Source organism: Procambarus clarkii, chromosome 38 (genome assembly GCF_040958095.1).
Source record: "Procambarus clarkii isolate CNS0578487 chromosome 38, FALCON_Pclarkii_2.0, whole genome shotgun sequence".
NCBI classification, from domain to species: Eukaryota; Metazoa; Arthropoda; class Malacostraca; order Decapoda; family Cambaridae; genus Procambarus; species Procambarus clarkii.
Genome location: NC_091187.1, coordinates 16,654,086 through 16,783,578, shown reverse-complemented (window position 1 = coordinate 16,783,578; position 129,493 = coordinate 16,654,086). Strand labels below are relative to the sequence as shown.

The following is a 129,493-nucleotide window of genomic DNA, read 5'->3' as shown; positions in this document are numbered from 1 at the left end:
TGAAAAGCAAATAGATAAAAATACAAAAATAGGAACAGATGAAGACAGAAATAGAAACAGAGAATACACAAAATGCGCAAGAATACTTGGTATTTAAATTGCATATTAATAATACAATACCTAACATACTGTATTCATAGATACACTACTGTATTCATAAATATACAGCTGTATCATCAATATAAAACTGTATTCATAAATATACAGCTGTATCATCGATATAAAACTGTATTCATAGATATACAACTGTATTAAGTGTGCTCAATTGCTCTCGTATGCACATGCTTGGACTTCCCCGTGCTCAACTGTAATCACCTGTACACAACCTTGTACATATCACTGGGGAGAGCAGTTGCGAGGGTAAGGTTTTATGGGTTGTGGGAGAGAGAGATCTTAGTCTGTAAATATGAGACAGAAATCGTCATTGAAAACGCACCTCAATCACATTCTAGAGTACTCAATGTACTCAGAATGTGGTTGAGTACTCAATCACAATTCTGTGGTTGAGTACTCAAAAAAACAAACACATTGCACAATATTTATGTAGAAAGGGACAGACCTCTAACCCTGTCTTTGTAAGACAAACGAAAATGTATATATATAAACCTGTTTGCATTGTATAGCTGTATGACCCCATCTGTGGAAGGCAAAATCTCTGTTGCCCCTCCAATCCCCTCCCGTCCCACACCTATCCCAGCTATCCCTCGTGTCACCTGATACTGTCCCATCAACGTGTCAAGTTACCTGAAGCTTAATTAAAATCCCTTGTACCTGGCTTCAGAGCCGTGCGTGTATCTTGTGAAATAAAAGCCTGTTCCCAAGCACCTCTTCCCAATGTCACCTCTGATGTGTATTCCTTTACCGGAGAGGGCCAGGAACAGGGTGAGGGGTGGAGGGGGGGGGAAGAGACGTGAACCTCCTCCTCTCCCTTCTCTCCCTCCATTCTCCCCCTCCCTTCTCGCCCCTCCCTTCTCCCCCTCACGCTGGGGGGGGGGGACGTTATGATCTGTTGCTCCACTCTCTCGTCTGACACGCGCACTGAATCAACAGACTTTATAATATAACGAAAGCCAATAACATACATTAATGCCCAAAGAACAACGACGATTCTAAGAATCTCGGGGTTAAGGGGCTCTCTGGCTCGTTGCCATACTGTGTGTTCTCGATCTGGCTCGTTGCCACACTGTGTGTCCTCGATCTGGCTCGTTGCCATACTGTGTGTCCCTCGATCTGGCTCGTTGACATACTGTGTGTCCTCGATCTGGCTCGTTGCCATACTGTGTGTCCTCGATCTGGCTCGTTGACATACTGTGTGTCCCTCGATCTGGCTCGTTGACATACTGTGTGTCCCTCGATCTGGCTCGTTGCCATACTGTGTGTCCTCTATCTGGCTCGTCGCCATACTGTGTGTCCTCGATCTGGCTCGTTGCCACACTGTGTGTTCTCGATCTGGCTCGTTGCCACACTGTGTGTTCTCGATCTGGCTCGTTGCCACACTGTGTGTCCTCGATCTGGCTCGTTGCCACACTGTGTGTTCTCGATCTGGCTCGTTGCCACACTGTGTGTCCTCGATCTGGCTCGTTGCCACACTGTGTGTCCTCGATCTGGCTCGTTGCCATACTGTGTTCTCGATCTGGCTCGTTGCCACACTGTGTGTCCTCGATCTGGCTCGTTGCCATATTGTATGTCCCTCGATCTGGCTCGTTGCCATACTGTGTGTCCTCGATCTGGCTCGTTGCCATACTGTTTCCCTCGATCTGGCTCGTTGCCATACTGTGAGTCCCTCGATCTGGCTCGTTGACATACTGTGTGTGTCCTCGATCTGGCTCGTTGACATACTGTGAGTCCCTCGATCTGGCTCGTTGCCATACTGTGAGTCCCTCGATCTGGCTCGTTGACATACTGTGTGTGTCCTCGATCTGGCTCGTTGCCCAACCCGTCCTCTTAAAAAGAACGTCACTTTTGGCTGGTATGCGCGATATGGCTAAATTTGGACGTAATTTGAAATGAAATCGACTCACAAAAGTGACGTTGTGTTCCGTTTTCTTTTTGAGACGTCCGCCTTACGCGCAGAGGTTATGAGAGGACACTTTAAATTCACATTTTTCATAACGTTTTGAAACTTTATGAGAATTTCCTGCCCACCTAACCTATCAGAGGACCCTTAACTTACTGTTGTTGAAAAAAGAAATCCCAAATTTATTTTAATTTTTTTTTCATTTTCAAATTACGTCCAAATTCGGCCATACGGGCAAACGGCCAAAAGTGACGTTCTTTTTAAGAGGACAGGTTGGAACGCCATACTGTGAGTCCCTCGATCTGGCTCGTTGCCATACTGTGAGTCCCTCGATCTGGCTCGTTGACATACTGTGTGTGTCCTCGATCTGGCTCGTTGACATACTGTGTGTCCTCGATCTGGCTCGTTGCCATACTGTGTGTCCCTCGATCTGGCTCGTTGCCACACTGTGTGTCCCTCGATCTGGTTCGATCTGGCTCGTTGCCACATACACACACATCAACATGCACACATCAATACGGACGCACGCACTCTCGCAGACACACACACACATACATTAGGTGAGTACACACACACACACACACACACACACACACACACACACACACACACACAGCACATTCTTACTAAGGAAGAACATGTCTCGTGCCCTTCCGCCTCGTCCAGGCAAGAACTGAAGCCTTAGAAGGTCTTCTTTAAGTTAACAACTTTAAGTTAACTTAGGTTCATTCCCTAAGACTAGTGTGTAGAGCGGCGGCCTCGTTTTTTGCAGGTCAGGGTTCGATTCCTAATAGCCCAAGCGGTTTAGCACTATTCCTTTGCTACCTCCTCGTATCACACACTGAACACTGAAAAACACTGCTTCTTGCTCCCCTTTTAACACAAATGGAGTCTATACCTCTCTCTCTCTCTCTCTCTCTCTCTCTCTCTCTCTCTCTCTCTCTCTCTCTCTCTCTCTCTCTCTCTCTCTTCTTAACACCCAAACAAGTCCTGTCAATGCTCATTAACAACTGACTTCTTCTCCGTTGTTGGCGTCGCTTCCGGGTAAGGAAAGCAAGACAATGATTCCTTAATAGAAGACAAATGTTTAGGTCGCTTGTTATCGTGGCACGAGAGAGAGAGGTAGCAAAGTTTCGTATCACGCATCTTGCAACAGTGACAACCCACTTCCTTCTTCCTCTTCCATTCCCTTCCTCGCTTTCTCCCTCCCGCTTTCCTCTCCCTCCCTCCAACTCCTTTCCCGTGTGTACCCACCGCACGCTTCCCGCCGGCACGAGGATGGCCTCTTAATTGACAGTGTTGACACCTGTTGGGGGCGTTAGTGTGTCTGTTATCCTACTTTGTGTTCCACCTGAGATCAACCACAATAGACCAACCTCTGGTAGACCAGGTGAGAAGATCAGTAGGAGCCTTGAGGAAGGATTCGAACCCGTTCATCAGGTCGCAGACTTTCCTCGTCTGCAGGTTGACCAGACCACACACTAGAAGGTGGAGGGACGACGACGTTTCGGTCCGTCCTGGACCATTCTCAAGTTTCCTCGTCTCAAGACTTTAGGATTGAAGCTTCAGTCAGGTGACATATTATTCGCATCTTACCCGATCACTCTGGCCGGACTCAACCGGTCCTCTCAGTCGAACAATCCGTTCAAAATGTGACGTATTAGTATAATGAAAGCACTGTGATACTGACGTCTTCTAGCCATCGGCATCGATAGGTTAGGTGGGTTGGTTGGGTTCATACGTTTGTGGTCTGGTAATGCCTTCGCCTCGACGGTAATGATGAGAGGAAGACACGTACTAACTTTCTCCTTCGATGACCTTTGACCTACAAGGGGCCAGAGAAGGCGGTGACCCTTGACCCACAAGGAGTTAGGGAGGCACAGGAAACCTTTGACCCCCATTGCTAATCACCTATAAAGCTTTCACTACTCTCGACCCCTTGACGCTCCAGCAGAGTATAGCTCATCTTCACTTATTTGCTCACGATATTTGCACCTTTCGAATATCTTTCAAAAGCGGTTTCTGCCTCCTCCTCTCAGCCCGTCTCTTAAGACTGTGTTTGGCAAATATGTTCTCTTCATCAATACCCACTACGGGGAAAAAACAATTATTTTCCTAGACAGAATCGTACGAACCATTTTCCCTAGACAGAATCGTACGAACTGTTTTCCCTAGACAGAATCGTACGAACCATTTTCCCTAGACAGAATCGTACGAACCATTTTCCCTAGACAGAATCGTACGAACCATTTTCCCTAGACAGAACCAAACGAACCAAAGAAGCCCACTTAACTTATCGAACCAAGAAGCATAGAGAAGCTACGAATTTGTGAACAGCTTCCTTAACAGGTTGCCAGACTGTAAGTTGTGTAACTCGTGTACTCATGATCAAGTGCAACATTCAGGGTGACCCAGGATCCAGCCGTCGTAATCCAAAGATTTTGTTTTTTGTTCATAAACGAATCACGTTACTGAATCTTCATTGTGTATATCTGAGTAAACAACGGGATCAGCCTGCGTCTATTACGTTAGCCGGGAATTTCTTCCCTAAGTCAAGGACGCTTTTTCCAAACTAATGAATAAATCCACAAGGGTCGTGACGAGGATTCTAACCTACGTCCGAGATGATCCCAGACGCTGCCTTAATTGACTGAGCTACGACTGAGCCCAAACTGATATTTACCTCGGTCTGGGCTAAATCTGAATCATATCGAGGGTCCTCTACCTATCTATCTCTCGGAAAAACACTCAAATACAAGGTGCTCGATGTGAAGAGTTACGTTGCAAACAACGTAATTCTTCACAAGAGCAAAAAACCGGTTCTAAACAGGTGATTCAGTCCTATGAAATGGTTATCTTGAGGCTATCTTGAGATGATTTCGGGGCTTTAGTGTCCCCGCGGCTCGGTCCTCGACCAGGCCTCCACCCCCAGGAAGCAGCCCGTGACAGCTGACTAACACTTAGGTACCAATTTTACTGCTAGGTAACAGGGGCATAGGGTGAAAGAAACTCTGTCAATTGTTTCTCGCCGGCGCCTGGGATCGAACCCAGGACCACAGGATCACAAGTCCAGCGTGCTGTCCGCTCGGCCGACCGGCTCTATACATTTTTCGTAGGCGCCGGACCGCTGCTACGCGGTACAAATTATATATTTCGACGTTCCACACTTTCAGAGACAATTGTGTGTCAGGTGGTATTGGACGCTGAAGCTGTTGTGTGTTTTAATACAAATTGGGGTTTTGGTATTCTTGCTGCGAGTCAGGAATAAATGCGGAGGAGAAAGAAGTGCAAGTGAAGGTATATCATAATCCGATGTATTTTAGATTATATACAGGAAAGACCTGGGTAAATACTGCTTTGGAAACATGGTCGTTGATTTATGGAACAGATTACCGGGCAACATAATAGACGAGGGATTACTGGATTGTTTAAAACGTAGGCTAGACAGACACGCACACAATATTATATATTATATATATATATATATATATATATATATATATATATATATATATATATATATATATATATATATATATATATATATAATGATATAATGTGGACAGGTACCTATTGACAGTTCGGTGAACAGGTGCACTAGGGTGAAAAACTGCCCAGTTGCTTCCGCCTCCGCCAGGAATCGAACCCGGGCCCTTAAGACTATGATCCCCAAGCCCTGTCCACTCAGCCTCGAGGCCCCTGTAACAAATACGCGCGCGCGTGCGTGTGTGTGTGTGTGTGTGTGTGTGTGTGTGTGTGTGTGTGTGTGTGTGTGTGTGTGTGTGTGTGTGTGTGTGTGTGTGTGTGTGTGTGTAAGGGAGACAGACGTACAGAGAAACATGTATATATAACATTTTCTTCCATGACGTCCTCTGCCTAGTTACTATCCCAACAGCTGTGTGTTCTCGCCATAACTCCGGCACCATTACGAGAGACAAGCCAAATTAGCAAGCTAACAAGGCAACTACCGCGTTGTAGTCTAACAGCCATGTCAGCGTGACAGTTAAGCTAAGGGCCACCCAACAGCCCTCACAGTCGTTATACATAACCCCTTACATTAAACAAGCAAGCAGCTTAACCAGCATGTGTGTTCCGGAGAGTCGTTAGCTATTTAAAACTACCATTAACGAAACTACTGAAGACACTATTGATATAATAACAATAATATTAGCAATAATAATAGTAATAATTTATGAGAGTTAACAACGGTAATTTCTTGACAAAGCTAACGTAGATTGCAGAGCAAACAGTGCAATTTGCAAAGGAATTTTGTCTTTACAGACCAGCATCATTACATGGAGCCGGAGAGCCAGCAGCGACCCACAACAAACAAGTGCATCAAGGTCACGACATCGATGACCAGGATTAATCAAGCATTTACTTACGAAACCTCTACATCTTAAATCACTGTAGCATTAAAAACATAGTTTATGAGCAGCGAAGCACTACGAGGTTATGACAATTATCTCGGGTTGTTAAGTTTCAAAGTTCATAAACTGTTTAATAAATGTAAACAAAGCCGCCATGACTAAGGAAAGATGTACAGGTTTCTAAGTGGTTATGTAAATGCTTCATTAATCCTTGGCCAGAGCCGCACTTCCAACCTGGCCAAAAATGTCAGATAAATAACATTGGACATAACGCTGGACATAGAAGGTTATTGTGTCCACGTCAGTCACCCAGAACAGAGACCCCATCATCTAATGAGTGACTGGGTCACTCAGCCACTCTGAGCAGTAACTAGCAAGTGTCCGGGTCACTCAAGCCAATATATATATAAAACATCAAAGGATAATGACGCCAAAATATATTGAAAACCTTTTATTTGTAAAATATAATATGATGCAAATACACTAGAATATATATTTCAAGTAGAAAAAATATCACAAGTTATGATGTATATAAATTCACTGTATATATATATATATATATATATATATATATATATATATATATATATATATATATATATATATATATATATATATATATGACCAAACACCTATTAGTTTTGCATTTCATTGCAGAATTCTCATATGTTATCCTTGACAATATGCAGTTAATGAACTCAATGATGGATGATATTTTGGCGTGTCTAAAGTCAGGAAACTTTTGCACGCTTACGAGATAATAAATTGTTTACGTGTTGTCACTCTCAACCAGGTCATTCACCAAGGTCACATGATGACCCCTCATTACACACACACACACACACACACACACACACACACACACACACACACACACAAATGCCTGTTAGCTCTGAGCTTAACTAAGTATAACGTCTAAAAGCAAACAGATGAACTGATTATATGCTTTATCACATATTAACAACAATTAAAACATTAACAACCCATAAGTAACTATTAAAGAAACTGCCAATCCCGCGTTACTAAATAATACCGTATACACGGGCCCCTTACATCATCACCCTGTTCTCTCGATTGGTCAATACGTAACAAATCCAGACTTTTAGCTTAATCGCTAGGAATGTTTGTCTCCTGAGCAGGTTGAACGCTAGGAATGTTTGCCTCCTGACCAGGTTGAACGCTAGGAATGTTTGCCTCCTGACCAGGTTGAACGCTAGGAATGTTTGTCTCCTGAACAGGTTGAACGCTAGGAATGTTCATCTATAGACCAGGTTGAACCTTAGGGGTAACAATTGAACAAGTGTTCACTTGTTCCCTATTAACAACCATTTTCCCAATTTCCACTATACTCTGAGTACTTTTGTTAGCTTCGTTATATATAAAGTTGTTGTTCATCATACACCGTCTCCATTCTACATAACTTAGAAATTGTTAGAGTTTCTATTCTCGTTTGCAAATTACATTATATAAATAATATAGTCTCATGTACGTAATAATTACTGCCTCACATATGCAAGGTTGCCAGATTGTTGCATTGCTGGTCTAGGCACTTGTGCAACACCGCTATCATGGTGGGTATATTATCTCTGATTGGTCCGTCGTGCTTCAGTGATAAATTACTTGCAAGAGGTGTTATTGTACCGTGAGAGAGAGAGAGAGAGAGAGAGAGAGAGAGAGAGAGAGAGAGAGAGAGAGAGAGAGAGAGAAGTACGAGTTAGTTTTTTTTTCAACATATTCTGAAGCATTTGAATCGTGTGAGAGTGGGACACTAATGAAAAGTAACAACAACGGTCCATTACTAATTCGTTCAGGGAAGTTTAATCGACCCTGATCGACTGTCCATGGATCGATACCACATGTAGTAGCAACAGTCGATCGTCTCTCCCCCCCCCCCACCTCTCTATGACCCCTACCCTTTCTCCTAACCCCCAACCCCCCTCCTCACTCTGCCTTGCTTAATCTGTACTCATCAGCATTGCTAGAACACCTTACCTTCCTTCTTCGTGAATAAAGAACACCAACTCAGCCCCTCTTTACGGGCTCACCATAGCCCGTGCTACATGACAACAACATCAGCCCCTCAAGCACAATTGAATTCTTGTTACTACACGCACCAGAAAGCTAAACATGTTTCGTAATTACGACCACCTCTCGCCTATCTCTTAATTGGAAACTTGACCCATCCAATTAATTTGGTTGAAATTTGGCTCACCAACTGCCTTTTGTGTTTTAATCTTGCGAAGAGGTCTAAAGGTTTCACCGAGCTGGAAAGTTCACCCCTGACGTCGTCACAGACTCGAAAAGCCAATCAGATTCCAGGAAAGCGATGACGTAAAGAGTGACGCAAGCAATGACGTTATCTTCCTCCTACCAAAAATAAACACGACTTCCGGCGCTGCCAAATCTTCACGGCGCTCGTTCGACTCCTTAACCAGAATAACGCTATTAACTTTAATTAGCGTCGTTCTTCCCGGTTTATATGCAAAGTTACAGTCTGCTCTCTGTGTGGTGCTAACGACGGGTTGTTAACACTAGGCAACTGTGGCCAAAGAGGAGTCAGCCCCAGAGTAAAGTCGACCCTCTGCTGCGCTAACGGAAGACAGTGCTGTACTGCAAGGTCAAGCAGCGAGTTGTGTCTACTGGCAGAGTGGGAGAGGGAGTGGGGGGAAGTAAGAGAAATTCACAATAAGAGAAGAACGAATATGTTCACGTCTCTCTCTCTTCCTCCTCCTCTTAGTGTTCTTTCTCCATTCCATTTCCGTATTCAGCTTCGTTGTATGTTCCTTGAATGACTCCTTTCCTTCCGGCCATATATATGGACTCTCTCTTATCTTGACTTTCACACAATTATCTTTATTACCATTCCCTTATCATCAACACCAATTCCCTTACCACCACCCACTTCCCTTCCCACCATCCACCCTCCCCTAACCACCACCCCCTTTCCTTGCCACTTACTCAACCCTTCTTTCTAAGCTTCCTCCCCTTTTCCCACCTCAACATCGAGCTCATCCTCCCCCCCCCCCATCAGTCAAATCTTCCCACTGCAAGAAAACACGACATATAAAACACACTTTCCCAGTCACGACATGCAAACATCCTGTCGTTTGGACTTTTGTGTCTCTTGGAGCCTGAACCATTATCTCCCGAGACTATAACAATGTACTGAACCATGTGAGACTTCTCTCTGTATAGACAATCAAAATAATCACAAAAACATACAATCACCAAGTCATTAAATGAACAAGATCTTCCAGTCATGAAATCAATTAGATTACAATCTTTCAGACATTCTTTTGTTTGTTTCATTACCTTACGTCACACATCATGTATCCTTTGACATTGGTATACATACCTGACATATATATACACATATACGTATATATTTATTTTTCAATATACATATAATCCCAAATGTAGGCAAAATATTCAAGTTTGTCCCAAATGTTGGTAAAAATGCCACAGAATAACCTGAATATGGGTGAAAATATACAAATATTTTGTCAACTATCTCAGAATATTAAAAAAAAATTAAATTATTCCAAAATATCACCGGAGGCAAAAACACCCTTACCTTGGCAGCGTAAAGCTTTTAACAGGAAGACTCAACGCGCAAAAATTTAATACAGTAATGTAGCAATAATTACGAATTCTAATGTCCTGATTATATTTGCAAATATATATATGTATAAATGTACTTATTTAGATGCTTGCACTTAATGCATTCCTTATATGTGTATACAGTGAATATAGTATGTATGTTTGTATGAATATTGGAATGAATAGAGCACCCTCACTAGGCTCACTGTTTCAGGTGGCAAGACATCACTTAAGTTAAGTGATGTCTAAGTCATAAATAACAGTAAAGTGTTAAGAACCAATTAACATAAACCAACAAAGGATTTAACATAATGGGAAAAATGTCTAAACATTTTCCATGTAAAAATGATACGTAGAATTACATGTATACAATTTTAAAGATTAAATACCGGCTTACATTCACATATTAATGTAAACAAAAAAATGGTGAGCCTTCGAGTAATAACAATACTTTCATGAATCAATTTTATCTAAAATACAATAGGTCACCGGTGAATAAATTCACAATTTGTGCTGAAAATTGGCCACCAGATACCAACGTCTAATCACATGTAAACATTGTGCAATACATACAGTGTGGAGTCCGCATACATGTTAAAAATCCTGGTATGTATATACACACATATACATGTATATACACTCAGTCACTAAATAAAAATGTACTTGTTAAGAGATGCAGTGCTGACACCACACTAAATCAGTATAAATAAGTTGCATTAATAAATTGCATAATAACGTCCTTATAGCTTAACATTATCTGGCCTTCAAGAATACACACACACACACACACACACACACACACACACACACACACACACACACACACACACACACACACACACACACACACACACACACACACACACTCACACTCACACTCACACTCACACTCACACACACAGTACATATCACATAAGTTTAATATAAATATTTGTCCCCAAAATTTTGACTGTCAAACCCCCAAAGTTCATTTACATGAACCACTTAAAAAACTCATTTTGGCCACTGTAAGGAACCACTGAAGGCGCCGGTCATATTATATCATTCGCGCCAGGTATCGCCCACGTGTCAATTAATCATCCACGTGTCAATCATCCACGAGTCAATCATCCACGTGTCGCTTAATCATTCGCTTTCCGGGTGACAGTGGCGGCAGCAGAGCTCAGACACTTTTAAAAGGCTTTTCTGATACCTTTTTTTTTTCGAGTGTCACCTGAATGTTGTGGAATGTTTTGGTTGAAAGTTCCACTCCAGCATACGCTCAGTGGTGTGTATATATATATATATATATATATATATATATATATATATATATATATATATATATATATATATATATATATATATATATATATATATTTTTGACCACTTAAATCATACAAAACACTTAAGCAGACTGTAATCACGTTATCATGACCTTTCTCGTGTACTTTCAGTAACACTTTGGCACTAAATGTGAAACCCACTTTCCTTCGGTCGCACAAGAGCAATGCTTGACATTTTTATAATATACAGATCATGTTCCAGATCTCTGCATCGCCGTCTTTAGTGCCTAATAATGCATGACCTCACTAATGACCTCCTCACACAGGCAGCTCGGTCACATCACACTCGCTGAATCCGTTCATTCTGTCTGTAATGACTTACCTCTTATTATATCTGTCCATTAACAGCCGCCGGCGTCCTCCCGGACCACCAAACTCACACCACCAGAGACACAGACGAAATGAGAAGCGTGTGTCATGGAGTCTTTGCGATTACACTGATTAGAAGTAGTTTACATACAGTAACGGGTAATTGGGCACTTAAGTACATTGTCCTGACGGTCTTAACGACACTGCCTGTAGACTCACTCATTTATCGTGAATCGTCCACTTTGCTAAGGGTAGAAAACAAAGTCACAATTATTCGGGAATTGGTTGTAAAGCGGTGGAACTGGAAAGTGCGTATTCCATTATATACATACTGGAAAAATACATACGCCATTATACTCCATCTTGGATCAGTATTCTCCATTATACTCCAAATGGGAGCAGTATATTCCATTATATTTTTAAGTGGAAGGCAGTCTTGGAAGCTTCAGATTTAGGCAAGAGAAGAGAACTGCAATTGGGAATCTAAAACAAGGCGGAAAATAAGTCTGTGGACCTTTGTTGCTTAATGAGCAACAAAGGTTGCTTTACGACAACGTCGTCTCCAAGGTCTTGGCCGTTGTGCGTGTGTTTTGTGGTCATATTTGTATGAGCTGTGGTGGTAGCTGTCGTGTGTGGTAGCTTCTCTTACCACAGCCAGTGCCGCTGACGCCTAAGGAACTGTACTGTGGTGGCCGTTGCTGCTGCTGCTCCTGGCCACTAGCGACTACTGGAAAAGGAACTCCGGCTTCCTGGAAAAATGGGAACTGCCGTTGTCGTAATACAGCACCACTGTAGCCACCATCATCCACTAGTGTGTATGTTCGTGGTCGTGGTGGTCGTGGTCGTGGTGGTCGTGGTCGTGGTGGTCGTGGTCGTGGTCATCCGTTGTTGACGACGTCGTGGTGGCTAATATGTCACCATGGCTGTGCCCGTGGCAATCGCCTTCGCTAGGGCCGTGGCTATGGCCTCCTATGGCCTCCAGCGACGCCATGGCCCCGAAGCCCATCAAGACAAATAGGAACTTCAAGATGCGGCCGCCCCCTCGACCACGCTCACGCTCCAGCACCTGAAGGACAGAAAAAACGAACACTGACATTATAATTTAATCCTAAATATAACCTCCGAAAAAAAAAATTTCGTCATGGTCACTATGGTTTTCAATTTCACTTTCCCCGATAACAAATCTCCCCACTTTCCCTTAGCGATATCACATTCACTCCAACAGAAGAACACGGACGGACTCGAGCGCACTCTTGAGGTTATCTTGAGATGATTTCGGGGCTTTTAGTGTCCCCGCGGCCCGGTCCTCGACCAGGCCTCCACCCCCAGGAAGCAGCCCGTGACAGCTGACTAACACCCAGGTACCTAATTTACTGCTACGTAACAGGGGCATAGGGTGAAAGAAACTCTGCCCATTGTTTCTCGCCGGCGCCTGGGATTGAACCCAGGACCACAGGATCACAAGTCCCGCGTGCTGTCCGCTCGGCCGACCGGCTCCTCAAGCCGGTCGGCACTCAAGGCCTTAAACTCTTCATAACAGCAATTTTCACCACAACTCTCTATAAAGGGAAGTGCAGCCACTGACAACACTCCTCATTACAGATGAGTCGACACATGGGGGTTAAGTCGCATGATATTATCAAATGAGGCCAAAATCACACAGAAAAACAAACTATTTTATCTCAATAAGGTCTTAATCAGGCTGAAAAGTATTCTCTCCTGGACAAATATATACAACATACTTTTCACAAATGCATAACATATATGCATTTATCACTTGCTATTCTCCGCTTGCTCTAATTCTAATACATTCATGTTTGTTCCATTTGACACAGTAAATGTTCCCAGGGGTCTTTGGGTACACTGACTTTGTCCAAATGGTTCGAATGATCAATGTTCCAATCATTTAGTCATATGATTAATGATCCTGTCAATTGTATGAGCGGTCAGGCTTGAGCCAATAATTCGATGATCAATGATCGAGGCAATTGTTCAAGTTACCAAATGCTCCAGTCACTGGTTTAAATCATCAATGTTCCAGACCACTCACTAGAAGGTAAAGGGACGACGACGTTTCGGTCCGTCCTGGACCATTCTCAAGTCGACATGACAATCGACTTGAGAATGGTCCTGGACGGACCGAAACGTCGTCGTCCCTTCACCTTCTAGTGTGTGGTGTGGTCAACATACTTCAGCCACGTTATTGTGACTCATCGCCTGCATCAATGTTCCAGCCGATGGTTAAATGTCCACAGCCCTACCCAAGGTTTTCTATGCAAATTGTTCGATGAATACGGCTCTGATAGCTCAAATGTCACTGTTCGATCAGTTAATATACAATGCTCGGGAAACTGGTTCATTTGATCAAAGTTCAAGGTGATCAATGACGCAGCCAGTGATTCAGAAGATTAATGTTCGAGCGAGTAGTTCAGAAAATAAGTTTTCACAGCCCGTCCTCATCAACAAAGGCCAAATGCTCGTTAATCCAGCCGTCAGACGCTCTGTTTATGAATGAAAAACGGTTTGCACACGACTCAACTGATGACGTGTGTACGTTTCTCAAACAGTGCGTCGTTGAGGACCTCTGCTCGAGCCACAACGCTGTAAATACGTTGCTATTAACAATGCGTCACAATACGTTGTACCTATTTACAATACAATACAATACGTTGCTATAGACGTAGCACACGTACTACAATCACAAATAATCGCCAACAGAACCTAAACATTTAACATAACCTAAATTTTTATATGAGAACAAACCTATTTTTAATGCATAGTAACGTTAAAATTTACGAATGCGTGACTGGGGACGGAAGTTACACGAATGAGCCTGACCTGAGGACGGGTTGGTTGTCAAACTGATGGGCTGCAACTGTATAATTGAGTTTGTTCGGGCAAATGTTACAAATGGTAAATGCTCCAGTCAATGGGTCAAATGAATTAATGCGCCAAATTTAATTGTTCAAATTACAGCCCAAGGGGCCGGCGATCCGAGTTAATGTTTAGGGTCAAAGCCTCAGTATCATTTACCTAACAACCCTTCCAAGACAACGCATGCCAGACAGGAGTTCTCAGGCCCTCCTGTCCCATAATAATGTGAACACATGTAAGAGCTCATTAAAGGTTAATGCCATGTCGTGCCATAGTCGACTAAGGTGTGTCTGGGATCATCATTAAAGGTCAATTAGTGAGATCTGAGAATGTCTCTGTGACATGTCCCTTCCCCTATACCTCCCCCTGTGTTCCTTGAACCATCCTCCTACCCGCCACCAGAAAGATTTACCTCGAAGAAGGTCACGTAGAGAATAGTCCCTCCTGCCAGACCCTGCAGGATGGTGACTGCGACAAGGTGGCCCTCTTCCTCCGACGACAAATTCTCCGTCACGACGATGCCAATAGCGATGCCTAGCGGGGAGACGAGAGCGAAGACTACCATGTACACCACCATCAGGCCGGCCGATGTGCCTCCAGCCAGCAGCTCCAGTCCCACACAGAAGGCGATGACGAACTTGTGAGCGCAGATGGCCAGCAGCAGGTACCACACGTCCGTGTCATTCTCCTGCAGGCCGACAGCCAGCCCCTGACGTGGGATAAAAGACGGTGACAGGACGAGGCTATTCTGGAGAGACCGGGTTGTTCTTTTGTTGGCTAGTGACTGGATCCATCTTTTCTCATGCTGAACGTGTGTGTGTGTGTGTGTGTGTGTGTGTGTGTGTGTGTGTGTGTGTGTGTGTGTGTGTGTGTGTGTGTGTGTGTGTGTGTGTGTGTGTGTGTGTTAAAAAGAGACCTCATATTACATTAATTCATAAATTTGTATTTATGAAATTCATGAACGAGGTTTTTAATTAAATATACTGACATACACACACACGCTCCTCAAGCACCTTCCTTCCCCCTCCCCACCTGCAACACACACTCTTCTCCCCCCCCCCCTCCCTCAACACACTTTACTTCCCCCTCAATACACTCTTCCCCCCCCCCCCCCCACCCTCAGCACACTCTACTTCCCAATAAACACATTCTACTGCCGCCTTAACACACTATTCTTCCCCCCTCAAGAAGCACTTTACTCCACCCTCAAGAAGCACTTTACTCCCCCTTCAACACGCACATACTCTACTCCCCCTCAACGCACATTATTCACCCCCTCAACACAGACTCTTCTCTCCCCCTCAACACACACTCCACTCACCTCAAAGACGGAGTGGAAGGAGAGTGCGAGGATGACCAGGAGGGAACGCAAGTTGAAAGCGATGCCCTTGCTGCCCAGCTTAGAGATGCCCAGGTGGGAGTGGCCATGGCCCGCATGGTGGTGCCCCCCATGGTGATGGTGGCCCCCTTGTGGCGCCTCAGGGGCCACGACGGGCCCCCGACCCGTTCCCTGGAGCTCTGACGAGGTCACCTGAGGAAGGAACAAGGGTCAATGATTAGAACTTCGTCCGTGAACGTCTAAGGCAGGAAGTAGACGGTTCTCAAGTGTTATAAGGACCACCATGTTCAGGTCACAGGTCCTGAACATCGTGATTTTTGCTGATTTAGAGACGAGCAAAGTGATCAAACTTTAGCAGTGACTACACGACTGACACTAAACTCATGTTGTTTAAGATTCAGCTACCAGGAACAAACAGTTCCAAGTAGCACGGGCTATGGTGAGCCCGTAGTGGACTTACCTGGCGCAGGAGCGGGGCTGTGGGACAGTAAGCTCAGTACGTGGGTATTTTTAACTAACTGTGTGCTCAGGTACCGTCTTTGAGCACACAGTACAGTGCTGTGTGGTTGGCACTGTACTGTGTGCTCTGAATAAATGGTTGAGTACAACCATTTATTCACCTCTCTCATACTGACTATATGCTTCCCTATATCTCAATGGCGATTGTTGGCGTCACCTTGAAGTTGTTTTCTTGTTTTGATTTCTCGTATATTAAAACAAAAAAGGTTATGGACAACACTAAATTTCTCCAAACATAATTCCCCGAGAATAATCTCGGGGACAAAAAGCCACGTGTTTGTCATTAGTATTACCGGTGTTGTCTCACGAATTATCACTCGTTCGTTTCTCACTCGGGAAGACTTTCACATATGTTGTCTTGCTGTTAACGCGTTCACAGTTTACTTGTATACCGACCTACAGTCTACCTGTATACCGACCTCTGCAGTTCCTATTTACTCGTTCATTATCCACTAGCCTCTATCTAGTACTCCCAGGGTCAGGACGCATCAAACATTTACGCAATCATTTACGAAATCTGTACATCTTTCGTAGTAATGTTCGCAGTGCTTCAGAGCTCATACATTTTTTAAATAAATGTAAACAAAACCAATATGATTGAGGAAAGATCTACAGGTTTCGTCAGGGGGTTGATGAACCCTGGCCGAGGATGTTATCTAAGGTCTATCTCCCCAACACATAATTGCCTCATTAACGCGTAACAAGCAATTCTCGGCTTGGTGACAGGTTAGTGAAACTGTGTATGGAGTCTGCCTCCATGTTGATGAGGTGGAGGCAGACACCATACACAGATTCAGATGTAGATATGATAAAGCCCAACTCTCTTAGGAGCCTGTAAACGAGTTGATTGACGGTTGAAAGGCGGGACCAAAGAGCCGTAGCTCAACCCCCCTCAAGCACACACAGGTAATTAAGTACCGCTTCACCAACTCGCCATCAAACCACTCACGACATCAATACATTCACGACGTCACCCACTCACCAACACTCACGACATCAATACATTCACGACGTCACCCACTCACCAACACTCACGACATCACCCACTCACCACCACTCACGACATCACTCACCGACCCACCTGAGTGCCACTGATGATGGCCTCCTTGAGTGCCGGGTTCCAGGCAGCCGCGTCGAAGTCACCAGCGAAGACCGGATTATCCACGCCGGTCTCCGCCCAGCGACTCTTGGGGGAGAGAACTCCTGGCTTCCCCTTGCTCTCCACCGAGGTCCCGGACGCCGTCACTGAGTACACGGAACACCGAGCAGACTCCTGCAGCTGAAGCAAAAGGAAAATTAGCTAAAATTTAACTGAAGTTATCCAAACATCTCTCATTAGAACGACTTCCGAGTCGTGTTAGCAGACTTGCAATTTTCTGTTCCCATACCACATGTTAAGCCATACCCTGCTAGCTTCCCTGGAACACGACCAGCCAATGAGTTTATAACCAGGCTAAGGATTGGCGTCCAATCAATTCATAACTATTCGCCTCTGTTCGCCCAGCAATAATTGAGGACCTGACTGTAATCAGACTGACAGGTCGTGTTAAAGATAAAACTAATAAGGTACTGCTAACCGTGACCTATGGGAAGAGAAAGCTCTCAGCCGGCTAATAGGAATCAAAAATCGTCTACCTGCCTGTGGAAAAAATATATTTTTTGCTTAGTGCCACGACAAATCTGTGAATGTGAAGTTCGATACTAATGAACATACAGAGGAGACCCACCACACAGCGATCTAACCGGAGTGCATAAACACGACGGAAAGATCCATTCGATAACCAAGAACTTGTAGTGACCTTTCAGCAGATAATCGCAAAAACATCATGTAACCAGTAATCAGACAACCACAGACACCACTCTCACGACACTACCTGACACCAAAACACAGCTGACACCTTGACACACCTGTCACCAGGACACACCTGACACCTTGACACACCTGACACCAAAGCATACCTGCTTGTCTCCTTGGTCGTCCACCAGTTGCTTGCCAGAAGTCTCCTTATGGTCGAGCTGGCCATTAATGTGGGCGTGCGGGAGGTGGTGGTGATGGTGGCTAGTACCGTTGTGGTGATGGTGGTGGTGGTGATTGGGGGCGGCACTGGTTGGGTTGTTAGTCTCCTCTTCAATGGCCGCTGCCAATTTGGTCAACTTGCGAGCGTGGCGTGAGTCGCGGCGCAAGAAGATCTGGCGGGAAGGAAGTGGCTCACGGTGAGTAAGGAAAGGTCGATGAATGCGTCAGGAGTATTCACAGTAAGGGTGGGTTTATGAATGACTCGGTAACGAGTCAGAGTGAGTAAAGAGGCACCTATGAATGCTTCAGTAGTGATAGGTGGATGAGTAATTCATCGAGTAAAGATGGCTGAATGAGTTACTCAGTAAAAACAGTTGAATGACTCCTTGAGTATGAATGGAAGGAGAGACTGAAGTTAGACGGATGAATAATCTTATGAGAGCTCTGACTCAGTGAGTAAGGATGAGAGAAAGCTTGCCTCTGTAAACTGATGAGTATATTGGATAATTTGCACTCATTAATAGAGAGATGAAATGAAACAGTGATCATAAAATTATTAAAAATAAAAAACTTATATTCGAAAACTAAGAAAATAATAACGATAAATATTGACACGATATACGATTGCAAGTTGCAGCAGGACGACCTTGACAACAAGAATGACTGACAAGTGGCTTTTAGAGTTCAACTCCTGCTCTCTCTCTCTCTCTCTGTCTTTCTCTCTCTCTGTCTATCTCTCTCTTTCGGGGGGAATTGGTGGAATTAGTGGTAGTGGTCACGTGACAGTAAGTGGTAGCCTTGGTAGTGGTGACAGTGGTGGTAATGATTATACTCAGTGGTAACCCTGGTTTAAACAAATAAAAATACAATCCTACATTTATACACAAATACATTCAAAATACCTAAAAACGTACACAATTACTTATTTTTACAAAGCTTCTAACAGTAGATGTAAATTTTACACAAATTACACAGAAATTCAGACAATGAATATATAGATATACAGACACAAAGCCGGAACCAACAGGCGCAGACGCTGGGAGCTAAATAAGAGAAAAAACTAGTGGGGCCAGTTGTGGCTTGACTGCCATATCCGGCACACCTTGCCCCCCCCCTCACCCCTCTCACAACATCACCACCCCTCCCCCTAACACCCCCAACACATCCCCCCCACAACCCCCACCAACCCCTCCTCCATTCCTGGCTTCCCCTCTCTTCCTGGATCACCAGGTTATGGTGGCATGTGTTGGAGGGCCAGTAGCGGAGGGCCAGTAGCGGAGGGCCAGTAGCGGAGGGCCAGTAGCGGAGGGCCGGTCATTGTGGTAACAGAGAGCTTACTTTATCCTTATCTAATAGCGTTTGATCCTGTTCTCAACTCAACCATTGCCATCTCTGACTTGTCGTGACTGTGTCTAATTGTAACTTTTATTTATTTATATACAAGAAGGTACATTGGGGGTTAAGAGAGAACATAGAAATTAAGTCGATTTCACATTCTTGTAAAGCCACTAGCACGCATAGCGTTTCGGGCAACTGCCCAATTGTGTTGCTCCTTTTGCCTCGCGTTTATAACCGAGTCTAACCGTGAATGAATATACCCATGTAAGCGTCTAACTCCGCTTCCTCCCGGGTCGGCGTTCGATCGCCAATGGTCGAAGGGGTTGGGCATGTTCCTTCACTCCGTTCCTTTACATCAGTGCCCTGTTCTTATACCCTCCTCAAGTGTTATTTTGTTATATTGGCTAAGCACTTTATCCTGATAATGGGAGGATAGGAATAATAAATAAAAAATAGGAATAAAAAGTCGCCTTCCTCGCACGCTGGTGCGGCTCGACAGAAGGAGACCTCGCACGCTGGTGCGGCTCGACAGAAGCCTTCCTCGCACGCTGGTGCGGCTCGACAGAAGCCTTCCTCGCACGCTGGTGCGGCTCGACAGAAGCCTTCCTCGCACGCTGGTGCGGCTCGACAGAAGGAGAAATTGTGATCCTGGGTTTGAGGCATATGAGGTAATTATGAGGAGAAAGCGCTTAGCCAATATGACAACATGGTACCTAGAAGGGATGCGAGGGATAATGAGCTGAGATATGAGGAAGGAATTAATGACTGGTGTCTAGCCACTTGGATCACCTGAAATCGAACACGGACCTGCAGGAAACGAAGCCGCTGCCGTACCCACCAGTCCAAGTGGATGGATTGGGTTCGAGGCAGACAGAGATCGAGACAGGAGCCCTCGGAAGGTGGTCCAGGGTGTGATAAAGTTCCTATCAGAGCTTTCTCCTGTTCTGTCAACCTGAGACCAAGGTTCAGTAGACAGCTGCCACTCTACCTGAAGGTAGTTAACTGTTCAATGTTTCGACACTTCTTGGGTTCATTCTGTCAACGCGTAACCTTGTAACTGGTAACTTTGTTGTTGCTTGACGGTAGTACGAGGCTTTCACCGCCTCTGATCAAGGGTTCGGAGCGTCAGTGGTTACTTGAGGCGCTTCACAAGCGGTACAAGGTTTTACCACCACTGTCAGTGTTGACAAAACACTATCATGTTTTTAATGAAATATAACGTGTGTGTGTGTGTGTGTGTGTGTGTTCACGTAGATGCACTTGCAGGGTCGAGCTAGGCTCCTGGCCCCGCCTTCCGAACGTCCTTAGATTAATGCAATGATTCATTTCTTACACTTTTATCATATTTACATTTAAAACTTTGAGTCGAATTAGCTTCAACGACTTAACGTCTAACTTGTTTCACTTATTTGACAGGTCTAACACTGAAACAGTTTCTTCTGACGTCCCCGTCTCATTTGAGTCTCCAGTACCCATCTATGGCCCCCTCGTTCTGCTGTTCCTAGCTTTGAACAAGGCTTTTTTGTCTACCTTATCAATTTCCCTAGGAATCTTATATGTTGTTATCATGTCTCTCGCTGTCTGTCCTTTCCTTCAGTATGGTAAGGTCCAGTTGTCTCAGAAGAGGTGAGGGAGAGGAATAGAGATTGAGAGAAAGGGGTGAGAGATGATGAGTGAGAGGGTGAGGAATAGGGGAGAGGGAAGGGAAGGGAACTATCAGGGGAAAGCGCCAAGCCATTAGACTATATAGCACTTGGAAGAGGTCAGGATAAGGATTTGGGATGGGACGGGGGGGGGGAAGGAACAGAGAGAAGAGTTGAGGAGGGGGATAGGATAAAGAACAGGGTGAGGGACAGGGTGAGGGACAGGGTGAGGGACAGGGTGAGGGACAGGGTGAGGGAGGGGTATGGTTGCTATGAGAGCCGTCGACCTCCAGGTCATGTTCATGTTGTTGACCTTGTGGGAGGCGTCGTTGTTACGGCTGTTATGCTCACGTTCATGTTGTTGCTATGTTGATAGTCATGTTGATGAGAGAGAGAGAGAGAGAGAGAGAGAGACAGAGAGAGACACAGAGAGAGAGAGAGAGAGACAGAGAGAGACAGAGAGAGAGAGAGAGAGAGAGAGAGAGAGAGAGAGAGAGAGAGAGAGAGAGAGAGAGAGAGAGAGAGAGAGAGAGAGAGAGAGAGAGAGAGAGACAGACAGAGAGAGAGAGACAGAGATAGAGAGAGAGAGAGAGAGAGAGAGACAGAGAGAGACAGAGAGAGAGAGAGAGAGAGAGAGAGAGAGAGAGAGAGAGAGAGAGAGAGAGAGAGAGAGAGAGAGAGAGAGAGAGAGAGAGAGACAGAGAGAGACAGAGAGAGAGAGAGAGACAGAGAGAGAGAGAGAGAGAGAGAGAGAGAGAGAGAGAGAGAGAGAGAGAGAGAGAGAGAGAGAGAGAGAGAGAGAGAGAGAGAGAGAGAGAGACTGACTTATCTTAAATGGAGCGGAAATGTCCAGTATCGCATCACGAGTATTGGCCGGTGAGCTGACACAGCATCGAGGGCGTGTCTGGCTCTTTGGGAGCAGGTGTTCTGGCTTATCTGTTCTTCAACTGACGGTGTGCTTGCCTTATTTGTTCTTCAACAGACGGTAGGCTTGCCTTATCTGTTCTTCAAATGAATCTGCTAATCTACGCAGCCACTAATCTTCAATTACTTCCATAAAACAACGGAATGACGGAGTGATGCTTCTATCTCGCTAAATCACTGATTTGTAAAGAGTGCATGACTTCTAGGACATCTCAGCAGTAGGCCTATACGGTGAAGCGGCCTTGAGTATAGGCCGGGATAATTTGACACAGGTGTCGAGTCTATAATCAGAATAATTAACAGCTGGAATGCATTAGGCAGTGATGTGGTGGAGGCTGACTCCATACATAGTTTCAAATGTAGATATGATAGAGCTCAGTAGGCTCCGGAATCTGTATATCAGTTTATTGACAGTTGAGAGGCGGGACCAAAGAGCCAGAGCTCAACCCCCGCAAGCACAACTAGGTGAGAACAACTCGGTGGATACCAAGGTGCCCCTCACGACCTTAACACAAACATTTGCAAAACTTGTACATCTTTTCTCAATCATGGCGACTTTGTTTACATTTATCAAACAGTTTATGAGCTCCGAAGCCACAACGAAGCTGTTTCTAGCAATAATAACCTTGGGTTGGAACGTGTCGAAGCTAGCTAACTGATATGTGTAAACAAAGACGCCATCATTAGGGAAAGATGAACAGGTTTCGTAAGGTGTTGTGTATATGCTTGATGAAGCGTAGCCCAGGTAAGTCTGGCACTGCTGGTATCACCCCCTCGCCAACACCTCAATAAACCCCTGTTCACCACAAGTGCACAGTGAACATCTGGCAAGCCTCGTATCGCAGGTGTTTGGTCCTGCATGACAGCTGTTCAACCGTTTGTGTTCCTCCCTCCCACTACAGCAGCAACATGTCTCCCACTACACACAGAAATCACAATAGCGTGATGCATCACGTAAGGAACTTGATGCACCAGTAAGTTCAGTAGAACTTCGGTTTCAACTCTTTTGACCATGTCGTAGCTCAGTCGATAAAGGCAGCGTCTGAGATGATCTTGGACGTAGGTTCGAATCCTCGTCACGGCCCTTGTGGATTTGTTCATTTAATATCACCCACCACGGCGTCAGTCAATCTCCAGTCCCCATAGCAGTCGCCATGGCGTGGTGGTAAAACACTCTCTCGGCGCTTCGCAAACGTTTTGGCCTGGGTTCGTATCCTACCTGGGGAGAATTTACTTGACGCCAATCCTTAACTGTACCTGGTTGTTAAACGATTCGGCGATTCGTATTCCGGGGTAAATCAAGATTAAGGACTTGCCCGAAACGCTACGCGTGCTAGTGGCTGTACAAGAATGTAACAACTCTTGTATATATAAATAAAGAAATTAAAAATTAAAAATTTCGCGGCGGGAGAGGGTGGAGGCGCTGACCACCACACCACAGAATGTTGTGGCAAAGTGAGTGCTTCCCCGCGGCTGTTGCAAGATGCCTTCAAGGGAAGCCTCGCCAGCAAGGTAGTTATGACCGTTCCAGCAACAAGAGTTAACAATATATGTCATCACTGACAGTAGTGTGCTGGACGAGTCCCAACCGAAGTCACAGCCACGGATGGTCGCTGAGGAGTCCGAACACCCGGTGGAGGATACTGAGAAGTCCGAACACCCGGTGGAGGATACTGAGGAGTCCGAACACCCGGTGGAGGATACTGAGAAGTCCGAACACCCGGTGGAGGATACTGAGAAGTCCGAACACCCGGTGGAGGATACTGAGAAGTCCGAACACCCGGTGGAGGATACTGAGAAGTCCGAACACCCGGTGGAGGATACTGAGGAGTCCGAACACCCGGCGGAGGATACTGAGAAGTCCGAACACCCGGCGGAGGATACTGAGAAGTCCGAACACCCGGCGGAGGATACTGAGAAGTCCGAACACCCGGTGGAGGATAATGAGAAGTCCGAACACCCGGTGGAGGATACTGAGGAGTCCGAACACCCGGCGGAGGATACTGAGAAGTCCGAACACCCGGTGGAGGATACTGAGGAGTCCGAACACCCGGTGGAGGATAATGAGAAGTCCGAACACCCGGTGGAGGATACTGAGGAGTCCGAACACCCGGTGGAGGATAATGAGAAGTCCGAACACCCGGTGGAGGATACTGAGAAGTCCGAACACCCGGTGGAGGATACTGAGGAGTCCGAACACCCGGTGGAGGATAATGAGAAGTCCGAACACCCGGTGGAGGATACTGAGGAGTCCGAACACCCGGTGGAGGATACTGAGGAGTCCGAACACCCGGTGGAGGATAATGAGAAGTCCGAACACCCGGTGGAGGATACTGAGGAGTCCGAACACCCGGCGGAGGATACTGAGAAGTCCGAACACCCGGTGGAGGATACTGAGGAGTCCGAACACCCGGTGGAGGATAATGAGAAGTCCGAACACCCGGTGGAGGATACTGAGGAGTCCGAACACCCGGTGGAGGATAATGAGAAGTCCGAACACCCGGTGGAGGATACTGAGGAGTCCGAACACCCGGCGGAGGATACTGAGAAGTCCGAACACCCGGTGGAGGATACTGAGGAGTCCGAACACCCGGTGGAGGATAATGAGAAGTCCGAACACCCGGTGGAGGATACTGAGGAGTCCGAACACCCGGTGGAGGATAATGAGAAGTCCGAACACCTGACGGACGAAGCTGAGGAATCCAAACACCCGGTGGAGGATGGAGAGGCGCGGAGATGTAAGGGTAATCCGCCACCAAGAGATAGAGAGATAAAGGGAAGGAGAAAGAACACGAGCACTGTGTGAACACTACACAGGTGTTCACAGCTGCACACACGCGCACAAGAGGACCGGATATGGATAAATCGCCACCTGCCGGATGGCGTACAGCGTTTCCTCTCTTACCTGCCGTAGGAGAGAGAGAGAATGCGCGCACGCGGGGGAGGGGAGGGGGTTGTGTGCGTGTAGGGGGCAGGGAGGGAGGGCGAAGAACACAAACATACACGGAAAGATGGGACCTCAGTTACGGGCTATTCATGCCCGTGCCACCTTTTAGGTGGCTTAATCTTCATCAATCGATGGGACCCGCCATTGTATTAGACAACTGACACCTGGTAAGGCGGTGCTCAGGAGCTAGAAATCGACCTTAAACCCCCAATTAGCTCATTCACAGCACCACTCCTGTGTCAGGTAAGTCCACTACGGGCTCACCATAGCCCGTGCTACTGGAACTTTTTGTTCCAAGTAGCGAATCTTAAACAACAACAACCCAATTAGCTCACATCACTGCAGTTAGTACCCATGTATACAGACAGGCAAACACTATAGGACATAAATTTGTTCCCTAACGAGACAGCCAGAGACAACTACCAATGTGTAACTGCAGCACAGACACACAGCCTCGCTGATTCACATGAAAGAATACATATAGAGATGTGGGACAGGCAGAGACAGCCTGACAGACAGGTGAGGTTCAGAAGCGGAAGCTGACGGTGAATCGGACAGATATAGAGACGGGGGTTCAGGCAACAGAGGTGTCGGTAATGAGTCATACAACCGGGAAATGCCATCATTTTGGGACTGTACTCCATCCTCTCTCCCTCACTGCCTCCATCCCTCCCTTCCTCCATCTCTCTATCCCTCTGATACAAACGCTAAAACAATTACAGTTCAAATCAAATAATACAAACTCCATGTGTCAAACAATGCAAAGCGCTTTACTTCCATTCCGATACAAATTTTATATTACAAAAATATTATACCCTTTATTAAAACAAAATAAAGTTAATAAAACTAATTTAGAAATGGGATATTTTTTTGTCTTTGTTTTTCTGCGAAGGTCGGAGCTCGTGTTGGGTGACAGTGTTGGGTGACAGTGTTGGGTGACAGTGTTGGGTGACAGTGTTGGGTGACAGTGTTGGGTGACAGTGTTGGGTGACAGTGTTGGGTGACAGTGTGGTGGTGAAAGTGATATATCCTCTCTCATCCTCCAATCACTTTCCTCACCTGCCTTACTTATAACTTCCTTCTCAGAGTTCCCTCACTTGATCCATCTCTCTCTCTCTCTCTCTCTCTCTCTCTCTCTCTCTCTCTCTCTCTCTCTCTCTCTCTCCCTCTCTCTCTCTCATTCCTAGGGAAGGTTTATATAAGTCAGAGTTACTACTACGGTCTTTTAAGGAGTCTGTCCCATGAGAGGTGTGCAAGCGATGTGCCTACCTAGAGTGCCTACCTTGAATGCCTACCTAGAGTGCCTACCTTGAATGCCTACCTAGAGTGCCTCACTGAAGTGCTTCCCTCGAGTGCATGAGTCAATATTCGCCTCTTAACTGCCCTTCTTCCAACTGGTACAGGTACGGTACAGGTACGGTACGGACGTACAGTACACGGCTCGCTTTGAAGCTTCTTGAATAATTACCGTACCTTGGCTATTGTAGGAAGCTGAACTATCGCGGAAGTATAACGATCGCGGAAGTATAACGATCGCGGAAGTATAACGATCGCGGAAGTATAACGATCGCGGAAGTATAACGATCGCGGAAGTATAACGATCGCGGAAGTATAACGATCGCGGAAGTATGACGACCACAAAGGCAGTATGTTGTCACCCCCTCTACCCCAATCCCCCCCTACCCTCCACCCCCCTATCGAATCTACCCAACTTTTCCCTCGTAACCCCCAACACAATTTAATCCCCCCCTCTTTCTCCTGCCCCATCAATAACACCCCCTCCCCTCCCTTCCCGTCACCCCCTTACCCACTCCCCCTCCCTCCTGCAACTGGCTCCCCCCCCCACACTATACTATTATGGTAATTATGCAGCATGTGGTAGTGGCAGTTACTGTCTTCAAGGTCAGGGCTGGTAACAAAGGAATGCAACGAGGTTTGTTCCAGAGCTGAAGGGATTGAGCTATGAGGAAAGACTGAGGGAACTGGACCTTACCAAACTGGAGGAAAGGAGAGATAGGGAGGACATGATAACAACATATACGATTTCTAGGGAAATTGACAAGGTAGACTAAGCAGCATTGTTCAGAGCTAGGAACAGCAAAACGAGGGATCTTAGAAGGAAACTAAAGATGCAAATGAGTGACAGACGTAAGAAAGAACTTTTTTCGTGTTAGAGCTGTCATTAAGTGGAATAAGTTAGATGTAAAGATCGTTGAAGCTAATTCGATTCCTAATTGTAAACATATATATGATAACAGCGTGGGAAATGTGTCACTACATTGATCTAAGAACGTTCGAAATGCGGCGCTAAGAGCTTAGATAGACATAGATCTTTTAAGCACATCTAGGGGAGTACACACACAGGTACACACAGGTACACACACACATACACACAGGTACACACACACATACACACAGGTACACACACACATACACACAGGTACACGCACACATATACAAGTACAACTAGGCACAGGCACAACTAGGTGAGTTCAACTAGGTGAGTACACATACACACAGGTACACACACACACACACACGCACACACACACACACACACACACATACACACACACACACACACACACACACACACACACACACACACACAGGGTAGATAAAGACAGGCTATTTAACACAAGGGGAACACGCACAAGGGGACACAGGTGGAAACTGAGTGCCCAAATGAGCCACAGAGATATTAGAAAGAACTTTTTTAGTGTCAGAGTGGTTGACAAATGGAATGCATTAGGAAGTGATGTGGTGGAGGCTGACTCCATACACAGTTTCAAGTGTAGATATGACAGAGCCCAATAGGCTCAGGAATCTGTACACCTGTTGATTGACGGTTGAGAGGCGGGACCAAAGAGCCAGAGCTCAACCCCCGCAAACACAACTAGGTGAGTACACACACACACACACTCGAACAAAATTGGTAAACAAAAATCCATACCCGAACCAAAAAATGGCCGGGTTTTCCCCTGAGAGTTGGCAGTTCATGACTCCAATTACGTTAAAAGGTGGCCCATGACGTGGCCGGGGCGAGGCTGGTAATTAGAGTGTTTCGTTAGTGTAACAGTAACGAAGGACCAACAACACAATGGTTACCATACTTCGCTAGTGCTGTGGTAACGAAGGAGTAATACAGTGGGTTATTATACAACACTAAATGATGACATACGCCTCTGGTTGATTGTAGGGACCCATAAGCCTCGAAGAAGACGATATGCAGCACCCGGGAGAGCCTTGTCGGGCTCTATATATATAAATTAATATTTACTACTTGTAACCAATCAGATAGTCGTAATGGCTTGGCTCTTTCCCGTGATAATTCTCTTTCTTCCCTGCCAGGTCCTGTACAATGTATTCCCTCCTTGTTCCACCTATTTCTTCAGGGTTAAAATATACTCATTGGAGAGTCCGTAAACTATTGTAATGGCATTAATAATCCTTCAGAGATTGATAGGCCTTAAGATCAAAACGAAACCTGTCACTTATCAAGATGTGAACAGAACAGATCTGGCGACGAGTATGGACCATTCTCATCGACTTGAGAATGGTCCAGGACGGACCGAAACGTCGTCGTCCCTTCACTTTCTAGTGTGTGGTCTGGTCAACATTAACAGGTCTGAGTCAAAGAGTAGAACAAAGTTTTATCATAAGAACATAAGAATTACGGAAAACTAAAAAGACATTTTGGTCTATACTAGGCAGCTCCTCTGTTATGTCAACTCATTTAGTATATTTAAAGTATACTAAATGAATACTTAGTATTCAAATGAATACTTATAATCCTTTAGTATACTTAAAGTATACTAAAGGATTATAGTATACTTAAAGGGCACACGGCCCCTCACGCAAGCACGGATATACGCTTCTCACACACGCATGGACATACTTTACTCACGCACGCACGGACAAACGCTACTTTTTATACACACGAGCATGCGCCACTCCACGCACAGACGAGCATACGCCACGCACTAACACAAGCACATGCTAATCACGCAATTTACAGCACGCACAACTCACACTTTTGCGTCCCTCTACTCTCTCCTTCACCCTTTCTCACTCATTTTCATCATTTTTTTTTTAATTTTACGCACAGGAGCGTACAGGAATACGCTTTTGACTCTAGTGAACCGGCTGAGTCTTCCCTTCCCATGGCTCATAGTAGACCTTACCCTATTACCTTTCCCTAGAACACGACCAGCCAATCGGTTTTACTCTCAGGTCCCCCAAAACTGCTGGGTGAAGAGGGGCAGACAGTTATGGACTGGTTCCCAGTCAATCCTCCACGGGTGGTGGCGCGGTACAAATGATTGCTTATTTATTGCCTGTGCCGGCAGGGTCGAGGTGCTAGCTTCGAATCCCGCCTTTCTAATCATCGGTTTTCACATTTTTGACTCAGGATGCAGCCCACAACAGCTGACTAAGTCAGAGGATCCTACTTATGGGGAGGGGAACAGAGGCATCATGCCGGCAATCGAACCCGGGTCCACGGACTGCGGCTATCGAACGCTGTCTGTGAGACCCTGTGTGCGGTGTTTTGTGTGTGTGTGTGTGTGTGTGTGTGTGTGTGTGTGTGTGTGTGTGTGTGTGTGTGTGTGTGTGTGTGTGTCCGCGCGCGTGCGTGCGTGCGCGCGTCTAACTACTAGGCCAACTAGAGGTCATTCCATGAACAAAACCTCAGAGGTTGTCTAACTCCAGGTACCAATTTTCCCCTAGATGAATACAGACATGAGGTATAGAGGAAACTTTGCCAAATTGTCTCTGCTCCAGCTGGGATTCGAACCCGGGATTTACAGTTGAAAAACTAAGTAGTTCACCACTTGACCATGAAGCCCTAACCCCTCCCCTCCCGCTCTCTATCTCTCTCCCTCTCTCTCTCTCCACCCCAGGGCGAGAAATCTGTTAACTCATACCACTAACGCATGACCGCCCATGCGTAAGTGTGTCAGTATAACCCCCTCCCAGCCCCCTCATATTCCCCCCTCCCCCCCCCCCCCCCCCCCCCCCGCCCCTCCTTTTACGCATATGTACGACATATTACACATTCCTTTCAGGGTAAAATTTAACTCTTCATTTTGGGTAACTGTTTTAGAGTATTTTATGTCAACTGATGTACACAAGTTTCCTGTTCTCGATAAAACGAATTATTATTAGTAGTAGTAGTAGTAGTACTATACTATTATTAATATTATATTTATAATAAAATATATTAAATATATATTGTAGCCTGTGTTGACATTCTCTCAAATTCGAGTTGAATTCATAAACTGAGCCTCGACGATTAGTGAAAGCAACTGGTATTAAGTAACCACTGAGTGACTTCACTGATAAGTCACACAGTGACTTCACTGGAGCCACTGTGGGACTTCACTCCACCCAGTGGTGGAGCCAGGGAGTGGATACATTGATGACAGGTGGAGCCACTGGGTCAATTTTCTTCAGTGTAGAATTGCATTTTTTTTTTACAAACCGTACATCTAATTATTAAAAAATATATATATTTGTGTTAAAAATAATTTGTCGCAATTCATGAACCTGATTGCTTGTGTCAATCAATCATGTCGACCTGTCACAGGCAGACGGAGGCCAATGATTCGTGACAAGATGTGATTGGTCGAATGATATAGCATCAGCCAATCAGCCTGCCACAAGGTGATGTCATGGGGGCTCTAGCCAGCCAGGCAGAGCCCCGGCGAACTCTCGAATCGGCTGGCAAGGGCTGGCTAGTTGCCCTCAACGGCGCTCAATTCAAATTTTCATTTTCTATGCATCGGACTCGATAGGTTAGGTGGGATGTTTGGGTTCGTTGGATTTGTTTTAGAGAGTCAAGAGAAGGGACAGCATTCTCTCCTCGCAAGCACACATTTTATCTTATTATCAGGGATTTGAATGTAGTAGTAGGCATCCTGCAGCGCTCTGGTTGTCGAGGCTGGAGTGTCCTCTCCAGGGTGCAAAGCCATGGTAGGTCGATATGGAGGAGAAGCTGTTACCCATGCAGCAGGTCCCCACCCCTCTCCACGGTGCTGAAATATTCCAATGGAAGGGCAAACGCCAATACGCTTGGTTCCATCGTCGTCGCAGGAGCTGCCAGAACGAGGGTGAAGGCAACTACGAACTGCCTTAAAAGGGACTCCAACTCGGGATTTTTCCTCGAGGTTTTGACTCCTGAAGCACGTCCCAAAAATGGGTATGGTCGCGAGACAGCGGATCACCACGACCACCACCACCACCACAACGATAACCACGACCACCACCATGACTACCACCACTACCACGACCACCACCACCACCACCACCACCACCACGACTACGACAACTACCACCACTACCACGACCACCACCACCACGACCACCACCACCATGACTTCGACAACTACCACCACTACCACGACCTCCTCCTGCCTACCTGAGAACGGGTGATCAAGTTAATCTGATCAAGTAATTCCATTCTCCCTTGAGGCATGTTAATATGGGTGAGGGGAACGGGAGGGGTGAGGGAAGGTAATAGAGAAGAGGGGAAAGTGCAGTAAGTTGTGAGATAGTGGAAGAGGAAAACGGAAGGCGTTAGGAAATGGAATAGAAGGGGGACGTGGAAAAGGAAGGAAATATAATCAACATGAACTGAAGAATGATGGGGATGGTATTAATACCGTTTCTGGTTGTTCAACTACTGCTGTTCCTCCCTCCCTCTCTCCCACACCCTTTCTCTCACTCACTCATTCCCTCCCTCACCTACTCCCTCCCTCACCCACTATCACGTCATGATGTGAAGTACACACACATTCAACAAATAAGTTTAGTACACGCAATCTACCCCAAGCACACCTCCACAAGACGGTCCAATGAATATTGATTACCCAGGCAAATTACCCACAAATTCCCCTTCACCCCCCCCACACACACACCCAACTACCGCCCCCCCCCCTTTCCCCCACACCCCCCTTCACCTATTCCGCCCCACACCCCTCAATAATTCCGCCCCCACACCCCCTCACCGCGATCACATCGGCAGAAACCACAGCTTATAGCCTCTCTCGGGGCGGTAAACACGATACCGGCGCCATATTAAATTACCTGATCGATACCCCCTCTCATCCCATTCCGCCCCCCCTTTGCTCGAGTCCACTGTGGTCACCTCGACTACTGTATATATATCCTACTCTATAATCGATCTCCTGTGGCCGTATTACGCGCGTCGAACACGGGAATTCAGTAGACGAAACTGTACGCCGTTATCGGATCTAACAACTGATGCGTATCGGTGTATCGTATTTTGGTGACAGTCGGGTGGCAGCACCGCTGTTCGGGCGTACTTCGATTGTATTTTAATCATTTGTCCAGTGTAAAGTACTTAGGCAGCTGTCCTGTGGAGAGCACCTAGTTAACTGTCCTGTTCACAGTATCTAATTGCCTGTCCTGTGGAGAGCACCTAGTTAACTGTCCTGTTTACAGTATCTAATTGCCTGTCCTGTGGAGAGCACCTAGTTAACTGTCCTGTTTACAGTATCTAAGTGCCTGTCCTGTGGAGAGCACCTAGTTAACTGTCCTGTTTACAGTATCTAATTGCCTGTCCTGTGGAGAGCACCTAGTTAACTGTCCTGTTTACAGTATCTAATTGCCTGTCCTGTGGAGAGCACCTAGTTAACTGTCCTGTTTACAGTATCTAATTGCCTGTCCTGTGGAGAGCACCTAGTTAACTGTCCTGTTTACAGTATCTAATTGCCTGTCCTGTGTAAAAGTACCTAAGCAACAGTCCGGAATACAAACAAACATAGGCAATTATCCTACATAAAGTACTCTAAGCATCTGTCCATTGTAGAGTACCTGACCTGATTAGACAGGGTGGCCACAAGCTTGTATAGACAGACAGGGTGGCCACAAGCTTGTATAGACAGACAGGGTGGCCACAAGCTTGTATAGACAGGGTGGCCACAAGCTTGTATAGACAGACAGGGTGACCACAAGCTTGTATAGATAGACAGGGTGGCCACAAGCTTATATAGACAGACAGGGTGGCCACAAGCTTGTATAGACAGACAAGGTGGCCACAAGCTTGTATAGACAGACAGGGTGGCCACAAGCTTGTATAGACAGACACACACACGTCCAGGTGGCGGTACACCTTCCACCCTTCAAGTAGCCCCCAGAGTCCCTGGTACATAATGAAAGAACTGCCCACCAAAACTATGTATTTACACTCTCCCGCAGCGCTGGTGATCGATATGCGACCCCTGGAGGTGATTGTGTACACCCGCATTTCCGTGCGTAGCTATCTTCGTCTGGCGACGCACTGCTGTTCATCTGGTAAGTGTACTACACCCTGGCGATCATCCGTCCGGCTTGCACAGCTGTACATCCATTTATTGAGGTTTCTATTTGTATTTGAGTGTGTGTTTATTTACTATTTGTCCCGGAAAGATCGAGCTTTTAGCTCTTGGACTCCGCCTATCTAACCGTTGGTGGTCTAATGTACTGACTCGATCCGACCTATTTTCCCTCTATCATATCTACTACATATTTTTTTTTCACACACACACAAGTCCTCGCAGATAAGGACAGCACTCTGCGGTCGTTGTCATAGGGGCTTTGGTTCGATTCCCGGTCGAAGCAGAAACAAGTGGGCAGAATTTCTGATGTCCCTAAATATCAGCAGCAGTAAATAGGTACCTGGGAGCTGAAAAGAGTACTATTCCAACCATCCACCACACACACCCTGGACGAGTTATTCCTCTATCCTTACATCTCCGCGTCTCCAGTCTACACCATCGGTTCTCTTCCTGTTAAGTTCAAACGTAGATTATACATTGTTCTCGGAATGCTCATTGTACAGTTCCTGAGGGCTATCCTGACGTTGGTCGCTGAGGCGTCCACTGCCGACGTTATTATGCTGGTGGGAGCATAACTGTGTATACTAAGCAGGAACACGGGCGGCCAGCCTCAGCAGGAACACGGGCGGCCAGCCTCAGCAGGAACACGGGCGGCCAGCCTCAGCAGGAACACGAGAGGCCAGCCTCAGCTGGAACACGGCGGCCAACTCACCCAAACAGGAAACACCAGCATGAGGCACGCAGTCTGTGGACAAGGTCGGCGACCACGACCCGACAGGTAGGGAGGCGGGGGGCGAGGAGGAAGAGCGGCGGCAGGAGGGACCAGGAGACATGTTTTTCCCTTCGAGAGGAGCGGCAACTTAAGACAGAGGTATGGTGGTCGTAACACCTTAAGACAGAGTTAAGATGGTCGTAATTCCTACGTATCGCTGTCAAATGAGCTTAGCAAATCAACGGAGATCAACTTAACGTCCCCCTCCCTTCCCACCAGCCTTGCCATGAGAGAAGGAAGTCATGAAACAGGAATAAAAAGAGACAGGTAATCAGACGAACACCAGAGGCAGAGACTATGTAATTATTTGTCATTCCTGCGTCTGAATTAGTTAAATAATTCAAGTAACTTATAAGCCAGTGTTGCACTTGGTTGTTTCCAGTGAAAAATACAACAGAGTACTCTTAAAGACATGCATTTACTTATATTTTTTACTACTTTATTCATATATTAATTAGCACATGTTCAAAACTAAAGTGTACTTGTTGGTTGGCCAGCACGCTAGTGTAGGAGCCGTAATAACACTACTGAGGCTGATAGACCCTAACAGCCCTTTAAAGGTTGATAGGCCTTAAGCCCACTACCAAACAAAGCTCTGTAGACAAAAATAAAACTTTAAAGCCTTCATTTAAATTTTTATGGGCTTTGTAACGTGGTTTGCCTTTGTCTAATATAATTACATCTCAATTAGTTCCTCCAACCGTTTGGGCTGGACGGTACTACGACAGCCTCGCTTCTTGCAGGTCGGCGTTCAATCCCCAACCGTCTAAATGGTTGGGCACTAATCCTTTCCTTCGTCCTATCCCAAATTCTTATCCTCATATCTTTCCAAGTATTGTATAGTCTTAATGGTTTCTCTCTTCTCACAGTGTAAAGAAGTTCTCCAATATCTTCAAGATTTGGATTAGGTCTAACCAGTAATTTAGGCTTCTTCACAGTAAACTAATTAGGTTCTTCTGAGTATCGTTCCATGGGTTGTCTTCCGTGGTGAGAAGATCAGTATAATCATCCTTCATTAGATTAATATGTGCATGTATAAAGTTTATGCTACAGAGCTTACCTGTATATTTACGGTGATTGCATTATGTTTTATGTCGTAACTAAGTTCGTCTTGTAATTGAGATACCAGAGTAGCGGAGCGTTTGTTGATGTTAGTCTTATTCCTGCCAGCTAGACTTTTGTGTGTACCGAGGATCGCCCCTAAATGACCACTCCAAGATCCTTCAGTAGCATGGAAACTATCTAGAAATGTGTGGATAGGGAACGTGATACTCCAAAGTGGAAAATTAATATCACACATCCATTCACATATTTTATATAGTTTGATTAGTTACTAGAATACATCCATTTTCATAAATAAAACCAAAGAAGCTCAGTACATCCCCCTTCCTCACTCCGAGCTGATACCCTGTACGTGGATTCTGGCACGCAGGCCGGATTCTTGGCTCAACCTTGACTACCATCGGTCACTTACTCTGCCTGGGGACGTCCGGAAACTTGTTCTGCATTGGGACGTCTGGACACTTGTTCTGCATTGGGACGTCTGGACACTTGTTCTGCATTGGGACGTCTGGACACTTGTTCTGCATGGGGACGTCTGTACACCCGCTCTACCTCGTGACGTCTGGACAATTGCTCTGCATGAGTACGTCTGAATACTTGCTCTGTCTAGGGGCGTCTGAACACCCGATCTGCCTGGGGACGTCTGAACACCCGCTCTGTCTGGTGACGTCTGAACACCCGCTCTGTCTGGGGGCGTCTTGAGACTTGTTCTGCCTTGGTACCTCCGGAACACGTAACGTGACTTTGCCCATTGGGTCTCGATACTACCGTCAGGTAGGCCTCTTCAATGACCCGGATTCACACGACGCTTGGGGCACTTATCGCCTGGGGTCTCATAGAAGGTGAAACATTTTCCGCTTTCCGGTTGGATCTTCAGGCGGAGAGACGGCGACTGTTGGCCGAGGGCTGCCTGCAGTTGGTGGGTCATGGCGCGCCCCTAGTGTGCTTACCCTCGGGTTGTGGAGCGCGTCTGGTTCCTAATTCTCTGTTCGGTGTCCGTCGCTCACCTCTCCGGGGAACTCCAGAGGAATGGGGTCACTCAACACCTGCCTGATAGTGTGTTTATCTGCCGCAAGGTACAGTAGTTTTCCAATGACTAGGTAACGTATAAATAGTCGTAAGGCTTTGCATTTTACCCTGCGAGAGGATGTCGGAACGCATCTAACGCTTGTGTCGTCGTGGCCGCTAAATCAACAATGACACGCAGCACCGTCGTCGAGGCGCCACCTCAAAAAGAACGAAGTAAAGATTAGTATAAGGCTTACCTAACAGGAGCTCCTAGCCTTGTTGTACGCGATTCTTTTCCACAGACGCTCGAGTTGTTTGTCGTGAGTGGAGGTGGCTTCCACGACTTCTTCTTCAAGTGCATTCGACTTGATGACCCCCCCCCCTACAGGATTTCTAGTATTTCCTTAAATATATTCGACTCATTTGCGTTTCCATCTTCCACTTATGTTCTCTTGTCCTACTTTCTCTCACTTTAAAGAGGCTCTTCTTGTTCACTTTATTCCTCTCAGTATCTCAGTATCTTTAATGCTGTTATCAAATCTCGTCAGTACTTTATATGGGAATACTTTTTATGAAGGGACCATATTCCTTCATTAACTTCGATGATACGAGCATATCCCCCTCAGTATCTTGCCTTTTGAACCGATATTTTCTACACGATGTGTCTTATAATTGATAAGATAATGCCACCAGGATAGACTAAAGGAGCCAAACTTAACGACACCGGAATAAAAAAAAAAAGAGAAATAAAGGGGACATGATCTAGACATAAAATTCTCAGAAGAATCGATTAAATAGTTAAAGGCAGAGTGATTAGGTTGATCAGTAACACAACGGAAGGAGAAGCAAGGGAGCTGGCCACGCAGTTGAGCCACAGGTATATAAGGAAACCTTCGGTGTCAGGAGAGACCAACAGGAGACATCTCCCGTCACGCAGGGTGCAGTCGCACCTCCACAGATCTCCAATATCAGCTAATGATACTGGTAATGACTCAAAAGGGCCACCACTTGCGGGCTATTCATGCCCGTGCCACCTTTTGGGTGGCTTAATCTTTGGCAATCGTCAATCAATTGGACACATTGAACGGGAGACATCTCCCGTCACGCAGGTTGCAGTCGCACCTCCACAGATCTCCAGTATCAGCTAATGATACTGGTAATGACTCAAAAGGGCCACCACTTACGGGCTATTCATACCCGTGCCACCTTTTGGGTGGCTTAATCTTCATCAATCAATCAATCAGGAGAGACCAGCAGCTGGACACCCTCATAAACGCTGTCAACAAGACACTACGGGCTCGCCATAGCCCGTGCTACTTGGAACTTTTTGTTCCAAGTAGCAAATCTTAAACAACAACAAGATTGTCAAGCAGTATCCTCCCCCGCGATAGCGACTTTAAGAATTAATAATAAGATTAAATGCAACCTCAGAATACTGAAAAGAATTACGGAACAAAAAAATGTACCACTTACGGGCTATTCATGCCCGTGCCACCTCTTGGGTGGCTTAATCTTTATCAATCAATCAATCGTCAGGAGAGAAAACAAGTGAATCGAAGTAAACTGGGAAATAGTCGGGGCGACCAACAGCCAAAGTTTTAGAACCAATTTTGAGAAGATACAAACCTCTCGGAAGTCAGTGTATTGGACGACCGGCCACTTGATAGGCGAAGCCCAGAATCTGAAGCACTGCCCAGCAAACTCTACTAGATAAGATTAAGGCAGCGTCTGGGATCCTCTCGGACGTAAGTTCGAACCCTCGTCACGGCCCTTGTGGATTTGTTCTACTAGATAAGAACTAATAGTGTAAGGTAAAGTGCTGCAGAGATACGTTCCAACTCCCCAATCTCGTATTTCGCGCTCAGCACACAACAACAAGAGTTCCAATATTCTCTTCCCAGCCCCAGTAACTCGTAGGGTAAATCGGCCAGCCACGGAAAGCCATAAACTACACCTCTCGCCGGGAGCGAGCACCTAAAAAAAAAAAAAAACTTGGCGGGAATCCCAGAGTATTCTGAGAGTCGACAGCGGAGTTGTATTGCAAAAGTTTCTTAACATGAGAACTCTCGCCTGACAGCTAATTTTTTTTCTTTATTTTTAGGGAAAAAAAATAATTTTAAACGCGGATTCAAAGTGAAACTTACTTGGAGAACAAAGTTTATCCCCCCCAAAAAAATTTTGAAATACATTTCAAACTTCGGAGACGGGAAAAATGGTCAATAAAGACTTGCTGAGGAGATACCCCAGCGGCGGTGATCGTCGTGGGGACCGTAAGACGAGGGTAGAGGCGGGGAATCCTTGTGAGGAACGAGTATGATACTTTCCGTCATTTACCTGTCTCACGTTTCCTTCACATTGAAAGTGAAATTGAAATAAGTTTGAGGTAAAATACACAGAAAGGGATAAGGTAGCTCAAGCTATTCTCACCCCGTTCAGTACATCGTGTCAATACATACATATACACACATCACAAACAATAAACATATTACCAAACATTCTGAGAGATAAACATCTACATTTCCTATTCCTTCACATTGTCTTATGAATCCCAATATAGGCCTATAATACAATACTAACAATAATGTAGGCCTATAATATACAATAGACCACTATATAGGCCACCATAAAAAAATCAACCATTAAATACAATATACAACTCAAGATTTTAATTAGCCCTTCACTAGCGGCGACCAGGTATACGGGCGGTAAGCATCATCTTGGAGGTAGCGAGATGAATCTTACTGAGCCCAGTAGGCTCAGGAATCTATACACCAGTTGATTGACAGTTGAGAGGCGGGACCAAAGAGCCAAAGCTCAACCCCCGCAAGCACAACTACGTGAGTACACACACATTAAACAATGCAGCTACATGAACGTAAATCTACAAAAAAATTATCTTACCTTGTGGACAAACTCTTCGACGAAGTAAATCAAAAAGAAGCCAGCGCAGGTGACCAGCTCCGCCAGAGGGTAGTGAGCCCCGGCGCTCAGAAGCTTCTTTTGGAAGGCTTTGCTGAAGCTCTCCCTCGTCTCTGGCAGCATGTGGGTGAAGACGGTGGCCAGGAGGACGCCCCCGCCGAAGCACAGGAGGCAGCTGACAGTCCTCTCCCTTCTCCTGCTGCCCTGCGCCAGGCACTTCCTCAGGCGAAGGGGCAGTAGCCCGAATACCAGTGATAACGCCCCCATCAGCGTCAGGGCGATGATCTTCGTGGTGAGCAGCTCCATGTTTGGTGGGTGAGGGAGGGATGGGTGACAGTGGGATAGGTAGAATGGACGCGAGTTGGGGGGTTGTAGGGAGAGGGATGAGGGAGTTGAAGGGTGGAGTAAAGTGTATGTGTAGAGGGATAGGGGTGGTTTCTACGTATGTAAGAGTAGTGTTTGTGTGTGTGGTGTTTGTGTGTGGTATGTGTGTGTGTGTGTGTGTGTAGCTGAACCTCTCGGCACAGCGACCGCCCGTTCACCACCTCGCCTCTTCAAGCTTCTCTCGCCATCACAAACACTGTAAACAAGATAAACAAACTTAACTTACACCTGGAACTTACAGTGTGGCTGTGATTGAAAGTCGTTCACTTATAGACACACACACACACACACACACACACACACACACACACACACACACACACACACCATCGAAGCACCACAAAACGACATTCCCACAGTATATCTATATATGGACCTGTTTCCTCGACACTCATAACAGTAATCGAATATTGAACTGCAAGAAACCCACCACAAGCTCCGGGTTGCTTCACAGTTATGTGACCTGAACGCAACGCCATGATTTCAATATATATAATGAATGTAGTGAAGATAATGTTCACCATAATGCATTAAGGTGAACTTGTTATATATTTTTTTATACTTTTATGTATCCTTGGTAAGTGTATTTTCTGTTTGATGACGTTTTGGACACACATACTAATCCGGGTATTGGTTTCGTCGTTGGAGACAGCGGGTGTTTATATTTATTTGGGTTAGTCCTTAGTTTTAGCCACGGGAGACATCTCCCGTCACGCAGGGTGCAGTCGCACCTCCACAGATCTCCAGTATCACCTCTTGATACTGGTAATGGCTCAAAAGGGCCACCACTTACGGGCTATTCATGCCCGTGCCACCTTTTGGGTGGCTTAATCTTCATCAATCAATCAATGTAGCTTTAGCGGATTGTTCATAGACGTGTAGCGAGGCCTAGCTCCTGGCCCCGGCATGTTGACTGTGTGGCCGCCTGGACGGAACTGCTGGGTGCGCCGGGTAAGTCCAGTGCAACTCCAGGCAAGTTAATGGGGCTAAAACAATGAACTACGAAGTTTCCGGTAACATACGGCGAATATGGCTTGGGTCCGCCACTGTCGGCGTCCTCGTCGAGTGTTGGACTTGCATTGTCGGACATGGCATAATCTACAAACATAGAGCATGTTCGTACTTTAGAATTTCATCATCAGAGTCAAGTGCAATTTAAAAATAGTCGGTGGCGATGAAATTGTGGTCGGTGAGTCCACAGAGTTTCATCGTGGGAATCCTAATATCCAGAATTCAGATATTGATATGCACAACGCATGTCTTGATGGCATATATGCATTCTGGGAGGCTCCTAACACTTCAGTGGCGCAACATTCTGGGGGTCGAACCGGGCACTGCCAGGTGCACGTATAGAGAACACCTGGTATGGTAAATCTCTGCCAAGGACGTTGCGTGACATTGAAAATACTCAGGATAAGTGAGGTAACTATCAAAAGTAGCAGCCGAGCTGGAGGACTATACAGCAATCTGGAAGGGTAGCAGAGGCACGCTGCTTGACACAGTAGTGACTGAAACAAGTGGGCTTAGATGCAAACTAAATATCCAAGTGAGCAAGGCTATAGAGACACAGGAACTTCAACGTCAAGCCAGTCAAGAAAACGAGGCAGACACCATTTATAATTTCAAATATTCATATAAAATAACTAAGAGTGTAAAACCCAATATAAATAATGCGTAGGGAATTGTTCTTCTTCTTGGAGAACCCGAAAAAAGACTATCAAACACGTCTCTAAATAATAGACTAAATACGTCCAGAGATAATACGAGGCCAAAATACCAGTAGTATACAGAGATCTAATAGGCTGATAGGTATGAAGACACATAGTATACAGATAGATGTGAACACATACACACATGTAATACAGTTGTATTTGATACAACTAGATACAAACACACGAACTCCTTAACAAAAACACCAAACGTCGAATCTGGATAAGTCCCTCTCATCCCTGGACCTCAGCCAACACCGGCCAGGACCCCAGCCAACACCGGCCAGGACCCCAGCCAACACCGGCCAGGACCCCAGCCAACACCGGCCAGGACCCCAGCCAACACCGGCCAGGACCCCAGCCAACACCGGCCAGGACCCCAGCCAACACCGGCCAGGACCCTGAGTGACAGACACATTCGGAACATCCCCCAGCGCAGCGGAGGCGGACTTAGGAAGCAAACATTGCCAAGTTAAAGGTGATAAAATCTTCACTCTTGCTGACTGCATCCGAGGAAGCTGGCCAGGCCCACGCCACAGTATTTCCGCAGTCCCCAGGCCCATGCCAGCCACTAGGACTGGACGGTAGAGCGACGGCCTCGCTTCGTGCAGGCCGGCGTTCGACTCCCGATGGTCTAGGTGGTTGGGCAACGTCCTTTCGTTCCGTCCTCATATCCCAGTTCCAGTCCTTACCTCATATCCCAGCTCCTTGGCCTCATATCCCTTACTAGTGTTATATAGTGTTATTGGTTTAGTGCTTTCTCTTCATAATTACCAGAGCATCTCCACTTCTTGCAAAATCTTTCTTATTCCATACATTGTAGAGAGTTGGATTTCATTGTATCGGGAGAGTATTAGGGCGAGTAGGGTCTAAGACCTGAGAAAAATATGTATCCACGACGTCATAGTTATTCTTTAAACAAACGTGATCAAGCCCAACCTAACCTAACCTAACCTAACCCAGTCTATCCTAATCTAACCAACCTTACGGAAATAACAGAACATTTTGTGTTTCATGTATTGTGTGGACGAGGTGTACTGACTCAGGTGTGTGACGTTACTTCGACGCCACACGGTAGGACCCTACTGATTACGTCACCTGATTGTTGACGATACTCAGGATTGTGTTCCCAGTACACGGGATCACTCGGTACACAGAACCACTCGGTACACGGAACCACTCGGTACACGAACCACTCGACACAACAAAGGTTCACCACCTGTCAACAAGGCTCTCGATGAAAGACATATCTACATTGTATTCTCCTCTCACCTAATACGTCGAATTTTAATAGAATCGACCAATCCGTTCAAAATGTGATGTTTGAGAACAAATTCAAACGCTATAATATTGACGTTTCCTGAGCATCGGCCTCAGTTAGGTTAGGCGGGTTGCTTGGGTTTGTACGTTTCTGGTTAGGTAAAATAACTGTATTTTTTACGGATTGGCAAATCAAGAGAACGGACTGTGTCTTAAGAGTTACATGAAGACAATCGCCTCGATTCGTAAGAAATTTGTGTATATTTTAAGCCACTTCCGTAAATGATTGTGTTGCTGTTTAAGGAGTTGCTTCCCCACTCGCGTAGACGGGAAACCCCAAACAGGTGCGTCTTTTGTTAAACATGGCCTTGTGTGTACCAACAGTTGCGTCCCTCGCTAAACATGGCCTTGTACATACCAACAGTTGCGTCCCTCGCTAAACATGGCCTTGTGCATACCAACAGTTGCGTCCCTCGCTAAACATGGCCTTGTGCATACCAACAGTTGCGTCCCTCGCTAAACATGGCCTTGTGCATACCAACAGTTGCGTCCCTCGCTAAACATGGCCTTGTACATACCAACAGTTGCGTCCCTCGCTAAACATGGCCTTGTACATACCAACAGTTGCGTCCCTCGCTAAACATGGCCTTGTACATACCAACAGTTGCGTCCCTCGCTAAACATGGCCTTGTACATACCAACAGTTGCGTCCCTCGCTAAACATGGCCTTGTACATACCAACAGTTGCGTCCCTCGCTAAACATGGCCTTGTACATACCAACAGTTGCGTCCCTCGCTAAACATGGCCTTGTGCATACCAACAGTTGCGTCCCTCGCTAAACATGGCCTTGTACATACCAACAGTTGCGTCCCTCGCTAAACATGGCCTTGTACATACCAACAGTTGCGTCCCTCGCTAAACATGGCCTTGTACATACCAACAGTTGCGTCCCTCGCTAAACATGGCCTTGTGTGTACCAACAATTGAGCCCGAGTCGTCGGTGCAGTATATTGTTCCAATGAGAGTTACTGAGAGAGAAACATCACCAGTACCCTGATTACAGCGAGTCATTCTGACCGCATGACTCAAGAATTACCAGCCAATGGTAGAACACTTTCTAAGACAGACACAACGGCTGCGTATTATATAGAACATTGGGGTTGAGGTCTTAGAAATCATTTTGTAACTTCTTGTTAATTTAACTAATAGAGCGGTTCAGTTCTGAGCCTATTATGTGGTTCTAGAAGTTTATCCACTATCATTCACGCGATGTGTATAGGGTCCACTACCACTCACAGGACGGGGTATGGCGTCCACAAAGGTATGGTGGGCATTGTTTAACAGTCTGGTTACCAGAGACAGTTAAGTCCCAGTTGTGTCTGGGTACACGTGACAGGATGAAAACCCCAGGTTACCTTCTTCCTATTGGGGGGTGTTGTACATGCTGCTAAGGTGGTATGTTTACTCACACAATGAGTGCCCAATACTGTCACTAAAGCGGTATGTTCACTCACAAGATGAGTGACGCTGCCCAATAAACTCACCCTCTAGGGGAAACTTCGTCCCTCGTAATCGTCCCTCCCTCACCTCTGTTTTATCTAACTGCCTAATTAAAATTCAATCATAGAATTCACTCAGTAAAACATCTAAACTATTAGGACAGACTAAAATGCCTAAATTTGTATTCTCTTGAGCGCAGGCGGGAGAGATACATAATAATTTACATGTGGAAAATAGTACAGGGGCTGATCCCAAACCTGCACCCAGAAATAACATCACATGAAACCAGAAGGCATGGCAGGATGTGCAGAATACTCTCGTTGAGAAGCAGAGGTGCAACAGGTACTCTGAGAGAGAACTCAGAGGCCCGAGACTGTTCAACACGCTTCCACTACACATAAGGACATAACTGGTCGACCCCTCACAGTGTTCAAGAGAGAACTCGATAAGCACCTCCAAAGGATACCTGATCAACCAGACTGAGATTCATACGTCAGGCTGCGAGCAACCGCGTCAAACAGCCTGGTTGACCAGTCCAGCAACAAGGAGGCCTGGTCGACGACCGGGCCGCGGGGTCGCTGAGCCCCGAAAACTCCTCAAGATATGTGTCCCCAGGTCTACATCCTCAGCCCATAACCTAAGGACCTGGGTTCAATCCCCAGGTGAGGGGGGGAGGTAGACAGAAACAGTTGGGCATGTTTTCTTTCACCTGCTGCACCTGTTCACTACTAGGAAATAGGTACCCGGGTTTTACGCACCTGTTGCGGATTGCGTCCAGAAGAAGGATAGTAGCGAGGGTAGAAATAGCCTAATCTATTCTATCCTTTTGAGATGTACTTCCTTTTCTCAATAAACTCGAACTTGAAGGGCAATAGTTGGCTTAGTAGAAACCTCGATAGGCTTCAGGTGCAGGCTTCCTGTCCCGGACAGCGAGAAATATAAGAATAAAGTAACATATTGAAGTAGGCCTACTGAAAGGTAGGCATGATAAGATTTTTGGCTTGAAGGTCAAGCGCTGAGCCAGCTTTTACGTCATTCAACACAAATAGGCCTACTTTGCCATGCGAGACAGGTGCCATTTAGGCCTACCCAGCCACATTCATTCATGCATTTATCTACTTTATGTATAAACCCTACACCCGTACTGGCTTCGATAGGCCTAACGCTACTGGTGCCTTAACAAGGCCTTCGTAGCGTCTTTCAGTCATCTGTTGTTGTTGTTGTTTGGCTTTCTTGTCTGTGAGAATACCCACCTGAGGATGTTTTAAGGATCCCTTGCTTAGTCTTGCCTGTGAGAATACCCACCTGAGGATGTTTTAAGGATCCCTTGCTTAGTCTTGCCTGTGAGAATACCCACCTGAGGATGTTTTAAGGATCCCTTGCTTAGTCTTGCCTGTGAGAATACCCACCTGAGGATGTTTTAAGGATCCCTTGCTTAGTCTTGCCTGTGAGAATACCCACCTGAGGATGTTTTAAGGATCCCTTGCTTAGTCTTGCCTGTGAGAATACCCACCTGAGGATGTTTTAAGGATCCCTTGCTTAGTCGTGCCTGTGAGAATACCCACCTGAGGATGTTTTAAGGATCCCTTGCTTAGTCTTGCCTGTGAGAATACCCACCTGAGGATGTTTTAAGGATCCCTTGCTTAGTCTTGCCTGTGAGAATACCCACCTGAGGATGTTTTAAGAGTCCTTTGCTTAGTCGTGCCTGTGAGAATACCCACCTGAGGATGTTTTAAGGATCCCTTGCTTAGTCGTGCCTGTGAGAATACCCACCTGAGGATGTTTTAAGGATCCCTTGCTTAGTCTTGCCTGTGAGAATACCCACCTGAGGATGTTTTAAGGATCCCTTGCTTAGTCGTGCCTGTGAGAATACCCACCTGAGGATGTTTTAAGGATCCCTTGCTTAGTCGTGCCTGTGAGAATACCCACCTGAGGATGTTTTAAGAGTCCTTTGCTTAGTCGTGCCTGTCGGGATATCCATTTGAGAATATGTCAAGCAATCCTTGCTTAGTCTTACTTGGCGTAACGGGAATCATAAACACTGGCCAAGAATGCGTGGGGTTTCCCAGGTATAACCTCCCTCTGAGCTCTGCCAACCCACCCGCCCACCTCACCCAGGTGAGCAGCTCTCCACCCTCCCGCGCACCCCCTTGTCTCAAGGCATTATAACCGCCCTCTCGTGTGGCAGGGAAGACCCAGGAGCTGCGTCGAGCACTAAACATGGCCTTGTGGATACCAACACTTGAGCCTGTGGCGCCGGTGCTGTGTTGTTCATGTGGGAAACATTGCCTAATCGAACCTCGGTGTTTGAGGCAGAAAGATCCCCTGCCAGTATGTTGGTTCCAGGAAGCCTCACACCCGTCCAGTCAGTGGTATACACGACTCTGCAACGCATGTGGTCCAATGATTGTGGTTTGTTTTCTCGTTAAACTTGTGTTATGCGTTCGTACTGATTGACTTTTGCTCACTTATACACTGATTGTTTCGCCCTTCTAGCTTGAACGACAGACAATTCAATATTTACATTATAAAATCACTTGCCTCAAGCGTTTCTTAATATACAAACGATACTTACTTCAAGTGAAAACTGCGTGGTTCCTGCACTGCCTTCACATGACACCTTTTAGTACAGTTCCAGTACAATTTAAATAAGATTTTCTTGTTAGCGCTTGTCCGCGGAGAAAAACTGGAACTATTGTGCACATGTGATAATCTCTTTAAAACTCATATTGCATCGTCTCATTTCACGTCAGAATTCTTGCACGTCTCACGGATACTCCAACGCGACCATACACAACACTCACTTTTGTTGATTGTTTTCAAGAAAGATGAAAACAGATCAATCACATGGACATGAGGCACGAGGAGCGAGCAGCATACACCCTGCTCCTCCGGCGTCTACCCGCACACTGGCCTGTGGATGCTTCTCCCCAGCTCGACCCCCGACCACCAAACACAAGAATCCAAGACCCACCGCTCTCAACACCCTCCGGATTACTATTTAAATTTCTTTATTATTATTCCCATACTCAACATGTAAAATAAGAACAAAGTAAAAAATAAACGATTAAACATTTAACACAATACTGCTTATATGGAGCTCATTTGTGTAACTTTTTTGTGGAAAGTTAATTTTTATTTATTTTACATCTTAAAGGTGAAGCAGATGTTTTATATATTCTCGATCGAGCGCCGCACACCAGGAATATATTGCTTGTCTGGAGAGCATTTGTAATACTGTGTAATGAGTTGTTCTCTCTCTCTCTCTCTCTCTCTCTCTCTCTCTGGGGACGGGGACGGGAGGACGAGAGGGTAGAAGCGTGATGGGTGAGTGGGCGGAGAGTATGGGTGGATGGAGGAAGTGGGCGGGGTGTAAGGTAGTGAATGAGTGTGTGAAGGAAGGATGGGTTAGAGTACCTGAATGGGTGTTTACCAACAGAAGGGGTGCAGGACTGGCAGCATATGGATGATTGATGATGATTGATTGATGAAGATTAAGCCACCCAAAAGGTGACACGGGCATGAATAGCCCGTAAGTGGTAGCCCTTTTGAGCCATTACCAGTATCAAGAGCTGATACTGGAGATCTGTGGAGGTGCGACTGCATCCTGCGTGACGGGAGATGTCTCCCGTGTGTTATTATTCGTTGTTGTTGTTATAGATTAAGCTACTCGGAACAAATTCCAAGTAGCACGGGCTATAGTGAGCCCGTAACTTACCTGGCACAGGAGCGAGGCAAGTAGCACGAGCTATGGTGAGCCCGTAGTGGACTTACCTGGCACAGGAGCGGTGCTGAGCATATGGACAGCCACGCGTAATGTAAATAACACTGAAGATGATTGAAAGCCCCAATTTTCGGATGTAACCTACATCCTTTCTCAAGGTACTATATGCAATGTTCTGTAGAAGATTCTAGGAACTTTCGTTGATAAATTTAGCGTCCGTCATTAGTCGTGGTTGGGATTATACGATTGATTGATTGGTGAAGATTAAGCCACCCAAAAGGTGGCACGGGCATGAATAGCCCGTAAGTGGTGGCCCTTTGGAGCCATTACCAGTAACAATAACTGATACTGGAGATCAGTTATCTGCGTGACGGGAGATCTCTTTCCCGAGGGGATTATACTGCCAAGGGATGTCCAAGTTTTAGAAGATGAATGATTGTTGCCGCCGGAGGCGGCTAGTTTAATGTGCACCCCATACTCATCCTGTGAGCGGTAGCGGAAAAAGGATTATAAAGGACACGAAAGGTCTTTATCAGACTTCAACGGAGATTATTACATTTACAATTTCATCTACCCTTCACACCTTATAATTACAATGTCAGCATGTTACAGAGAATGTTCTATCTCAATTATCTTGACTTCTGGGACCTGTGAGCGAGGTTCTGCGGAATCCCTATCCTTACTCTGGACCCCACAATGTCTCTGCTTATACCACTTAATGAAATAAGTTAGTTTTGCTTCCTTAAGAACAATTTTATGGTTAACTATGGTATGTGATATAAGCAGACACGTTGTGGTGTCCAGAGTAGGGATAGGGATTCTGCAGAACCCCGCCCACAGGTTCCAGAAGTCAGGATAAATGAGCACTGTTCTGAAACTTGGATATCACTTGGCAGCATAATCCCAACCACGACTAATGGAGACGCTAAAGTTATCAACGCAAGTTCCTAGTATCTTCTACAGAACATTGCATACATCACCTTGAGAAAGGATGTAGGTTGCATCCGAAAATTAGGTCTTTAATAAACATAAATTAGGTCCTTCAGTCACCTTCATTTAAATACAACGTTATTGTAGTAAGTTCCTCCAGGAATAACATTGATGTCTCTATGTCATCTGCATGCTCAACCAACTCTTATCCTACACAGCTGATTGATTGATGAAGATTAAGCCACCCAAGAGGTGGCACGGGCATGAATAGCCCGTAAGTGGTGGCCCTTTCGAGCCATTACCAGTATCAAAAGATGATACTGGAGATCTGTGGAGGCGCAACTGCACCCTGCGTGACGGGAGATGTCTCCCGGACCAAGTGGTGACCAAATGGTGTACACAGCTATGATGACAAGACAAGATGACGATTAAACCATCCAAAAGGTGGCACGGGCATGAATAGCCCGTAAGTGGTGGCCCTTTTAAGCCATTACCAGTATCAAGAGCTGATACTGGAGATCTGTGGAGGTGCAACTGCACCCTGCGTGACGGGAGATGTCTCCCAGACCATGTGTGTGGTGGAAACATAAGATTGATGATTGATGAAGATTAGCCACCCAAAAGGTGGCACGGGCATGAATAGCCCGTAAGTGGTGGCCCTTTTGAGCCATTACCAGTATCAAGAGCTGATACTGGAGATCTGTGGAGGTGCGACTGCACCCTGCGTGACGGGAGATGTCTCCCGTGTACACAGCTATAAGAGCTGATTGATTGATAAAGATTAAGCCACCCAAAAGGTGGCACGGGCATGAATAGCCCGTAAGTGGTGGCCCTTTTGAGCCATTACCAGTATCAATAGATGATACTGGAGATCTGTGGATGTGCGACTGCACCCTGCGTGACGGGAGATGCCTCCCGTGTATAAGAGCTATAAGAGCTCTCGTTATATATACCCATAGGAGCTCCTATCCTACATAGCCATAAGAGCTCCTATCCTACATAGCCATAGGAGCTCCTATTCTACATAGCCATAAGAGCTCCCGAACCTGCCATTGATAAAACTCGATTTAAAGAGAGTCTTTAAAATTTTAATGGATCCTAAAGTTGATAATTCCATCTGCAGAATCATAGAATGTTGACAACATATATTTCAGACCCAAACCCACCAGGACACAGCCCTTGTTCTCATTGTTGAGCGCCTGTTCTCATTGTGTAAGGTCCTGCTCTGATTGTTGAGCTCCTGTTCTCATTGTGTGAGGTCCTGCTCTGATTGTTGAGCTCCTGTTCTCATTATGTGAGGTCCTGCTCTGATTGTTGAGCTCCTGTTCTCATTATGTGAGGTCCTGCTCTAATTGTTGAGCTCCTGCTATCCATAATAAGCTGCTACAACCAATATTGAGGACCTCTTGCTCCCGTTAATGACCTCTTGCTATCATTAATGAGCTTCTACTCTCATTAATCAGATCCTTGCTCTTATGCGTGGGCTCCTGCACCAGTTCTTGAGTTACTGCCCTCATTGTTGAGCTCTTGCTCTCATTAATGAGCTCTTAATTAATGAACTAATAATGAAGACGAATTTGGGAGTCTCCTTGCGACCTCTCCACCAAGGACGAGTTTGGTGGCACTCCACTTGACTAAGTAATGCCCCAGGATAGTCCTTGATCGCATCTTAATCAAAACTATCCCCCTCCTAAGAGAGTGAACTAATCCAGACTATCCAGAAGGGGGAGCATTTGCTCCAAACTATCCCTTGAACACTAGCAATGGCCCACACTAGCCCTTCAGTTTTAAAGAATGCAAGGATCAATACACCAGGTTAGAGAGAAGAGTGGATGAACTGGGTCACAGACAAGGTCAAATGTAGCAGTTTTTGGGAGAGATCTGGCTCACAGGGGAGTGGTGTTTGGGAGAGATCTGGCTCACAGGGGAGTGGTGTTTGGGAGAGATCTGGCTCACAGGGGAGTGGTGTTTGGGAGAGATCTGCCTCACAGGAAGGTGGTGTTTGGGAGAGATCTGCCTCACAGGAAGGTGGTGTTTGGGAGAGATCTGGCTCACAGGGAACTGATGTTTGGGAGAGTTCTTGATGGCAGGATGGGGGATGTTTGGGAGAGATTTGCCCCACAGGAAGGTCATGTTTGTAAGACAGGCAGACTTGAGTGGGCGTACGAATGGACAGGTTGGTAAATGAATGACCGTTCAGACGAATGTGCACACTGACAGACGAAGAGGTAGACAGATGGACGGACTAACAAACGCGCACGCAAGCATACGGTCGAGCGGATAGATTGATTGACGGAATGACGGATGGGCAGCCAATGGTAACACTGTACGTATTGTCCCACCATACACCGTGCACTACACAGCATCAACACCACTACACTCCAGCACCGTCCATACACCATACACACTATACAACATCACAAACAACAACCACACCCCAGCAAGTCCTCCCCAGCAGATAGTATGGCCTCAGACGAAGCTTTGGGGGGAGAACATGGCACTAAACCTAACTAGGATTTCCAGTCTTGAGTATTGATCCTTGATGGCCGGATCTGTGGGCCCGCCTCTGCTGTTTGGCTTAGGGAGGGGAAGAGGGGGGGCGTGCCTGGTTCTGTGTTTCACACAGGAAGGCGTGGGAGGAGAGATTGGGGAGATCTTACCTCTTTTATATAATAGAATTCACAGGACTAGTCTTCAACTCCTGGGCCCGCCTCACTTTTCTAATAATCGGTCGTCATATGACTTCCAATCACTTTGATATTAGATTTTTATGATATGGATAAGAGTAATCTTTGTCTCTCTCTGACTCCTGGTAAAATGTTCTGTGTTTTTGTTTCTCTAGTTTCCATATTTTTTTTCCCCATCCTCGTAATCTTGCATTTACTTGGATTAAACTCTGTTAACCATTTGTCAGATCATGCTTGCAACTTATCAGAGCTTTTCTGGATTCCTTGGCGTCAAAATTGACCTTTTCTAACTTTACGTTATCTTCAATAGTGGTACAAAGGTGTCCCGTTCTGCAGTTGTCATTCACGCATACTGTTGTAGCATGAGCCCCAGCAGTCATCCTCGAGGGACTCTATTAAACACTCTCCATGAGCCCCTGGAGCCTTCCCCTGGAGCCCGCTGGAGCCTCCCCTGGAGCCCGCTGGAGCTCCCTGGAGCCCGCTGGAGCCCCCTGGAACCCGCTGGAGCCCTCCTGGAGCCCCTGGAGCCCGCTGGAACCCCACTGGAGCCCCTCAAGCTTCTTATGCAGCAGTGTCAAATGTTTCCTGGTTTTCCTACCCTGAACTCATGTTAATTCAATAGTTGTACATATTCTGTATATTAGTATGACATGAGAGCCTCCACACATGTATTTAGCACCCCGGGGACGATTTAGTGATCCTGGAGCATGGATTGTACGAATCTCAACGACTTGGTTTATAGTGCCATTCACCTGGGCTCTAGGAGACTTGAACCGTCGACCCCACGTATGTGAGGCCGAAGTTCTATCGACCGAGCTATTGACGGATAGCTGAATAGAATGTTTAGTTCCATGGAAGTGTGGATGATAATTGATTTCTTTATAGTGAACGAGGCTGTGAAGATGAAGGGGTGGTATTGAGTAGTATTGAGTATGGTATTGGGTATGAATGTGTAGGTACTGTGTATGCCTGCAGGATCACGTTGTTAGCTACACACAGAGATCACACTAACGTGATGCATCAAATGAACAAATGTTCATTTGATCCAGTAAGTTCAGTAGAACTTCGGTTTCAACTCTTTTAACCCTGTCGTAGCTCAGTCGATTAAGGCAGTGTCTGGGATGCTCCCGGACACAGGTTCGAATCCTCGTCACGGCCCTTGTGGATTTGTTCACGTTGTTAGCTCTTGGACCCGCCTTTCTAGCCGTCGGTTATCTAATAATTAATAATAATTAATAATAATGTACTACCTCACGACTTATTTTCTTAACTAAAAAATATATTTCTAACACGCACACACCACATACAGCCCGAGGATGAAGCCGGTAACACCTTTCTAATTCCCAAGTTACCTATTTATTGCTGGGGTGAACAGGTGTATCAAGTGGAAGGAAACTGCCCATTTGTTTCTGTCTCTGCAGGGAATCGAACCCGGGCTCTTTGGACTACGAATCCTGACCGGTGGACTCCCTCCCCCCCTCCCGCCTCCTCACAGTGTGTGTGTGTGTGTACTCACCTATTTGTGCTTGTAGGATCGAGCATTGGCTCTTGGATCCCGCCTTTCCAGCCATCGGTTGCTTACAGCAATGACTCCTGTCCCATTTCCCTATCACACCTAATTTTAAAATTATGAATAGAGTTTGCTTCCACAACCTGTTCCCCAAGTGTATTCTATTTTTCCACTACTCTCACGCTAAAAGAAAACTTCCTAACATCTCTGTGACTCATCTGGGTTTCCAGTTTCCACCCATGTCCCCTCTGTGTGTGTGTGTGTGTGTGTGTGTGTGTGTGTGTGTGTGTGTGTGTGTGTGTGTGTGTGTGTGTGTGTGTGTGTGTGTGTGTGTTGGTTGCACCAGACAGTATAGCCAGGTAAGCATGTAGATCACAACACCTGGCGAGGACACAGTGTTGCCACAAAGAGGAGCCAGCATCATCAAGGTCTATGCCACCTTCTTGGGAGTGAACTCATCATTAATCTGGGTATCGTGTCATAATCTCGGCGACTGAGACGCTCACGAGCTTAATCTTAATTAAGAAAATAATCAGCAGGGATCTGGTGGATATTATGAATTGGATAGATACTAGCCAGCGTCTATCTCCAGGATCCTCCCTCCTTCTCACTAGCCACAGACGGGGACCAGTTAAGTCTTAAGTGCTTCAGTATGTACCGATAGCTTCTTAGCATTTCCTAGCGAGAAGGATTCTAATTCGTCGAGGCCCAGCAGTGTGATGGGCCTGTTAACTGTCCATTCCACTCTTAATTTATATTCAACCATTAGGGTGGTACATGGGGTTGCCTGGTGCTGTCCCTCATCTGTCCATCTATCTATCTTACTCTCCATCCATATATCTATTTATGTATCCCTATATCTATCCATGTATCCATATATCTATAAATGTATCCATATATCTATTCATGTATCCATATATCTATCCATCTTTCTATCCATTTAGTCATCTCCCGTAGCAGCATCAGTTTCGATAGATTCTCTGGATAGCTGAAGATTGACTAACTGACTGATCCGACTATCCGTCCACCCATCCATCTATCCGTCTATGCGTCCATCTATTTCCTTATAAATTGAGTGTTTTTCAGCTCCTATTATGTACAATCACCTGCAATTTTCCTAACCAATATTCGTCTTACTTTTTAAACTAGAGTTAAATTTGAATAAAATGCGAGCTTGTTATTTTTTCTTTTGGGAGCGTTGCTCACTTCTTGGTGAGCTGCAGAGGGCCTATTGGCCCATACGAGGCAGCTCCTATTTATAACCACCCAATTTCATTCATATATATGTAACTGAAAACTCACACCCCAGAAGTGACTCGAACCCATACTGCCAGGAGCACTCTGCTGACGTACAGGATCCCTTAACCGCTCGACCAACACGACCGGACAAAAGAGGATGATACCCGAGGCTTTTCAGTTGCATATACTCCTGGGGACCATTCAGGCTTGTTCGCATTCATATATATATGTCTAACCTACGCTTGAAACAAACAAGGGATCCTACTTCTATTACGTTACGTGGTAATTGGTTCCACAAATCAACAACCCTGTTACCGAACTAGTATTTACCCCACAGCTCCTGACACTTTGTAACTTTTGATATAGCGTAGCTGTATAAATGACCAGGTACCTTAGAATCATATAGCTAGCTCTTGACACAAACCATATATCCCTTCATATAATCTAGAGGAGATGCATAGATACGGATTGCACCTATGTTAATACAAGTGAAAAAAAGGTTTTCACCGGCATGCACTCTGGTCCTTAAGGATTTGAAATTGAAATAAGTTTATTGAGGTAAAATACACACAAAGGGATGAGGTAGCTCAAGCTATTCTCACCCCGTTCAGTACATCGTGTTAATACATACATATACACACATCACAAACAATAAACATATTACCGAACATTCTGAGAGATAAATATATACATTTCCTTCCTTAAGGATTGTAGTAACAATTAGTGCCTTTAGTTTTGATCAAGAAAGTTTTGTTCTTTTGATGAAAGTTAGAAATTTGTATTTTTAGGAGTGTATGTGGAGTGGTGAGGCAATATACGCTACCACCACATGCATGCGGTAATAAGTTCTTAACCTGCAAGAGTTACTAAACACAGCGCTGATTTCGTGCTGGGATTTCGTGCCGAAAATATAAACAAAAGAAGCAGTTTTGTTTTGTGTTCCAGTTTTTCTCCGCGATTGTTGAACAGCATTCGCTGAATTGTGACTCATCTTGCTCATCGAGATCCTTGAAGCCTTTTAGGTCACCTCAGACCAGGGGCTGTTGAGAGACCCATCGATCTTAGAACACATTCAAGAGTCTGTTAAAGAGACCCTTCCATGATTGCTTTCAGACCAGAGCTGGTCACAAGGTCAGTCAGATTCATAAAAGACTTTGAAACATTTTAAAGTCTCGTTCAGTTTAAAGTTTTAATTTTGTAACAAAAGCGTATTACAGACGAGGAGTCACGATAACGTGGCTGAAATATGGCACAATCGACTTGAGAATGGTCCATTACGGACCGAAACGTCGTCGTCCCTTCACTTTCTAATATGTGGTCTGGTCAACAGAAGCGTATTTTAAAACCACGTCTGCCTGTAAGGTCAGTCTGAAGCAATAATGGAGTTGCTCAGTATTCCATGAACAAAAAGTTGAGAAGTTTAGTGCTGGTACGGATCTTCGTCTAGTCTTTCCACACATGAACTCCTCAAGCCAATTTTCATAATAATTAACTGTATATACGTGATTTTACTCGGCCTTGCTATGCTATTTTCTCCATAAGTTTCCTTGTGAGGATAGCGCAGTGCTGGCCACTATTTCCGTAATAAAATTATATTCCATATACTATTGTTTGATTTAACTTTTATTTAATTTTGTACGTATGTGATATTATACATGCTAATACCTTTTGCAAATTTCATGCGCTCCATTCGCTTACAAGACACTTTTGTAATAGGAATTTCAAATAATGTAAATAACATATATCTTTGCATATAGTCAAAACACACACCTGGACATGGCGCACGCACATGGGGACCTTGGAGTCAGGACACACGTACATGAGGTCCCCGGATTCAGGACACACATACATGCAAACCTTTGATCGAGGACACACACCCGTGATGACCACGGACCCAGCTGGTTAAATTAGACTCCTCTGTGTCGGTAAGTTGTGGGAGTCCCTAAGTTATCTCTGTTTCTTCTACACCTCTCTCCCTCTCCTATACCCCCAGTCACCCCTCTCTCTCCTCCTACACCCCCAGTCACCTCCACTCTCCCCCTCTTACACCCCCAGTCACTCCTGTCTCTCCTCCTACACCCCCCAGTCACCCCTCTCTCTCGTCCTCCTCCGCCTACACCCCAGTCACCCCTGTCTCTGCTCCTACACCCCCAGTCACCCCACTCTCCTCCTCCTACACCCCCCAGTCACCCTACCCTCTTCTCCCCTTACACTTCCAGTCGTTCCCCCTTCTCACTAGACTCCCAGTCGTGTCATCATAAGACAAACGGGCAGCTTAACTCACTATAAACAGAGTGCTGGCGAGTGTGCTGGCCGGGTCGTCCCCACACACGAACACAGCTCACGGTTAAGATATTACAAGGAAAACGGGGCCACAAAGTTTTGTTCAATGTTGCTATTATTTTGCTGGGTTATTGTTTTGTGGGTGAGGAATCTCGCGTGCTTATGAGCCTTCATGCCGCGACTCGCGATTTGTTTTTGTTTTGTTTTTCCATGAGGTTAGAGTTGTAGAATAAATCCTTCGATAGTCCTGGCATGATGGATTTTTTTACAAGCTGACAGACATATTTGCAGAGACCAAACACTCCGGTAGCTAATCAGAAACTCTCTGAAACACAGCCGTTTCTTGTCATTCGGTAAGAAACCGTAGGATTCAAAGGGTCCCGGTAGTACAGTCAGGTTTGTTCTGGAATCATAAACAAAAATTCCGGGTTCGAATCCCGAGGGGGACGTGTGCACACTCCACTTGGGAGTGAGCACACTCCACGCAGCTATGGCCATTCTTCGGGATTAATTATGGGGAAACCTGTAACACGTTATTGTTGTTGTTGTTGATTTAGACGCGATGACGATCGTGAGATCGTATGCGCCCCGGCGACTCGTGAAGGGTTAATTGCGAAATCCGGAAAGGTGAAACGCCAAGCCTAATCGCGAAACCAGTGACGCAAATCACTGGAAACTAATAAGCCTCGCGGCCAATAAACCCACAGGCGGGCAGATGACTGGGGAGCCCCAGGAGTCCCTCAGGGTGACAAGCACCGGCCCCGCTCCACACAGAGAACACCAGGTAGCAAAACCAAATAAACTCGGGCCCAAACTACAACACAAAAGTCATCCGGTGCCCCCCAGCAGAGCAGAAGCCAGCCGCCCACCACGTCTGAGGGCACACCAGCAGCCCACCAAGACCCACCAACCCCCGGCAACTCTAGGCCAAGCCGGCGCCGGACACCGTCATCCCGCCGGGAGAACCAGCCGGCGGAACACGTCAAAAAAATCTATCAACAATCCCGTGACCACCCAAGGCGATATGTGCGCCAGGCGTCGTACAACCGGACCGTTGAATAAGGATGCCAAGCGGCAGTATCAAATCCAAATCGCAAAACAAAAAGTGAACCAGCAGCTCCCAGGCGTCCAGACGTCCGCTCGGCGTCAAGGTTGAACCAGGAGTCTCCTGTAACAAGTTGCCAGCTTGTTGTCCCCGTCGAGGCCCCTGGAGATGGTGGACCTCATGTAAATTCCCGTAAATATAATTTGTCTGGCACCGTAAACGAGGCAACAAACCCTGCGTAACTGCGTTCTATCTATTCAAGAACATCGAAATAAATTATTAAGCATATACGCTGAAAGTGGGACACATCTCTGGCTGAATAAATCTCTGAGTAGGATGACGCACTGATATGTCGCTCTTTCGCGTGCATTAATAAGAGGAAACCTCATCATTCATTATGTACACAAGTTAATATAAAGAAATCTATCACCGAACAATTTCACTTCTCTGTTTCAAGTTTAAAAAAAAAAATAGGTTAAAATGAAATAGTACAATGGGATTATTACTTAGGTTACCCATAAAATTAGTTCGTTTTCTTTGATTATTCTGTTTTTATATTTAAGGGCTGTATTAAGCAATTTCTATTTCGGATTTGTAACTTTTGTAATTTTGTAACTAGCTCATCAAGATTGTAACTTGTTTAGCTAAATTAATTGTGGGGTTCAGTCACCGAGCCCATTATGTGCCCCTGTAACCCTTCCCACTACTGCCCACACGATGGGTATGGGGTGCACAATCTTCTTCAAAACATCAGATGTTCACTTGCCAGTTTACTTGCTTGCCAGTTTACAAATAGACTTGCCAGTTTACAAATAGAGGTTCACTTGCCAGTTTACAAATAGACTATTACTGGAACTGGAAATGCAAATGAGCCAAATAAATTTAAGAAAATACTCGTACCCTGTGTAGTCAGCGAATAGAATGCACTAGAATTAGAAGTTTTGGAAGCCATCTTCATCCATAATTTTAAGGCCAAATTCAACAAGGAATTTAAATGTCACAACAGTTAAAACGTAACGCAACAGGTACGACAAGGCTAGTAGGCAGGGCATAAAGAGCTAGACCTCACTCTCCCTTAAACACCGTTAGGTAAATACTGAGGTAAATACCCACACACACACCCACACACACACACACACACACACACACACACACACATACACATACACACACATACACATACACACACACACACAGTATCCAGCTTAGTGTAGAGGGAAGCCCTGGTACTGAAAAGGGTCTCACTGGTGGAGGAAGAAGGGGGAGGGGGGAGTTGCAGATAGCGGTAGATGAATCATAATTCCTTCACACCACATCACTAAAGCCACAATTCTTTCACTCATCAGCAAAATCACAATACCCTCTCTCTCTCTCTCTCTCTCTCTCTCTCTCTCTCTCTCTCTCTCTGTGAGTGGGTGGGGAGGGTATTAGTGGGTGGGATGATGGAGTAAAGGATGTCACAGATGGCAACTAGAGGATGAGGGTGGAAGATATGAGTTAGTGAGGAGGATTTTAGTGGGTGGAGAGAGGGTGCAGAATGTTAGTGGGTGGGGGAGAGGGGTGGAGGATGGTAATGGGTGGGGGGGGGGGGATGTGGTGAAGAGCCAGGGGAAGGGGTGCTGGGGGAGTGCCACTAGCCACGGACGTTGAGGAAGACTGGCAGTGCCGTTCTCACAGCGGTCGCAGCCAGGGGCGGTCCTGGAGGTCCCAGAGCCAGCACAGTGCCACGGTGAGGGGAGGTGGGAAGGGAAAGAGGAGCGTGCTGGCTACGATGGCGGGAAAGATAATAGTAGATAGCAGCGTTAGAGGGAAAATAATGGTTGATAGCATCGGTTGAGGGACGATAATGATAAAATAATGGATTTAAGCTTACTGGTGTCAATGGGGGGTAGATGTAATGATAGAGGAGTGGGTTGGATAGACTCTTTGATGTGTACATGAAAGATGAAACGAAAAAGTGAAAGATTTAAAAGAAGTGAAGTTTAATGTAGTATATTTAGATGTAGTGTGACGAAGCCCAAAGAAAGTGAGAATGAAGAACAATCCTGAATATTATAAGAGCTTCAGAATATGAAATAATAAGTAATACTGAAAAATTTATAACTGTTTTTTACAGTCTCGGTTTATGGCATTCAAGTTTGAGTGGACAAAGGTGGCTGTTGTGGTTGCCATATGCTCCATGTGATGAAAGAAATGATAATTAAAAGGGATTTGTTTACAGTTACTTAAAAAATAGTTTATTAAATTAGCAAGAAAACGCCTGTCAATGTGTTTTAAACATATAAATAACAAGGCAGTAAATGTACGAATTGTTATGGCAATAATCTACCAAGTGCAGTAGACGAAGTGTCTGGCAGGAAAGTCTCAAAAAAATTATAAGAAATACCAATGCAACGGCATATCAACGTTGCACGTTGCTTCAACGATGAAGCAACGTCAAGCTTGGATATTACGCCCACTGGAAGGTGGGTTCCGTGAAGGAAGAGGTTCTTTAGCCCAGATATTTCAACTGAGACAATTAATGACCAAAACTGTAAAGTGCTCAGCATATTACCTTTATTACTCAGCATATTATAATTGCTCATAGCGAGAGTAATTATTCAGTCAAGTGTGTTTAGTGAATGACAACGTCGAATGAAACCTTAAAAGTCAATGATAGTTGGCAGCAGAAATACAAATATAAATTATTCTCATTATCTGCTGATGTAGACCTGACCAAATGTAAACTGTGTCAACAAAATTATTCGCACACCCTCCGTCACTATGTGATGGAGTGCGAAAAGATACGTGAATTTAGAGACAATTCTATAACCAATGTTCCAGCGATGTGTAAATATTTAATTCAAAATGATCTGCTACCAGAAATTTTAGCCAAATATCCCCAGTTTGCTAACTGTAGGTAGTAACTGAGTGATTGTAACCTATCCACACCTGCCCACTGGATGGGGGGCGGTGTGCAGGACAAACATATAAATTGTGACAATAACTCTCCACATATGTCAGTTGCTTAATTTAGAACCTGTACTTGAGGTCGATCTCGAATCCATTGTTGACGTGACGACTTATATTGAATTTTGTAACTAGTTTATCAAGACTGTAACTTGCTTAGCTAAATGAATTGTGGGGTTCAGTCCCTGAGCCCATTATGTGCCTCTGTAACCCTTCCCACTACCGCCCACAAGATGGGTATGGGGTGCATAATAAATTAACTAAACTAACTAACTCTTGCGTGTGGCAAAGGTTATAAATAGTATAGTTTTCTCTTTTTCCATTTTGTTCATTTATTATAAAGAACATAAGAATGAAGGTAACTGCGGAGGACTCATACGAGGCAGCTCCTAATTTATATCCAGCCAATCTCCTTCATTTATGTCTAACCTACGCTTGAAACAATCAAGGGATCTTACTTCTATTATGTTAAACTAAATATTAGTATAAAGGCCATACTCATCCCCTGGGACCGCAGTAGGGAAGGTTACAGAGGCACATAATGGATTCTGAACCCCAATATTTGTTTAGCTAAGCTAGTTATACACTCATGAACATATTTACAGTCTAATAGTACAACTGCTTCAAGAACAAGGAGTTCACGTCTTCAGCTGATCATTAGATCTTTGTGAGAAGACAGGAGGATTCTGGCCTATTTTGATTATAATAAAACTCAGAAGAATTACGGGGCGTTTTCAAAAGATTAATTCCATTAATAGCAATCGCGCTCCTCACACAAACTTTATGAACTTACCTTTTATTCAACTCCCGCACCGGATTGGATATGTGCCAATTTCCTGCCCCCGTGGTGACCACTAAATAGATAGTATCCTTCAGGTAAACTCAGGTAATCCCATTCAAACAAGAAAAAATAATAATCGGCGTTTTGGTTAATGTTCAAGATTGTTCAATAGGATCGAATCGAAGGGTTTAGGCTTGGGAACCGACTTGGCTGGGGGAACAGAGGGCCGGGAGGATATGGAGACTGGAGACTAAAACCTTCGGGGATGTAAATAATGGGAGAGGAAAACAGGAACATACATATGGGGGAATAAAGAGAGAAGGGAAACTGGGGAAATAAATGCAAGAGGAGACCCCAAGTGTGGAACACGCTCAACAGATGGCGCTGACTGGCATATAAACGACGGAACTTCGATTGGTGTCCTGATGCATTGTAATTCATAATTCTATTTTTGTTTTCCTATTGAAGCTCAAAACGACCGAATATATGTGAATTTCTGATATGAAGTTGACAACAATATAGCACAAGTGTGATACAATTAAGCATTAACCAATGTAAGAGAGAAAGTCAGACACACGTATTTCCAGTGCCCTCACCTGGAGAAAGTGCCCACAAGTGTTGGAAGATTAACGTGGTGAGGGAGAGGAACAGTGAGGCAGGTTCACCTGGTGAGGGAGAGGAACAGTGAGGCAGGTTCACCTGGTGAGGGAGAGGAACAGTGAGGCAGGTTCAAGTGGTGAGGGAGAGGAACAGTGAGGCAGGTTCACGTGGTGAGGGAGAGGAACAGTGAGGCAGGTTCACGTGGTGAGGGAGAGGAACAGTGTTGGCGGACGTCTGGTAGAAGCACCACAGATGCTGTTGGAGGTGTAAGAGAAACACCGTGTAGGTGCTTGACTAGAATACAGCAGACATCAGGAAGAAGGCAACTCTACGTCAACATGGTGGAACAGCAACAACAGCCACGACAGCAGCAGCAACAGCCACAACAGCAGCAGCAACAGCCTCAACAGCAACAAAGCAGTTGGAATTTAAGCAGAATAGGTAAGACAGGAAACTCGTCAAACCTGTATTATTCAATTATATTTGTTTGTAAGCTCACTTTAATTATTATTATTACACACAAACACGAGGCTGAAAGTAGATGTTACTTCTGCCAACATCTTACTAGCGAGTAGCTTAGATAAATCATCAACAGGAAGGTTAATAAAGCCACAGCAATAGTTTAAATAACCAGTTAACTGGTATAGCTACTGACATGTACTCACGTGGAAGAAGTGTTGACAACTTACACAGACGAAGTTTAAGCCAATCATAACACATTATTTCTAAAGTGAATATTTTTCTTGTGTCCTGTTACTGACTCGTAAATATTGCAGATGTTGGCGATTTTCTGTAATTGTAGTACGTGCGTGAAGCATTTACAGCGTTGTGATACGAACAACAAGTCGTCAGCGAAGCACTTGTTCTGGAAGTGTTCGGACGTCATCAGTTGTGTAACCCGTTCTCGACTCAGCCCGTCCTCCAAACAAAGACCCGAAAGTGATTCCATGCACCCGCCAAACCCCCTGTTTATGAATGAAAAGCAGTTTACACACGACTCACAACTGCTGACGTTCGAACATATCCGGAACAAGTGCTTCACTGACGAATTTTGTTCGAATCACAACGCTATAAATGCTTCACCCACGTACTACAAATACAAATAATCGCCAACAGAACCTAAACACCTAACCTAACCTATGCCTATATATGCGCAATATGCTAATATATTATAATATTAATTTATATTTGAGAACATTCCCGTTTGGAATGAACAGCATGTTAAAATTTATGAATGCGTCTGTTGGGTCGACCGCTGGATGACATTGACTTGGTCTGAGGAGGTCGATCTCGAACCCATTGTTGATGTGACGACTTATACTGAATTTTGTAACTAGCTCATCAATATTGTAACTTGCTTAGCTAAATGAATTGTGAGGTTCAGTCCCTGAGCCCATTATCTGCCTCTGTAACCCTTTCCACTACCGCCCACAAGATGGGTATGGGGTGCTTTAATAAATGAACTAATCTAAAAAAAACTCTGAGGATGGCCTGTATGACGCCTTGAGGCTGGTGCTTCACGACGTCTCGTGAAGCCTGGGGGTGGATTTCCTCATCTTTCTCCTCTCACTTTTCTCCTCCTCCTCTTCTTGCTCCTCCTCCTCCTCTCACTCTTCTCCTCCTCCTCCTCCTGCTGTCAGACATCCAAGGGTCTGAGCGTAATGAATGGATATCACCCTAATCAAATCTCCCGTTTTCCTGCAACTCAATATTCTCACTGAAGTTGTATCTGTAAGTGAATTTCTCCCTCAACTCGTAATGCCGGACGTGTGCAGGCAAGACGGAGAGAACCAGACACAGAGAGAGAAATAGAGAAATAGAAAGAAACAGAGAGATAAGATAGAGAGAAAGAGGAGGGTTTAGAAGTGTCCAATAAAAAGAGAAGAGAAACAAGTAGAAGAATATTGACTTCATTGCCGAAGATTAAACAAAACAAAACAAAAAATAGATAAAAACTGGTGAAGATAGAAAAACCTTCCAGGAACGTTAATAAAGCACTCGGATCACTGTACATAACATACGTAAGACTAATCCTACAGTATGCAGCCAACACTTTATGACTAACGTGATTAACATGATTTTATTGGGATTAAAATCAAGTGATACAAAACTAGACCAGACGGACAGGATACAGTGATGGACCAGACGGACAGGATACAATGATACACTACACAGCCAGGATACAATGATACACCACACAGCCAGGATACAATGATACACCACACAGCCAGGATACAATGATACACCACACAGCCAGGATACAATGATACACCACACAGCCAGGATACAATGATACACCACACAGCCAGGATACAATGATACACCACACAGCCAGGATACAATGATACACCACACAGCCAGGATACAATGATACACCACACAGCCAAGATACAATGATACACCACACAGCCAAGATACAATGATACACCACACAGCCAAGATACAATGATACACCACACAGCCAGGATACAATGATGGCCCAGGAAGGTGCTCTGGTGTGACCTCATCAACCCTAACCAGCTTCCAGCCCTCGACAACAGGAAACCACACAAGTTATAGCCATCATACGCTCCTGTGAACCCCCACCCCCACCACCCTCCCCCAGCCAGCCCTCTCCAACAGTATTCATCGCATTTTGACGTATAAATCTTCCCCCCTCCCCCTTGAGGCCAACAACTGATGAATACAAATCATAGCGGCTCAAAAAATTGACTTGATGTCCCGTTTTCTATTCGCGGGGTGCTCGGTTTGGTTAGGTTCGGGCAATTTTAGTACATCAGTTTAGTGATGTTGCTGACCGCTTGAGAGGACGGGCTGCACCTCCTCCACCGTGTCATACATCACCACCATAACAGCATCGCCATACACTCAGGAAATTCAATGATTTAACAAAACAGGAAATATTGACATGGGTGAAGTGCCATTGTTTACAGACTTTTAATTAATATACCAATTTCCTGCATGTTATTGGAAGGCTGGGGCCAGATTCACGAAGCAGTTACGCAAGCACTTAAGAACCTGTCCATCTTTTAGCAATCTTTGGCGGCTTTGTTTACAAATATTAAACAGTTAATGAGCTCCGAAGCACCAGGAGGCTGTTTATAACAATAACAACAGTTGATTGGGAAGTTTTCGTGCTTGTAAACTGTTTAATAAATGTAACCAAAGCCGTCGAAAATTGAGGAAAGATGTACACGTTCATAAGCGCTTGCATAACTGCTTCGTGAATCTGCCCCCCTGATCAATTATTGTATTGAACTACATTCAAACTTTCCTGAATTTGAATAACTACAAAAATCAGTGACTTTATTACCTGCGGCCGCAGGTATACTGGCCGGGGTGATAGGCGTGGCGGCGTGGGCATGGCAGGCGTGGTTCGGCGTGTCTGAGGGCGTGGTGCACAAAGCTGACCCCGTGTACGACTTCATCGTGGTGGGCGGAGGGACCGCGGGGTGCGTACTGGCGGCGAGGCTCAGCGAGGAGGAGAACTTCAAGGTTCTCCTGGTGGAGGCTGGCGGGGAGGAACCATGGATCTCCAACATTCCTCTGGCTGCCCCGCTCCTTCAGCAGTCTCGCTTCGACTGGCAGTACCTGACGGAGCCGCAGGAGGAGTCCTCGTTCGGTCTCTTTAACCAGGTAGGTGAAGAAAGAAAAGTTAGCTTGGAGAAACATTAGTATAAACAAAACTAATTTCACTTTTTTAATAGATGAGGATGTGAAAAATCAATCGATAAAAATAATTTTAATATACAGACGAAGAGTCACAATAACGTGGCTGAAAAATGCTAACCAAACCACACACTAGAAATTGAAGAGACGACGACATTTCGGTCCGTCCTGGACCGAATATAAAAGGGACTGGACTGAATATAAAAGGGAATGTTGAATCCAAAGAGGGAATAAGTGTGTAAGTTTTTGTATAAGGTGAAGGAGATGTGGCACTGTGAGAGTGCCTGTGCATTGTCTGTTTTGATCACTGCAATACACTCGTCACTTTCCTAGCAATCAGCATGGCCCCGCGGTCGTGGGTTGGGAGGCACCGCGACCCTCAACTTCAACATTCACATGTTCGGGTCCCCCCAGGACTTCCAGAAGTGGGAGGAGGAGTATGGGGCCACGGGCTGGGGCTTCCAGGAGATGAAGAAGTACGCCAACAAGGCCGAGTGTCGCAGACTCAGGCCTAAGATTTTCAAGGTCTGTGGAATCATTTATTTTGAATTAAAGAATTTTAGGTTCAAGTCTGTGTAACAAAATTTTGCAGTATTCTGACCACAAGTCACAGTAACATGGATGAAAATTAGACACCCAAGTCACAAATCTGAAAATAAAAGAGTTAACAGCGTTTTGGTTAAATCAAGGATTGTTCATATAACTTGAATATTTAAATATATAATTTTTTATTTAATGGGCATCCTAATTTACACATAAATTTGCAGCAGAAACAATGCAGCAACGAGCATGTAGAGAAGGTAGATAAAGGGTGTAACAGCAGCGAGGGGGAGAAGACAGGCCACCTCAGGCACCAGCAAGATGCTGTTCAGTGTTACCACCCGCCCCTCCGCGTCCACACCGCTGCCTCCACTCTCACACACACCTTCCTCGCAGCAGGGAAGGAACTAGGTAAGTCTAATACATTTTGCTTACCTAGGAAAGGTATTTATTTACATGTTTTGCTTGCCTGGCAATGCCCGTTCTCGCGAGTGTTCCTAATATCAAGACACTATAGTTTTAAAGTGCCTTATTCTAACCTACCAGAGGACCCACGAACAGAAAACAGGACATTATGTCAATTTCGCGAGCCGTTACTATTTTCTACTACAATAGTTTTTTGGCCTTAGGTAATAAAATATAAGTCAAAATGCGACGTACTATTAGGAGGATGGGTTGTTCGAAAAGTCTAGAGGGGGCTAGATTCACGAAGAAGTTACGCAAACACTTACGAATCTGTACATCTTTTCTCAATCTTTGGCGGCTTTATTTATAATTATTAAACGGTTAATGAGCTCCGAAGCACCAGGAGGCTGTTTATAGCAATAACAACAGTTGATTGGCAAGTTTTCACGCTTGTAAACTGTTTAATAAATGTAACCAAAACCATCAAAGGTTGAGGAAAGATATACACGTTTGTAAGTACTTGCGTAACTGCTTCGTGAATCTGGCCCCAGGAGCTCTCACCATGGAGGACAGAAGCAAATGTATATATGCTGGTTAGCATTGTAAATGTGTGGCCACGTTTGTGGTAGAAAATAATGAAAATAATAATAAAAATACTATGCCAGCGGTGAGAAGCATGACTATATAACATGGTACTCCTTCACTGCAGGCCTGCCGGTGGGGAGCCTCAACGACGATATCGACTACGGGCTGATGGCAGGGGAGACATTGGTATTCAAGGGGCGACGCTGGAGCAACGTCAAGGGCTATCTGAGAGCCGCCCTTGGCCGCCCCAACCTGCATGTCCTCATCCACAGCCACGTCACTAAGGTACTCACACTCCTCCACGTCTCTCACTGATGACCGGGTTTACTGTTTTCCCACTCTTCGTCGTGTTAATTCACTTCTCTTTACCTCTGTCCTTCATTATTCCCAATTATATTCCCGCCAAACACACACCGAAACTACGACGTTGGTACAACGTTCGAACAAGTTTTAACCCCTCCTAACCAGTTATAACAACCAATATAGCAAGTTGTAACAACGATCTAATACGACATAAACACGTTAAGCCAACATGTAACAACTTTATTACCAGTTGTAACAAGTAGGAAATAGGGATAGTTTCGGTTTGTGTTTCTAGGGTTCTGCCCTTTTATTATTCCCATTTATATTCTGCCCTTTTATTATTCCCAATTATATTCTGCCCTTTTATTATTCCCAATTATATTCTGCCCTTTCATTATTATCATTTAATGATATTCCTGGCAAATGTTTGACAGTTCCATTCGTATATTACCCTTCACCTGTCCACTCTTATTGCTCCTCCACTTTCTGTTGGCTATATCTTTCATTTCATAACATTCCATCTCCTCCTTCCACTTTAGACTTTAATCTCTCCTTATGTATCTTTCTTTTCCCTCTGTAAGGTATTTCATCCTCTGTTAACATTGTTATATCCAGTATTCAGCTGCTTTCTTATCTTTTCAATATTAATTAATGTTTTTACAATAATATATATTGGTCTGAAGTTCGAGAGTCTTATAGTCCAGGTGAATAAAATGTTATTTTCCTCTATATAGTGGTTAACAATATATATACTTACCAAGGTCTGCAAGATCTCCTCTAGCTGAATGTTTTATTCTCTTCTCCGAGGCTAAGGGTCCCTACAATTACACAAGAGGTGGTATATCCCTATATAACTCTTTTAGTGTGTTTGTTTATGTCATATAAACTTCCGACTGCTAAATCTGTCATTAAATTAACCCTCCTACTTTGATGCCTCATTTTTTTGTTAGTTTAGTTTTTATGATCTTGATTCGGTAGATCTTGTGGGAGGGCGAGCGGGCCGTGGGGGTGGAGGTGGTGCAGTGGGGCAGCCCTCGCCTCAAGAGGACCGTCTATGCCCGTGGGGAGGTGATCCTGGCCGCCGGGGCCATCAACTCTCCCAGTCTGCTCATGCTCTCTGGTGTCGGACCCAAAACTGTCCTGGAAGAGTTTAACGTAAGTTAAACTTTCCTCTATGGAAGTCTTTGTTATATGTTAAAATTGTTTTGGGAAGGTTAGATGTCAGTGCTACTCATCAAGAGGCTATGTTTCAGCCAAGTCATCGCCGCCTTGTTCGTGTTATGCTAAACTATTATTGAAAACTAATATGGAGAAAAATTGTGTGTTTCAGAGAATTTATATATAGTATTAGTCTCTTATTGCTAATACTGTATTTATCTATTGTATCAGCTTAACATTATCTTTTTCTTGCCACTTGCATTCATAAGTCATATCACAATGTATAATTTTCAAGCACAGTATACCCAGCTGTAACGAACTAGTGTCCTAGTAGTGATAACTATCTTCTACGGACCCCAGATACTAAATTCAGTCTATTACTAAATGAATAGTATTTTACTGCAAGTCGTCTGGTGTTGATTGAATAAGGTAGACAAAATACTACTAGTAACAATTACTACGGTTCATTAACAATAGTCTAAGTGTAAAAATGAATACAATAGGTGACGGCACATCAATTAACAAAGTCTAAATGAATAGTTGGAATTATATATAAAGTCCTCATAAATATTAATTTTTTTAATATAATCTCTTTTTGTTGTTTGGCATCTAATTATTTATTTCCAAAAATCTGCTGTAGATTCCAGCGGTCTCCATACTTGAAGGTGTTGGTGAAAACCTCCAGGACCACCTCAACACTCCCTTGTACGTCTCCCTGGAGAAGGATGTCTCCCTCAACCTTGCTAAGCTGCGCACCTTAAGTAATATTTGGGACTACTTCGTCAATGGAGGCAAAGGTAACTCCAGAGTTAACACATAATCTTAGTTATTTTTGGTTTAATTAGGTTAGGGAACTTTTCTTAGGTAGTTTTCCCGTAGTTTACCTCAACCATATGCAGACGAGGAGTCACAATAACGTGGCTGAAATATGTTGACCAGACCACACACTAGAAAGTGAAGGGACGACGACGTTCCGGTCCGTCCTGGACCTCCAGTCGATTGAGAATGGTCCAGGACGGACCGAAACGTCGTCGTCCCTTCACTTTCTAGTGTGTGGTCTGGTCAACATACCTCAACCATGTTTATGGAACATGAACGTCATCATTGCCTTTTTAATCTAGTTATAAATTGTCAATTAGGATGTATTAAACTTCCGTGTTCAGTGAATTTTTGAAGGGTTCAATTAACCTCTCGTATTTCATTTAAGTGTCTCTCTATCAGAGTAATATAAATGTCGGTATTGTTCTCTCTTAATTGTGCATTTATTTAACGTAAATAAAAATGTCATCTCGACCTGCCCTTGGCTAATATCACCCACGTACCAGCTGGACGAAGACTCCATGCAAATATGAAGGAACAAGTACTACATTTAATACAGTGGATAAATGTGCAGTTGTGTTATACAGCTCCCACTTCTAAACTACTCGTAAACATAAATTATACTAAGTATAATTAAACTTATGTCAGTTTGAAACGTAGTATTCTCATCACCAAAGTTTCACGTAGAGATGAGTTGCTCACGTGATAACCAAAGTTTGATGTTTGGTTTTAAAGTAAATGATGAACCACATACCTACAGTAAGTTTGAGCCTGTGGAGTTATTCAGTTGTCGAGATGTTGCCCTTGTGTTGCAGGCGACCTCGGGCGGGCAGCTGTTGAGGGCGTGGGGATAATGAGGCTAGCGAGGCAACAGCCAGAGCTCGGTGTCATCCTCTTCAATATGGGCGCTCTAGATAAGCATCTCTACTCTGCTATCACCAATATGAAACTTAATGTGAGTTTCTTTATGAATGTATTGTGAGGATTTCAACTCGACGCTAATGCTTTATGAGTGTATTGTGAGGGATTTAAATGCGATGTTGGTGCTTTATGAATGCATTACAAGGAATTAAGTTTTTGTAATGTTGGAGGTGAGACACTTTGAGGCCTCATTTGAGGCCTTTGGAACGCTTCGTTAAACTTTTCAGGGTGACTGGTGAGTAAGGAGGATTGGTCTCCAGTGCAGTCTTAATGAAATCGGCAGAAATGAAATACTCGGCGCAGAGTCCATAGAGTTAAAACAAATAATAATATTTCAGAATTTTCATTGTTAAGCAAAACACATGTTCTGATGGCAGATTTGTATTCTGTGGGCTTCCAACGCTTTAATGGCACTTTAAAGTGTTGGTACCTGGATCGACCAACATTTTGAAGTCAACCCGGGTACCTCTAGGTACCCGCATCCGGCAAACTAGCAAACATCAATCTCTACCTTCTCTGTTTTAAAGCCAGGTGTCTCCCCAACCCAAGAAAGAAAGAAACAGGGCCAGAATGATTATGCATTTAAATAAACTCATATTAATTCCTTATTTTTATGGACATTATGTGTCCTTGTTAATTCAAAATTTACTAATTACACCCAAAATAATATTATAATTTTTTCCAGTATTTTGAGACAGCTTTCCCAAAGATGGACAATCACAGTGCCTCGGGGTTCCTCTTCTTATCGACATGTTTACACCCAAAAAGCCGGGGTCAAGTTCGCATTGTCTCGAGAGACCCCCTCCACCCTCCCTCCATCCAGCCCAACTACCTCCACCATCCTTACGACATCACCTGCATGAGAGATGGTTAGTTACACTGTCCAGTGACCTCCTGTAAGTACAGTGTACTAGTATTTAGAAAATAGAATTTGATTATATATTCTTATTTTGAACATGTGTAAGAAGCCATTATATATTACAATAATTCTGTATTACAATAATATAATAATTTGCAGTCTCCGTGGTGTAGTGGTAAGACACTCGCCTGGCGTTCCGTGAGCGCTATGTCATGGGTTCGTATCCTGGCCGGGGAGGATTTACTGGGCGCAATTCCTTGACTGTAGCCTCTGTTTAACGCAACAGTAAAAAAATGTGTACTTGGATGATAAAACGATTCTTCGCGGCAGGGGATCGTATTCCAGGGACCTGCCCGAAACGCTACGCGTACTAGTGGCTGTACAAGAATGTAACAACTCTTGTATATATCTCAAACAAAAAAAAAAAAAAATCCTTATGTTGGGGACAGGCAGCCAGTGTATAATATATATATGTTCGGCCGAGCAAACAGCACGCTGGACTTGTGATCCTGTGGTCCCGGGTTCGATCCCGGGCGCCGGCGAGAAATAATGGGCAGAGTTTCTTTCACCCTATGCCCCTGTTACCTAGCAGTAAAATAGGTACCTGGGTGTTAGTCAGCTGTCACGGGCTGCTTCCTGGGGGTGGAGGCCTGGTCGAGGACCGGGCTGCGGGGACACTAAAACCCCAAAATCATCTCAAGATAATCTCAAGATAATCAAGATAGGCTTATATTCAGGCCCCCCTAAGGTTGAACTACTGACCTTCCTCAGGATGCATCCTAACTAAAAACTGACTAACTCTTGGGTATCAATTTATTGCAAGGTGAACAGAGGCATTAGGTGATGGGAAATGCGCTCAACCATTTCTGTCCCGCCCGGGATAGGATGGCTCTAAATCCATGCATGTTCTTATCATAATACTAGTAACTCACTAATTTTTCACATAAATATAAACACAGGGGCAAATATGTTGATGCAAAAAAAATGCAAGTTATATATCGACTCACAAGCTGCTATATAACACTTACGTACTTATTTTTTAAAGACATGCATTAAAACTCCCCATATAACATGTATAGTAAAATACATTTACATGTTACAGGAGCTACATAATAGATTTTATCACTTTAATTTACTGAAATAGAGATATCTTGAGTATAAATATCATTGCAGGTCCTAATGTAGCATAATGACATTGTGTAGCTTTTGGCAGTGTTTATTGAAACGTATCCTAAAATTGTTTCTAAATACTTACAGCATTCAAGTTTACAGTACGGCTGGTACGAACCAAAGCGTTCCAGAATCTGGGAGCATCTGTGGCCTTACCTCGCTACCAGGAGTGCCTTGGTTCAGAAGGTCCGGAACCCTTGGTTCGGAAACGCTCTGGTCCGGAAGGTTCAGGGCGCGAAGAGTACACCCGGACTCTTTACCAGGAATTCGTCTCTTGCATCATTCGTGTGGGTGCCATTTCTGGTTATCACGCATTGGGCACTGCTCGTATTGGCCAGCCAGGTGACCCTATGGCTGTGGTCGATCCGGAGCTCAGGTAGATGTAACACTTACTAAATTGTAAACTATTGCAAGTATATATTGTCCATGGAAAACAAGTATGCTATAAACTGCTAAGCATATTAATTAAGCACATTTACAGAATTATATTTATATCAGGGTTTTTAATTATAGAGCCTACTTCAAAGCTTGGGTATTACATCCATGAAAAGAACTTGGATTGTCTAATTATATTTTTAAATAAAATTTATACCTGAATATTTGCCAGCTTACAGCTTATGACCCTACTTAGTTCTTTTAACTGCATTAATGAAGTTCTCTATCAAAATTATATTTGTCTAACATATATACATGAGTTATGACAATCCAAGTACCAAGTTCTGCACACACGACTAGATTATGGTCCAGGATGAACTGAAACGTTGTCATTTCTCCATCTTCTGATGTGTGGTTTGGACGTCAATCCAAATACTGTAAAAAACAAAAGAATTTTACCTGAATTTACATGAAGGCTACTATCTCTAGTGGCTTTGTCGGGAATCGAGGAAGGAAGCCAGCGGCTTGTCAAACGTCCTCCCCCTCCCCCCATTCCCACATTGTTGCTGAGGATTTTTTCCTGTCTGTATTTTGAACTGTAGTGCTATAATGTTTGGTATTTATGGCTTCAGTGCGTAGGTAGTTCCATGGGTCTGTGGGTTAAAAAGCTTCTCATGTTTTCTGTCCTAAGTTGTGGCTTGTTGAACTCCCACCTGTGCAATTTTCAATGAATGGTGGATCAAAATTCCCAGGTCCTTGTCTTCATCCACCTGCTGTATAGTAATGTTGCCCTACATGCAAGGTCTTGCAATTGTCAATATTAAAAAGCATTTGTCATGCAACTGACTACTTGCAAAGTTCATGTAGATCTCTTTGTATGGCCTCAATATAGTTTTTGCTTCCCACTTTATCATAGTTCTTAGTGTCTTCTACAAATTTTATGACATGGTTAATAAAATTCTTGTCTATATCATTAATGTACAGTATATGACACAAATGGTTGGCCCCAAAATGGAATACAGTGATAATGTAAACACACACTAAGATGACGATATACATTATTTAAAGAGAACGTTTCACCTCTTATGGGGTTCATCAAAAACAATGCCTTAACTTTGACATACTAAGATAATTACATTCTTAATTGTTTTAACTCTTCTCTCATCAGAGTGATTGGGACAGAGCATCTGAGGGTAGTGGATGCTTCAGTGATGCCTACACAGATTTCTGGGGCTCCCAACTCTGCCATCACTGTCATTGCAGAGAAGGCATCCGATCTCATTAAGGCAAGTTGTTCTTGTATAATTGTCTTGCTTCCTATAGAGCTTGTGCGGCAGGAAAGTTGCTCGTATGCTGACTTAGCTATGTTCTCAACTCACAGTGTAGACCCCGAGTTCAATTCCTGAGCAGGACAGAAACGTTTGGGCACATTTCCTTTCACCTGCTGCTTCTGTTCATAAAGCTGTAAACAAGTACAGTACCTGAGTTACGCAACTGTTGTAGGTTGCTTCTTGGAGGCAGTAGTTGGCCTAGGGAAGGGAGGGGGGGGGCGCATCTCAATAACCCTAAGTACAGGCTTCCTGTCCCTGACAACAGGAATTATTATTATTATAACAGTCCAGTGTTCATAGGACCTGCATCCAGTTGTATTTGGTGTCCATTTTTGCTTCCTACTACATATTTACGAAATTTTGTGGGTTTAAAAATTATAATCATTTTATCTCAATTGACCGATTTTTACCTGCTTACTGGTGTGCTTCACCTGCCTGCCAGCCTGCTTTCTGGTGTGCTTCACCTGCCTGCTAGCCTGCTTTCTGGTGTGCTTCACCTGCCTGCCAGCCTGCTTACTGGTGTGCTTCACCTGCCTGCCAGCCTGCTTACTGGTGTGCTTCACCTGCCTGCTAGCCTGCTTACTGGTGTGCTTCACCTGCCTGCCAGCCTGCTTACTGGTGTGCTTCACCTGCCTGCTAGCCTGCTTACTGGTGTGCTTCACCTGCCTGCCAGCCTGCTTACTGGTGTGCTTCACCTGCCTGCTAGCCTGCTTACTGGTGTGCTTCACCTGCCTGCTAGCCTGCTTACTGGTGTGCTTCACCTGCCTGCTAGCCTGCTTACTGGTGTGCTTCACCTGCCTGCCAGCCTGCTTACTGGTGTGCTTCACCTGCCTGCCTCCATATAGAAGTTCATCACTTTTATAATAACCGTCTTGTTTCAGAGAGTAATGCTTGTAAAGATGTTTAATTTCTAAATAATGTAATTTCTACTGTTTAATATAGTATACAGTTTTTAATATAGTATACATCAGTAACTTTTATTTTTATAATCTTTTATTACAGGCAACTTGGAATAACAAATCTAAATTAGCCAGTCAGAAAATTTGCTCCAGTGCACCAGACTGTGAAGAAAAGCTTCTGTCCAACATTTCCAACTTAGCAGAGCCCGTTGGTGGCCTCATTTCAACTGTTATTGTTTACATACTCTGGGGTGTGTTATTATATGCTAACACTGGCATATGATAACACACCTCTGGTCTTCATCATGCTGGTAGCCTATGTGTAAGAAGGGTTGACAATGTGCAATACATAATTCAAAATTTTGCTTACACTGTACTTCAGTATGTATAAATTAAAATTTTGCTGGTTATTGTTAATTATGGTACAGTACAGCATAGACCTTCAATTTATATGGAAGCTTAACAAGAGTCATCATACCTAAAAAGTATTTTTTTCGTGTACAGTACTAGTACATATACTGTACACACGTAAAATAAATGCCATACAGTAGTTACCTCTGGAATAATAACCACAGCTTTGATTGCTATCTGCTGGACTATTGGTATGTTACCACTTCTGGGTGACCGCACCAGTACCTTCTTGGATGCACTTGAGGACACGTGTCTGGCTCACCAAAACATTCATACCTATACTGTATTACACATTAAATATAATGAACTTTTTTTCATATGACTAATAGTTACTAAAACTTAACATTTAATAAAGTGCATTGCTATGAATGTAATGCAATATATTCACATATTTCTGGTGGTCAAAATAGGAATTACCCAGCAGGTACAAGGTAGTAACTGAAGCTGACATTCCACATTTTGCAGATTTATGAAATTATTTGCCCAAATTACTTTTAAATTTTTGAAAATAAAAAAGCACAAGCTGGGCAAAGATATATTTATTGTTTACACACACAGTTAACACATTGAATTTTCAATGAATAGTTTTGAGCACCATGAATGTTGAAATGGGAGAAGGGAAGGGAAGGGAAGGAACAAGGGTATTCACATAACCATACTGTCTTAAGATAAAACCAAAGTCATATTGATGTGTCTCAATGTGCATACTGTATTTAAACTGATAGGTGAAAGTATTGTTAAAGATTATAGTATTACCTGAGCTCAAGTGATGTTCTTCTATGATATATACTTAATTCTATTTTGGGTAGTTTGCTGTAGGTAGTCCTTATACTTAATAATATTTACTCCAGTGTTGTAGGTACTCTTACAGTGTTGTAGGTTCTGTATTATGCTATAGCTGTACCAAAAACAGGAGCTGCAGGCGCTTGCATTCATTATATTATTACAAAATACCACAAAATTTACAATCATTATAATATTAAGATTAAAACATTATGTAATACACATACAATTATATGATGGTGCCACACAATATATCAGGCCAACTTTTAAATATACACTACCCATTATCAGATTCTGTTTTCAAAAAATAATGAATGCTAGTATTGAATAATGGTAAATGAACCACAGGAAGCTTTTCACATTGAAATGCGAGACAATAGACAAGTGTAAATATAGACATAAATTTGGTTAAACTTTAATGAGTCATTAAATTATTAATACACATTCCAGTATTTTTATTAAAAACAATTTTAAATTTTTTCCCACAAGTGGACCGAGATAAATGGCTTCAAATGTATTGAATATCAAATTTAAGAATAAAAATATTGATTGTATGAGATATATTAGGCATAAAATAATGCCCAGAAAGTATTGCCTACATGATGCAATAACTAACAATATGTAACAAATAGAAGCATACTAACTAGGCATCCTTTTAGGCATATTTCATATTGTCCTAACGGAGACAGGAAACAATGAAAGTCCATCAACCCCAAGGACTTATTACCATTGCTATGTTACGGAACTAACAACATAACGACAGATGATGTTCAAGAAACTTATAATATACAAATTTAAGCCATTTGCAGAACTTCGTTTCTCACTGATAAATAATTGGTAATGTTACTGAAACAGACAACCTGAATTTATAATCATCATCTATGAAATAACATGTAAATTCACTATCTCCTCTCCACTTACTGATTAAATGTCTTGACTGTAATGAATAATGAGAGCTATTTGCAGGAAATATAATGTATAATACAGTACATTAATATATGATATTAACCAATTATTATATATACTGTAAATATATATGATATTCACTGATTATTATAGATATTCATATATTATCCTCTTTGGAAATTGGCTTCCCAAAGGGGAATTCACTTGGTTCATTAAAACGATTCCTCATCAGTATGTACATTAAACTAGTAGTAACAACAGCCTGACTGATCAGGCTCTCGACCAGGAGACTAGATCAGAGACTGGGCCCCAAGGGCACTCATCCCTAATATCCTCACTAGGAAGACACTATATAAAGGCTATACAAGTAATGAATTGGTAGCTGCGTTTCACGTCTCAAAATATAGTATTACTCAAATATAACATACTGTACATGTAAATATTCATACTGTACTGTAATTTTGGAAGACAAACTCCAAATACTGTACTGCATATATCTCCTCATCTATATTCCAAGAATTTCATAGGTTCTCCATTCATGAACGAGCAATGGCTTTTCGATAACAATACTGTGCAGTAAATGATTTTTACCACAATAGCCGCCAAAATACAGTATTAATTGTAGATTTTATTTATTATTTTTCTCCAACAGTTTCTCAACAAATCCCTTAACCTCCTTATGAGAAACCAAGCCAACAAATTTTTCTATCACCATCCCTCGGTAGATTCCCAACACAGCCGGTACTGCTGTGACTTCGAAGGCATGCAGGAGCTCCACGTGTTGATCTACCATTACCTATAAAAAATAATCACTAGAATTAATATATCCAAGAATAAATTTTAATATTATATAATTTCTAAATACAGTATTTTACAGAGCAATATATACCTTTAACAGCCATACAAACACTGTTACCACAGGTATGCTGAAAATGTATTTCCACAATTTACTTTAAATAGAACCTTTAGAATCTGCCAGAAAACAATGATTCTAAATCAGTTCCTATTACAGTATTAGGACTTTCCTTAGTTCCTGGACTGTACTGTAACTAGGCAAGTGAGCGAGAGGAGAGGCTGGCAAGTACACCGAGTTACTTGGGCTGCCACCAGATGGTGTTCAGGTGTATCACAAAGAGGGTGTTTACACAGCTGCAATGTTTTATTGCATTACCTTACCTTTGGGCACCTAATTTTCTTTAAGCAATTGCTTGTTTTGTTGCAATTCTCAGCTTTGTTTTGATATTTGATTCCCAAGTTCCCCTCGCCTCATAGAGGGAAACTCCCTCTCCCCTCATCACAGTTCCTACTGATTTTCTCACTGATACATTACATTAATGTGATTTCTCTGTGCATTGAAAAAGGAAGCATTAGAGGTAGAATTCCTGGACAACAGAGCCAGAGTGCATAGGGGGATTGTGTGAAACCCTGGTTCGGCTTCAGTGGAAGGCTCAGGAACTCTCGTGGATTCAGTTGAATCCCAGGTTGTGATCCTTATGATCATGTCATGGCATAGTTGTCTAAGGCGTATACTTGAGAGTACCCAGAGCAATAGGTTCGAATCCTATTCACAGCTCCTAGTGATTTTGTCATTGATACATCACGTTAATGCAATTTCTCTGTACACACAGAAGGGCAGCTTGCTTGTGCATCATCAGTCTGGAGAGAGGAAGCAGGAGCCTTCTCCACCCACTCACTGTCAGTGTACAATAGCCCCACCTCACTTTGTCAAGGAACCACTCACTGAGTGGGTAATACATATATAAAAAGTATTTTACCCACACTTATCATATATATTATTATTATTATTATACAGCACTTTAAGAATACTACCTACTAGTATATTAATTTGAGTTCATGTGAATGAACTCATCTAAGAGTACTATATCAAGCTAAATATTCTCACCTCTGCTAGATGTAGTTGGCCAAGATTTTCCTTAGCAATTTTTTCCAGTAGAGGCTTGAGGGAATGACATGGTTCACACCACTCTGCATGAAAGTTAACAATTACTGGAAGCGAGTTTCTCATGACTTTGTTCTTGAACTCTTCTTCATTTTGTATTTCAAACACATCCATTAGGCTTTCACTCTGACGAAGGCCCCTGGTTCTAGAGGAAGCTGTTAAAAGTTGACCTTTAGAAGAATTGTTGAAGAGAATTCTAACCGGGACCCTCTGAAGAAAGGTGCGCATGGCTGGATTGTGTGTCATAATTCTATAGGGAAAACCCTTATGCAGATTAGTACAGGTTTAAGTATAAATACAACTTTAGCTGCCTTTATGTCGTCAGTCACCAATATCGTTTTGTGGTAATCAAATATTAAAGCTGCACCAAAGTCTCTGAGTTTCTTAAAGCTTAACTTTCTTGAGTGGCCCTGCTAGTATGGGTTCAGTCCAGTGGCCAATGATGGCTCCAAGTGCTGCAAGTGCCGATAAGCTCAAGACCAGTACTATAACCACCCGAGGTATGAAGAGTTGATCAATCACCTGAAAATAATCAGCATATGAATCTTGAAATAAATATACTGTACTTGTAATACAAAATGCAATATTTAATGTACAGATGAAAAAGTACTTGCTTTAAATAATATTCACATAACAAGTTTGCTTTCTTCAAGTATAGAATAATAATAATAATAAGACAATTAGCATCACATCATATGCTTTTGTGTTTATCATTACATTACATGTATTTAAAAATGGCTGCCTATAGTGTCTAATTACAAAAACTGTTTTGGGAAATGTTTCAGCCAGTGTACTATATCAATGCCAATTTTGAAAGTATATAAATTGACTTTAAATTTACCTCTACAGTATTTTGTTCATTTATTACATATTTTTGGATCCTGTTATGGTTTCATGTCTCTTATTCAAAATATCATCAGATAAACAGCAAATAGAGCAAGTGTTTTCTTGCATGACTGAGTGTTGTTGATGAGTGTTGTTTTGAGGGCGCCTGACAGAGCAGTGGAGAGCGCTTCGGATTCGTAGTCCTGAGGTTTCGGGTTCGATCCCCGGTGAAGGAGGAGACAAATGCGCAAAAAGTTTCTTTCACCCTGATGCCCCTGTTATCTAGCAGTAAATAGGTACCTGGGAGTTAAACAGCAGCTATGGGCTGCTTCCTGGGGGTGTGTAATAAAAAGGAGGCCTGGTCATGAACCGGGCCACGGGGACGCTAAGCCCCGAAATCATCTCAAGATGACCTCAAGATAAGATGCATCAACACATATTCTTATGAAAAATAGCAAGAACAGGTGATTTTCAGGTGATAAGAAAATATTGTGATTTTGATAGCTGTTATTTACATGAAAAAGATTAAAGAAAAACATTTCAAGAAGAATAACTTGGAATACCTGTACTGTACAGTAATATGAAACACAAAATGAATGTATTAATGCACTTGCTTAAAGAATCATTATTATTTCATATGAATATACATTACTAAATTTTAGTAAAAAATTAAAAGAACTAGAGTAATTTACAAAAATATTAATACAATACAGGACAATGTACAGTATTCTACTGTATTTCCGCACAGTGTCAGTTTTGTTTGTGTACGGTAGGAGAAAATGCGAATTATCAAACTGGTTCAGTGTGGCTACTGGCACTGGAATTGTAAACAAATAATTTATAATTAGTGTAGTTATCTGAGCTGAAATGAATTGATTTACATTGGAAAATTCCACCATTTAAAGGGTTAACAGTGAAATGCAATGAAAGAAAGGCAAATGTGCATAAAATGGGTCAAGAAATCAAATCATTTTGTCACATTAATTTTTTTCATACTGTACTATAGTAATTGTTCATTTCATACTCATTATTTCTTACCTATTTACTCTGAGAAGACCTGCTAATATTCCCTTCTTCCCTAATTCTAAATTTGGACAAGTTATCTATATGCCTTGAAAACAATCTTTAATCCTTGATTGTTATTGCAAAGAGAGCCAGAGTAGTGCTGTCCCCCAAGCTTTAATAGCAAATTATATGAATTACATTCTTCATATTTAGGTGTTATTAACAAATGCCTCATACATGCAACTCAACATAGGCCAAATCAAGTAGTGCCAAACATTTATCAAAATATGAAGAGTAAAGTTGAAGTGCAAGCAAAAACCATACCACTTCTTCTACGGTGGGTTGGTGAGGCAGTGAGTGTTGGGGAAGCGGCAGCAGCAGGAGAGAGAGCACCGCTGCAATCCCAGTAACCCCCACTGCTGCTACTGTACGACTCCGCCCACAAGCAATCACGGCCACTGCAGCTGCCGCCCACACCACCACCAGCACCACAACACCCACCCCTACGCCAAGCACCCGCATGTTACTCCCGGAGGCACAACATGCATGCTAGCGAGCTGCACAGGACACAACATTTGTTAATGTACTACACTACAAGTATAAACTGTCATAAACCAAAACATATTTATCTGGAATAGATAACAACTCATACAAAACACTTCTAAGTACTGTACAGTACTACTATACCACTTTTACATCCAAATTCCTTAAGATACACTACAGTATACTGTACTACATGCAATAAAAAATTAATACAATTTCCAATACTATTAAAATTTAAGTACAGTACTCTATGTAAAACATCTGATTAGAAAAACATGACCTAGTCAGCCATTTACAGTTTACACCCATTAAACCAGTGGTTCCCAAATGATGGATTGCAACCCCATTGCGAGTCTTTAGTACTGTATTAGAAAATAGGGCCATTGACAAAAAAAAAAGTTGGGTACCTCTGCTCTAAACAAACTACATCCTACATCCTCTATACCTGCCCTTGTCTGCATCCTTGTCTGCTTCCTCGTCTGCCTTCTCATCTGCCCCCTCGTCTGCTGAGCAAATCAAGGCAGCAGCAGTGTACAGTAATTAGCTGATGACTTGAGAATTTAGGAATTTATGAGTCATTCTGACTGGCTTCAAAAGAATATTCCAACAATCACTGACACACAAATTCAGTGTGTTCCAAATCAATAATATTGATGAAACTGGTTAAGAAAATAATTATATAAGGCTGTATGACCAAGAGCCTTGTAAAACTGTCTCTACACTACCACAATTCCACCAATACTTGGGCTACGCAATTTTTGAGGACTGGTTTCATTAAAAAATTAATAAGCAAATTATTGTGTTCGAAGTTAAAAAGGAAGATGAAGGCTGACGAGGTGCAGGTTTTATTGATGCCGAATGGCAAAATAAGGTACAGTACATGGCTCTTCCACCAAATAAAACCAGCCTTTGAATGAAGGTGTTATTCATGCCGCCAAGAGAATGCATAGAAAAAATTGCTGAATAAAATACTGGTAGAAGGAAGGAATTATCAGGAGAAAGCCCCAAGCCATTACGACTATAAAGCACTTGGAATGGATCAGGATAAGGATTTGGGATGGGATGGGGGAAAAGAATGGTGGCCAACCACTTGGACGGTCGGGGATCAAACGCAGACCTGCATAAAGTGAGACTGTCACTCAACCGTCCTGCCCAAGTAGTTGGGCTAAGTACTGGTAGAGGGGTTATGGAGAAAATGACAAGAAGAATAAGAGCACAAGAGAATTAAAAAAAAATCCATAAAAATGATTTACAATGATGACAATGATGGTGATAATGATCGAGATGATGACCAAAACAGTACACTGTACAGAGCAAGATAGAATTTATATTACTAGACACACTACTATCTAGATTTATCCAGAAACGTGATTGATTTAAATTTATTATCCAAAGACAAAGAACAGTAAAAGAATGGAGAAAATTACAAAATATATTGCGAGAACTTCAATTTAATGTCTAGCCGTTGTAATTAGAAACATAATCAACTAGACAAAATATATCCACAATGACCATCCATGCTATAGTAAAAGGAGGGAGGTTATAATATTGGATATTAAGCTAAAAACTTGCTCAATGTCAGCATATCTGAATGCAGACAACTTTTTTTATTATTTCCTATAGTGAACAGTTAAGTGGGGAATTAGATTAGTTTTAGGGTTATTTGGTGAAATAACTTTGGATCATGCTGTCAGCACTCCAAAAGCCGTTCTTAGTAAAATAATGAGCAACTATTACTCCACAGAACATCACTATGGTTGCATCACAATATAAATATGAACCATTCATAGTAGCTTGCAATAAAACTGCCCATACAGACATATTTGACAGCTATGCCAAGCACACCCCACATAACTAAACCAACCAGTCATAGACAAGCAAACCCATAAGTAGGAATCACAGGAACATGCTATACCTTAGCCTTCAGCAGGCAACCTTAGAAACAAGATGAAGGAGGACTGAACTGTGGTACAGTACAAGATATTGTTCATCTAGCACAGGTCTAAGGAGCTCTGTCTAGAACAGAGACATCAGGTGAGAGAAAATTTAACTAAATGTCTCCATCCTGTGTGGAAATCAAACCCGGGACCTATCGGTTGTGAACCAACTAAGCAAACTATAAAGAAAAAGATGATGTAAGTTGACTAGACCTGAGACCCATTTTGAACCTTACATGCAGAGACAAACACATGCACAGTACATGGTAGCACAGCGGTAACACACTCGCCACCACTCTTCCCGAGCGATTTGGTCTAGATTTGTATCCTGACCAAGGAGGATTGACTAGGTACCAATTATTCAAATAAAATCAAATCAAATGTTTACTTAGGTAAGGTACATACATACAAGAGATTTTACAAGGAGTGATGGATTTATAGATAGGGCTAGTACATACAATGCCTAAAGCCACTATTATGCAAAGCGTTTCGGGCATGAAAAAATCACGAAAATTATTAACTGTAAGCCAATCACCCAACAGTAATTTGGAACCTGATTGCTAAAATGACTGGCGGGTCGTATTCCAGGAAAAACTAATGGGTAAGACTTACCATAAGCTATTGTATGGGAAAGCTCTCAGCTTACTAAAGGAGACAGCAGTCAAATATAAATGTTTATTCAAAGGAATGTGTGCACAAAGAACATAAGAGTAATGTACAATTATAGGAACAGAAGGTACACAATCTATATAGCCACTATTACGCAAAGCGCTTCGGGTACAGTCGTCTGTACCCAGCTGTATGTATTATATATTATATATATATATTATATAAAATGATACAAAGGTTGCTAATCCCAATGGAAAATGTGGTCAACACCTCACCTCCCCCCCTCTGCCTTAGCAACAATCAGTCACTACCGTTAGTAGGTACAATATCCAATACGATTGTTTAAGTGTGTATTTCCACTGCTCTTCACCATACTTCACCAGTCTACAGTAATTACCACCGTCCTGGATCGGTGAGCTGCGGGTGAGCTGCGGTGGGTGTTTGTTTACACTCTTGGCTGGTCGTTCATGCCTCAACCAACTACTCAATAATTAGTTATGCTGTCCATTCTAATTGTTTTGACATAGAATGAGACAAACGTCATTAATATATATAACTAATCTGGTTGTAGACAAGAGAAATTATCAACTCTTAGATTAATATTACTGTTTAATTTGACAATGAATGTGTGTTTTGGCTGACTAATGTACAGACGATGAGTCACAATAGCGTGACTGAAGGTAATGAAGACTAGACCACACAAAAACTCTTAAATTAATTGAACAATAATAAAATACAATTTTTACATTAAGACACACAATCATAAACGATTTAAGTAAAATTACCCATAAAACAATTGAATATTGCAATTATAAAAAAGGTACAGAATTTACCTGATTGCCACCATCTCTCACCTAATTGTACTCGCATATATACATATACTGTGCTTGCGGGGGTTGAGTTTTGGCTCTCTGGTCCCGCCTCTCATCACCCAATCAACTGTGTACTTCTGAGCCTATTGGGCTCTGAAGCTGTGTGTGGAATCTGCCTCCACCACTTATACGTATACATACTATCTAATGCATTCCATTTGTTAGCTACCCTGACAACAATATGTATAATCTATATCAAGTGGGTTCGATGGGGTCAGGAAACTGTCAGATTCAATTAATGCAAATTTTAAAGGGTTCCGGTTCTAAATGTAAATATCTGGGGGTCCCGGGTACAGTCGGGTTCGTTCTCGACTCACAATCAAGAATTCTGGGTTGGAATCCATGGTGGGACAGAAATAGTTGGGCGCATTTCCTATCACGAACTCCTACCCCTTCAGGAAATATATATGTTTATCTTGTGATGTGTGTATATGTATGTATTAACACGATGTACTGAAAGGGGTGAGAATAGCTTGACCTACCTCATCCCTTTCTGTGTATTTTACCTCAATAAACTTATTTCAATTTCAATTTCAATTTCCTATCCCTTCACAGGTACGCCGGGGTGCATCCGATACCATGGTCGGCGTCGCCCCAAAATCAACACAACATTTCCTATCACCTAATGGCCTATTCACCTAGCAGTAAGTAGGTACTCAGGAGTTAGTCAGCTTCTTGTGGGGTTGCATTACGGGCGGGGTCAGTAATTCGACCTTTTGGGGGGGGGCGGGGGGAGGGAGGGCCTCGATATAAGCCTATACGTGTATGAATACCCTCTGGTTTCCTGTCCCCTGACACAATGATTTATTAAAATTACAATTTCCACTGCTTTAACCGGTTGCTTTCTTTAAAATAATTGATATATTCATCCAAATTCTAATATACTCATTATCTGCATCCCAGCAACAAAGCAAAGTACACCCAACACAGGTGATTAGTATACAGTTGGTATACGGGTCAACTCTAACAACTAGTTATGAATTATCATCATTTAAACCTGAGAACTGCGCGAGCTTGATTATCTTAATTAATTCACATCGTACTGTTTGCAATTAACTAGATATGCGACTCTCGTCCTGCATTTAATATCTACTTTAAGGTATAAATAGATCCCCACAAATAAATAATGTCGGCAGATCTTATACGTATCCAGTGGAGATGAAGGGTCAGCGATGTTAACGGTCGTTAAGATGAATCATAAAGCGCCAAATAAGGAGCACTGGCACCTTCACTCTGAAAGTGTCTCCACCACCACACATGTTACTAGTCTTGGTATGTGTGCAGGAGCAGTTTCCGACAATATTTTCCTACAATTATTACTAATGACAATTTATCTTTAGGCAGGAATAAGTATACGAATGAAGAGTGAAACGAAATGAATGCATTAAGTAACCAAACGCTAACAACTAGATCAATTATGCAAAAGTGCATTGACAACAGTCAATGATTTTAGAGAGAAACGCATAGATTTGATTATGTGTTTTCTCTATTAGTGTCTGTAGAATTATGCAGTTAGCTCTTGGATCCCGCCTTTCTAACCGTCGGTTGTCTCATATCTCTAGTACTCACAATAGTGTGCTTATTCCAGACTTATTCTCTCTCTCTCATACACACCTATCATGTTTCTCATATATATATATATGAGCTTTCAGAAAGAATATATTCATTCCTCTGAATGTTTGCTGATGATGAAGAAAACAAGAGGCTACAAGATGACCTGGACAAGCTGAAAGAATGGTCCAACAAATGGCTATTGGAGGTTTAACTCAACAAATGTGAAGTAATGAAACTAGGTAGAGGGAACAGGAGGACGTACACAAAATACTAAATGGAAGATAAAATCCTTCATGAAACGAACAGAGAGAGAAAGAGGGCTCCATCAGGGGTTGATATCACATCGAACCTGTCTCCTGGAGCCCACATCAAAATAATTTAATCAGCATATATATATACAAGGTTGGCTAACATCCGAACTGCTTTTATTATTTATGTAAGGACTCATTCAGAACCTTGTATACCACATATGTTAGACCAATCCTGGAGTATGCGGCTCCAGGCATGGAGTCCATACATTATCAAGTATAAGACGAAGTTGAAGCAGATTCGATGGCATTCTCTGGGAAAATTGATAGTGGTAGATAAAGACTATTTACCACGGGTAGTACTCACACAAGGGGACACAGGTGGACACAGTACCCTGATTAGCCATAGACATCAGAAATAATTTTTCAGTATCAGAGTAGTTAATAAAAGGAATGTACTAGGAAATGATGTGATAGCGGCAGACTCCAGACACAGTTTCAAACGTTGATGTGATTGAGCCCAATAGGTTCAGGAACCTATTCACTAATTGAATGGCAGTTAAGAGGCAGGACTAAAAACTCGAAACTCTACCACCGCAAGCATAGTATGGTGAGTACATATTCCTAGGATACAGCCCACAACAGGTATTTAACTTCCAGGTACCTATTTACTGCTAAATGAACAGTGGTATCAGATGAAAGAAACTGCCCAAATATTTCTGTCTCCGCCGGGAATCGAATCGGGGTCCTCTAATTCTGAATCGCGAACGCTGTGGGTGTGAGTCTGTTAATCTACTTTTGAAGATGTTGCCTTGCCACAACAACAAAACCAGCCCTTCCTTAGGTGAAGTGAATACGACCGCTTACTGAAATATATGTTAGAAAAAATCTTAAGCCTTCCTCTGTATGACCGACAGTGGAAACAATCTCAGTCGACTTGAGAATGGTCCAGGACGGACCGAAACGTCGTCGTCCCTTCACATTCTAGTGTGTGGTCTTGTCATCAGTGGAAACAAGTCACGTTCCCGTCAGAATCGAGGGGGCCCTCAGTAGCCACCCTGTAGTGAACCAACGGTTGTTAGGAACGTAGGAAATATAACCTGTACTTCCTTGAGTGCTCTCGGGTGGCGTATATATATATGAACACATCTTCAGAATTACAAAACACATGTTACGCGGAATACATGCTAAATACGAAGGATGCAGTCGAGCAGGTAAAGTTTTACATTTTAAGGCTCACATTACAGGCATGTGATCGGGTGGGATATTAGATTATCTTGAAATAATTTAAATTGAAAAACAAATATAATAAATATGAGCTATTATTAACATTCAGATTTTGAATTACAGACGATTCAGCCATTAACAAATAACATTCGGTAATCAATTACTTTTGATAAGGGAAAAGAATACAAATATATTAGTGAACATATTACAAAATATAGTATAAGTAACTCCACTGAGGTAATACTCTTTCACATCAGTATAAATGCAAGTATGACACTGTATAAGCACTTTTATAATAGTTGATTTATTTACCAACATTTCAGCATCAATCGAGTTCTCTCCTTGGATTTTAATGACCAGCATTCTGATATATGCAAAAATCCGTTGTCACTTGATTTTGCCGTATTGCGAGCATGATAAAATATGCAAATGTTTTAAAATGCACACGAGAGAAAAGCTTATCCAAATATCTCTGAAGAGAGTGAACATCACACCACAGCTGAAGCTGGCAACAATAATCAAATGCAAAACAATGAATCAGTAAATGTGTATACTATTTGGAATAGTAAATAAATTACACGAGTTATATGTATGCTGAATTAACACTGACTTGTCACTTTCTGACTTCATTCCCGGTGAGGAATACAAATGTTAAAAGTGTCTAAGGTCTTAATTTATATCACCCAGTGTTCAAAATATCCAAGAGTAACGTTAATTCAACGTTGATAACTTGTTTCAGTGGTTGAATTAACATTACACTTGGATATTATGCCCACTGGCTAAACACTATGAAAAACACTTCTTCGTACTCTCCCATCACGTCCAAAACACTTCCTTTTGCTCGCGAGATAGATAGCTGAAGTCGACCACAATAAATAGATAGCTGATAGCCACATAGTCGACCACATTTATCACAACACCTACAATTAATTCTGCCACAGATTTACGACCGAAACTCAGGAAGTTCATAACGTTATCACATCAGTGGATATGTTAATTTTGTCATGTGTTTTTGTTTCAAAGGATGGAAATGAGAGGTTTACTTACGAGTTCAGGCGAGGGAAGCCGGCAGGAGACAGTAATGTTGTGGACGCGCTCAATATACAGCTGTAACCCGTTTGGCCTTCCAGACAGGTCTTCGCTGCTTCTTAACTTGTTCCTTACCTGTGACGTCACTCTCTCGGGCTCCAACAATGTAAATGGGTCCTGATATTATGCAGAATTTGACGCATCTACTTCGTGTGCGGCTAATGCAATTAACCGGTGCACAGCTCATTGTTAACTGAAAGTGTGCAATCTCGTCATTAATGACGTATTTTACTAGTAATATTGCATGCCTTGCAGTACACGGCAGCGTATGTCCACCATGGATTCGTGTTTCAGTGTTGAACAATGTTTTAGCCAACCCGAGCCATTTCAAATCGCATTTCAGGGTGTTGATGCTTGCAATTGGCGGGGCTGCTGGAACGCATGCAAGACTACGTGCCCGGCCACACGAACGTTACAACCCTGCAATATATTCACCTTTTCCCAGGACGAGCAATCGCTCTTATAACAATTTGGCAGAATACAATTACCTCGATAAATTTGATTTATAATTACCTCATCCATCCTCACCAAATTTTGGCTAGTTGTGGCATTAGTTTGTATTGATTATAGCGTATGTTTTATGAAATATGTTTTTAACCACTGATAAAATTTAAATTATGTTAATTAAGAGTCCTTTCGTTACGAAGACATCGTCTGTAATTACCATGTCCTCGGGGGGTCAAGGTCTTAGAACATAATACCTTCTCAGTTTTATTGCATGCAGTGATCACGTGTTTTTTTTTTATTTAATATGTATTTTTACACCGTAAAACAAATTCAATTACATATATGACAATTTAGAGTTATTGTTATTCCAAATTGTTTGAGATTTATATTAAATAATAATATATTTGGTTAATCTGTAGTTTGTTCTAGAGAAAGAATATGGGCGGACGCCTTGTAAGAGGAGAGTGGTTGCTGTGCATCATCTGTACGCGTCAGGAAGATCATTATCTTTAATGTCCTGCTTGTGGCCAAACATGTTTAAATACTAGACAATTACAGTGGAATGGTGAGGTATGCACTTGTCAAAATAGCCTTCCATCTTTACTTTGCCTATTTGGGTACGTATGTCTATTTTAGGCACTCCTTTTAAGTATTTAATCACCAGATGGAGCTTCATAAATAATGCTGGGTGACTGAACAATCAGCTGACACAAGATATTTGCTATACTCACCCTCTGGACAAGAGTAGAAGCCTGCATAGGTATCAAGCACTTTGGTTGGAATTTCCACTAAATCAGTATATTATTTATCAGGTATTTATTGTGTAATTTTTCTTTGTATTTATGCTTAAACTGTGCATGGAATTCCGTGTTCCCAGATCACATCGCAGTAATTGAGCAAATTAACTCTTGGTGTGATTCTTTAAGATTATGGACAGTTAGCTGGAGGTTGGCAGCGTCTCAATATTTAGTCGTAAAACCGGCAAGCGTGAGAGGATAATTTGGCTAGGCGGAAATTATAGGCTACGTTGTCGGGATTACATTGGTCTTATAATTCTGAGATAGTCCTTTTTGCTTCATCCGCTTAAGACTTTTCTTTAATGGCCTCGTATTTTGCCGGGTCGGTGTTAGATTCCCGATGGTACAAGTGGTTAGGCACCGCTTCTTCAATCGACATCTTTATCATAGTCTTCCCTTAACATTCCTCCCCAAGTGGCATAGTCATACTGGCTTAGTGTTTTTTAATAATTACCTCACCTTACTGGACCAGTCAGTATAAAAGATAAATTGTCGCAGGTGGTCGAAGTGCTCATAGCTCAGCAAGAAGGAATAGTATTTATCAAAGATTTATTTTTCTAATTTGTCTTTGTATTTACGCTTAAACTGTGCATGAAAGTTAGTGTTCAAGTCACTTTGTGCTCAGTCACAGCTTGTGACTGTGCTTAGACGTTCATACTAAGACTTAGTATGAACTCTAAATCTTAATGAAGACAGAACGTCAAATTGAGGATGATGTTTCCTTATACAGAATAGAGACCGTCGCTTCACTGGAACTTTGAGCGGCTACTTCATCTTGCGTTCTAAACTATATAGCAGTTTCTCAGCCTTTTCACCTTTGTGGAACCATTGAAATAATATTTGTCTCAAGGAACCCCCTGCATACAAATAATTATATTATATATATTTATTATTCTCAAAAATATATTAATAACAAAAAAATCAACCACATCTGTAAACACAAAAAATAACATTGATAATGTTGAAAAAAAAACCTAAGATGAATCAAATCAATATGGGCAATGTTATTTTTAAAGCCAATATAGTATATGAGGTTTGTCTCTATAATGTGAAACTTGTAGTTGTATTTTGGTACAGATAGTCAATTCGGGGTCGAAATTTAGATAAACATACGGATTTAATTTTAAAATAAAAGGAGACGATTTGTCTTTGCTCTTGCTACTGGTTAAATGATAAAAATGATTGCTTACCAATGTAAAAAGTTGCAGCCAATAGCAATATAGTTATTGCCTTCCTATAAAAGGCAGGATATTAATCATCTGTACATGTTGCATGCAATTTTTCTATTTAGTCTGCTAATCACTTTAGTGAACTTTTGAAAGCAGAAATGTTGTTAACTTCTGGCGTGAGCTCTTTTTCATTTCCGTAATATGGACAATCATATCTACCAAGCACAGAAATGTTTATATTAAAACTATGTTATCACTAGTACTGTACACTTAAAATAAAGATGTCGCATGTTGGCCATGGAATAGCATGAATGCTATTCCATGTTCACCGGCTCACCACGGTGAGGTCTGCGACTACGAGCCGGACCAGGGTGAATCGTCCGAGAGAATCCTACAAGGAAATCCTTCATGAAGGACATTCAAGCAGGAACTCTCTCGTTGCGTTGAACCCTAAACAACGCACCAAAGGTTACTTTGGGATATCCAGTGATAGCCAGGCTACCACCAGAAATCGCTCACCAATAGCAAGCTAATGGTGATGTGAAGGCCACCCACAAAGGAGTAGCAAAAAAAAAATATATATATATAAGGGAGAAGGTAGGAGGAAAAGGTATGGGAAAAATGGAAGGGGTAAAGGAAAGGAATTTCTGTTGCCAGCCTAGTGGTTAGAAGGCTTATGGAACAGACTGGGTCCATTACTTGAACTGTTAAGGACAGAGTCCTATTGTAGAAATAGCTTCGAAAAGCAATTGATATGTTGCTTGAATCCTTTCATTGGGAATCCATTTGGACATTGCCCAATTGTAGAAATAACTTGGAGAAACACTTGAAATATTGATTGCGATTCCATTCAGTGAGAATCCATTTAGACATTGTCTTCACATGGAATCAGATGCAAAGTCCGATCCATTGGAAACTTGGACAAAGTCCATACTATGAAGCACTTGAAGAGTCCACTTATGAATCCAATAAGCGAAGATAAAAAAATCCATTTTCTTTGAAACCGTTTGGACAGGGTCCAATTGTAGAGATAACTCAAGAGAAACACTAAACATATCACGAGATTCCATTCATTGCGCGTCCACTTGTATGGAGTCCACACAAGGAATCTCATGCAGTCTGATCCTTGGAAAACAATTTGGACAATGTCCACACACACTTGCAGTCCACTTAAGAATCCAATAAGTGAAGAAATAAGAACGTCCATTATCTTTGAAACCATTTGGACAAAGTCCTTGGAATGTCACTTGGTATGTTGCTTGAATCCATTCATTGGGAATCCATTTTTTTAACAGCTGAAGAATCCGATCCTTGGGTAATAATTTGGTCACAGTCCACACAAGGAAGAACTTGCAGAGTCCACTTATAAATCCAATAAGTTAAGAAATTAAATCTATTAGCTTTGAAACCGTTTGGACAAAGTCCAATTGAAGAAATAACTTGGAAAAGCACTTCCTTTTGTCACTTTCTGCAGTCCCCCGTGGCGAAGTGGTAAGACACTCGCCTGGCATTTCATGAGTGCTTTGGCCTGGGTTCGAATCCTGGCCGGGGAGGATTTACTTGGTGCCAATCTGGTTGTCAAACGACTTGACGATTTAAATTTACTTAGAGATTTACCTGGTTGTTAAACGATTTGCCGGGTCGTATTCGGGGAAAATTAGGATTAGGGACTTTCCTGAAACGCTATACGTGCGAGCGGCTGTACAAGAATGTAAGAACTCTTGTACTTGAAAGTCTCTACATTTGGAATACATTTGGTCAGAGTCCGCACACAGAATCAGCTGCAGAATTCGATCCTTTGGAAACGATGTGTTCAAAGTTCACAATAAAGTACTTGTAGCTCATCTCATTAATCCAATAAGATAAAAAATTAAAACGTCCATTATCTTTGAAGTCATTTGGACAAAGTCCAATTGTAAAAATAACTAGGAAAAATCACTTGATATGTCGCTTGAATCCATTTGAAAAAAAGGGTCCATAATGAATCAGCTGAAGAGTCTGATCCTTGGGAAACAATTTCTGCAAAGTCCACACAAGGAAGCCTTTGCATGAGTCCACTTATGAATCCAAAAAACGAAGATATAAACAATTTCCATTTAATTTGAAACGCTTTGGACAGAGTCCAATTGTAGAAATAACTTAAAAAAAATACATATCACTTGAGAATCCATTAATTGGGAATCCATTTGGGCAGTAGACACGAAATCAATTGCATAGTCCAATCCTTGGGAAACAATTTGTGCAGAGTCCACACAAGAAAGTACTTGCAGTCCATTTAAGAATCCAATAAGAAATAAAAACGTACATAATCTTTGAAACCATTTGGACAAAGTCCAATTGTTGAAAAAACTTGGAGAATTACTTGATATGTTGCTTGAATCCATTAATTGGTAATCCATTTGGACAAAATCCAATTGTAGAAATAACTAGGAAAATCACTTGATATGTCGCTTGAATCCATTATTTAAGAAATCCATTTGAATAGTCCATACAGAATTAGCTGAAGAGTCCGATCCTTGGGAAACAAATTGGACAAAGTCCACACAAGGAAACACTTGCAGAGTCCACTTAAAACTCAAATAAGCGAAGAAATAAAATATTCAATGAGCTTTGAAACTCTTTGGACAGAGTCCAATTGTAGAAATAACTTGTAAGTGCACTTGACATGTCACTTGCGAGTCCATCCACTGGAAATCTATTTAGGCAGAGTCCACACACGGAATAAGTTGCAAAGTGCGATCCTTGGGAAACAATTTGTGCAAAGTCCACACAAGGAAGCACCTGTATGAGTCCGCTTATGAATGAATACAAAAAGCAAAGAAATAAAAAAAATATATATTTGCTTTGAAACCGTTTGGACCGAGTCCAATTGTAGCAATAACTTGGAAAAACACTTAGACATATCACTCAGTCTATTCATTGGGATTAAATTTGGAGAGTTCCCACAAGGAATCTCCTGTAAAGTCTGATCCTTGAGGAAAATAATTGGGACAAAGTCTACACAGGGAAGCACTTGCAGAGTCCACTTAGGAATCCAATAAGCAAAGAAATAAATGGTCAATTTCTTTTAAAACCCTTTGGACAGAGTCCAATTGTAGAAATAACTTGAAAAAAACTACATATCACTTGAGAATCCGTTAATTGGGAATCCTTTTGGGCAGTCCACACACAGAATCAGCTGAAGTCCGATCCTTGAGAAATCATTTGTGTAGAGTCCACACAAGAAAGCACTTGCAGTCCACTTAAGAATCCAATGAGAAATAAAAACGTCCATAATCTTTGAAACCATTTGGACAAAGTCCAACTGAAGAATTTGGAAAATTACTTGATATGTTGCTTGAATCCATTATTTGGGAATCCATTTGGACAGAGTCCACACAGATTCAGCTGCAGAGTCCGATCCTTGGGAAACAATTTGGACACAGTCCACACAAGGAAGGACAGTCCATTTATAAATCCAATAAGTGAAGGAATACAAAATTTCCATTTGCTTTGAAACCGTTTGGACAGGGTCCAATTGTAGGGTCCAACTTGGAAAAAGACTTGACATATATCTCTTGAGAGTCCATTAACTGGGATTCCATTTGAACAGAGTTTACACAAAGAAGTACCCGCAGTGTACTTTAGACACCAATGTCAGAATCCCTTGACATTATTGTTGGTCAACTTATATTAACTGAAAAAAATGTGGACACCAGTCCACTATAAGTGTTAAGAAACATGGTAAAATGAGGCTAAAGCAAAATATAAGACTGAAACCTCTCATAACAACTTAAATTTAACATGGCACGAAAATGAACCAAAAAACAATGCTATTTGCAGGATTCTGTGATAGGTGTATAGTTACTGTAGGATAAGGTTCTGTTCTGTAGGATAAGGAGGTTTAATTGACAATGTTGGTTTGGTAGACGTGTCTCATCGGTCAATCTCAATTGAGAAAGTCTCATCGAACAAAATTCTACCAAGGAAAAAGGAATAAGGTATTTAAGTTTGTAGGTAAGGATGGGATGAGTTGCATTAGGGTTGAGTGTGCATTGTTTTAAAGGCTATTATTTTTAATTGCTTTAAAGGCTGCTATTTTACATTGTTTTAAAGGCTGCTAAAATGAATTATTGTTCCTACTTATATTTACAGAAATTTACCTGAGGGCCACATGTCTAGTGGCCTCGATGGGAACGGAAGCCTGTGTATAAATAAATGGTCTCATCGCTTTCATAACTATGAATGGTACCATAACCTCTTCAGCCATCCATGATAGCAAGTCTGTAAATATATAATTCGTTAACATCCATACAAGTAACTGAAAATTGTAGCGTTTTAATGAATGTTCAATCAAGAAACATGAATATTCGACAAACTTTAAACCAGATATTAATGAAAAACTTATTAAAACTGTAAAATAGTAAACAAACTAATTGTAGTTTACTTATAATTAATAACTGATTTGTCAGCGACAGGCAGCTTGTGCATGTATATACTGTACGTTAGACTGAAATTGAGGTTCCCCAATGTCGAACTGACCGAGGATGCAACCTCTTAACAGTTGATTAACTCACCGGTACCTATTTACTGCTAGGTGAACAGAGGCATTAGGTGAAAGCAAATGTGCCCAACCATTTGCCTTACCCAAGAACTGAACCCGGGATTACCGATTGTGAGTCGAGGATGAACTCAATTGTACTATTTATATTTTAATTTATTGTTAATTTTTTCAGAACTAAATTAAGTTTGATTTAAAATTTATAATACGAAAGGCATTCATACTGGAATTAAGAACAGTTAAAAATAAAACTTACTTGTTTGACGAAGGCAATTCAATTAGGCTATAAACAAATCTTTAATAAAAAAAGTCATAATCTGAAAAATACGGTAATTTAAAATGGTTAATCTGTAAGGAAAACATTATTATAAGTAGTTAGGTTGCATGGAAAAATAATCTTTCATTTAATCTGTAATAAATTAATTAACTAATAAATTAATTGAGCTGGAGAAAAGCCAATTATGCAAATTGGCTGAAAAAAGTGATTAGGCTGGAAAAAACAATTATACAAATTATTTAATTGTATAATTAAGAAGTTATAAAAATAGCTGCAAGGTAAATTATTAGGCTAAAGACAACAAGCATATAAATTAGATGTAAGGCAGGTAATTACATAAATTAGATGTAAGGCAGGTAATTACATAAATTAGATGTAAGACAGGTAATTACATAATTAAGCTGTAGGAAATGACACAATTAAGCTGTAAGAAATTATACAAATAAGCTGTAGTAAATGACACGATTAAGCTAAGAGAAATGACAATTATGCAGTAAGAAATGCCATAATTAAGCTGTATGAAATGACATAATTAAGCTGTAAAATATTACACAATTCAGTTGTAAATGACATAATTAAGCTGTAAGACATTATATAATTAAGTTGTAAATGACATAATTAAGCTGTAAGATATAACAATTAAGCATTAAGAAATGACATAATTAAGCTATAAGAAATATAATTAAGCATTAAGAAATGACATAATTGAACTGTAAGAAATAACACAATTAAGCATTAAGAAACGACACAATCAAGCACTAAGAAATGACACAACTAAGCATTACGAAATGACATAATTAAGCATTAAGAAATGACATTATTAAGCTGTAAGACATTATTTTTTTTTTTAGATATATACAAGAGTTGTTACATTCTTGTACAGTTAATTACACAGTTAAACTGTAAATAACATAAATAAGCATTAAGAAATAACATAATTAAGTTGTAAATGGCATAATTAAGCATTAAGATATTACATAATTAAGTTGTAAATGACATAATTAAGCATTAAGAAATGACATAATTAAGTTGTAAATGACATAATTAAGCATTAAGAAATGACACAATAAAGCATTAAGAAATGACACAATTAAGCAGTAAGAAATGACATTATTAAGCTGTAAGAAATTACATAATTAAGCTGTAATAAAAATCGTTTACATAAATTGGCTTAAGAAAAGCAATTATATAAATAGGTTACAACCAAAAATTCTATTACCAAACTAAAAAAGGCAATTATACAAATAGAATGCAAGGAAAGCAGTTATTAAAATTAGGAATAATAATAAACTAAGTTTCTAAGAAAAAAACTTTAAAATGCAAGGAAATATTAAACATAAATAGGCTGTAAACAAAAAATTCATTTGCTGTGAAAAAAATATTAAATTAATTATTCCCGGGGTAAAGACGTGTCCCAGGACTACCCCGGGGTAAAGACGTGTCCTAGGACTACCCAGGGTAAAAACGCGTCCGAGGACTACCCGGGGTAAAGACACGTCCCAGGACTACCCCGGGGTAAAGACGCGCCCCAGGACTATCCCGGGGTAAAGACATGTCCCAGGACTACCCCGGGGTAAAGATGCGTCCCAGGACTACCCGGGGTAAAGACGCGTCCCAGGACTACCCCGGGGTAAAGACGCGTCCCAGGACTACCCGGGGTAAAGACGCGTCCCAGGACTACCCCGGGGTAAAGACGTGTCCCAGGACTACCCGGGGGTAAAGACACGTCCCAGGACTACCCGGGGGTATAGACGCATCCCAGGACAACCCCGGGGTAAAGACGCGTCCCAGGACTACCCCAGGCCACAGACGTGTCCCAGGACTACCCCGGGGTAAAGATGCGTCCCAGGACTACCCAGGGTAAAGACGCGTCCCAGGACTACCCCGGGGTAAAGACGTGTCCCAGGACTACCCCGGGGTAAAGACGCGTCCCAGGACTACCCCAGGGTACAGACACGTCCCAGGGCTACCCCAGGGTACAGACACATCCCAGGACTACCCCGGGGTAAAGATGCGTCCCAGGACTACCCCGGGTAAAGACGTGTCCCAGGACTACCCGGGGCACAGGCGTGTCCCAGGACTACCCCGGGGTAAAGACGCGTCCCAGGACTACCCCGGGGTAAATACCTAGGCCTACCAAGCAAGCTTCTTGGTTTTCACTTAGAAAATATAGTCGTTAAAAAATAAATACATAATTAAAGGGCTACTAAAGAACTACCTTTCTTCTGTTATTACATTGAGGCGACGTCATAGTGCCAACATGACGCTTTAAAACCCAACCAAGAAATCTTGTCACACTTACAAGGCTCTCAGACCGAGAAACTGATTGTTTATTCACCCATACCAGCTGTATTTGCGGTTAAGCTGTAGCTCTTGTGTCTGCCTCTTGTCGGTCTCCGCTATCCCAACGTTTGTTCATCCTTTTCTTTCAGTAGCTGAATAGGTCAGACAAGGAAGCAGCACTGAAAAGAAAATTACAAGTGTTAAAATATATTATTCTGTTATCAAACCTCATAAGGACAACGTTAAGGCAACTTCACGTTAACATTAATAAATTATAAACTAAACGGAGAAAACTAGGCAACTTTCGTTATCACAAATAGCGCCACAATAAAATGTCTACCAAATATATATTCAGTCTCCACAATGAAGGTTCAATAGAATTCTCCTTCCACTAGTCTACGTTCTAAGCTGTTGTGCTTAATACACCTAAACCGGCATGTATGTATAACGTTCCTATCAGATGGGGATATTAGATACTTATAATGCTACGCTTTGATCTACTCTGTAATGCTCCATATAGAATAGCAGCACATTGCTATGTATACTAAGGCTTAATACAAAAAAATATAACTTTTTTATATTCCCGCCAAAACAAAGCTGCAAGGGAATTGTCGCCTTCATCTCTATTTATTGTTAGTATTATTATCGAACATCTAAATCAACACCCAGTGAACATCAATAACGTTAAACTGTTTATACGTTCATTATATTCCGCTGTTCCAATTAAGTTTCTCGCAATAAATAAACAAGAGTGGGTGGCGTGCCTGTAAGGAAGTTGGCGCGTAAAAGGGTGTTGGCGCCCAAAATTTGTTGGCGCGCAAGGATGGTTGGCGCGCAAAGATGGTTGGCGCCCAAAGATGGTTGGCGCCCAAAGATGGTTGGCGCGCAAAGATGGTTGGCGCCCAAAGATGGTTGGCGCCCAAAGATGGTTGGCGCCCAAAGATGGTTGGCGCCCAAAGATGGTTGGCGCCCAAAGATGGTTGGCGCCCAAAGATGGTTGGCGCACAAGGATGGTTGGCGCACAAGGATGAGTTGGGAAACCTGGGTTGGAAGCCTTGGTGGATTAGAATGGTAGGGAGGCGCGCTTGGTTAGGTAGGAGCGCCAAGTGGCTGGGGTGGGTTGGTGAGCTTTGGTGGGGGGGGGGGGGGGGGCCGTGCACGGGTAAGGGGCGCCTCTGGATGGCAGCCATACACGGGTAAGGGGCGCCTCTGGATGGCAGCCAAACACGGGTAAGGGGCGCCTCTGGATGGCAGCCATACACGGATAAGGGGCGCCTCTGGATGGCAGCCATACACGGGTAAGGGGCGCCTCTGGATGGCAGCCATACACGGGTAAGGGGCGCCTCTGGATGGCAGCCATACACGGGTAAGGGGCGCCTCTGGATGGCAGCCATACACGGATAAGGGGCGCCTCTGGATGGCAGCCATACACGGGTAAGGGGCGCCTCTGGATGGCAGCCATACACGGGTAAGGGGCGCCTCTGGATGGCAGCCATACACGGATAAGGGGCGCCTCTGGATGGCAGCCATACACGGGTAAGGGGCGCCTCTGGATGGCAGCCATACACGGGTAAGGGGCGCCTCTGGATGGCAGCCATACACGGGTAAGGGGCGCCTCTGGATGGCAGCCATACACGGGTAAGGGGCGCCTCTGGATGGCAGCCATACACGGGTAAGGGGCGCCTCTGGATGGCAGCCATACACGGGTAAGGGGCGCCTCTGGATGGCAGCCATACACGGGTAAGGGGCGCCTCTGAATGGCAGCCATACACGGGTAAGGGGCGCCTCTGAATGGCAGCCAGGCACGGGTAAGGGGCGCCTCTGGATAGCAGCTATACACGGGCAAGGGACGCCTCTGGATAGCAGCTATACACGGGTAGAGGAATACACATGTGCAGGAGTCATGCCTGGAAATAGGCAGACAAATGACAAAATATTCAAGAGTGAAAAAGAAGTGACACTCACCTGACAGAAGCTGAGGCAGGACTGGCGCCACGCGCCGCCCTCGCCGCTTATATACTTCCCGCCCATTTTCCCGCCCTTTTTTCCAGTCACACAATTCGGCAGTTCTTCATAATTACTGACATAAAAACATATTAATATTTTATCCTATGCTATTGCCTGAAAACATAACCGGAAAGTGAGATCTAATATAGCGATTTAGCTGTTGGTAAATATAGTCTATGCAACCTGTATTGTCGGTCCGCTCTCATGATTCAACGGCTGTAATTTTTATTCTGTTGTTTGCCTTACCAGAAACGTTTCAACGTAACCTGTTAATAATGTAATAATTGAGTGGCTTTAAAATTGAGTAAAAACTCTGGCCGAAGCTGACAAGGCCAATTTGACAGTTAACAGAATAAGGTTACGTAATATGGAAATATGACAAGGAACACCATCATGGGGTACAAATATCTACCGAACAAAAAACTATTGTAATTAAAAAATTAAAAAAAATTAATTGTTCCTCTATGGTTCCTGAGGATTATTTCAGCTGTATTTAATTTAATTTTAATATAACAAATTTATTTTATATGCAGCCCATCCTCTTGTTTTGGTAGTACTTATATAACGATGAGGACCATAACTATATATATATATATATATATATATATATATATATATATATATATATATATATATATATATATATATATATATATATATATATATATATATATACATATATATATACATATATATATATACATATATATATATATATATATTTTTTTTTTTTACTAACGTACAGCGAAATTAGAACGTAGAAATCGGCTCTATTGATTTGGACAAACTGGAAAACTATTTTTTTCACTTGTGTTGCACTGACAAACGAAATTAACCTAACCAAAAGTTATTAACATTCAGAAAATCCAAAGGAGCCGTGATGAGAATTCGAATCTATGTGCTGGATATTTTAGTCTAGTTGAGTAATCCACTTCGATTTATCTGTGTATTATTATTATTTGGTAATTATTATTATTATTATTATTATTATTATTATTATTATTATTATTATTATTATTATTATTATTATTATTATTATTATTATTATTATTATTATTATTATTATAAAGCGTCAGGGGGCCTGACTGCTGAGTGGACAGTGCTCGGGGTTCGTAGTTCTCAGGGTCTGGGTACGATCCACTGCGGAGGCGGAAACAATTGGGCATAGTTTCTCTCGCCCTGATGCACCTGTTCACCTAGCAGTAAATAGGTACCTGGAAGGTAGACAGCTGCTACGGGCTGCTTCCTAGGTACTCACCTAATTGTGCTTGCGGGGGTTGAGCTTTGTCTCTTTGGTCCCGCCTCTCAACTGTCAATCAACTGGTGTACAGATTCCTGAGCCTACTGGGCTCTATCATATCTACATTTCAAACAATGTATGGAGTCAACCTCCACCACATCACTTCCTAGTGCATTCCATTTATTAACTACTCTGACACTGAAAAAATTCTTTCTAAGGTCTCTGTGGCTCATCTGGGTACTAAGTTTCCACCTGTGCCCCCTTGTTCGTGTCCCTCCCGTGCTGAATCAAGTTCAAGTTCAAGTATGTTTATTGAGACAAGAAAAAAATACATCTCAAAGGGATAGAGTAGCTTAGGCTATTTCTACCCCCCTCTACTTCAAGTCCCTCAAGGGGCGCACAAATTCAGTGAGTACAGATACACAAATCACAATACAACATTTAACATTGCATATTAATATAGTAAGTGTTACAATCATTGGGGCAAAATTCTTGTAGTTCCTAAGTATTCTGTCTATCATATCATTATCACACATCCAAACAATTTGAAGTGGTACACTACTTATTTCCTTATTTCTATGGTTATCCATAATTTGACACTTTAATACATAATGGTCTTCCAAGTTCAAGTAGGTTTATTGAGACAAGTTAAAAAAAAAAAAAAAAAAAAAAAAAAAAAAAAAAATCAAAGATTAGCTTAGGCTATTTCTACCCCTTCCCATACTTCAAGTCCCTCAAGGGGCGCACAAATTCAGTGAGTACAAATACAAGAATCCCATGTAACATATCAGGTTAATATAGTACTATCTAAGAGTATAATAGTGTACATCCACCGCACTAGATTTTAACCCATTAACGCTCCAAGATAATATTCTCACTCTACTTTCATCCATGATTTAATAAAACTACCTTTGCCCTGTCTGTCACATTCCATGAGATACGAGATTTTCTCAGACAGACTCTCCCAACACTGTAACATTTCTGCTTTCTCCTCATTTGCACAACAGCTACTAGCATCAAAGGTGATCTTATTCATATCTAATTTCTTTCTTATTTCTCTATACCGTTTTACTTTAACCTTTGTTTCGACATTTGTCACTACAGAAGGTTGAACGCTAACACTACTAGAAAGTTCATTTTCCTGACTATCCTCTATCATCAATACGTCATGTTCTTCCTTACTTTCTTCAACGCACATTTCACGTCCTGTTTCACTTTCCACTTCACGTCCTATTTCACTTTCCATTTCACGTCCTGTTTGACTTTCCATTTCACGTCCTGTTTCACTTTCCATTTCACGTCCTGTTTCACTTTCCATTTCACGTCCTGTTTGGCTTTTCATTTCACGTCCTGTTTGGCTTTCCATTTCACGTCCTGTTTGGCTTTCCATTTCACGTCCTGTTTGGCTTTCCATTTCACGTCCTGTTTCACTTTCCATTTCACGTCCTGTTTCACTTTCCATTTCACGTCCTGTTTCACTTTCCACTTCACGTCCTGTTTCACCACCATCTTCACCCCGTCTACCCCCCATAGTTAATTTTTCTAATGCCTCAATCCTCTTTTCTAGTTTTTTTAGATATTCCAATATTTGAGTACCAACCTCAGAGTTCACTATATTGACCTGAACCTTGTTTCCACAAGGTTTAATTTTTTCAGCTGCATTTCCTACTTTCCCTAGGCTCGCCTTAATTGTCTCTGTTCCTTTCTCCCACACATTGTTCATAGGCGCTGTCATTGGCTTCCAACTGTTTCCTCCATGTTCCTGCTGCACAATCTTTCCTTCCTTCGAGGATACATCTATCCTGCTTGTAGCACCCGTCCTCGAGTCTCTCAGATGAGGCTTCATGCGACATAGATAGGAACCAGCATTGTGGCTTCCTCGACAATTGCAACAAGATGGGACGATTTTTTCACCGTTTTTAATCTTGACTCTACACTCTCGAGAGTCCTGTTTCTTACCACAGTACCGACACCTGGAGTCAAACTGGCATTTCCAAGCCATATGTCCCCAACGAGAACACTTCATGCATAATATGGGCTCCTCAATGTATTTTACAACTTTCCTGTAGCCTAGTCCTTGCACAAAAATTCTTTCTGGAGCCTCACCCTTTACCAAGGCAACAACCTGGCTTTGTTTTTCACCACGAACACTGTTCCTCTTTGCCCAAACAACACTATCATTGTTGAGCAATAGATAATCAGGATCCAAATAAGTTGGATACTTAAACACTATGACCTTGGTGTACATCATACCTTTTTCCGGAGTAACCATCACAATATTCTCAAACCCATCCTTCGTTAGGTGTTCCACGGCCTCCTCTGTCCCAACTGTTATATAGGGCCGGTGAAGACCCTCCTTGAATAGTGGTTCATATTCAAAAAACTCCTTAGCCAAACGAACCGTCCACTCCAGCTTTTGATGGAAATTCAGTTGACATGCTGTAGGGAACAACAGCCTCTTCCTTCCATTAGTCTGCATCTCCCGCGTCCTGCTGAGCATGTCTTCATTTTTTGGTCTCTTTGTTATTTCCTCCTCACTGTCTTCGTCTCGCTGTCTTTGAATATTTCTCCGTTTATATCTGTTTACTACTGCTTGATACGGCCTAGTATCATCCTGTCTGCCATCCCCACTGTCACACTCTCCAGGCCCAGTACAGGATCTTCCATCACCTAGGCAGACCGCCTCAGCCATTTCCTCGATACACAAAGGCACTGTATCACTGCAACAGTCGAGAACAAATTCACAACATCTAGCTGCAGCAGCCACGTGCAAACACGAAGATGCGGAGCAACACGTCCTCCTCGCATCATGCAGCAGACCGCACTCCCCGTGCTGAAGAGTTTGTCTTTGTCCACCTTATCAATTCCCCTGAGAATTTTGTAGGTTGTGTGTGTGTGTAAATATTAGGATTAAGGATTTGCCGGAAACGCAATGCGTGCTAGTGGCTGTACAAGAATGAAAAAAAACCTCTCATACCTGAATCTCCCATTGTTTATTTGTTTTTTATTTATTTTATTTATTTATTTATATACAAGAAGGTACATTGGGTTTGTGAGAATACATAGCATAGTATTTACAATCTTGTAAAGCCACTAGTACGCGCAGCGTTTCGGGCAGGTCCTTAATCTAACAGATAATTTTAAGTAGGTAAATTCTAGCAGAATTAATAAAATGATAACAGATACATTGCAAGAAAAAGTGAGATGAGAGAGATTAGTAAGTATAATAAAGCACATTGGTATATTAAAGCTCTGATTGATTACATTGACAGCTCAAGTTCAAGTTCAAGTTCAAGTATGTTTATTGAGACAAGAAAAAAATACATCTCAAAGGGATAGAGTAGCTTAGGCTATTTCTACCCCCCTCTACTTCAAGTCCCTCAAGGGGCGCACAAATTCAGTGAGTACAGATACACAAATCACAATACAACATTTAACATTGCATATTAATATAGTAAGTGTTACAATCATTGGGGCAAAATTCTTGTAGTTCCTAAGTATTCTGTCTATCATATCATTATCACACATCCAAACAATTTGAAGTGGTACACTACTTATTTCCTTATTTCTATGGTTATCCATAATTTGACACTTTAATACATAATGGTCTTCCAAGTTCAAGTAGGTTTATTGAGACAAGTTAAAAAAAAAAAAAAAAAAAAAAAAAAAAAAAAAAAAAAAAAAAAAAAAAAAAAAAAAAAAAAAAAAAAAAAAAAAAAATTCAAAGATTAGCTTAGGCTATTTCTACCCCTTCCCATACTTCAAGTCCCTCAAGGGGCGCACAAATTCAGTGAGTACAAATACAAGAATCCCATGTAACATATCAGGTTAATATAGTACTATCTAAGAGTATAATAGTGTACATCCACCGCACTAGATTTTAACCCATTAACGCTCCAAGATAATATTCTCACTCTACTTTCATCCATGATTTAATAAAACTACCTTTGCCCTGTCTGTCACATTCCATGAGATACGAGATTTTCTCAGACAGACTCTCCCAACACTGTAACATTTCTGCTTTCTCCTCATTTGCACAACAGCTACTAGCATCAAAGGTGATCTTATTCATATCTAATTTCTTTCTTATTTCTCTATACCGTTTTACTTTAACCTTTGTTTCGACATTTGTCACTACAGAAGGTTGAACGCTAACACTACTAGAAAGTTCATTTTCCTGACTATCCTCTATCATCAATACGTCATGTTCTTCCTTACTTTCTTCAACGCACATTTCACGTCCTGTTTCACTTTCCACTTCACGTCCTATTTCACTTTCCATTTCACGTCCTGTTTGACTTTCCATTTCACGTCCTGTTTCACTTTCCATTTCACGTCCTGTTTCACTTTCCATTTCACGTCCTGTTTGGCTTTTCATTTCACGTCCTGTTTGGCTTTCCATTTCACGTCCTGTTTGGCTTTCCATTTCACGTCCTGTTTGGCTTTCCATTTCACGTCCTGTTTCACTTTCCATTTCACGTCCTGTTTCACTTTCCATTTCACGTCCTGTTTCACTTTCCACTTCACGTCCTGTTTCACCACCATCTTCACCCCGTCTACCCCCCATAGTTAATTTTTCTAATGCCTCAATCCTCTTTTCTAGTTTTTTTAGATATTCCAATATTTGAGTACCAACCTCAGAGTTCACTATATTGACCTGAACCTTGTTTCCACAAGGTTTAATTTTTTCAGCTGCATTTCCTACTTTCCCTAGGCTCGCCTTAATTGTCTCTGTTCCTTTCTCCCACACATTGTTCATAGGCGCTGTCATTGGCTTCCAACTGTTTCCTCCATGTTCCTGCTGCACAATCTTTCCTTCCTTCGAGGATACATCTATCCTGCTTGTAGCACCCGTCCTCGAGTCTCTCAGATGAGGCTTCATGCGACATAGATAGGAACCAGCATTGTGGCTTCCTCGACAATTGCAACAAGATGGGACGATTTTTTCACCGTTTTTAATCTTGACTCTACACTCTCGAGAGTCCTGTTTCTTACCACAGTACCGACACCTGGAGTCAAACTGGCATTTCCAAGCCATATGTCCCCAACGAGAACACTTCATGCATAATATGGGCTCCTCAATGTATTTTACAACTTTCCTGTAGCCTAGTCCTTGCACAAAAATTCTTTCTGGAGCCTCACCCTTTACCAAGGCAACAACCTGGCTTTGTTTTTCACCACGAACACTGTTCCTCTTTGCCCAAACAACACTATCATTGTTGAGCAATAGATAATCAGGATCCAAATAAGTTGGATACTTAAACACTATGACCTTGGTGTACATCATACCTTTTTCCGGAGTAACCATCACAATATTCTCAAACCCATCCTTCGTTAGGTGTTCCACGGCCTCCTCTGTCCCAACTGTTATATAGGGCCGGTGAAGACCCTCCTTGAATAGTGGTTCATATTCAAAAAACTCCTTAGCCAAACGAACCGTCCACTCCAGCTTTTGATGGAAATTCAGTTGACATGCTGTAGGGAACAACAGCCTCTTCCTTCCATTAGTCTGCATCTCCCGCGTCCTGCTGAGCATGTCTTCATTTTTTGGTCTCTTTGTTATTTCCTCCTCACTGTCTTCGTCTCGCTGTCTTTGAATATTTCTCCGTTTATATCTGTTTACTACTGCTTGATACGGCCTAGTATCATCCTGTCTGCCATCCCCACTGTCACACTCTCCAGGCCCAGTACAGGATCTTCCATCACCTAGGCAGACCGCCTCAGCCATTTCCTCGATACACAAAGGCACTGTATCACTGCAACAGTCGAGAACAAATTCACAACATCTAGCTGCAGCAGCCACGTGCAAACACGAAGATGCGGAGCAACACGTCCTCCTCGCATCATGCAGCAGACCGCACTCCCCGTGCTGAAGAGTTTGTCTTTGTCCACCTTATCAATTCCCCTGAGAATTTTGTAGGTTGTGTGTGTGTGTAAATATTAGGATTAAGGATTTGCCGGAAACGCAATGCGTGCTAGTGGCTGTACAAGAATGAAAAAAAACCTCTCATACCTGAATCTCCCATTGTTTATTTGTTTTTTATTTATTTTATTTATTTATTTATATACAAGAAGGTACATTGGGTTTGTGAGAATACATAGCATAGTATTTACAATCTTGTAAAGCCACTAGTACGCGCAGCGTTTCGGGCAGGTCCTTAATCTAACAGATAATTTTAAGTAGGTAAATTCTAGCAGAATTAATAAAATGATAACAGATACATTGCAAGAAAAAGTGAGATGAGAGAGATTAGTAAGTATAATAAAGCACATTGGTATATTAAAGCTCTGATTGATTACATTGACAGCTTGATTGGTAATTTAAACAAGATTAATAGACACCATACAGCAGATTGACAGCACATATAAGAAGACAGCAATGATCACAATGGTAAAGATGAATTAAAGATAAAGATTTGTTGTTCGTGAATCTCAAAATACGGGCAATCTTTACCACTGTCAGACAGGAGCCCTGCTGGTAGTCTCAATAAGGTCCTCTTTATTATTATTATTATATAGTCAAGGACGAGGCTTTAACTTCCCTCTGACCCTGTCCAAGGTGAACCATATAGTCCCTTTACTCTGGTTACACATCATTCTATTAAATAAATGGCCACGTCTATAGTAGAAATCAACCTAATGAATCAACATTACGCAGTGAGCCATATCATCAAAATATACTTTGCTAGCTTTTTTTGTTGATATGTATGTATATATATATAAATATTTACTTACAATACATGTAAGAGATGGTTAGTGTAAAATAAAGCGGTATGTGGCAAGGCCGCGCAGAGGGCGATGTCGTCAGTCGCAGCCGTGCCAGCGAGAAGAGCAGGTGTACGGTGCCGTCCTTCTCCCGTCTATTATAACTCGTGGACAGGGATTCACAGTTATACTTGGCGACATGGCTCCCGGACCTCACAGAGAACTAAGTAAAGATACACCAGACATTGAGGTAAGATGCCAGAGAGTCACGGACTACAGCTGTATTTTATAACTGTATCGGGTTTTATCCGGTATATTCGTGTCTGTTAAGAGTTTAAAGGGTTAAAAAATAAGTTGAATTTATCATAAATTTCCAATTATCGTTATACTTTAAGAAGAGTTGTAAGTTAAAACCATCTTAAAGCATTGCTTGCGAGTGGTATATTGACCTCATTCCATCCCATGAGTGGTAGTGAACCCTACATTGATCCTGTGAGTGATATTAGTGAACCCCTAACCCATCCTGTGAGTGGTAGTGGACCCCATACCCATCCTGTGAGTGGTAGTGGACCCCATACCCATCCTGTGAGTGGTAGTGGACCCCATACCCATCCTGTGAGTGGTAGTGGACCCCATACCCATCCTGTGAGTGGTAGTGGACCCCATACCCATCCTGTGAGTGGTAGTGAACCCCATACCCATCCTGTGAGTGGTAGTGGACCCCATACCCATCCTGTGAGTGGTAGTGGACCCCATACCCATCCTGTGAGTGGTAGTGGACCCCATACCCATCCTGTGAGTGGTAGTGGACCCCATACCCATCCTGTGAGTGGTAGTGGACCCCATACCCATCCTGTGAGTGGTAGTGGACCCCATACCCATCCTGTGAGTGGTAGTGGACCCCATACCCATCCTGTGAGTGGTAGTGGACCCCATACCCATCCTGTGAGTGATATTAGTGAACCCCATACCCATCCTGTGAGTGGTAGTGAACCCCATACCCATCCTGTGAGTGGTAGTGGACCCCATACCCATCCTGTGAGTGGTAGTGGACCCCATACCCATCCTGTGAGTGGTAGTGGACACCATACCCATCCTGTGAGTGGTTGTGAACCCCATACCCATCCTGTGAGTGGTAGTGGACACCATACCCATCCTGTGAGTGGTAGTGAACCCCATACCCATCCTGTGAGTGGTTGTGAACCCCATACCCATCCTGTGAGTGGTAGTGGACACCATACCCATCCTGTGAGTGGTAGTGAACCCCATACCCATCCTGTGAGTGGTTGTGAACCCCATACCCATCCTGCGAGTGATAGTGGAAAATTTTAAGTTACGTAATCAGTACTAGATCTAACCCCCAATGTTCTAAAAGGTAAACAGTTTACATTTGTTATGTACTTTAGTTGCAGGTTTTGCTGTCTCATATTTGTGTTAGTTACAAGGACAGAGATTATATGACCGTATATCTCGCTACGGTATACGACCATGATGTAAACATGACTTGCAGGTAGTGGAAACCTACAGACAGACAGACAGACAGACAGACAGACAGACAGACAGTGTGTGAACCAAAGCAGTCAACACTATCCAAACTTGGCACACCCGGCTAGGATTTTGGGTAATGGTGTCATCCAGGATACATTTCATGGACACACACACGCATGCACACACACACACACACAAGTGTTATATATGACAAAGAGTGCTGGGAAGACGGGACACCGCGATGCGTAGCTTTCAACCTGTAACTACATTTATGTAATCACACACACACACACACACACACACACACACACACACACACACACACACACACACACACACACACACACACACTGGAAATTAGAAATTCAAATGAGCCATCATAATGAATGAATGCACTTTTGAACGATTCAGGTTAGCAAGCCGTTCTCACCATATGACGAGTTTATTTGTTTACAATAAACTTTACAATAAATTTACATTTGCTTTACAATAAACGTAAAATCCTACTCTGACCCACCAAACCTATCGATATACTTTAGTCCCCAAAGCGTACAACAAAATTCAACAATTTTGTTTCGTTGTTGATGAAATCGTCGTTGGAAGATGTTTTGTTGATGATGTAGTGGAATAGATGTAGATATAGTGGAATTTTGTTTCCACTAAATTCAATTTGTACCCTATAGTCCGTGCCGTACAAATATATTACCCTCCCGGGGTTGTGACGCCAGCCCACCAGTCTCAAGAAATGAGGGTTAGGTAAAATCAATAAGGTTCAATCCACCCGTCAACACGACGCACTGCAGCAGCCTGTAAGTCTTACAGGCCACTGTAAGAACCTGCCCTTAAGAACCAGTACCTGCCCTTAAGAACCAGTACCTGCCCTTAGGCTATCAGTGTTAGACTTTAACTGGCTAAACTTTTCACTCACAGAATTACCCGCACTACAATTAGCTACCAGCTCCCTGGCTCACTGAAAAACACACACACACACACATATATATATATATATATATATATATATATATATATATATATATATATATATATATATATATATATATATATATATATATATATATATATATATTAGTATATTTTGGTAGCAGTCTTTCCTGTAGACATATATTATTAAATATATGAAATAAAATATAGAAATTAGACTAGAAATAAAAATGAATTTTGGAGAATTGATTTTTGATTTACCTCCAACAGTGAAAAGAAATGTACGAAAGATTGAGAAAATTCGTGTTAGAATTATTAATCTTACTTTTTCGGTCATATTTAATATATATATATATATATATATATATATATATATATATATATATATATATATATATATATATATATATATATATATATATATATATATATATATATATATAAAAGTTTGTGAGGGTACCACCTCTGGTGCCAATGTGGGGACCCATAGCCTCGGAGAAGAAAATAAAAAGTATTCAGAGGAGACCCTGTGGTCTCTCACTGAACACTATATATATATATATATATATATATATATATATATATATATATATATATATATATATATATATATATATATATATATATATATATATATATATATATATATATATATATATATATATATAATCAGGTTAGGCTACCGTTATTTGTGGCAGGCAGCTGCAGATAACGGATCTCCCAATCCTGAGCACTCTACGTGTAAACTCTGCCCTGTGCAAAGGAATTGGATCATAAATTTCAACACCATATTACTAAATGTCCAGTCATTAGACCCTCAAGACCTGCTGATATGACGTACGCAGAGCTCTTCAATTACTTTATCCATTCTTGTCTCTTAAAGATATCGTAATATATTCCAGACATGTCATTTTATTCGATTAATCTATGCTAATAAAAATAAATATATACAAAATTATGAGTGGGTAGGAGGGGGTGTGGGTTGAATGTATTTGTGTTCACAATTGGAGATAATTGTAATTTAAATCAGAGTGAATGCGCTTACACAGACGTACACACGGGCATGCACCACGTAAGCCTCATCCTCTGGAACGTTCACAACGTCACTAAACTGATAAATTAAATTCCCCGAGCCTAACCAAGCCGAGGCTCCACAAATAGAAAATGGGACATACGTTAATATTGCAAGCTGCTATGATTTTTAGTATGTCAGTTTTTGCAACCTGTCTCGAATAGTACATTGCATTCTGACGTAAAATCCCCTAGGGCCAAAAACTTATGTACTAAAAATCTTAGCGGATCGCAAAATTGACGTGATGTCCCATTTTCTATTTGTGGGTCCTCGGTTAGATTAGGTTAGGTTCGGGCAATTTAGTACATCAGTTTATTGACGTTGTAAACGCTCGAGAGGACGGGCTGGTCATTCATCCTAACGGTTCAGAATAGAGGAATGTGAGAATCAATAACCAGTTTAACTAGTGACATTTCTGAACTAATTTTAGCATGCCACTCTCTCTCTCGCTCCCATCGTCCCCTGATGAATTTCGTACCATAACACGCCTCCCAATTGTATTTTATTTTGGTGCCTTGTGATAATTACTTACATTATTCGATTTAAAAGTGTAGTAGTGAGTGTGAAGGTGGTCGAGGAAAGTGCGCGGAGGCCAGGGTCGTGGATTATGTATTGTACTTCATGTGCTATGTAGGATTAGTTTAAGTATAGAAGCAGCAATCGCGAATTTTCCGTCAATATTTTCTCTGTTGTGTTTCATGGCTATATTCTCAATATACTGTCTCCTAATATGGCTTTCTTCTCGCCATCACAGTACACGTGAGGTACAGTTGAGGTTAATTTAACAGCACTGATTTTAAATTTTGCCCCAAAGGGCGAGTTTATTGGGCAGCGCCACACATCTTGTGAGTGGACATACCGCCATAGCAGCATGTACGACACTCCCCAATAGGAAGAAAACCCGCTGGGTTGTTCATCATTGATATTTATGCAGGCTTGGTCTTGGTTCCTGTGGGGGGAAACAAGCGTCGTAGGTGTTGGTTGATACGGTAGGTTATCATGTTATCTTGAGGTATACAGGTACTTGGTATACTAGCTTGCTATAGGCAGGTATACTTGGCTAATTGTTACCGACCCAGGGGTACTGGTGTATTTTGTACTTCATACTTATCCTGCTAATGGTAGTTTATTGTTCACCACTTACTCATCCTGTGAGTGGTAGTTTATTGAGCCTCCGAGACCGGGCCTCGGGGGACGCTAATCCTCGGAACCCATTCCAGGTAGGTAGGTTTGTAGATCTGAGTACCGATAGGGTCGTCAGGGGTCCCCATCTAGTTATGTTTACAAACAAAACGATACTGTCATTAGTAATGTTTGTTAAGCCAAGAGAAGCTGTTTATCTGCCGGACACTGGGCCAGCAAGTCGAACAGCTGTTGATAATTATCAACAAAATGTAATTAGTTTAATAGTTTAGTGCTGACCCCACGCCCATACTGTGGGCGGAGGTGGAAAGGTTGCAGTCACATATTGGGTCAGAAATTGGACCCAGTGTTTGTTCTATTTAATCTGTCTTCTATATGGCTCGTACAGTTTGCTGGGTTTCCTTCAGTTGACTGCACGAGTTGAGTGACGCGTCACTGTTGACAGATAAGTAGGGCTTCACTGTGACTACTGTATCTGTTACCCTGCTGTATCTGTTACCCTGCTGTATCTGTTACCCTACTGTAGCACGCCTACACGCATGGACGGGCAAGCCTCCGCGGCCACGCCCAGGATTAAGTGTGACCCCGTTATAAAGGATGCTGTCGCCTATAATTACACTTACGGGCTCACCATAGCCCGTGCTACATGGGCACTTCGTCCTGAGTAGCTAAAGCTTTAACAACAACAAATATAATTACACAGAGCAGTGCCCAACTTCCCAGTTTATATGCAGAGTTTACTTCAGGTCTAAATATTCAGTACTGAAGTATACTTGCTAACATATGTGAGAATGTTCAACATATGTGAGGGACCAAAGAGCCGAAGCTCAACCCACGCAAGTACAATTAGGTGAGTAAAGGTCATCAATATTGTAGCTGTCTTGGGTAGAAGTATAATAGGTTTAATTCTTGATTCCATTATGTGCCACTATAACCTTTCCAGCACCACTGGAAATGGTGATAAGTAAACCACTTTCCATCATAGTGGGTATGTGGGTATGTGGGATGCATAGTAAGTAAACTAAACCTTCAGGTAACGCCTTCACCATTGTTTACCGGGCACTGCTTATCCCTTTCTCCACGTAAATACCCAGATTGTCTGGCATCCGGCCTCACTCCCGCTGCTTTAGTTTCTGCCTCGCATCCCGTCCTGTTGAGACAGTTGGACGGATCAGAACCATAAATTTCTCTAATTTTCGAGTTGAGGTAATTTATGTTCCCTGTAACCGGTCTTGCTCCGCGTTAGAAGCCTCTTGTACCCGTTATTCTCTTACATTTCTACTCCATATTCTTCTACCCGTGTTTGTTTATTTCATATATGTTAAAACCATTCATTCAACTTTTCCCAGATTGCTTTACCATCATTCTTTTCCTTCTCTGCATCGAACGGACTCGCAAGAGAAATCCTACCAGAACATCTGGGGTGATTCGGTGGGGATACACGATCCTGCTTTTATTGAATGTTCAAATCAGTGGTATGCCTTTGCGGGCCCAGCAGCCAACTTAGATCCAATAAAAATGCATAAATATTCCAGCTGGGACAGGCCATAGTGGAAAAATTAGCTAATGCCATGCTCAACGCTGCAACATCAGATATGGAGAAAGCCGGACTCAGAGCAGTGAATGCCCCCATGCAGGGGACTTTCTTCTGAAAGTGCCCATGTCTGTTGTAGACACACGCTTAGACCCAGACACCCTCCGAGTTACAGTGCTCCTCCGCTTTGGTGTCTCAATTCACACTGAATACAAGTGTATTTGCAACAGGGTGATAGCAGACCAGTATGGACTGCATGGGTTGCACTAGGGAAGCACAAAGGGCTGGCATACAAGACACAACGAAGTCAGCGACATCAAGGAAGCCTTGTCCAACAGATAGAGAACCCTGTATCCTAACGATCCAAGACCCGAACGATCCTGTCCTTCACGTAGTATACAGTATACCCGCGGAAGAGGGGCAAACTGCTGGTGTTGGACTACACATGTGTATCCACCGTCGCTGACACCTATATGCACCTTGGTGCTGATCAGGCAGGTGGTGCAGCTAACCACAGATAAGCAGCAAAATCAGGTACGAGCACCTGATTTTGCTGGAAGGTGATTTTGAAGGTGGAAGCACCTGATTTTGAATAAAGGTGCAGTCAATGCACCTTTGTTCCAGTAGCAGCTGTGACAAGTCCCTCAAAGTCGAACAACTGACCTTCCCCCAATTACCATCAGCGTATAATCATTTATATAAATACAAATATATTGTAATGATTGCTTTGTAACTATCTGATATTATAAATATAAGGTGTGCAGGTTAGATGTAATTGTTAATGTAAAAATCTCTTCTGAGGTTCGATCAAGACGTTTTGTGCCCTCTGTAATCCTTATTAGGCTACCGCTCACAGGATGAGTATGGGGTGCACAATACACTATAGCCGGCCCGGCGGCAACAGTCAGCTGACAGCTGCCTATCTCCCAGGGACCCATTTACTGCTTGGTGAACAGAGACATTAGATGAACGGAAATGTGCCCAATTATTTAATCTATCCCGGCCGGGATCTCCGATTACAAGTCGAGACCGAAGGATCTACTACGAGATAGATCCCTCTATAATTATTTGGTTGTTTTAATTTTTGTATTATTTACAAGTGTCAAGATGTTTTAGATTATACTGTTTCATAATCTTTGTACTGCCAGTGTTTGAAGGACCTGATCTAATGATGCATTGTGTATTGACCAGACCACACACTAGAAGGTGAAGGGACGACGACGTTTCGGTCCGTCCTGCACCATTCTCAAGTCGATTCGATTTTCGGTCCAGGACGGACCGAAACGTCGTCGTCCCTTCACCTTCTAGTGTATGGTCTGGTCAACATACTTTAGCCACGTTACTGTGATTTATCGCCCGCAGATGCATAATGTATTTGCCTAGGTCTACTTTTACCTTAAATAATGTATCCCTGTATGCGTTTGTTAGTGAAATGTTTTGTAAAACTGATATGCAAAACTACGATACAATATCAAATGCTGTCGTTGGATGCCTGTTCATGCAGCCTAGCGCCTTGTAACAATATTGATCTAGACTCCATGCAGCTCACAACGCAGTATTGCCAACAGCCATCCAGAGAACAAGGAGCACAGTATTGCCAGAGAAAGCAGGGAAAACATGTGTTTGCAAAGGTCGCAAAATATTTCTGTCCACACGAAAAAAAACGAACTTATATAGATCATTTATTTGAGCATGACGAGTGAGAAATCAAAGGAATTGTCTAGATCAATGTCCTCTAAGCTGTATATCAGTTTATGGCCTCAGGTAGAGTATGTCAAAATGCGATTTGCTGTTAGGAGAATGGGTTGCTTTACCTTGGACCGAGAGGTGTGGAAGGGGAGGATGTTTGGAGAGAGGGGGAGAAAGGTGGAGAGAGGGAGAGGAAATAGGAATTCAAATTCAGAATTCGAATTCAAATTCAAACAGGACCAGGAATAAGGTGGGGAGGAGGGACAGGGAAGGAGAATTGCAAGAGGAGGAAATGGGGAGAGAGAGAGACCCAAGCAAAGCTGGGTACCCTATTTAGTATATACTAAAATAGAGTGTAGAAGTTATCACTTGCCTATTCTTAATTTGTGTTTACCAGTTGTCTACCTACAGTACATGCAATCTGGTATTTCTGGCAGCCCCGAGGGTACGTGCAGTCTTGGTTAAAAACCAACGAGGAAGTGGGGGTCGGGTGGATAAAAACTGTTATCTTGATAAGTGCAGATTACCTGACGTCCCCACCTCTCAGCATTTCATCTCCACAACCACCACTACCACCACCACAACTCCCTCCAACACAACTACAACCACTAATACCACCAAACACTCCTCCAACCACCACATACCACTTTGACAACCACCACATCCACCACCAAAATCACTACCACAACCACCACATACCATTAGGACAACCACCACATTCCACTAGGGCAATCACCACATCTGCAACCAACATCATTACGACAACCACCACATCCACCACCAATATCACTACCACATCCACCACCAATATCACTACCACATCCACCACCAATATCACTACCACAACCACCACATCCACGCCAGCATCATAACAGCCAAAACCACCACCACACAGAAAAAAGATGAACAATCTAATTGGTCCTCTTTATAACGAAGTACCACCAAATCATAAAATAAATATAAGTTATACGAATAATTATAAACCAACACTGTAACACAACACTAGAAAATATATCAGTATATACAAATAATATGGATATGCTACTAAACATTTTCGTTTTAAATATTTTCCCGACAAAATACATCCAACCAAGTTAAAAGTTTTATAGTATCAAGGTGAATAAGTTGAGACTAATCTTCAGGAAAATGAAAGTGGTTATTCAAGTGTATAAGTCTGGTGTGTCCCTATCTGGACTTCTGTATGGAGACGTCAACTTCAGAAGGACATGTCTGCTTTGGAGAAATTGAATTGAAATTGAAATAAGTTTATTGAGGTAAAATTCACACAAAGGGATGAGGTAGCTCAAGCTATTCTCACCCCGTTCAGTACATCGTGTTAATACATACATATAAACACATCACAAACAATAAACATATTACCAAACATTCTGAGAGATAAACATCTACATTTCCTAACTTTGGAGAAAGTTCAACGCAGAGTGACATAAATTATCCCAGAAATAATTCAACTCTAATATCAGGAACGGTCGAAGGAAATGTCTTGATCTAGATACCGTTATCAAGAGGTGCAGAATTTGACATGCTTAATCTTAGCTTTGTTGTTTTTCCATATGTATTTGAAACATTTACTTACAAATCATATGTTGTTTAACATTCACGGTAAACAAAATTTGTTTTAAGAAATATCTAGCTGTCAATGTTAGTTATAAAGTGTCACCTAGCCTGGCGAGATAATGTAAGCTACAACGAGCAATCTATACAGCTGGCTAAAAGTTACATGAATTTCTTTTTTGTCTTTGTTCCAAAGGACAAAGAAATCGGACGTTAGCAAAGCTAAAAATAACGTATAGCACTGTATAACGTCTAGTATATAGACGTGTCATCCCCCTGTAGTCAATCTTGGGTAAACTTGTGCTTTCCTGGTTCTTGCAAATGTTGCATCATCAGAAATGTAGTGTCCGAAAACGCAACAAAAAAGTACCCACAGCAGCAGAGAGCAAGCACCAGCACGGCCCTGAGCCAGCAATTTAAGTCCTAACTTACGCATCCTGGCTTGGGGACGAACCAATCGCACTGCCACATTTTGGCTGTCGTAAAAATGTTTAATAAAGACGTACAATTTGCAAGCGAAATAAACAAACCCATCTAGGTCATTTGTGTGGAATGAGATTCTCTAAATCAGTGAGTAAAATCAGATATTTACCATACGGGCAGAGACATGAGTCCTCACGTAAGTCGGTGTATCGGAGTTGCCCGTCAAATGTCATTGACAGGATCAGTTTGACGTATGTGTGTTATCTAATTGACTAAGCCGAGGATTATGACTCATTGCTGTGTCGCTCATTGGGTGAGACCAGACGCGGCTGTTGCACTAGATCAAGTTTTTTTTTTTAACCTATTCATGATTACAGACCCTCCCCTTCCCCCAAAAAATTAATTACCCAATATGTCCTTATTTTTGGCCAAGATTTCTGGAAGCATATCATTTTGAATGAAATATTTATACATCTCTTGAACATTTGTTATAGAATTGTCTCTGAATTCGCGTACCTTGTCGCACCCCATCACATAGTGACGGAGGGTGTGCGAATAATTTTGTTGAACAATGCAAGAACCTCAAGCAGAGATCTTGACGGAGGGAGAGAGGGTCAGACGAAGAGAGAATGGGAGGGAAAGAGAGAGAAAGAGAGAGCGATGAAAGAGTAAGAGGGGAATGTTAGGAGAGGTGGAGGGAGAAAGGTGGAGAGGGTGGAAGAGGGGAGGAAAAAGAAGTAAAAGAGGGGAGTGACAAGGAGGGGGATGAGAGGGAAGTGGGGGATGTTGGAGAAGAGTGGACAGAAAGGTGGAGACACGGCGATTGGGGAGTACGGGGGAAGAGATAGGGGATTGAATGGAGACTGGGAGAGGGAAGGAAAACGAAAAATTGGGAGAGAGGGGGGTGGGGGGTGGAGAATGGGGAGAAAGGTGGAGAGGTGAGATGGGGAGAAAGGTGAAGAGGGGGTGGGGATAGATGTGATAGGGGAAAGAAAATTAAGGTGGAGATGCAAGAGAGAGAGGGTGGAAATGAATGGAGCGGGGAGGAGTGGAGAGGAGAAGGAGATGTTAGGAAGAAAATTGGCGATGGGAGAGGGGGGAAGAGAAGATCGATTGGAAGGTGATAGCAGAAGAGAGATGAGAGAGATTGTGAAAGGGGTGGGGTACATATTGGAAAGGGAGAGAGGAGTGAGAGACCCGGGTGCTGCCAGTTAACCCCACCCTCTCCCCCAGCTATCTATATTTACCTGAATTTTACCTGAGGGCCACTAACACACTAGTGGCCTCAATGAGGACAGGAAGCCGGCAAAGGTCCCTCCCATTTGTCCTGATGATTTTTTTCAAGCTGGATTTTAAAGTCAAGCAGAGTTTTGACTTCGGCAGGTAGGTGGTTCCACGGGTTTATAACTGTGGGTGAAAAAGCATCTGTATTCAGTCCTACATTGTGGCAAGTTGAGCTTGAAACTTAATTCTTGCCTGGGTTACATTTGACCTTTTGAAGACATTGTCCAGATGAACATCCTCCAAATTGTTTAGTACTCTATTTTTAATGTTTCGGTGAGATCAGCTATATAGGTGATTCCTGTCTCCCCTCTTGCATATGTGCACTACATTGGCTGCCTTTCATTGCCTACATTGGCAGTTCTCCTGTTTCAGTGTTGTTTCAGCTTCCCCTCTTAGGTGAGATCATGTCTGGTTCCAGTTTAGTTGTGTCCAGCTCCAGCAGGTGCCTTCCTATTTCATTATAGAAATTTCTGTTGAGTTCCTCACTAACATCAATCATTCTCAAAAAATGTGCCTTCCTCAATCCTGTTTCATAACTTGTACATTTACTGCTGTTTTCCTCATATGTGGCTGTGATGTAGCTTCGGTTGAGTCTGCTTTATCTGCCATGCCATTTTCAAATTGTCTTTTAGTTTCTCTCTCTAAGGTACCTCCCTGTGCTTTACGTTCTTTTGTTTTGTAATTTCTCCATACCTGCAGGTTTCCTTGTCTAGTGTCCTAGTAAAAGTTCTTGCAAGCCTGGTTGTATGATCTTTATAGTGCCTCATTCTTGTATATGTGTTATGAAAAAAGTCAGGTTATTCCATTGTGTTACTGCAGGTTGATAATGGAGTAACCTCATTACACCTTTTACACTTACTATTAAATCATCCTTTTCTCATTGCTTTTGTTTCTATTTTGTTTTCAGAATATATTGGCCCTCAACCCACGCATCAGCAGCCATGCCAGGTTTCAGCCCTCCACTGTCACCAAGGCCGATAAGAAGAACTGGAAACGCAACAAGTCCAGAAACTGCACTGTATGTATCAGATAATGATAAACAAATTTGTTTATTTATTTATATACAAGAAGGTACATTGGGATGAGAAAGTACATACATTGGGGTATGAGTGCAATATTCTGGCAAAGCCACTGACATGCATAACATTTTAGGCAGGTCCTTAATTAAGCTACTCAATAATAATAATAATAATTTTTTTACAAAAAGGTAATGGGTTTGTGAGATTACAATATACAGTATTGGTATTTTTACATTCTTGTAAAGCCAGTAACAAACATAGCATTTTGGGCAGGTCTTTAATCTTTATTTATTTATTTATTTATATACAAGAAGGTATAATGGGTTTATGAGAGTACATATCATTGATGTTTTTACATTCTTGTAAAGCCAGTAACAAACATAGTGTTTTGGGCAGGTCCTTAATCTAACATAATAATTTTAGGTAGGTAATTTGTAGCAAAATTGAAAAAAGTTAACAGGTACATTGTAGGAAAATTTGAAGAAAATTAGTAGGTACATTTTAGTAAAATTTGAGGATTATTGACAGGTTCAGGTAATTTTTAAGTTAGGTACTTTTTCATTCATTTTAAATTAGGTACAGTATTTACATTCTCAGGACAAAAATGTAAGAACTCTTGTACAGTATATATAAATAAAATAAGTAAAACATTTTATTTCAACAGATCAACTGTAGTTTGGAAAAAAACTTTGACGACATTAAGCATACAACTTTGAGTGAAAGAGGTGCTCTTCGTGAGGCTGCTCGATGCCTCAAGTGTGCTGATGCACCTTGCCAGAAATCTTGTCCGACACAGCTTGACATCAAGCAGTTCATCTCTTGCATTGCTAACAAGGTAATGACCCTTCACACTTAATTTTGATGACAAAATTATACATATACATGTATAGTATTTGGAACTTCATAATGTTTATATGATAATATTGTGCAAATGGGTAGATCTTCACTCAATGCCGAATTTATATGAAAAGATTGTATTGTATACATAGCTTGAGCGTTAAATGTTTTTTATATGACATAATTGCATACATAATTAGATTTCCTCTTTTGATTTATATTACTGTATATGACAGGATTATACATATGATTGGCTCACACCTTGCAGCAGGCATTGTGATGTGTTTAGAGAGTCCTGAAATTTATCATACTGTATTTTTAAATTAACTATACAGTTATCTCATAAAATTCAAGAACAGTAAAGATTTTGCCTTCAGAAGACTGTCAGTTAAATTAAATTCCCTCTAGATTTTGTATAAAAATACTTTTATTTACAATCAAATATTCAAATAAGATGATTAAATATTTATATATTACATATGACGGAAATAATCACTTGAACGTAAAACTTGGCAGAATTACTATGGGGCGGCCAAGATGATTTTCTCAGACAATCCACTGGGACTGACGTGTGGGATGGTGTGTCCAACTAGTGACCTCTGTGTAGGTGGATGTAACCTCTATGCCAGTGAGGAAGGTCCCATAAATATTGGTGGCTTACAGCAGTTTGCAACAGATGTGAGTACAGTACTACAGTATAGCACCGTATATGCATACACTATTAATAATTTTTAAGGAAACTAATACTGTATGTAGATCCAGATTTATCCGAGGACCATTATCTGCAGGGATCATATCACAGATAAGACACTGGTGTCATTCCGAAGGTTTTTCCATTCTTTCTAATGTATATTTGTTTTGCTGCACAGTATATTGAACTAAAGTACACAATCTCGAATTCACTGAAGTCATGACTGTCAAGATAGGGCTACACCTCAAAATACAACTTGAAAAAATCTCAAAAAGAATGTCTGATTGTCCTTCCTTACTCTCTGCCCCTGTGAGAAATTTGCACGGTATTTCTGCTATCATTGAGTTGCACTCTTGAAATATCAAACAGACATTTGTTTCATGTGTGATACCCATGGGTTTTGTTACAACCCTCTAGGAAGTGTTTGAAGTCAGGATTATTAGTATTGCACTTCAGAGTTTTATAGATACTGTATAGAGTACACTTGAGAGTCTGAGTACTGACTTAAATATTAACATATTGATAGATTTTGGTAAGGATGACATACTAAAATAATGAAGTGAAATACTGTCTGGTATTGGAGTTTGTTATTATTCTGATTGCTGATTTGTGTTGAGTAATTATGTCTCAGAGGTAATTTTGAGTTGTATATCTTTGCATCATTTAATACACTGTTTATATTATTGTATTTCTAGCCTTCATATTGCAACTAATTACATTTAATTTCATTGTATTCCAAGAGAAACTATTTTTCTACTTATGTATAAGCGATTTCTTGATCTAATTACAAAGGCTGGCATTTGAAGGCCATCTTGGTCAAAAGGAGTTATTTTGATTGTAAGTTCTTAATATTTGTTGAAAGTAAGGTATTAAAATTACTGTATTAATTTTCTTTCTTTAATAGATATTCCGTCAGATGAATATTCCCCAAGTTCGGCCACCAAATTTACCAGCAGACCTTCCAGAGAGCTACGATGCAAAGATTGCTCTTATTGGTCAGTTCCTTCCATCTATTTCATTCTTACACTATCAAAATCAATTATCTTTACATTTGCACATTTTTCATCAATTCCATCCTAGCATGGGCATGACTCAGTCTGTCTATACATTACTGCAATACATTGACACATACTCAGAGCCAGTAGGTTCTCAGACATCAGCCAGAAAATATCTGATTGTCTCCAGGAGTATTAAGTTTTAGTCTTAGTGTTTTTTCTCACACCTTTTCCAAAACGCTGTGCATATTAGTGGCTTTAGGCATTGTATGTATTAGCTCTTTCAAGAAATCCAACATTATGTTTGCAACTCATCTTGTATGTATGTACTTTTACCTGAATAAACATTTGACTTAATTTGATTTGAAGTGGTTTTAGATCTTTGCCCTATGTGGCTCTCCTTGTATACTGCAGTTTAGTGTGAACCTGGCAGTAGAGAGCTTGGAGCTGCATATACTCAGGGTTGCCTTCCCTGGGTGCTCCCTAGTGCTGCCCTTGCATGGTCAGAGTTGTTTTCTCTGGAGTGATTGAGGGTGCACTTTCTTAGTGGTCCTCTTAGCTTGTGGGCATCACCCATGGTGAATCAGATCTTGTAGTGGTTTTGGGGTGGGTTTCTCATTGTTATTTTTCTTTCTATGGGAGTTTCTGTCTGCAGCTTTCCTGTCAACCTTTTCTCCAGTTCTCCCTTTTCATTCTGTTCTCTGTGGAGATATACTGTAGTGACAAGCAGCCACCTTAGGAGCCCTTCCAGAAAACTAATGTTGAATGTAATGGTGGTTCCTTGGACTATCCCTTCCCCTTTCCATGGTTTCAGTTTTGATCTTCCTGACTAAATGATCGAGACTGTCTAGCCGGAGGATTGACACGCTATGTGCACTGTTGCCTAGTGGTGTGCGGGTTTAAGTGACAATTGACCTGCTTCATGACTGATTCATTTAACCAGTTTGGTGTCTCGGTTTCAATGTTCGTTTTACTTTAATGATTGTTTGCTTTGTCCCATTACTTGACTGTCTTTTCTTGGTTAGTGACCTGATATCCTTTGTGCCTTGTGTCTCTATAGAAGGGACCAGATTTTGGCCTGTGGTCCACAGTCAGCTCACAAGAGCCTAGTGTATATTTAATTGGGTAGAGCTATCCAGGTAGCTAGCAACAAGGAGCCAACAAAGACACGCCAGAGAGAGGCATTTCATTTCATTCAGTATTGTAGTTTTTATGATTTGGGTGCAAATTTATATACAGAGAGTGGGATTGAAATTGAGATCTGAATTGACCATGACATAATACTTTAGTTTGTAAATTGGTTTATAATACTACCATTGTTTTATGCATAATAATACTGTATGTGAGCATCTGCAAAGGGTTAAGTAATTGTTCATTAACTTTTTACTGACAATTTGTTAAAATTAAACTCAAAATGAATTTTTGTTTTCTAGGGTGTGGACCAGCCTCAATATCATGTGCAACCTTCTTGGGACGTCTTGGCTATCACAACATTGATGTCTTTGAGAAGAACAGTTATGTTGGAGGTTTGAGTTCTTCTGAAATCCCACAATACAGACTCCCTTTTGAAGTGGTTAATTTTGAAGTGGACCTTATGAAAGATCTTGGAGTGAAAGTACATCATGGTCGTCAGCTCTCTCAGTCTGATATAACGATTAAGGTAAATACTGTACTAAATACACTGTATTCTTCAAGCTACACATTTTCTAATGATGAGTGAAGCTTTGTTAGTAATAATTTAAATAAATATCAGTAAATATGTACTGTATAGAGAATTCTTCTTATACACTGCTTTATATACAGTAACTGCATGTTTATGCATGTACTGTATTCCTAAAATCTACCATAAATATTTCATTTGCTTAATATGCTGAAATCCTCCTCTGGTCAATATTGAATTTTTTCATTACGGAAAATATTTTTGTATCGGTGTTTAAATGTTATTTCAGGGCCTACAGCAAGAGGGATACGAGGCCATATTTGTTGGCATTGGCCTTCCTCAGCCTAAAAAAATTGGCATATTTGCCGATCTTAACATTGACATGGGCTTCTACACAAGTAAAGATTTTTTGCCTCTGGTGACAGCAGCTAGTAAACCAGGTGAGATGCTCTAAAAAATTTATGCAATTTGCTATGCATTATATTATATGCTATGCATTATAATACATTCCCACTCAGAACGTTTGGTTATGGATCCCTTTCAGTGCATCCGATCTTTGCTGTTTTTCCATACTTAATGTGTTTTATTAATAAAAGTCGTAAAGCACACATTTGACCAAATTTTGATTCTAAAATAATATAAACAATATGTTGTGAATTGACGTACAGTATTGTCATCACAAATCTGTTTTAAATTAAATTTCTTAATTATCTGGACATTATATCTGTTGGGTCCAACCACAACTGGATCAGAATCTTAACACTGTATCCAATTTTTCATTAGATCACTTCTGTTGGACTAGGAATCCACTGTATACAGTATATAGATTGATAATATAAGAGTTGAATAGTGTGCTCAAAGTTGCAGTAGTACAGCACTGTATGCACCAAAGTGAAATTATGTGTAGAAAGTCATAAAAGTAACAAATTATCCTGAGACGACAGAGGTTCAACATAATGTGGCTCAAAAACTTCATGGTAACATTTAAGCAGATTTTTAATACATTTATTTTCTAACATCTTTTGCATAGTGAACCTCATTATAGAAATTAAATAATTGAAATTGGTAACTTCTTAGGAATGTGTGCTTGCAAGGCCCAGCTGCCATCTGTAAAGGGTGTGGTGCTCGTTCTGGGAGCTGGAGACACTGCCTTTGATTGTGCTACATCTGCTCTGCGCTGTGGGGCAAAACGTGTCTTCGTTGTTTTCAGGAAAGGATTTACAAATATTCGGGCTGTTCCTGAAGAGGTATGTATTTTTCTTGATTGCTAAGCATAAGTGTTTTTGTTATAATGCTTCCAAACTTGGCTATAGTTTCTTAGGCGTTAAAGTTGTAATCGTTCATTAGATTGGAATTGCCAATTCATGTCTTTTCATGGGTGACCTTTTGTGTTCATTATTCAACCTGGCCTCTCAAATTATACATCATCTTTTAGTGTCCAAACCCCCAATGGACAAAATATGATGTACTATAAATCATAGCGGCTCTTGAAAGATCAGGTTTTCTCTGCGTGGGTCATTGGTTAGGTTCGGTTCAGGCAATTTAGTAAAGTACCTGTATGTAATTTTCGTGACATTGTGACAACTCAAGAGGACGGGCCAAACTATTTGTTGGTTGTGACCTACAAATGACCTTTAATTTTGCTATAATGCAAAATACTTTTCTAACAACAATATTATTCATTGCCGCATACTCTCCTTGCTTCACAAGTTACAAGATCATAATGCCTTCTGCTCTCCTTTTACCCTCATACTTTACATGCACATTTTAGTTGCCTGTCCTTAACTCTTCTAGCAACTTTCACACTTTCTTCCTTCATTTTTCTTCATTGTCCTTCAGTAATTAGCCTTTGGTTTACCCATTATGCCTATTCTCTGTAATCCAGATATTTAGAGATGTTACCAATTTTAGTTAAATCATTTTTATCCTTAGATGGAACTTGCACGTGATGAAATGTGCGAATTCCTGCCATTTTTGTCACCGCGTGAAGTGATCGTGAAGAATGGAAGAGTTGCAGGCATGGAGTTTGTGCGCACATATCAAAACGATGATGGGTCCTGGATTGATGACGAAGATCAGACACTCAAACTGAAGTGCGACTTCATAATCTCTGCCTTTGGTTCTGGCCTTTCAGATGCAGATAGTAAGTTATTATTTAGTTGATAAGAAATTATTGATTCCCTTAGCATTTATAAATTCCTCACACACACACCTACCCAATACTGTATCTCAAATTTGAGTCTTGATAAATGAGTTAGTTTTAGTTTAGTTCATTTATTATGAATAATAATTTTTGTATTGCTGCAAGCCAAAGGTGCTAATTTCTTTGTGTGTAAAAATCTAATCAGCACAGTAACAAAGTGGATTAAATTGTGATTTTGATATTCAAATATACCTGTAGTACTGTATTGCAATCTAAAAAATACAGTAGTCTTCACTTATAATTAAATTATATTTTTTATCCTTAAAACATTTCTTTATTATACAGTATATAAAATCTTAAAAATAAATATAAATTTAACTTTGATCTATAGTTGAATCTTTTTAATTCAATTTATTTTCAGTTTCAAAGGGTTAAATAATTGTTATACAGTTCTGTATTTCATATTTCTATGAGGTGCATAGTGTGTGTTCTTTTCCATTTCTTATTGTCAGGGAGAGGAGGCTTGCTGGGCTTAATGAGGCCCTCCCTAGCTAGGGACAAGGCTGTCCACAGTCACTTGGTACAAAACCATAGGAAAAGACATATTCAAAGTTCAAAATAATGCTCAACAAATGATCCTTGGAAGATTACAGAACAAATGTGTTACTATATTTGTATTACCTGTACTATGTTATTAGTATTTTTGCTGATTTGTTGTAATTCTTCACAGTTCATTCAGCTTTGGCACCAGTGAAATTGAACCGATGGGGTCAGCCAGAGGTGGACGAGCAAACGATGAGTACAAGCGAACCTGGTGTCTTCTGCGGGGGAGACATTGCGGGTGTGGCTGAAACCTCTGTTGAAAGTGTCAATGATGGAAAGACAGCTGCTTGGCATATTCATAAATATCTACAGGTACTATATATATAAAATCATGTTGACCAAACCACACACTAGAAAGTGAAGGGACGACGATGTTTCGGTCCGTCCTGGACCATTCTCAAGTCGATTGTGTTCTGTAACACAGTCGACTGTAATCTGTAATCTTCCAGCACAATCGACTTGAGAATCGTCCAGGATGGACCGAAACGTCATCGTCCCTTCACTTTCTAGTGCGTGGCTTGGTCAACATATTTCAGCCACGTTATTGTGATTCCTCGTCTGCATATAAAATCATATTTTCTTTCTGTTTTCAAAGTATGTGTTGAGAAAACAACAAGGAACAAGCCATAAAATACAAAGAGATAAAGAGAAAAAAGAATATGACACTGGAACAGCAGTTTGTGAGATGGTAATGGTTGAGAAAAAGTATCAAACTAGTGTGTAGTATTGCAGTGTGGATGTACTGTAATTATATTGCAAAACGTGGTTCTTGTATTCAACAGTCTCTCCATGGCCTCTTTGTTCCTGAGACGCCACAGCTGCCAAAGTTTTACACTCCCATTGATGAGGTGGACATCTCTATTACAATATGTGGTATTAAGTATGTTTTTCAGTATTTTACATTATGATTCTATTAATAATTTACTATTTTGTTTTCAATACAATTCTGTTTGTCTTAGCTTTGTCATCTACTTCACTTACTGTGATATATGTATGTATGTATGTATGTATGTATGTTCCCGTGTGAACATCATAACCAACACAATGTTGGTTATGATGTTCACAGCGAGAAGCAGACATTCACAGCCCACAACAGTGGTTTCATCCATCTGCACTCCCATTGACATTATGTTCCTTCAGAAATTAAACTTGTGGAAAATTATTCATATGATTAATTACAGGAATCTGATAATAATAGCAGTGTTGTGGCTATAGTTAGCAATATTGGAGGTATTTTGCCAAGTCAGGTGGCATCATCTGCTTGAATAGTCTGCTGGTAGCATGTGGTGCTATGCTGTCCTTTGTCCTTACAACGCCCACCAGAACTGCTTTATGGTTCGTTTTGATGCATAAAAATGTAGATAGTTATATATATATGTGTATGCAGTGTAATAACGGCAAAAGTTGAATGGTTTATTGTTCAAAGAATATAATATTGTGTGTATATTACGACAAGAATATATTTGAGCATTCTGATGTTCCACACATTTTATTATATAAATTTCTCAAATGTCACACTATTGAATATTATTGTAACTAATCAGAGACACTGAAAAAAAATATTTTTGTGGCAATTAACCCCCACCCCCCTCCCCTGCCTGGCCCGGGTGACTGCCTCGGGACAATGACTCGAACTCTCGTGAATCGTGACACTTCATCATGGCCAAAGTAAGTCATATACTGTACTGTGCAATTTTTTTCCCCCACCATAATCAGGTAATGCATATTAACAATATTAGAAGAGAAAAAAAAATCAATTTTATTTTCTTGCACACTGGGGTTATCAGTTGTTAACAGGTATGCAGCCCAAGGGTTAAAATGGATTTTCAAAGAAGACGATTGTGAATCAAGGAAAATTACTGAGCAATAGACAAGCCAATTAATTAGAATGATTATACTTTATTGTACAGTAATTTGATTTCATTAGAGTACAACTGTTCAATTCGAATACAGTATTACATACAAATGAAAACTAAAGGTCATGTCACAGAAAGTAGTGTGGAAAG

General features: G+C 42.2%; 4 protein-coding genes across 14 annotated transcripts in view; 2 read left to right on the top strand and 2 right to left on the bottom strand.

Moving 5' to 3' along the window:
- Window positions 1–8,029: 8,029 nt before the first annotated feature.
- LOC123771885 (zinc transporter ZIP1) lies at window positions 8,030–61,475 on the bottom strand. Of its 4 annotated transcripts, none has more exons than XM_069337810.1 (7): window positions 61,337–61,475; window positions 39,305–39,902; window positions 18,313–18,543; window positions 17,435–17,632; window positions 15,817–16,026; window positions 14,908–15,204; window positions 8,030–12,687 (listed from the first exon to the last, which is right to left on the bottom strand). In XM_069337810.1, exons 2-7 carry the CDS (start codon window positions 39,626–39,628, stop codon window positions 12,430–12,432), a joined length of 1,518 nt encoding a protein of 505 aa, XP_069193911.1. In that variant the 5' UTR covers window positions 39,629–39,902; window positions 61,337–61,475; the 3' UTR covers window positions 8,030–12,429. The 4 variants fall into 4 exon arrangements, with proteins under 4 accessions (XP_069193911.1, XP_069193909.1, XP_069193910.1 ...); XM_069337808.1 differs by lacking the exon at window positions 61,337–61,475 and adding an exon at window positions 46,752–47,107; XM_069337809.1 differs by lacking the exon at window positions 61,337–61,475 and adding an exon at window positions 46,106–46,268.
- On the top strand, window positions 59,235–75,776 carry LOC123771883 (L-sorbose 1-dehydrogenase). Of its 3 annotated transcripts, XR_011230835.1 has the most exons (13): window positions 59,235–59,323; window positions 61,793–62,365; window positions 65,250–65,560; window positions 65,927–66,118; window positions 66,361–66,544; window positions 67,248–67,408; window positions 68,405–68,581; window positions 69,225–69,381; window positions 70,219–70,358; window positions 71,010–71,193; window positions 72,441–72,729; window positions 73,897–74,906; window positions 75,062–75,186. XR_011230835.1 is itself a non-coding variant. In XM_045764626.2 (12 exons), exons 1-12 carry the CDS (start codon window positions 62,263–62,265, stop codon window positions 75,239–75,241), a joined length of 2,196 nt encoding a protein of 731 aa, XP_045620582.2. In that variant the 5' UTR covers window positions 61,633–62,262; the 3' UTR covers window positions 75,242–75,776. The 3 variants fall into 3 exon arrangements, 1 of the variants encoding a protein (XP_045620582.2); XR_011230836.1 differs by lacking the exon at window positions 59,235–59,323 and having other exon boundaries at window positions 61,633–62,365; XM_045764626.2 differs by lacking the exon at window positions 59,235–59,323 and having other exon boundaries at window positions 61,633–62,365; window positions 73,897–74,014; window positions 75,062–75,776.
- A 116-nt stretch (window positions 75,777–75,892) lies between these two features.
- Window positions 75,893–89,029, bottom strand: LOC123771884 (thioredoxin, mitochondrial). Of its 6 annotated transcripts, XM_045764627.2 has the most exons (4): window positions 84,335–84,495; window positions 81,173–81,405; window positions 78,962–79,540; window positions 75,893–77,854 (listed from the first exon to the last, which is right to left on the bottom strand). In XM_045764627.2, the coding sequence occupies exons 3-4, from the start codon at window positions 79,262–79,264 to the stop codon at window positions 77,687–77,689; spliced, it is 471 nt and encodes a 156-aa protein (XP_045620583.1). In that variant the 5' UTR covers window positions 79,265–79,540; window positions 81,173–81,405; window positions 84,335–84,495; the 3' UTR covers window positions 75,893–77,686. The 6 variants fall into 6 exon arrangements, with proteins under 6 accessions (XP_045620583.1, XP_045620588.1, XP_045620585.1 ...); XM_045764632.2 differs by lacking the exons at window positions 81,173–81,405; window positions 84,335–84,495 and adding an exon at window positions 88,886–89,029; XM_045764629.2 differs by lacking the exon at window positions 81,173–81,405.
- A 19,454-nt stretch (window positions 89,030–108,483) lies between these two features.
- Window positions 108,484–129,493, top strand: part of su(r) (dihydropyrimidine dehydrogenase su(r)) — a 30,310-nt gene continuing 9,300 nt past the window's right edge. Inside the window, exons 1-11 of the mRNA XM_045764624.2 lie at window positions 108,484–108,642; window positions 120,447–120,557; window positions 121,223–121,393; window positions 121,912–122,073; window positions 122,991–123,081; window positions 124,515–124,741; window positions 125,031–125,181; window positions 125,819–125,988; window positions 126,674–126,884; window positions 127,615–127,799; window positions 128,270–128,367. Of these exons, the coding sequence (XP_045620580.1) occupies window positions 108,592–108,642; window positions 120,447–120,557; window positions 121,223–121,393; window positions 121,912–122,073; window positions 122,991–123,081; window positions 124,515–124,741; window positions 125,031–125,181; window positions 125,819–125,988; window positions 126,674–126,884; window positions 127,615–127,799; window positions 128,270–128,367 (1,628 nt within the window). The 5' untranslated portion in view covers window positions 108,484–108,591. The remainder of the gene's footprint in view (window positions 108,643–120,446; window positions 120,558–121,222; window positions 121,394–121,911; window positions 122,074–122,990; window positions 123,082–124,514; window positions 124,742–125,030; window positions 125,182–125,818; window positions 125,989–126,673; window positions 126,885–127,614; window positions 127,800–128,269; window positions 128,368–129,493) is intronic.

Excerpts from the sequence above, each read along its gene's own strand:
- LOC123771885 (XM_069337810.1), bottom strand. The coding sequence starts at position 39,628 with ATGGAGCTGCTCACCACGAAGATCATCGCCCTGACGCTGATGGGGGCG. Across the intron at positions 17,633-18,312 it reads ACGACCAAGGAGACAAGCAG|CTGCAGGAGTCTGCTCGGTG; the intron begins GTATGCTTTGGT and ends CTTTTGCTTCAG. Across the intron at positions 16,027-17,434 it reads CCATCATCAGTGGCACTCAG|GTGACCTCGTCAGAGCTCCA; the intron begins GTGGGTCGGTGA and ends TTCCTTCCTCAG.
- LOC123771883 (XM_045764626.2), top strand. The coding sequence starts at position 62,263 with ATGGTGGAACAGCAACAACAGCCACGACAGCAGCAGCAACAGCCACAA. Across the intron at positions 67,409-68,404 it reads TCCACAGCCACGTCACTAAG|ATCTTGTGGGAGGGCGAGCG; the intron begins GTACTCACACTC and ends TTGATTCGGTAG. Across the intron at positions 72,730-73,896 it reads GTGGTCGATCCGGAGCTCAG|AGTGATTGGGACAGAGCATC; the intron begins GTAGATGTAACA and ends TTCTCTCATCAG.
- LOC123771884 (XM_045764632.2), bottom strand. The coding sequence starts at position 79,264 with ATGACACACAATCCAGCCATGCGCACCTTTCTTCAGAGGGTCCCGGTT. Across the intron at positions 77,855-78,961 it reads GCCAACTACATCTAGCAGAG|GTAATGGTAGATCAACACGT; the intron begins GTGAGAATATTT and ends TATTTTTTATAG.